The sequence below is a fragment of the Rhipicephalus microplus genome, chromosome 7 (assembly GCF_043290135.1).
Source record: "Rhipicephalus microplus isolate Deutch F79 chromosome 7, USDA_Rmic, whole genome shotgun sequence".
NCBI lineage: Eukaryota > Metazoa > Arthropoda > Arachnida > Ixodida > Ixodidae > Rhipicephalus > Rhipicephalus microplus.
Genome location: NC_134706.1, coordinates 127,100,145 through 127,244,323, shown reverse-complemented (window position 1 = coordinate 127,244,323; position 144,179 = coordinate 127,100,145). Strand labels below are relative to the sequence as shown.

The 144,179-nt window shown below is 46.7% G+C and overlaps 1 long non-coding RNA gene across 1 annotated transcript; it reads left to right on the top strand.

Annotated features, from left to right (window-relative positions):
* The first annotated feature begins 51,005 nt into the window (after positions 1 to 51,005).
* LOC119179717 (uncharacterized) lies at positions 51,006 to 130,628 on the top strand. The gene is made up of 4 exons (XR_012885057.1): positions 51,006 to 51,093; positions 91,002 to 91,134; positions 105,522 to 105,639; positions 130,385 to 130,628. It is a non-coding gene; the product is annotated as an uncharacterized LOC119179717 (long non-coding RNA).
* The last annotated feature ends 13,551 nt before the right edge of the window (positions 130,629 to 144,179 follow it).

Genomic DNA, 144,179 nt, shown 5'->3' with positions numbered 1-144,179 from the left:
AGCATAGAAAGTCCGGCTCCACTCGACAACGTTACCGTGCTTTCAAAACTAGCGGGCGAAGAGTTTTTGATTTACGACTAACATGTTCTTATATAAAAGAAAGACTCACTTCCAGCAGTCCATTGACCGATGCGGGTCACTGCTTCCGCATAACGCATAACAGCTTAGTTAAAAGCTTAACTAAAAACTCCTACAAGGCCTACAAAAAGTCTTAAAGGGAAAAAGCGTATCCGTGGAGATGACAAAGGAATATTGCTTCAAAACCAAATTTAAGCAAACAAACATGCTTCCCAGTAAATTCCTGGGTCCTTGTCTCCAGCTTACAGCTGTCCCTCCCTTTCGAACCCGCGGTGGTCGCGGTCTTGCCGGATTTTGAGGACGCCCGAGGCAACGTCGCATAAGTGCTACAAGCTGAACGGCGCAGTCGCGTATCCTTCGCGATTTCAGCCTGCCCTTGTCAGGTTCGCGGAGGGCACACGAGCGATCGGCAGAAAAGAGTGGCGATGCCCTCTTTTCGCTTGCACCCACGCGGTGCTTCATTATTGTGGCCTTTTTCCTAGGACCCCTTCAACACTTTTGTCCGAGCAAAGCTTTAAACCTTTGCCACGAATTCAGTAGCAAGAATGCGCGCTGTGGCCTACCCTTTCGCCGCTGGCGCCTCCTTCCCGCCACAAAGGCCTCTTCGCTGAACTGGCCAATAACCTACCCTTCTCTCGTTCGCCCGGCTGATGGCAATCTTTAACATTCCTTCGTCGCTTCGCTTTCTTGCGGCAACGTTTGCGAACAACTTTTCCTGCACCATTAGAAAATTGGCCTCTGGTCGCGTCATCGATAGATTTACAGCTCAAGGGTGCTTGTGCAGCACCTCCCCTACTACTTTGGCACTTTGATTTCTCAGCTGTGTTGCCTTGTCGGGCCAATTGACTTGCGCTAACCCTGTGCTCCCGCACCCCACGAAACTGGCGCCTTCCACTTGATTGCATTTGCGAAGAACCCGCTGTTTTTTTACTTGTTGTCCGGTGGCTCGGAATCATGCAGGGCAACTTTGACGCCGATGCGAAACGCCTAATTTCTCCTGCTACGCTCAAATTTTGCGAGCTTTCTTCAACACGCGTAGTGCCTTTTGTCTCGATCGCGGCTCTTCGACGTCTCTTGCGTCTGCGCCGCTCCTTGGGGATCGTTTCCGAGCCTCCCGATTGCATCTCACGCTCGAGAATCCTCTCACAGTTTTCATCAGCTGTCTCAGTCGCGCAGTCTAAATGATTTTCGACCAAATAATCTTTATTCTCACCCTCAAGACTGATGAACTAGTTAATACACTTAGGTACAATGCAGCTGCTTCCCTTCGAAAAATCTTGCTTGCATTCCTAACAGCTGTTTGCAACTGCACTGATACCATTCTCTACTTTCGCCGTTTCTCCTGAGCTTTCTCCGGTGTCCTTGACTACCTCCACCTTGTCTGCAAGATCCACGGTCGTGACAAACGCAGTTGAGTTCTGTACCAGCTTTTCTACGGCCATCTTAGCTCCTTCGCTAGCATATAACTGGCACAGCACCTCGTCGCACTCGCTCTGGACTTTGTCGGCCTCTCTACTTAACGCAGCTTCTTTCGCAGCCCTCAGATTTGGTTCATCGTCGAACCTGCTGCTGTCTTTAAACGTGCTAGCCTTCTCTAAAGCTCTGAGCTGCACCTCACTTATTTGATCATCGTACTTCTCGTGTGCTACACTTGCGGATGGCTGAATCTTCCGCCGCATTGCGTCGACTTTCTGTTCCGATGGTTCAATCTCTAGGCCGAGTGCTCGCCCAGGCTCTTCACCTCGCTCCCGTTTTTCTATCTCCCATTTTCGTTCACTATTCACCTTGGTGCTATAAGAGACACGCGGACCTGTCTTAGGCTTGGCTTTACTACCAGCACACCGTCGCGCGTTCTTCACGGGAGCGTTCGTGAGCTTGTACTCAATTTGCTTTCTCTCAACTCTGATGCCGAAGCACCGCAGTAAAGCTGCCTTAGCTATATTGTAATTATTGAAATTATCCTCGGAATGGTACCTTATTCTACCCATTAGGTCGCATGGAAGGACACTCAATAAGGCTATAGACCAATAGTCTTCGTCGAGCCCTAGGTCTGTGCAAGCATTCTCATTAGAGGTTAGGTAACTCTCTATATCCTCACCCTCTTCGAATACATAGATCCTCGAATTTACTTGAGACCATCTAAGGCACTGTACTGATCTCCTTGTCTCTTCCTGTTTTACTTTCAGGCTTTCCTTCCACTGGTCTCTTTCTTTCTGTCGTTCTAATCTTTCTCGTTTCTTCTCTTTCCTTCATATCCTTTGTTTCTTTTTCTTTTATATCCCGTTCTCTTACTCGCTCCCCCATTTCCTGTTTTTCTAAAATCTCTACCACGCTTGTAATCGCCTCCTCACTGGCTTTTTGCGAGATCAGCCTCACAATCGCTGTCCTGCCCATTTATTCCTCTACTTCAATGCCTAGATGCTTACTCACAGCCAAAAGTTTATCTCTTAGCATTGCCTTCCACGCCATGAATGCCGTTGTACTTTGGTCCTGCATTTCACACATGATTAGGTGATGCCTACAACTCAAAACTCACAAAAGGTAATCTCCCTAATTCACACACAATCCAACTTCTAATAAACTCACACAATTAAAGCCTGGAACGGCAAATCAAAGACCAAGCGCTCACCACAGCACAGCACCATGTCTTGAAGTTCAGCTCACGGCTGCCGCCCAGTTGTTGCGGGGTTGTCCTCTCTCGAATGGTTTACGGCGTCGTGGTGACACGACGTCTCATCCTCCGGCTAGCAGGGACAATGCCTCACGGGCATAGGCAGCCGGTCAGTCGGCTACTTGATTGAGGATCAAAAGAGCGCCGCTCCCCCGTCAGCTCTGGGGCTGGTCATAACAGCTTCCCCTCGCTAGATGAGTCGCCGAGCTCATCAGGCACCACTGCTGCTCGAAGGCACAACGAAAGGGTCCGCAATTGAAAGTCAGGAACTCCCCTTTGCTTGCCGCATGGTCTGGGTAATTTCCGAAATCTTCAACAGCGTCTGGCAGACTGGGCGCCGAAGGGGCTGAGAGCCCCCCCCCCCCCCCGTAAACCGGCTTATGCACAATGGTGTCTGCTCAGACAAATCGCCGGGCCAAACGTAAATGCCTTCGGAAGAGAACGAAAAACCCCGCGCTCTGATTACGCGAGAACGCGTGCTGCTTTTGCCAGACTTGCCGTACGGCCATTTTCCGTTGCGACCTCGTTGCGACTTCTCTGTTTGAATAAACATCATCACACTGCGAAGGTTTATACTTGCGAACTTTACTTGATGCATTTCTGAGTGTCGCGTGGTTGCAAAGTGAGCAGTTGGGTTTCTGTTTTTTTTTGCGGAGTGCTGCGTTTAATAGGTCGAAGGCAGTTTGCATCCTCACCTCATCGAAATATTTCATGGCTGATTTTCAAATTGTCAAACACAAGATTTACCTTTTAACCTGCCATTTATTTGCTTTGCTTTAGCTGCTTGCCACAGTTTCTTTCTGATGTTAGACACACGGGGAGATAAATATTCTTCCACCGAGATCTTTGATTCCCTTATATTGTATGAATTCTTCGGAATAGCAGTTTTTACCGTAAATCTAGAAGCTTCAGTATTATCGGCGATGTATTATTGGCAAAAAGTCTTCCTAGTCTATCGATCCACTCGATAGCCATGAGTTGTAGTTGAAGTAGCTTCTTTATTTCATTTTTATTAACTATTTCAGCAGGGTCCCTGCCATTTTCTTTGCAGCTCTCTGGAATTTCATACAGTATTAGATTACACCATCGCGAGTGGATTTCAAGGACGTCTAGCCTGACTTCCGTTGCTGAAAGCGATTGCTGTAGTTTGTTTACCGTGGTTACACATAAGGCAACTTTCTCATAAAGAGATGCTACTTTTTCCGGTTGAAAATTGATGGCAGTAAGCCGGTCATTCTTAATTTTCTTAACATCAACAGCTATTTGTTGAATTCGTTTAAGGAGGGCAGTTAGGCCAGTTCGAGGTCTTGAATTCATTTCAACGTCCTCAAATATAACAATGATTTCTCAAAGTGAAATAGCGTTTCAGATACTAACAAGCAGAGCAGCCCTTGGTACGTCAGCACAATTAAACATAGGTTTTTTGAGCGAAAACATCTGCCGTAGCGTTTGCTCACCTGTACAACAAAAATAAACAGATTAAACGTCATGCCTGTGATGCTACCGAGCCTTATACTCCAGTGAGAACTTTATACTCCAGTGAGATGCCCGCAGCGCCGTCACTGCTATGTCGAGACCCGTCAAGGTCGCTGTCGATGAAGGGGGCGTAATCAAAATTGCGTTGAAGTGCACATTTGCTCTCGACGAGTTAACAGGCAGGTGGGTCGTCGGTTGTACAGCGTTGGTCACAGCTTGCCAGCCCGGTGCATCACAATCTGCTGGCATCAGCAGAAAGGTGGTGACGAGCTGTACAACAAAAATAACGAATTAGACGTCATTCCAGGGATACTGCCGTGCCCTATGGCATCTGCAATGGTTGCGAACCTACTTTATACTCCGGCGAGATGCCTGCAGCGCCGTCACTGCTCTGTAGAGACCCGTCAGAGCCGCTGTATGAAGGGGGCGTATTCCAAGTATCGTTGAGGTGCACATGAGCTCTTGAAAAGTTAACAGGCCGGAGGGTCATCGGTTGTAAGGCGGTCGGCACATCTTGCCAGCCTGGTGCATCAGCTTCTGCCACCATCATCAGAAAGGTGATGATGAGATGTACAACGAAAATGAACAGAATAGACGTCAGTGCAGTGATGCTGCCATGCCCTTTGGCACTGGATGGTTGCGAACCTACTTTATACTTCGGCGACATGCCGGGAGCGTCGTCGCTGCTCTGTCGAGACCCGTCAGAACCACTGTCGATGAAGGGTGCGTAATCCAAGTATCGTTGAGGTGCGCATGTGCTCTTGAAATGTTAACAGGCCGGAGGGTCGTCGGTTGTAAGGCGGTGGGCACATCTTGCCAGCCCGGTGCATCAGCCTCTGCCAGCATCACCAGAAAGGTGGTGATGAGCTGTACAACAAAATTGATCAGAATAGACGTCCGTCCAGGGATGCTGCCATGTTCTTTAGCACTGAATGGTTGCGAACCTACTTTATAATCCGGCAAGACGCCTGCAGCGCCGTCAATGCTCTTTCAAGACCCGTCAGAGCCGCTGTCAATGAAGGGGACGTAATCAAAGTATTGTTGAAGTGCGCATGTGCTCTTGAAAGGTTAACAGGCCGGAGGATCGTCGGTTGTAAGGCGGTGGGACATCTTGCCAGCCTGGTGCATCAGCCTCTGCCACCATCATCAAAAAGGTGGTGAATAGCTGTACAACGAAAATGAACAGATTAGACGTCAGTCGAGTGATGCTGCCATGCTCTTTGGCACTGGATGCTTGCGAACCTACTTTATACTTCGGCGAGATGCCGGCAGCGTCGTCACTGCTCTGTCGAGACCCGTCAGAACCACTGTCGATGAAGGGTGCGTAATCCAAGTATCGTTGAGGTGCGCATGTGCTCTTGAAAAGTTAACAGGCCGGAGGGTCGTCGGTTGTAAGCAGTGGGCACATCTTGCCAGCCTGGTGCATCAGCCTCTGCCACCATCATTAGAAAGGTGGTGATGAGCTGTACAACGAAAATGAACAGAATAGACGTCAGTCCAGTGATGCTGCCATGCCCTTTGGCACTGGATGGTTTCGAACCTACTTTATACTTCGGCGAGATGCCGGCAGCGTCGTCACTGCTCTGTCGAGACCCGTCAGAACCACTGTCGATGAAGGGTGCGTAATCCAAGTATCGTTGAGGTGCGCATGTGCTCTTGAAATGTTAACAGGCCGGAGGGTCATCGGTTGTAAGGCGGTGGGCACATCTTGCAGCCTGGTGCATCAGCCTCTGCCACCATCATCAGAAAGGTGATGATGAGATGTATAACAAAAATGAACAGAATAGACGTCAGTCCAGTGATGCTGCCATGCCCTTTGGCACTGGATGGTTGCGAACCAACTTTATACTTTGGCGAGATGCCGGGAGCGTCGTCACTGCTCTGTCGAGACCCGTCAGAACCACTGTCGATGAAGGGTGCGTAATCCAAGTATCGTTGAGGTGCGCATGTGCTCTTGAAATGTTAACAGGCCGGAGGGTCGTCGGTTGTAAAGCGGTGGGCACATCTTGCCAGCCTGGTGCATCAGCCTCTGCCAGCATCATCAGAAAGGTGGTGATGAGATGTACAATGAAAATGAACAGAATAGACGTCAGTCCAGTGATGCTGCCATGCCCTTTGGCACTGGATGGTTGCGAACCTACTTTATACTTCGGCGAGATGCCGGCAGCGTCGTCACTACTCTGGCGAGACCCGTCAGAACCACTGTCGATGAAGGGTGCGTAATCCAAGTATCGTTGAGGTGCGCATGTGCTCTTGAAATATTAACAGGCCGGAGTGTCGTCGGTTGTAAGGCGGTGGGCATATTTTGCCAGCCTGGTGCATCAGCCTCTGCCACCATCATCAGAAAGGTGGTGATGAGATGTACAACGAAAATGAACAGAATAGACGTCAGTCCAGTGATGCTGCCATGCCCTTTGGCACTGAATGGTTGCGAACCTACTTAATACTTCGGCGAGATGCCGGCAGTGTCGTCACTGCTCTCTCGAGACCCGTCAGAACCACTGTCGATGAAGGGTGCGTAATCCAAGTATCGTTGAGGTGCGCATGTGCTCTTGAAAAGTTAACAGGCCGGAGGGTCGTCGTTTGTAAGGCGGTGGGCACATCTTGCCAGCCTGGTGCATCAGCCTCTGCCAGCATCATCAGAAAGGTGTTGATGAGCTGTACAACAAAATTGAACAGAATAGACGTCAGTCCAGTGATGCTGCCATGCCCTTTGGCACTGAATGGTTGCGAACCTACTTTATAATCCGGCAAGACGCCTGCAGCGCCGTCAATGCTCTTTCAAGACCCGTCAGAGCCGCTGTCAATGAAGGGGACGTAATCAAAGTATTGTTGAAGTGCGCATGTTCTCTTGAAAGGTTAACAGGCCGGAGGATCGTCGGTTGTAAGGCGGTGGGACATCTTGCCAGCCTGGTGCATCAGCCTCTGCCACCATCATCAAAAAGGTGGTGAATAGCTGTACAACGAAAATGAACAGATTAGACGTCAGTCGAGTGATGCTGCCATGCTCTTTGGCACTGGATGCTTGCGAACCTACTTTATACTTCGGCGAGATGCCGGCAGCGTCGTCACTGCTCTGTCGAGACCCGTCAGAACCACTGTCGATGAAGGGTGCGTAATCCAAGTATCGTTGAGGTGCGCATGTGCTCTTGAAAAGTTAACAGGCCGGAGGGTCGTCGGTTGTAAGCAGTGGGCACATCTTGCCAGCCTGGTGCATCAGCCTCTGCCACCATCATTAGAAAGGTGGTGATGAGCTGTACAACGAAAATGAACAGAATAGACGTCAGTCCAGTGATGCTGCCATGCCCTTTGGCACTGGATGGTTTCGAACCTACTTTATACTTCGGCGAGATGCCGGCAGCGTCGTCACTGCTCTGTCGAGACCCGTCAGAACCACTGTCGATGAAGGGTGCGTAATCCAAGTATCGTTGAGGTGCGCATGTGCTCTTGAAATGTTAACAGGCCGGAGGGTCGTCGGTTGTAAGGCGGTGGGCACATCTTGCAGCCTGGTGCATCAGCCTCTGCCACCATCATCAGAAAGGTGATGATGAGATGTATAACAAAAATGAACAGAATAGACGTCAGTCCAGTGATGCTGCCATGCCCTTTGGCACTGGATGGTTGCGAACCTACTTTATACTTTGGCGAGATGCCGGGAGCGTCGTCACTGCTCTGTCGAGACCCGTCAGAACCACTGTCGATGAAGGGTGCGTAATCCAAGTATCGTTGAGGTGCGCATGTGCTCTTGAAATGTTAACAGGCCGGAGGGTCATCGGTTGTAAGGCGGTCGGCACATCTTGCCAGCCTGGTGCATCAGCTTCTGCCACCATCATCAGAAAGGTGATGATGAGATGTACAACGAAAATGAACAGAATAGACGTCAGTGCAGTGATGCTGCCATGCCCTTTGGCACTGGATGGTTGCGAACCTACTTTATACTTCGGCGACATGCGGGGAGCGTCGTCACTGCTCTGTCGAGACCCGTCAGAACCACTGTCGATGAAGGGTGCGTAATCCAAGTATCGTTGAGGTGCGCATGTGCTCTTGAAATGTTAACAGGCCGGAGGGTCATCGGTTGTAAGGCGGTGGGCACATCTTGCCAGCCTGGTGCATCGGCCTCTGCCAGCATCATCAGAAAGGTGGTGATGAGCTGTACAACGAAAATGAACAGAATAGACGTCAGTCCAGTGATGCTGCCATGCCCTTTGGCACTGGATGGTTGCGAACCTAGTTTATACTTCGGCGAGATGCCGGCAGCGTCGTCACTGCTCTGTCGAGACCCGTCAGAACCACTGTCGTTGAAGGGTGCGTAATCCAAGTACCGTTGAGGTGCGCATGTGCTCTTGTAATGTTAACAAGCCGGAGGGTCGTCGGTTGTAAGGCGGTGGGCACATCTTGCCAGCCTGGTGCATCAGCCTCTGCCACCATCATCAAAAAGGTGGTGAATAGCTGTACAACGAAAATGAACAGATTAGACGTCATTCCAGTGATGCTGCCATGCCCTTAGGCACTGAATGGTTGCGAACCTACTTTATACTCTGGCGAGACGCCTGCAGTGCCGTCACTGCTCTTTCGAGACCCGTCAGAGCCGCTGTCAATGAAGGATGCGTAATCCAAGTATCGTTGAAGTGCGCATGTGCTCTTGAAAGGTTAACAGGCCGGAGGGTCGCCGGTTGTAAGGCGGTGGGCACATCTTGCCAGCCCGGTGCATCAGCCTCTGCCAGCATCACCAGAAAGGTGGTGATGAGCTGTACAACAAAATTGATCAGAATAGACGTCCGTCCATGGATGCTGCCATGTTCTTTAGCACTGAATGGTTGCGAACCTACTTTATAATCCGGCAAGACGCCTGCAGCGCCGTCAATGCTCTTTCAAGACCCGTCAGAGCCGCTGTCAATGAAGGGGACGTAATCAAAGTATTGTTGAAGTGCGCATGTGCTCTTGAAAGGTTAACAGGCCGGAGGATCGTCGGTTGTAAGGCGGTGGGACATCTTGCCAGCCTGGTGCATCAGCCTCTGCCACCATCATCAAAAAGGTGGTGAATAGCTGTACAACGAAAATGAACAGATTAGACGTCAGTCGAGTGATGCTGCCATGCTCTTTGGCACTGGATGCTTGCGAACCTACTTTATACTTCGGCGAGATGCCGGCAGCGTCGTCACTGCTCTGTCGAGACCCGTCAGAACCACTGTCGATGAAGGGTGCGTAATCCAAGTATCGTTGAGGTGCGCATGTGCTCTTGAAAAGTTAACAGGCCGGAGGGTCGTCGATTGTAAGCAGTGGGCACATCTTGCCAGCCTGGTGCATCAGCCTCTGCCACCATCATTAGAAAGGTGGTGATGAGCTGTACAACGAAAATGAACAGAATAGACGTCAGTCCAGTGATGCTGCCATGCCCTTTGGCACTGGATGGTTTCGAACCTACTTTATACTTCGGCGAGATGCCGGCAGCGTCGTCACTGCTCTGTCGAGACCCGTCAGAACCACTGTCGATGAAGGGTGCGTAATCCAAGTATTGTTGAGGTGCGCATGTGCTCTTGAAATGTTAACAGGCCGGAGGGTCATCGGTTGTAAGGCGGTGGGCACATCTTGCAGCCTGGTGCATCAGCCTCTGCCACCATCATCAGAAAGGTGATGATGAGATGTATAACAAAAATGAACAGAATAGACGTCAGTCCAGTGATGCTGCCATGCCCTTTGGCACTGGATGGTTGCGAACCAACTTTATACTTTGGCGAGATGCCGGGAGCGTCGTCACTGCTCTGTCGAGACCCGTCAGAACCACTGTCGATGAAGGGTGCGTAATCCAAGTATCGTTGAGGTGCGCATGTGCTCTTGAAATGTTAACAGGCCGGAGGGTCGTCGGTTGTAAAGCGGTGGGCACATCTTGCCAGCCTGGTGCATCAGCCTCTGCCAGCATCATCAGAAAGGTGGTGATGAGATGTACAATGAAAATGAACAGAATAGACGTCAGTCCAGTGATGCTGCCATGCCCTTTGGCACTGGATGGTTGCGAACCTACTTTATACTTCGGCGAGATGCCGGCAGCGTCGTCACTACTCTGGCGAGACCCGTCAGAACAACTGTCGATGAAGGGTGCGTAATCCAAGTATCGTTGAGGTGCGCATGTGCTCTTGAAATATTAACAGGCCGGAGTGTCGTCGGTTGTAAGGCGGTGGGCATATTTTGCCAGCCTGGTGCATCAGCCTCTGCCACCATCATCAGAAAGGTGGTGATGAGATGTACAACGAAAATGAACAGAATAGACGTCAGTCCAGTGATGCTGCCATGCCCTTTGGCACTGAATGGTTGCGAACCTACTTAATACTTCGGCGAGATGCCGGCAGTGTCGTCACTGCTCTCTCGAGACCCGTCAGAACCACTGTCGATGAAGGGTGCGTAATCCAAGTATCGTTGAGGTGCGCATGTGCTCTTGAAAAGTTAACAGGCCGGAGGGTCGTCGTTTGTAAGGCGGTGGGCACATCTTGCCAGCCTGGTGCATCAGCCTCTGCCAGCATCATCAGAAAGGTGTTGATGAGCTGTACAACAAAATTGAACAGAATAGACGTCAGTCCAGTGATGCTGCCATGCCCTTTGGCACTGAATGGTTGCGAACCTACTTTATAATCCGGCAAGACGCCTGCAGCGCCGTCAATGCTCTTTCAAGACCCGTCAGAGCCGCTGTCAATGAAGGGGACGTAATCAAAGTATTGTTGAAGTGCGCATGTTCTCTTGAAAGGTTAACAGGCCGGAGGATCGTCGGTTGTAAGGCGGTGGGACATCTTGCCAGCCTGGTGCATCAGCCTCTGCCACCATCATCAAAAAGGTGGTGAATAGCTGTACAACGAAAATGAACAGATTAGACGTCAGTCGAGTGATGCTGCCATGCTCTTTGGCACTGGATGCTTGCGAACCTACTTTATACTTCGGCGAGATGCCGGCAGCGTCGTCACTGCTCTGTCGAGACCCGTCAGAACCACTGTCGATGAAGGGTGCGTAATCCAAGTATCGTTGAGGTGCGCATGTGCTCTTGAAAAGTTAACAGGCCGGAGGGTCGTCGGTTGTAAGCAGTGGGCACATCTTGCCAGCCTGGTGCATCAGCCTCTGCCACCATCATTAGAAAGGTGGTGATGAGCTGTACAACGAAAATGAACAGAATAGACGTCAGTCCAGTGATGCTGCCATGCCCTTTGGCACTGGATGGTTTCGAACCTACTTTATACTTCGGCTAGATGCCGGCAGCGTCGTCACTGCTCTGTCGAGACCCGTCAGAACCACTGTCGATGAAGGGTGCGTAATCCAAGTATCGTTGAGGTGCGCATGTGCTCTTGAAATGTTAACAGGCCGGAGGGTCGTCGGTTGTAAGGCGGTGGGCACATCTTGCAGCCTGGTGCATCAGCCTCTGCCACCATCATCAGAAAGGTGATGATGAGATGTATAACAAAAATGAACAGAATAGACGTCAGTCCAGTGATGCTGCCATGCCCTTTGGCACTGGATGGTTGCGAACCTACTTTATACTTTGGCGAGATGCCGGGAGCGTCGTCACTGCTCTGTCGAGACCCGTCAGAACCACTGTCGATGAAGGGTGCGTAATCCAAGTATCGTTGAGGTGCGCATGTGCTCTTGAAATGTTAACAGGCCGGAGGGTCGTCGGTTGTAAAGCGGTGGGCACATCTTGCCAGCCTGGTGCATCAGCCTCTGCCAGCATCATCAGAAAGGTGGTGATGAGATGTACAATGAAAATGAACAGAATAGACGTCAGTCCAGTGATGCTGCCATGCCCTTTGGCACTGGATGGTTGCGAACCTACTTTATACTTCGGCGAGATGCCGGCAGCGTCGTCACTACTCTGGCGAGACCCGTCAGAACCACTGTCGATGAAGGGTGCGTAATCCAAGTATCGTTGAGGTGCGCATGTGCTCTTGAAATATTAACAGGCCGGAGTGTCGTCGGTTGTAAGGCGGTGGGCATATTTTGCCAGCCTGGTGCATCAGCCTCTGCCACCATCATCAGAAAGGTGGTGATGAGATGTACAACGAAAATGAACAGAATAGACGTCAGTCCAGTGATGCTGCCATGCCCTTTGGCACTGAGTGGTTGCGAACCTACTTAATACTTCGGCGAGATGCCGGCAGTGTCGTCACTGCTCTCTCGAGACCCGTCAGAACCACTGTCGATGAAGGGTGCGTAATCCAAGTATCGTTGAGGTGCGCATGTGCTCTTGAAAAGTTAACAGGCCGGAGGGTCGTCGTTTGTAAGGCGGTGGGCACATCTTGCCAGCCTGGTGCATCAGCCTCTGCCACCATCATCAGAAATGTGGTGATGAGCTGTACAACGAAAATGAACAGAATAGACGTCAGTCCAGTGATGCTGCCATGCCCTTTGGCACTGGATGGTTGCGAACCTACTTTATACTTTGGCGAGATGCCGGCAGCGTCGTCACTGCTCTGTCGAGACCCGTCAGAACCACTGTCGATGAAGGGTGCGTAATCCAAGTACCGTTGAGGTGCGCATGTGCTCTTGAAAAGTTAACAGGCCGGAGGGTTGTCGGTTGTAAGGCGGTGGGCACATCTTGCCAGCCTGGTGCAGGCCTCTGCCACCATCATCAGAAAGGTGGTGATGAGCTGTACAACGAAAATGAACAGAATAGACGTCAGTCCAGTGGTGCTGCCATGCCCTTTGGCACTGGATGGTTGCGAACCTACTTTATACTTCGGAGAGATGCCGGCAGCGTCGTCACTGCTCTGGCGAGACCCGTCAAAACCACTGTCGATGAAGGGTGCGTAATCCAAGTATCGTTGAGGTGCGCATGTGCTCTTGAAGAGTTAACAGGCCGGAGGATCGTCGGTTGTAAGGCGGTGGGACATCTTGCCAGCCCGGTGCATCAGCCTCTGCCAGCATCATCAGAAAGGTGGTGATGAGCTGTACAACAAAATTGAACAGAATAGACGTCAGTCCAGTGATGCTGCCATGCCCTTTGGCACTGAATGGTTGCGAACCTACTTAATACTTCGGCGAGATGCCGGCAGCGTCGTCACTGCTCTGTCGAGACCCGTCAGAACCACTGTCGATGAAGGGTGCGTAATCTAAGTATCGTTGAGGTGCGCATGTGCTCTTGAAAAATTAACAGGCCGGAGGGTCGTCGTTTGTAAGGCGGTGGGCACATCTTGCCAGCCTGGTGCATCAGCCTCTGCCACCATCATCAGAAATGTGGTGATGAGCTGTACAACGAAAATGAACAGAATAGACGTCAGTCCAGTGATGCTGCCATGCCCTTTGGCACTGGATGGTTGCGAACCTACTTTATACTTCGGCGAGATGCCGGCAGCGTCGTCACTGCTCTGTCGAGACCCGTCAGAACCACTGTCGATGAAGGGTGCGTAATCCAAGTACCGTTGAGGTGCGCATGTGCTCTTGAAAAGTTAACAGGCCGGAGGGTCGTCGTTTGTAAGGCGGTGGGCACATCTTGCCAGCCTGATGCATCAGCCTCTGCCACCATCATCAGAAATGTGGTGATGAGCTGTACAACGAAAATGAACAGAATAGACGTCAGTCCAGTGATGCTGCCATGCCCTTAGGCACTGAATGGTTGCGAACCTACTTTATACTCCGGCGAGACGCCTGCAGTGCCGTCACTGCTCTTTCGAGACCCGTCAGAGCCGCTGTCAATGAAGGGTGCGTAATCCAAGTATCGTTGAAGTGCGCATGTGCTCTTGAAAGGTTAACAGGCCGGAGGGTTGTCGGTTGTAAGGCGGTGGGGACATCTTGCCAGCCCGGTGCATCAGCCTCTGCCAGCATCACCAGAAAGGTGGTGATGAGCTGTACAACAAAATTGATCAGAATAGACGTCCGTCCAGGGATGCTGCCATGTTCTTTAGCACTGAATGGTTGCGAACCTACTTTATAATCCGGCGAGACGCCTGCTGCGCCGTCACTGCTCGTTCGAGACCCGTCAGAGCCGCTGTCGATGAAGGGTGCGTAATCCAAGTATCGTTGATGTGCGCATGTGCTCTTGAAAGGTTAACATGCCGGAGTGTCGTCGGTTGTAAGGCGGTGGGCCCATCTTGCCAGCCCGGTGCATCAGCCTCTGCCAGCATCTTCAGAAAGGTGGTGATGAGCTGTACAACAAAATTGAACAGAAAAGACGTCAGTATAGTGATGCTGCCATGCCCTTTGGCACTGAATGGTTGCGAACCTACTTTATAATCTGGCGAGACGCCTGCAGCGCCGTCACTGCTCTTTCAAGACCCGTCAGAGCCGCTGTCGATGAAGGGGGCGTACTCCAAGTATCGTTGAGGTGCGCATGAGCTCTTGAAAAGTTAGCAGGCCGGAGGTTCGCCGGTTGTAAGGCGGTGGGCACATCTTGCCAGCCCAGGTGCATCCGCCTCTGCCAGCATCATCAGAAAGGTAGTGATGAACTGTACAACGAAAATGAGCTCAGTGGACGTCATTCCAGGACTACTGCCGTGCCCTATGGCATCTGCATGGTTGAGAACCAACTTTGTACCCGGTAAGACGCCTGCAGCGCCGTCACTACTTTGTCGAGACCCGTCAGAGCCACCGTCGTGTAAGGGAACACATTCAAATTATTGTTGACGTGTACATGTGCTGTTGACGAGTTGTCAGGCAGGACATTCAATTGGTTGTAAGGCGTTGGTCACAGCTTGCCAGCCCGGTGCATCACCCAACCTCTGCCGGCATCAGCAGAAAGGGGTTGACAAGCTGTACAATGAAAAAAAACGCCAGGTCTGCGCGGAAGGAGCAGCACAGTCACAGCGAAAGCTAGAATAGCGGCCTTTCAGAGACTTTAAAAAAATTCATTGGGCAACTGCAGCAAGCACACTTGCTTTATTTCCACTAGAAGTTTAATAATAACAATTTTTGGCTAGTAGGCCGGCATTTACTGTGCTCTTTTTCGTCATTCTTGTGAGGAGCGTGCCATCCGCTAAACACTTGCAAAGAAATTTTTGGCAATTGTTCATGCAGTGGCTGATGATGATGAGCAATTATGGCTGAAGTGGGTATGCGCCACAGTTATTAGGGGAACAAGAACAAGCTTTTGTAATGGGTTGGAGAATTGGACGACCTACTCGTTACGCTATTCGCATTGTGCGACGACTGGTTGTTTTTTCACTGTTTTAAAACGCTTTATAAGTCATATTAACGGGATTGCATGCCCGACATTAAACCTACGCAAGGCAAGTTTGCCAGCTAGCCGAAAGCACTGGTGTGGCTCAGTGGTAGAATACTGAACTGGCACCCAGAGGACCCGGGTTCCAGCTCCACTTTGTCATTGGTGCTAGGTTTTTTCTCGAAATTCGCTCGATGTTGTTATGGAGGCCTGCGGTGGCGGTGACGGACAACTGCTCGTGACCCGAATTGTCATGGTATAGGGGCTTTCGCTGTAATAAACAGATTAGACGTCATTCCAGTGATGCCGCCATGCCCTATGACGCCTGTATGGTTGCGACCCCACTTTATACTCCAGCGAGATGCCTGCAGTGCCGTCAGTGCTCTGTCGAGACCCGTCAAATCCGCTGTCGACGAAGGGGGCGTACTCCGTATATTGTTGAGGTGCACATGTTCTCTTGACGAGTTAACATGCAGGAGGGTCGTCGGTTGTACAGCGTTGGTCACAGCTTGCCAGCCGGGTGCTTCAACCTCTGCCAGCCTCAGCAGAAAGGTGGTGATTAACTGTACAACAAGAATAAATAGATTAGACGTTATCTTCTTACACGATGTCATACTTTGCTGTAATGAATGTGCTTGCCACTCTGAGGCATGTCCGTGCATATTCAAAGAATTAAGTTTCATCGCATTGCCACGACAGAATCTTCTTTTTGTTTTCCAAAAAAAACCAATGGACAGATGTTCAGTTGACATCAACGGGCATTGTACGCAAGTGACCAAAGGCATGCAAAAATAAGCTCACGCAGCTTTAATCACGCAGCGCTCTTAAAAGAAACTTGAACTTTATTGATGACGCGTTAAGTTCCTGGTTGTCTGACCTTTCTGAGATATAAATTGTAGCCTATACTACAATTTCATACTTCCTAAATGTCAAGCTATATATTTTGAATTATATCGAACAAATCTACCTGCACTTGTTTAAAACACAGGTATCAGGTAGCCAGCCGTTTAGTTTTGTAGTTAGTGAATATATGTGAAATAAATGGTCTTTCACCATGACAGCGTTACTTTTCATAGTCGATGAATCAAGAAGCAGAATTTCAAGAGATTGTTTTTCTCTATGACACACCCTAAAGAGTAGACACCGAAGCCACTGAGGACGTTGAATGTACTTTTTGAGGTGTCTCGCAACGATTCTGTCGTAAATCTGGAGAAAATAGAGAGGACGGAAAGACAACATGCCGGCAGTAGAGACCGAACCTGCAACCATCTGATTACGTACCCGGTGGGCTACGGTAGCAGTCGTCCGTTCATCCAGTTGAAGCAGTGGCGTAGCCCATGTTCATTTGCTCTTCTTGATCGTAGCTGTGATATGCTTAAAGCCGGTTTGTTACCTGATCCACGCTGCTTTCTTCTTGTCTCTTATGGTTACACCTAACATTTTCCTTTTTATCGCTCGGTGCGTCGTCCTCAATTTAAATGGAATTTTGTCTGTAAATCTCCAGGTTTCTCTTCCATAGCTAAGTACCAGAAAGATTTAGCTGGTATATACGTTCCTTTTGAGGGATAGTGGCAATCTGCCAGCCATAATTTGAGAGTGCTTGCTACATGTGCTTCACACCATTCTTACTTTTCTAGTTACTTCGATCTCGTGGTTTGGCTCTGCGGTTATTAGCTGTCTTAAGTAGACGTAGTCTTTTACAACTTCAAGGGCACTATTACCTATCTCGAAGCGCTGTTCTCTTCCGAGGTTTGTACAATACTTTCCTTTTTCACAGATTACTGTTAAGACCTACCTTTGGGCTCCCCTTGTCTAACTCCGTGATCATGAGTTACAATTCGTCCCCTCCGTTACACAGCAATGCGATTTCATCGGCGAAGGGTGGGTTGCTGAGATACTCTCCATCAACTCTTACCCCTAACTGTTCACTGCTAGCCCTCTCACTGCTAGCTCGTTTATTGGTTTCTTGCGTATCAGTTTTTGTCGTTCCTTCTTCAAGTCTAGCCAAATTCAAGAACGTACCATTCAATGATCACTGCATCACACCTTGCCAAGCACTTTCACATCCTGCACGATGCCTGGGTGTTCACTCAGTAGAAATTCCATTTCGTTCTTACTTTCCCCGTTAGGGATCCTCTATATCTATTTACGGTTCCCTCGTTTTCGGTAGGATGTATTCAAGATCCATAAATTATTGCGTTCTGTGGATTTCACTAACAGCTCCCCTCTGGCATTTTTAGTACCGATACCATCGTATCCCACTGCCTGGTCTCCAGCCTGCTTCTTTCCTACCTTGGCATTGAAGTAACTTATCAGATGTTAAACCCCATCAATTGATGATTAACAACTATGTTTTCACTGTTGTTCAGAACATCTCAATCCAAGAATAACGTACTTCAGTTAACTTTCATCCTTGATTGAGCTGGAACATGCGGTTGATATTACATACACATTCAGCTGAAACCGACTACGTTCCCTTTAAACAACAGAGAGAATATCTTCTGGACGGACTTGTATTTCACGTTTGATGTTCAGAGAGTGATCCAAACAATATTTGATGCGTTGTTGTAGCTCTCAGGTACAACTTTAGGTGTCTCAACGATGAAAAAGAGTGTTCCGCTTCAGCTGTGCGTATGGGCAGAGTTACCAGAATTTTTCGAAGATGGTGCAAGTTTGGGAAGATTACTTCAGGGAAATTGGCAACCGCTTGCACTGCAGGCATGCTTAGTATTTCTCGCTTCTCTTGCTTCCGTTTCACAGCCCATACTGCTAACTTACCTTGAAATGCCGAAGTTGAAATAATGTTCGAGTATGCACGCCAGTAAATTTCTCGGCAGTGGGAAGAGTGGCAGATTGGGCAATGTTCTGTGGCAGAAGCGAAGAAAGCATCTTAAAGGTTTGCCGATATATTTCAAGCGCTCATTGAAGTGGTCTAATAAATAGTCCAGAAAAGGCCAGAAATACTGAAAACCTAATGTGCTCTTCCAAGCTAGCCACTGGCAGGTCACTTCGATGATTGATTGATATGTGGTGTTTAACGTCCCAAAACCACCATATGATTATGAGAGACGCCGTAGTGGAAGGCTCCGGAAATTTTGACCACCTGGGGTTCTTTAACGTGCACCGAAATCTGAGCACACGGGCCTACAACATTTCTGCCTCCATCGGAAATGCAGCCGCCGCAGCCGGGATTCAAACCCGCGACCTGCGGGTCAGCAGCGGAGTACCTTAGCCACTACACCACCACGACGGGGCCTGGCACGTTACTTCGATGGAGCTGCCTGCTTGTGACAAGTGGCATTCTCAATTTCACCAGTTGTGAAGTATGCACTGAGAGCAGCGTCGCTTTTCGGGAAATAATCATCAAGCGTTATACCGTACAGTGTTTCGGCACGACCATCAAGTCTCATAAAAAGGCTCTGATTGACCCAGGACATCAACTACCAAGAAATACGTGTAGGCAGCGTATTTCGAGGGGGTGACTTCGCATTGCTAAGAAGCAACAAGCTCCTCAATGTTCGGGCAGTGACGCTGAATGGGAGAAACGAGAAGTTTAGTAACGATACATATAGGCTGGTAAAGTTCCACCTGAAACACTAGCACTCGTTTCTCGCCAGGCGGAAAGGATACATTTCCTCCGCTTCCTTTCAAGTGCCGGCAAGGTCGCGCTCGCCCAGTATCTTACTCTGTGCGCGAGATGTCTCACGTTTTTGAGTGCGCCTATACGGAAGGCTGGTAGTTTTTGTCATGGGTTAATGAAATACCACAAACGTGAATCAACGTGAAGGAGGTGATGGTAGTAGTGAAATTCCAGTGACTCGCATCAGAATCCCCGCAATAGACAACCGACAGGCATGAATGCTGCACAGTGGAGGGTAAGTGAACTTGCGGTGCATGCACTGTCAGTTTTAGTGGGAGTTCACGCGTTATGAGAAACAGATTATGGCGTACTATGCTCTGAGCAACTCTGGAGTTCATTCCTTCATCACTTGTGAACCGATCACTGAAGATTTTGTGTAGTTCGAGGCTGCTCATGCTCACGCTGGTGGAAGAGCTCGAAACATGAATACACGTATGCTGCGTGGTGAAATATTATTCTGTACAATTCTGAACCTGTTAAGGTAAAGAGAAAAGTCGGCTGCACGCTTGCAAACAACGGAAGACACCCTGCCGGAACGCTTACATTTCAGGGAGCCGAGTGAAGAGAGCTACAAAAAAAAAAAACGAGAACAAATACCACGTTTTTTGCGCGTACTTAAGCGTCTTAGCACATATGCGCAGCGACCAAGTTTTATGTGAGTATAGTCCGCACGTGCACCTTTGAATGGGAACAAGTGAACTTTCCTCATCAGTGATTATTTCATTTCTTATCAATAAATCGCTCAGCATTGTAGGCAAAATGAAAAAAGAAATTGGCGAATTCCACGTGGAGTGCGAATCGCTGATATCGAAGCATAAATGAGAGATGTCGATATGTCACTTTAAAATCAGCAAGGCGTTACGAGGTGTAGCTAAATGATGCCGTAGATGACTTCCGTGTCATAATTATCACGCTTAGATGTGTCGTTTACCTTCGCCATTTATTCACGTCACGTGATACTAAATTTAGTACATGTGGAGCTAGCGAAACGGCCGCGAGCACGCTATGAGCGTGGCATGTTGTTACGTTCTTACATGACATTCGTGTCAGGATTATCATGTTTGCACCAGTCATATATCTTATCATCTATTGACGTCGGATAACCCCAAATTTGGTATATGTGGAGCTATCAAAACGGTCGCGAGTGCATCATGAAGGGCCCAATATACTCCACAGTAGCATTGACGCGCGCGCACGTTGGGCACAGTGACACTACGCCAACAAAACGCGAGTACTCTATTGTCTGACGCCAGGTGCGACCAGCGTCCTTCAGCGCGGCCTGACGGCAACCGGCGAGAATTGCAACTTGCTGCATTTCGCGCCGATGTGTTACTGAGACAACACTGCGTCTCCCTCTTTTTCTGATGGAGGGACGCCGGACGTGCCGAAACGCACATGTGTCAAAGCAACGCAGTGCGGCGCGCGCCAGCGAGTATATGGCAGGAGCGGCGCCTGGCGTGGCAACGCCGGCGAGCACACCCACCGCGTCACGTCGAAAGGTATTGGCGCCTTGACTGTGGCATGTAGTCATGTTCTCACATGACACGCACCTCATGATTATCATGTTTGCACCAGTCATGTACCATTGTCGTTCATTGACGCCACGTAATACCAAATTTGGCATATGTGAAGCTAGCGAAATGGCCGCGAGTGCATCACCAGTGTGGCATGTAGTCATGTCATCACATGACATGTTTTGCATGTCATGTTGTCGCTTGACAATATTATGTTTGGATGTGTCATTTATCTAAGTTATTTGCTTGGGTGGCGTAACACCGAGTTTGGTACATGTGAAGCTAGCGAAACGGCCGTGAGCGCATGCGGAGCGTAGCATGGAGTCTTGTTGTTACATGACACGCACCTCATGTTTATCATGTTTGCTCTAGTATCATACCTTCGTCATCCATTCACATTCCGTAATATTAAATTAGGTATAAGTGAAGCTAGCGAAACGGCCGCCAGCGCATCATGAGTGTGGCATTTAGTCATGTTGTTCCATGACACGTATACCATGATTATCATGTTTGCATTTGTCACATACATTAGTCATCCACTAAAACACTGTAATATCAGGTTTGGTGTATCTGACGGTAGCGAAACGGCCGCGAGTGCATCATGAGCGTGGTATGTAGCCATGTTGTTTTTCGCCGCGCCGCGGTGGTCTAGTGGCTAAGGTACTCGGCTGCTGACCCGCAGGTCGCGGGTTCGAATCCCGGCTGCGGCGGCTGCATTTCCGATGGAGGCGAAAATGAAGGAGGCCCGTGTGCTCAGATTTGGGTGCATGTTAAAGAACCCCAGGTGGTCTAAATTTCCGGAGCCCTCTACTACGGCGTCTCCCATAATCATATGGTGGTTTTGGGACGTTAAACCCCACATACCAACCAGCCATGTTGTTTCATTACACGCAAGTCAAGTTTTTCGTGTTAGGGTCTATCGCTTGTGTTCGCCATACAATTATGTGATACCATATAAGTTTTGCAACATGCCGTGTGAACGAAACCACCGCAATAGCTGCAGGACCATGAAATGCAGATGATGACATTCATGACATGCATGTCGTAACTTTCATGTTATTACTAATCAAATATGTTCGTCATACAGTCATGTTATGCCATACCAAGTTCGATGTTGATACCATTATCGAAACGGCTAGGAGGGCTAAAAGTCGTAGGTGCCTAGATAGCTAGATAGATAGATAGATAGATAGATAGATAGATAGATAGATAGATACGGTCAATGCCGCCGAAGTTCGCTAAGAAATGCTTCACATTTAATAATTATGAATGTACAAAAATATGCTGCGTATACCTCTCATTCCTCGTTGTAAGCGGAACCCTGCTTGACCTGTCAAACGCACTTCGCTCAGATGTGTACTACGCCATCTACGCTTAACAAAGATTAACGATTAACGATGTCTTCTTTGATCAGGTGGGTAATCGCAGTATTGTATTTTCTAAGGCTAGTTCATTCAATGGTGCGGAAAGAGGCCGTTGATCCAAACGGTCACTGTACCTGTCGTTCACTGTATGTAAAGTACTTACAGTACTGCCCCGCCACCGTTGTCTAGAAGCTAAGGCATTCGGCTGCTAACCCACAAGTTTCGCGATCGAATCCCGGCTGCAGCGGCTTCATTTTCTATGCAGGTGAAAATGCTGTAGGCGCGTGTGTTCAGATTTCGGTGCACGTTAGAGAATACCAGGTTGCCGAAATTTCCGGAGCCCTCTACTACGGCGTCTCCCATAATCATACGGTGGTTTTAAGACGTTAAACCCCACATAGCAATCAATAATTCTTACACTACTTTACTTACTCTCTTCACAACAATACGCGTGGGGAGAGAGAATCTTATGCCTTGATATACATGTGAACCATTTGTTTAAACTACCGGTGATAGTGATGTCACAGATAAAAGCTGTTGCCTTTGCCCTTCCCCCCCTCGCCCCGTCACGTCTGTGTGCAACCCCCCCCCCCTCGAAAAAATTTCGGGCTACGCCCCTGAGTTATAGGGTATTTATGGGCACAAAATACTTGGAGTGTTAGTCAGAGCCACTCGTAGCCAATGCCGGGACAGTGGCACGCTTTTTCTTGTTGCCAGATGGCGCCACGTGGTCACGCATCACGTCTGCCGGAAAGCAAGCCTGACGTGCACTTCGTATAGAACCTTAAAGCATCAGGCTTTCAGCTACTGTGCGATGCCTTGTTTATAAGCTGAAGGATTGTTATGGGCTCACGTGTTACGGGACACCATTAGACAATGGGAAAGAGGGTTCCACACATACCACATAAAGGAACAAAGGTAAACCGATTAGTAAAACAAAGAGAAAAGTAGCGAAAAGAAGTAAATTACCAACATTCAAGCTGATGTAAGAAATTGTTTAAAAGAAGGCGATACGCGGTATCAGCTTTCAGTTTCAAATACCCCGCAGGGGCGCCTGCGCAAGTAGGCGTTTGGTGTGTAGCAACACCACGGACCCGAGCTAACGGGGGAGTTTCTACTCCCTCCCACGCCTAGCCGTGCGTGGCTATTACGTGTCCGGGGAAAAGGGGATCCTGGGGGTTGAGCCGACGCTGGGTGATTGGACCGTTAAGGCCCCCCGGCAGAGGCAACACACCCCTTTGGCCCCGGCTTCACGTAGAGGGCACCCCTGGGCTGACCCACCCAGGGGAAATCGGCAGTCGCCTTTTCCTATCCCTCTCTCCCTGCATCTTCGTCTTCATCTCTTACTATTTATCTGTCCTGTCTTCTACTCTCTTCCGTTCACTTCCAAACTTCCTGGCAGCTCGGGTTAACCCTGTGCAAATAGCCTACCTTGGTCTAGGCGAATTGGGTTATAGCGGCGTTGTACGGCTGGCGTCTGCAGTTTTCAGCATCTGTAAACCTTAGCGTCCCCTCGTTGGGCTCCGTGGTGGGTGGCCGCCAACGCTGCTGAACAAAAATAAGAAAGGCATGCATGGAGCATTCCCTTTACTGTCTGATCGTACCGGCTTAAAGCGGGTACGCACCGATGATATAAACTTTTTTAACCAGCCCAAAGAAACATATCCTCACTATCATGTTATCCACTGTGAAAAAACTGAAAAGCAAGCCAGAACCGTCTCTCCTTTCCTGGTTTCTAGATGTCTTACTGAAACTCTTGGCACAGGATACAAGATAACCAAAATGGCTAGTGGAGACCTTCTCCTCGAAATCCGTGACAAAGAACAATTTGAAAAGCTAGACCGTCTTTCAGATTTCGGTGGCATACCAATAACCATAACACCACATAGATCAATGAACACAACTCGCGGAGTGGTATCTGACATGGACTTACTTGACTTGACTGAGACTTAACTTTTGGAGGGGTGGAAGAGCCAAAATGTCACTAATGTACAGAGAATCATTATTAGAAGAGATAATAAGGAAACACCGACGAAACACTTAATACTCACATTTGCATCCAGTAAACTACCGGAATCTATTCAAACAGGGTACACAAAGACATCTATCAGGCCGTACATACCAAACCCCCGTCGTTGCTTCCAATGCCAGAGGTATGGCCATGGCTCTAAAACCTGTCGTGGTCGCCAGACTTGTGCACAATGTGGAGTTCTAGGCCACGTGTCTGAGAACTGCAAACAACCGCCACACTGTGTAAACTGCGAAGAAAACCATGCCGCATATTCACGCTCCTGCACATACTGGAAAAAAGAAAAAGAAATAATTACGTTGAAGGTGAAGGAGAACATTACATTTAAGGAAGCACGGCGAAGAGTCGCTCCATTCTATGGACCTACATACGCTGATGCGGCGCGTCAGAGGGCACCGCCGCACCAGCCCTCGCCACTCCTTCTGCCCGCGCATACCGAGCCGGTGGTTGTGGCACCTGCCCCCAAGGCGGCTGTAGCCCAAGCTACACCGCCTACTCCCAAACAGAGACCGGAGACTCCAGAGTCCTCCGGTCTAAAGGCCTCACCTCACCAGGCGAGGCCCGAAATTCGAATTAACAGCCCGCACGTGCGGGAATCCAGTGCCTCCGAGGAGGCAATGGATACGTCGGCACCCTTGGTGCCGAAAGAGCAGCGTGGCTCCCTGGAGCGCGTCAAGAAAACAAAAAAGCAGATAACAGGGCCTGGTGATGGCCCTGTTAAGTGAACTCAAACTCCCTGTCTAAACAGCCACTCGCTTTTCGTACACACAGCACTATTTCACATTCACCATGAACACTCAAATTATACAATGGAACGTCAGGGGCCTTCTCAGAAACCTTGACGACATCCAAGAACTCTTACATGAACACTCGCCAAAAGTGCTGTGTGTACAAGAAACACACCTTAATTTAAAACACACAAATGTTCTTCGTAAATACGCTATTTTCCGAAAAGACCGTGTTGATGCTATGACATCATCCGGAGGTGTTGCCATCATAGTGAATCAAGGAATAGCATGCACACACTTACAACTCCAAACATCCCTTGAGGCAGTGGCTGTTCGAGCGGTTCTTTTTGATAAACTGATCACAATCTGCACTATTTACATTCCTCCTAGCTATAAGCTGCAAAAACGCGATTTACACTCTCTAATTGATGAACTTCTGGAGCCTTATGTTGTCCTTGGAGACTTTAATGCGCATAGCAGGCTATGGGGTGACTCTAGGTATGACGCACGAGGGCGACTGATCGAACAGTTCCTTATCTCGTCGAGCGCGTGTCTCCTAAATCGAAAAGAACCAACCTATTAAAACCTCGCTAATAACACCTACTCCTCCATAGACCTGAGCATAGTATCTCCATCTCTTGTGCCTCTACTCCAGTGGAAAGTCGTCAGTAATCTGTACGGAAGTGACCACTTCCCCGTAGTTTTGAGCACAACGACAGTAACTGAGTGTCCACCACGTGTTCCCAAGTGGCTAATAAACAGAGCCGACTGGGAACAGTTTTATACTATCGCTTGTCTAGGTTAGAATGACATCTGTACTTTGAACATTGATGTTGCTGTGAACTACTTCACAGCGTTTTTGATTGATGCTGCAACAAAATGCATCCCACAAACAAATGGACATCTTGGAAAACGATGTGTGCCATGGTGGAACTGTGAATGCCGAAACGCGTGCAAACAGCAAAACAGAGCTTGGAGGCTGTTTCTGAACTCACCGACAGCCGAAAATCTTGAAACCTTCAAGAAAATAAAGTCTCAAGGCAGGAGAACGCGTCGGCAGGCCAGAAGAGAAAGCTGGCAGAAGTTTTTATCAGAGGTTAATTCTTACACACAGAAGGCTAAAGTCGGGTACATGGTCGGTAGGATAGCAGGAAAACAAGTACACACACTTCCACTCGTAAACACTCAGGGTGATACCTTAGAAGATCAGGCAAACTTCCTCGGTACACACTTCGAACAGGTATCCAGCTCGTCCCACTATACTGACACTTTCCAAAAATACAGAAAAAGAATAGAAAAGCAGAAACTAGAACACAAATCCACTAGATATGAGGCATATAACCAAGCTTTCAGTCTAGCTGAGCTCCGAACATCTCTTAACTCCTGCAGTACTTCTGCCCCAGGTTCTGACCGTGTGATGTATGAAATGTTAAAAAAACCTACCAAACGAAACCCGAAAAACCTTACTTTGTTTGTACAATGCTATTTGGGCTTCTGGCACTATTCCTACCTCCTGGAAAGAGGCTATTTTTATTCCCATTTTGAAAGAGGGCAAGGACGCTTCTTTACCCTCGAGTTATAGGCCTATAGCACTTACAAGCTGCTTGTGCAAAGTCTTCGAAAAAATGATAAACTGCCGACTTGTACATTTTCTTGAAACAAATAATTTGCTCGACCCATTTCAGTGCGGGTTTCGAGAAAGTAGATCCACCACAGACCACCTTGTTCGTATCGAGGCACAGATCAGAGACGCCTTCGTCCATAAACAATATTTTCTCTCTGTGTTCCTCGATATCGAAAAGGCTTATGATACAACATGGCGTTTCGGAATTCTAAGAGACCTGTCCCACCTTGGTGTGCGTGGAAGAATGTTTCATATAATTGAAAGTTACCTGTCAAACCGGACATTCCGTGTCCGTCTGGGCAGTGTGCTCTCCCAAACATTTGTCCAGGAAACAGGCGTGCCACAAGGTGGTGTGCTTAGTTGCACACTTTTTATTATTAAAATGAATTCTTTGCACTTGTCCATTCCCCGCAATATGTTCTATTGTACATATGTTGACGACGTTCAGCTTGGCTTCAAGTCATGCAACTTGGCCATGTGTGAGCGGCAGGTTCAGCTGGGTGTAAATAAGGTCTCCAAATGGGCAGATGAAAACGGATTTCGACTTAACCCACAAAAAGCACGTGTGTCTTGTTCTCTCGAAAGAGAGGCATGCACTCGGAACCTGACATTCGACTGAACGGGCAACGTCCGTCCGTCAAAGCCGAACATAAATTCTTAGGCTTAATCTTGGACAACAAGTTGACTTTCGTACCCCACATAAAGTATTTAAAAACAAAATGTTTAGAAGCCATGAATGTTATAAAAGTGTTGTCACGTACTACGTGGGGTAGTGACTGGAAATGCCCCATGAACCTGTATAGAAGCCTTATTCGCACCCGCTTAGATTATGGGGCCATTGTTTATCAGTCTGCGACTCAAAGTGCTTTGAAGATGCTGGATCCCGTGCACCATTCGGGCATCCGCCTTTCTACGGGTGCTTTTCGCACCAGCCCCGTAGAAAGCCTTTACGTTGAGTCAAATGAGTGGTCGCTTCATCTGCAAAGAACCTACATGTCCTTTGTACACTTCCTTAAGGTGAAAGCAGACAAGAGGCACCCCTTATACTCTACTATTAATGACTTGTCGAGCTCCATTCTTTTTCAAAACAGGCCTTCAATGAGGCAGCCCTTCTCAGTTCGCCTGAAGGGTCTAGCTGAGGACACTGGAGTGTCACTCGAACACAGTTTAATGGCTCCTGTAGCATACCCGCCACCGTGGCAGTGGCAGACTATAGATTGCGATGTGTCTTTCCTAGAAGTTATTAAACATGCGCCTATTGCCCATATTCGAACATACTTCTTGGAACTTCAACACAAATACACACGTCCGGAGTTTTTTACAGATGCCTCTAAGTCTAACTCCTCTGTGTCCTACGCTGCTGTTGGCCCTTCCTTTTCGGATGCTGGACCTCTACATCCAGGCACAAGTATCTTCACAGCGGAAGCTTACGCGATACTTGTGGCAGCTAAACACATCAAACAATCAAAAATACAAATAGCAGTAATTTATACAGACTCCCTCAGTGTGGTAACGGCTTTGCACAGTCTTAAAAAACAAAAAAAACCCTGTCCTCGTTTCACTTTACTCCATTTTATGCACACTCTACACACTCAACCGACATGTTGTTGTGTGCTGGGTGCCAGGGCACCGTGAGATTCAAGGCAACATGATGGCGGATCAGCTTGCTGCATCCGCCCACGAAAGCACCGCCATTACACCCACATCAATCCCGGCCCTTGATCTTAAGCCGTCTCTCTAACGAAAACTCAGGGACTACTGGCAGAGCAAGTGGGATACACACACACAAAACAAACTACACGTTATCAAGCCACACCTTGGCCATTGGCCACCAGTATCAAAATCACGTCACACAGAGGTAATATTAACGAGGCTCAGGATAGGACACACATACACGACACACACATATCTTTTGTCTGGCTGCGATCCACCATTGTGTGACAGATGTGGGGAAGCACTAACAGTTCTTCACATTTTAATTCAGTGCAAACAATTGGACACTCTAAGAAATGAACACTTTCCTTCACCCTACCAACAACATATACCTTTACACCCTGCAATGTTCGTCGGTAGGGAACCGATTTTTAGTCACAAATCATTGTTAGCGTTTTTAAAAGAAATTCATAGCTTTTATGTCATATACCCGGGCATACCGTAGCACGACCTCTCCAGAGAGGTTTTCGCTGCGGTGGCTACACAATAAAGCACTTGCCTCACGGCCCTTGGACGCAAGCGTATGAACGAATGAGGCACTTGTGCTAATGCCATACATGTCCACCATCGTTTTTATTATCATTAACTTTTGCCATTTATTCGCACCACACACACCTTTCATGGCATGGTCATGATTTTATTAATAGTATGTTTTTACCCGCTTTACTGCGAGAAATTTTATGGCCCTTATACAGCCGCTAATCACAATCATTGTCCACATTCCTGTCTCATGAACTGGCGCTCTTTGGCCATCAAATGGCCCTTGCGCCAAAAAACACCATATATCATCAGTTTCAAATAAAGTTTAAAGCAAGAAAAATAAAGTCAGATGCACCAGTGGGTGACTGATAGGGTGCAAAAATATGGTGAAATCTCGTACACGAGGAAGGTGACAGAAAATGTATGCAGGAACCGAGCCAACAAACCTTTGAGAAGATGATTGTCAAGTGCGTGATTCGGTCATCCAATGGCTTCTAAGAGTGCCTATGGTCAAATATGAATGCCTTGATTACAGAGAAATGGCGCTCTGATAACGAAAATAAATCAACGCGGCGGTATTTTCATTAGCATTTTCAACTTCTCTTTGTTGGATTTCTCACGCGAAATATGTTTAGAATCGGATGAGAACTCATTTGTGAGTGATAAATATCTGAAAGAGCTGTGCGCGATGTACGTGCAAGGCATCCTTTATTTGTATAGGTTTATGCTGGAAATATAATATGTATAACGTGAAAATGAAATATATTGGTGTAAGACAGCGACCTTGTTTTAGTATGCAGATACTTTTAAAAGCGAAGCATTTCTTAGCGAACTTCGCCGAGTTTAAGCGTATCTATCTATCTATCTATTTATCTATCTATCTATCTATCTATCTATCTATCTATCTATCTATCTATCTATCTATCTATCTATCTATCTATCTATCTATCTATCTATTTATCTATCTATTTAGCCGCTTACGTTTGGGTGTTCTAGTGGTCACGCCCTTAATTGGCGTGAACCAAAATTAGTATGGGGGGTGAGATGGTTTGACGAATATGACGCGCTGGTCAAGCCATAAATATTGCCACAATCCCTTCGTGCACGTCGTCGAACACTTCCCGCCAGACAGTGGAACATATTCAAGGTGGGTATGTGCCGCTGGTATGCGTGAATGTGCCGCAGGTGATTGACAGTATCTACCCCCAACGACAAGGACACGCAAGCGCAATTTTAACGCGCGAGCGTTAATAAATGCCCGACATTGGTAGCGTCCACCAGACGAATACAAAAAATAAATGTCAGGGTTCCAGCTCGAATCAAACCGAAGCATTCTGCGTGGCAGAAAAACGTTTTACCGCAGAGCTGCGCCAGGTCTCGGAACTACTTTTTAAATATACGCTAATCTGCGTGGAACGTCAGCAATGGTTGCAGAGCCTCCTAGCGAACTTGATAAACATTACTTATCTAATTTTTTGATTATGCATTCACGCCGAATTAACGTCAACTGTGGTTAGTTGCCATGCGCAGAGGTTCATTTATGTAGCAGTGTCCAGGGCCAGCATCCTCGCCAGCTTCAGAAAAATGACATAATAAATGGAGCGCTGGAAACATAATTCTCTTAAAAGTAGTCCCCTTGGGACTCACACATTCTCCCAGCAGTGCTGCTCTTGTCGGAAGCAATCTCAGAAGGCCTCTTTCAGAATTGAGTTAAGCTGAGCTGCGTTGCAGTCACAATGTCCTCTCTTGCCTGAAATCATTCTCATTTCAATGTCCTCTTGAGTTCGGGAAAAACCACACCAGGAGAGTAAGCAGCCCGTTGAACTACAGGAGTCTTACTGTCCGCCAAAAAAATTGGCAGCATATCCACGGAGTGAATGATGGAGAGCGGGGTGCAGCATTCGTCCGTCCATTCGTTCTGGCTTCCGTCTGTGTGACCGTCCATGCGTCCATGCACCTGTCTGTGCATGCGCCTGTTCGTGCGTCCGTCCCTGCCTTCGTCCATGCATCCGCCCCTGCGTCCGTTCATGCGTCCATCCATGCATATGTCTGTGTGTAGGTTCGTCCATCTACTCAACACTCCAAGTACCACCATCTCGCATCTTTTCACCATATATTCCCCATATAGAAGCACCGCCATCCAGCGAACATGCCAAGGACTAAACGAGAGGTGGCACACGCACACTTTCTTACGGCTTGCGCTTCGGGTCTACTTCCCACCTTTAATCTCCTCAAGTTCATGGTATATACTAGTTCACTGTGTTTATGGCACTGTGGCCCAATGCTCGCTAAGCCTTTCTAAAACCAAAGAGGTTACGCCCAGCGTGTATAACGTAGGAACCTTTTCCTGTCAGATAGTGCTCAATGTACATGCTAATGGGAAATGAGAGACAAGAAAATTCGGCTTTTTCTTGCTACGGCTTGCGTTTCGTATCTACTTCCCACCTTTAACCACCTCGAGTTCATGGTATATACTAGTTCATTGTATTCATGGCACTGTGGCTCAACGCTCGCTAAACCTTTCTAAAGCTAAGGAGGTTACACCCAGCGAGTATAACGTAGCATCCCTTTCTTGTCAGATAGTGCTCGATGTACATGCCAATCGCTGCTAATGGGGATTGCAGCGTGCACGTTAACTAAAAGCCGAATGCTCCTGTCTCTCATTCCCCATTAGCAACCATTGGCATGCACATTGAGCACTATTTTTTTATTGTTCAACAACTTGTTTACTGTTTACTGAAATCTTTCACTGGCACCACCTTGGAGGTGAAAGTGTAACAATTGTTACACACTGTGACTACGAGGGACGAACGGGTGCCCTTATAAAGAGCTTTGCCCCTAAAGGAAGGAAGGAAGAAAGCTTAAGCGGAAAGACAGGGAGGTTAGCCAGTTTTGAGACCGGCTGGCTACCTGCGCTGGGGAAAGGTATGAGGGAAATAAAAGATGTTAAAAAGAAATATTGGGAAGAGAGAGAGAAAGTACAAAAAATTGCGACAGAGGAAAGGCAACATCAAAGAGTATAAGACACTAAAGTCTGTCTCTGAGGCCAGTTGTCCGCAAAAAGCGCAGCAGAGCTCTCAAAGCCTTCTTGGCGGCGGGTGGGCTCCGCCAATGACCCAGCATTCTTTGTTCCGACAAAGGCCGATCGTCCAGTCTATCCAGAGCTGAAGGGAGTTCTTGTCTTTGCGCGTTGAAATGGGTGCACTCACACAGAAGGTGCGCGATGGTTTCTTCGCAGCTGCAGTAAGTGCATGTAGAAGAGTTGGCCATTCCAATGAGATAAGAGTATGCGTTTTTGAAGGCCACTCCAAGCCACAGGCGGCATAGAAGAGTCTCCTCAGCTTGAGATATTTTTGGGGGAAGACGAAGCTGCAGATCAGGATCCAAGTTATGAAGGTGCGCGTTTGTGAAGTCAGTTGAGTTGCACTGTACCAGTGTGAGGTCACGCGCAAGCGAACGAAGTCTTGTAGCTGCGTCGGTTCTTGAGAACGTGATGGCTGTGTATTGGGTACCGTCGTGAGCAGATCTAGGGGCCTCATCTGCGCGGTAATTGCCTTGGATACCGCAATGACCTGGTATCCACTGATACACTATGCTGTGCTGTTTGTTGATTGCTTAGTGATTAAAAAGCCTTATTTCAGCTACTAACTGTTCATTAGGTCCATGGCGAAAGGGTGACATGAGACATTCAAAAGCTGCCTTTGAGTCCGAGAAGATAGACCAAGTTCCCGAAGGTTCTTCAACTATAAACTCCCGAGCTGCACGTATGGCGGCGAGTTCTGCAGCTGTCGACGACGTCAAATGTGATGTCATGAATTTAATTGTGATGTGCCTCAAGAAATAACCACCCCACCTGCAGAGCTTACTGAAGACACCGAGCCATCCGTGTAAATGTGAAGGCGTCCGGTGTGCTTCTCTTGCTGGGAGAGTAATGTCTCCTGTTTTAGGGCTAGATGCGACGATGTTTTCTTATTTTGGATGCCAGGAATTGTAAAAAGGGCTTTGAGTGGGTGTAGGCACCATAATGGTATCGGCGGCCGTGCTGTATGCGTGAAGTGGAATGGAAGCACTTCGCAATGCTGAGCTACAGTTGCGCTGAACGCTGAGTGGGGCCTAGAAGTTTGAAGTGAGGCGAGGTGATGAGATGGAAGCCGAGCGAAATGTATTATGTGCATTCTCAAAGTGTCTACACGGATGTATGCGTTGACTGGATAATCACGCGCAATGATGACTGTCGCTGCTGTAGACGCGCATCTCGTGAGACCAAGGCATATTCTCTGTGCTTGGGCTTGGATCGACTGGAGGACATGCAAGTTTGTTATTCAGATCCCGCAAAGCACGGGTAAGTTGTATCGCATATAACCGAGGAACAGAACAGTGTAGAGTTGAAGCATTGCTCATACCGATGCACCACACGTTTTTCCAGCAAGAAACAGCACGTGAGTGATCATGGTGAGTTTAGTTTTCATGGGGGCGATGAGAGGGCTCCTGGAGAGGTCGCGCTCAACTATGACTGCGAGGAATCGGTGGGTCTTCACGTAGTTGAACGTGTGTCTGTTGACTTTAATAACATATTGGCTCACCACCTTATGCCTGAATGCCATAAGCGAGCCCTTCTCTGATGACAGCTCTAGTCCCCGTTCTTCCAAGTACTTTGTCGCTAGTGTAGCTGCTCTCTGATGTCGGGCACGAAAATGAAGGCTTGTCACACCTGACGCCCAGATGCAGATGCCATGTGCATATATTGATAGATGGACAGATTCTGGAAGTGCGTCAACCAGGCTGAGGAGCGCTAAATTGAAAAGTTTGGGGCTAAGAACACCACCTTGAGGCACACCACGACGGATGCAATGATGCGTTGTTGTGCCATTCTCCGTCTGTACAAAGAAACTTCTGCCTTTCAAATGGCTGTCAATCTATCGGTAAACTCGACCCCCTAATCCAACATGTTTCATGACATCCAGAATGGCTTCATGTGAAACGTTATCGTATGCACCTTTCAGGTCCAAGAACAACGCCGCAGATAAACGTTTCAGTCTTTTTTGATGCTGAAGATATGAGACCAGGTCTACAACGTTATCAATTGTGGACCACCCACGCCGAAAGCCCGTCATAGCACCAGGGTACACCTCGTGGTGCTCCAGGTACTACTCTAGGCGAGTTAAAATTATCCTCTCCATCACTTTCCCGAAAGCTGGTAAGTGCGATGGGGCGATAAGATGTCAAGTCCAGACAAGTTTTACCTGGTATATGCACAGGGACGAGGCGGCTGGATTTGCACGAAAAAGGGACAGATCCGCTGCTCCACGAGCCGTTGTACACGGATAGTACGGCCCGTCGAGCTGCTTCAACGTGTTTGCAAAGAGCCATGTACGTGATCCCATTCAGACTAGGCGATGAAGATCGTTTGCATGCCGCCAAGGCCGCTTGAAGTTCCTCTAGAGAGAAAAAGGTGTCTATTCGCGAATCTCTGGAGGCTGGAGCATTTTCTAGGTGACGCGTAGTGCACGTGGACGCCTGACCGGCAACTTTCATGCAGAAATATTCTGCTACTTCAATTTCGTTGTGGCCTTGGTGGAGAGACAGACACTTGAAGGGGCGATGTTGATGTGGCGATGGTCGTAGGCCACGAAAAATTCTTCATGTCTGCGTCAAAGGCTTGTGTGGATCCAACAATTCGCACAGAGATTTCTTCCGGATGGACTGAAGTGAATTGATTTGTCACTGAATTTTTTTCTGTAGGCACCTTGCCTCCCTCAAGTCGTGAATGGATTTAGTGCGCCTATATTTTCATTCTGCACGACGACGGATCGCTCTGAGTCGTTCAGCTACTACTTCAATGAATATACTTCAAGATATTGTCGCTCTGAGTGACAATATTTAGAGGAATGTTCAATATGATAAGCCGCTTCTTGAGTGGCCCCTCTAATCATATTCTCGAGGGTGTCAAGAAGGGGTGCTTCATTTTCCTGACACCTCTTTTCCATCACTGACCTGAACTTTGTCCAGTCGATGCGAGTCGAAGTGTTGTAGCTTGGCGATTTTTCCGGGCCCTTGATATTTAAATAAGTTGGTTTATGGTCGTTTCCATGAGTTTCAAGTCTGCAAACCACCTAACCTTTTCAATTAGGCTTCGTGACACAAATGTCAAGTCAAGGCAGCTGCTGTATGTCTGTCCCCGTAGAAACGTTGTGCTTGAGTACTTTATACAAAGCAGCTGCTGCTCCAGAGCAAAGGAGAACACTTGCCTTCCGCGACGGTCTGTCTTCTGACTTCCCCATAGTGGGTGGTGAGCGTTGAAATCACCGGTGATGATCTATGGTCCAGGTGTGGCTTTCAACAGTGCACGTAGTTTTTGAGGCTTAAAACGGCTTGAATGTGATATATATGCACCTACCAACTTTTACTGTCAATAAGACATACTGGTTGTCATCGTCAGGTGCTACACGGTGCTCCATATAGGTAAGGTCGCATCTGATATATACAATGACTTTACTCTGTTAGTGGCAGGTAGCGGACTTGAAGACTTCGTACCTTGATAGTCGTATTGCATTGTGTAGCCGTGGCTCACAGATAACAATAATTGAAAACTGGTTCTTAAACACAAATTGTCGGATATAAGAAATACGCCCTATTGAAAAAACGTCCATCATAGGAATGGTGGATTTCACCAACCACCAATTTGGTGGATTATGGCGGTGGAAATGTTGGTGGCACAAGGTGTATGGTGGCGTATGGTGGAGCGGATGGTGGATGGCGCGCTCCAGCCAGCAATGGTGGAGCGCGAAGCAGCGTCAGAACCACCGTGACGAGCTGCCACTAAAGAAATAATAAAAATAATTATATAAAAAGAATGTAGCAAGCACTCGTAAAAGAAAAGTTGCGCCAGCGTGGGATCAATCCTGTCACCTCTCAATTACGAACTGAGCACACTAACCACTGCGACACGCCGGTAGATGGCGTCACGGCTGTTAAAGAAGTAGTCAACTCACAAAGTCACTGTTTACCTACTGTTTGTCGTTCACTCGGGAGGAACGGGATCTGCACCTGCTACTAAGCTTTGCACATTTGATAAACACGAGCAACTGCTGCCTGTAACGATTGCCACTGCGATAATGGCTACGGCGCTATGTTTTTGTTACAATTTATAACCGCAAGGAAAAAAACAACTCAGTGGACTGAAGAGCAGGTAAAGTTTATCGGGGGTTACTGGCAAGTTTATTATCCGTTTCTCGCTCCTTCCAACGGGCAATATCAGTTCAAGCTTTATTACGCTTCTATGCTCATTCGATAGATACGCCCACACAATTGATTTTGATGTTTTTCGCGCAACGCACACCGCAGTCGTGCCAGTGCACCGCAGTTGCTCTGTCCTTAAAAAGAGCTACATAACGGCTTGTCCAAAAGGAATGCAGTGCGCCAAAACATTGTGCTTTCACTTTGGTTCAGTAAGCGTACAAATTGACTTGTCTATTTTCTCGCATAAGAGCCAGCGAAGTGCCGGCGAGTGCCACCGATGGCTATGGGTGAGGGGAGGCGTACCTTTGGTGGAAGTGCTGCAAGTGTGTCGCATCCATGTTTGTCGCTTCTTGCGCGGACACCGTACACAATAAAAAAGGCTTCACTTAGGTTATATGAGGCCGCAGCTGTGCTGTATTGTCATTTTTACTCGTCAAAATTGTGTATTCTGAAACCCAGAAGTTGAAAGTTTATGCGTATTCGTACGCACTTTGTTAACTTGAAGGTACGGCTCAAACAATAGAGTGTGCAAGAAATACCAGAGTTGCGTTTCTAGTGTGGTGACATCAAGTGACCGCGCTGTGTTCTGCTCTAACATTGAAAGGGGCAATTGCGTACTGGAGCCCATTTATTTGTCGACAACTGCGCGCCGATGTAAAACATTTATTGTCATGTTCACAGTGACAACTCCAGTCTTCGAAACATCCCAACAAAAACAAAAACAAAAAACTCATCGCGGATGTCAAACTGATGCAAGTACATGCGCGAAATGTAAACATATTCCCGGCCGCATACTCTATGCTCCACAAAAGTTGAAGCGTTGTTGACACCACTGGAATTAAAGAAAAACGTACTAGAAAGCGTGATGAGCAGCGTTGGTTTTTTTTCAACCGTAAACATATATCTCTGCGCATTCAAGAATGAAACACTAGAAATAAGTGATTTTACATACTTTCATGTGTTGAAAGTTTATGTGTTGAAAGTTCATGTGTTGAAGTTTATGCCGCCGCCATCCACCAAGCTTCCCTCATGCCACCGTCATCCACCAAACACGTTTTGCCTCGCCACCCTGAGCTGGCATTTTCCACCGTCACCACTATTGACTCGCCACCACCACCACCATCTGCTACCATTTTTTCCATTCTAGCCGTCATCAGCCAGCATTTTTCACCGTCACCACCACTGGCTCGCCACCACCACCACCATCTGCCATCATTTTTTCCACTCTCGCCGTCATCAGCCATCATGCCCACTACAGTTTTCACCATATCCACTAATATTTCCACCTCATCCACTAATATTTCCACCATATCCACTATTATTCCCACCATATCCACCAACGATTCCAGCATCAACCAACCCAGAATTTTCAATAGGGTGGGGCTTGAGGCCTCGGGCATTCCACTGAAATATCGAAGCTCGTTTGACTTTTTTACGAAAAACTTGCAGAGGTGGAGCCATGGTGCCTTTCCAGACTTGAAAGCACCGTCTTCAGCGCATCCACTAACATTGCCCCTAATACATTGCATCATGGTCACCTTCTCTACGGATGCTTCACATAACTTCGATTACCAGGTACGTAGGATGTGCTGATTTTTTTAGCGCAGCTCTTGAGTGTCCTTTCCTGCGTTAGGGAGGTTCGTTGTCGGTAGCGTAACTGCGCAAAAGACTGTGGCACAGGAAATAGGCAAGACCCGCCGGCCTGTGCAGCAGATGTGAGTGGTGGAATAAAACGAAGTTTGTCACATTAATTGGGCAAAAAAAGAAGGCTGGAGAAGTCCCACTACCACTAGCTCCAATTATGGTTCTTCGACGCAAAAGCAGGTCTCGGCACAACTATATACGACAAGTTTCATCGGTTGCGGACTCACCAACTCGAAACCACTGCAGCTAATTGCTTTGTCATGATTCAGCAGCCACCATTCTCATTGGTATCCATACTCATGCTCGCTCCCTTGTCGCACATGCCCAGGACATACATCACGATTCAATTTTAGGACATGCCTCTGTGCTCTGCGACAGAAATCTGGATATATCCCAAAGAACACTTGAAGTCTTAGGCTATCAGTAGTGTTGTGGTTCTCGTAGAGACAACAGGGAGATGGGAGCGGCTATCTACTTGCGTATCAGCAGCTTTGCGTCTGCAGTGCCTATCGATATATTTGATCGATAAGACTGTGGTGCAAGCTTGTACGCATTTCGAATTCGGACGGATGCGTTCAGTTCGTTAGGTCAAAAAGTGGGCGGTGTACATTCATTGCGAGGACAAGGAGTAGCGAACAGCAAGTGAGAAAAATGGAGGCCTGCGCCATACTTTGGACGTCTGCTTGGGGACCGTATATCAAGTTGAAAAGTGTTGATTACATATTGAGGAATGTTTAACTACTATTTCTCCCTACCAACAAGTATTGTCACTGATTTTCAAACGTTCAATAAGAAATGAGGCGCAATTTAAACGTCCTTTATTCGTTATTGTTTTGAAATGATGCTAGGCAGCACCGCCATTTAGCAGGACGTTCAGTGATGACACTAGGTACAACCTCGTTTCCAGCAGTTAGTCTACCCACGTTCCTGCCACTATTTAAATCAAACGGCATGACTTTTCAAGCGGTTGGCTCAGTCGAGCGTAATCATGGTGGAGGGAACCTCAACCAGTAGCGAAAAAGAGAGTCTCTTGCGCGTTTTCGAGGCTCAACGCGCATTTGGTGCTCGCCTTCAGAGAGAAGCATCCCCAGATAGCAGCGAAAGCCATAGAGCGAAGGCACGGCTCTACTGTAGCCGACCGGTGGTGGCTGTGGCAGGACTTAAGTGACGCACTTGATCATGAAGGGCCTCTTCAGAAAAAATAGTCAAAGCTTATCCACGGAGTTAATGATGATGAGTGGGGTGAAGCTTGAAAGGGTTTCATCGGTAAACCGTGAATCCTGCGTCCATCCGTCCGTACATCCGTCTGTCTGTCTGTCTGTCCGTATGTATGCATGTATGCATGTATGTATGTATGCATGCATGCATATATGTATGTATGTATGTATGTATGTATGTATGTATGTATGTATGTATGTATGTATGTATGTATGTATGTATGTATGTATGTATGTATGTATGTATGTATGTATGTATGTATGTATGTATGTATGTATGTATGTATGTATGTATGTATGTATGTATGTATGTATGTATGTATGCATGCATGTATGTATGTATGTATGTATGTATGTATGTATGTATGTATGTATGTATGTGTGTATGTATGCCTACGACAACGGACAGAGAGACAGGGTGGCTTTGACAATGGAGGGGGGATGGAGCCACTGTGGAGGTGCATGAGGCCCGCGGCGATGCCACCGCTATGAAAGAGACACAAACACAGGGGACCATCGAATTGTTTGGGCGATTTGTACTTTGACATTACTGTATATTTCGAGGCCACTGGCTCAATGGCATTCATCCAATGATATGGTCAAGTTTGTCGCACAAGATACGCACTGTTCGTTTCGATAGACATAAACATTATTGGAACTCTTTTTCAGTCCACCATTCAAATGCATCTTTTACCTCGCTTCGTTGTCTTTGCTCGGCTGCAGAACCTGCACAGACGAGATGAAAAACCATGGCAGAGAATGAGAACGCCACGTTCCAGAATTGCCCGGATACTGAAAAGACGCCAAGCGCTCACATTTCAATCCAGTCCATGCTGCCTCGCAGCCATTTTAATTCAACCATTTCCGTTCGGATGGTCTCTCTGACCATTCCTTCGCCTCCGTCTTAAAAACAGACGAAAACAGACTCGTGACACCTTGGATCATGTGAGATATAACGCCATAGCATTCTCCACGGCTCAAATGGGCGAATCGCATGCGACTCGATGGAATGGTATGCCTCCGTCCGAATGTGAAACGCGCACAAGATTGCACGACAGGTGTAGTTGGTGAATAGTGTGCCGCTATGTTGGACGGTGATTTGCAGGTAGTGGTTGTCTACTTTTTGTCCACCAATCTTAGTAATGAGAAGGACATCATGCACTTCGTGTGCCTCACTTTAACTGCACGTCGACCTACCGCAATGTTATTTATGGGTAACTACGATGACATCATGACGACACAAGATCGACTGAATTTTGGCACAATCATGACGTGAGCACGAAGTGACGAAGAACTTTATGATCAAGGCTTATCGGCGCCTAATGTCGTGAGGTGAGTCATATAGCCGCGGTTCATCGCAAAAATGGGTAAGCGCCCAAAAATTGTGTAAATATAATTCTTCGCCGTGGGTCCTCTAAATATGAAGGCTAAGTTAGCCAAAAAACAGCCATGAATGTTACTACAGCTGAAGCATCCTTCCCTACATGCGTATAAAACTGAAAGAAACCAGGCGTTCCTACAACCTGTGCATGAAAATATCCCTTTCGTCTCCATCGTACCTACCTGATGAGACGACTTTGTGAAATACTTACATTAACGCTGCCCAGTAAAATCATACACTGGTGTAGCAAGTTTAACATCTCTACTCACTTGTGGGACCACAAAGCTTCCGTAACTACAGTAAACGTCTGGCATACATGGTTTCCTTAGCGAGGGAGACGTGTAAAATAAACAGTGGTATGAAACTGTAAATACATACGTCAATAAGTTTTTCGCAACTTATTGCTAAATTAAAACACTCAAACAGTAATGCTCTGAATTTTCATGTGGAAGTGCCATAATCGATGGAGATTTTTGGTTGTGCCTTTTTATAGTGGGTGCAAGCTTTTCATTGTCTGAATGTGACAGTTTCATAGTGATTATGTGCAAAGAATCAGCTAGGCAAAAGCCTATAGCATCTGCCATGAAGAAACTAAGTATCAATGAAGAAGGCAACTTTTGCTCCCCAGGTTAACCAGCTTCGCTGTTTGTTAACTTTATACGACTAATATAAACAAAATGCATGTGTAGGAAGTTAAAAAAATACACAGGGACAAAGGAGAAATTAATGACAGGGAAAGTATCTGTCCAGTAGGTATTCTCTGCTTTGTCAACAAGTCTCTATTGCGCTTCTTAAAGATGAATAATGCCCAACTAGGCGGAATAGGCGTGTTGTCACATATGAGCTATGTAGCGACTTCACGAATGTCCGTAACAATGCCCTCCAGAACTTGAAAGCATTTGCCTGCATGCGGGAGAGATTTATGACTTTCTACACAGCCTCACAAGCGTGCAGCGTAGTCACAAGCGTGCGTAGTCACAAGCGTGCGTAGTCACAAGCGTAGTCACAAGCGGTGTCACAAGCGTGCAGCGTAGTCGATAATGTATGGAGGTTCAGTATATGAAGTTGCGACTACGTATGCTTTTGTTGTCGAAACATTTCCACATTTCTATTTGCTTATTAAGATTAGATCAATCACGTGTGTGTGTGTGGTGACTCCAGTCGTGTGTTTAAACCACATCCACTCCGCAATATATATAAGATAACCGGTCGTTTGGTCTGAACAGCAAAGAAGTGACTAAAGAAATGCTATAAGTACCATATTGAGAAAAAAAGCAAACTGTGCTTGGACAGACAATGGCTGGAGTAGGAGTGGTATATTGTGTGGTGGGTACATAGTGCATCGCTGATGCTGAAGGTAGGGTGTTACTTTATAGTTCCAGCGTCTAAGGGTACATTGAACTTAACAAATTTCAGAAACTTTATTTAGAAAGTGTTATATAAAAATAGGAGAAACAAGGCCTGTAGAAGGGCAGCCTGTGTTTAACACTGTCAGCTGCTTTAAACGGTGTCCTCCACAACATAGAAGAATTTTGTGCTCTTGACGAAATTCTGAAGTCTACCCCATGAAAGCCCCTCGCAATTCATCAACCCATGTTCGTACTTTTACCGCGCTGTGAACGAATGTGCTGAAACATTTGCGCCACTGACAAAGCTGCTCAGTGGCAACTTACAGCTCTGTTTTGTTAGATACCTCCAGATGTTATTCGTGCAACAGTGGTGAAAGGACGGACCGTATAATTTATTTCTGTGATTGTTTTGGATATGAACGCGAAGTTTTACGCCACACGCTCAGCAAATTAGACGGCAGATCATTTGTCGATGAGATTCTCGGATCGCGGCTTTGAGCATCGCAGGCCAGGAACATTGGAATCATTACTGATTTGGAATCACTACTGCAGCTAACCCTAGCCGCAAACTTCTATTTTTCCTTGTTTTGTATTATTTTTCATTGTTCTCGTGAAGACGTCTGCGGCATCAAGAAGATTTCGCCCTTACTTGGCTCATTCCGAGAAGACGCGGCTGGAAGAAGGGTCCGATTCCGGGACTTCACCCATGGCCCAGCCATGCTAGCGACAAGAACAGACGCCTGATTCATCCAAAACGTCATCGATGCGACCAGATCAACGGGCGGGCGAACGTAATTGTGGCGACACCAATGAACCTACAACTGATGACGACGCACCCACAATAGTGGGACTTGATGACAAGGTAGACGATTGGTCGGACATGGAGGACAACAACTTCAAAATGGTAAGCCACCGCAAAAGCAGAACTGTGGGTATTCCGGTTATTATATCACCTGCAGAGAGCAAAAAAAAAACTTTAGACAGGTGAACCTTATTGCTTCACATTCTGCGGTGACATCAGTCATTGACGCTGAGCCAGTTCGGAGTTATTTCAATGCTCAAGGTGCGCTACTTCTTGACGTGGCCACTGAACATCAAGTAAACGCGCTGTCAGGTGTGGAAAGCTGTGTGGTGTAGCAGTTAATGCTCGTCTTCATAATGCCTACTTGCGAAACACCTGCTTGATCAGAGGTGTTCCGAAGTGGTACAGAGAGGCGGATCTTCTCGGATTCACGAAACCGCAAGGCGTGATTCATGACCGGAAGGTTGTTAGAAGAGAAGTTTTTTTCTACGAATGAGTGGAGAGTTAGGCCCATGGAAGCGGTGGTTCTTGCGTGTACTCTAAACACCGAGCGACCTCCGACTATTAACCTTAGCTTCACTCGACATGGAACCGCTGAATACATTGAGCCACCTCCGAGGTGCTTTAGATGCCAATGTTTTGGTCACGTGGCGAAATTTGGCAACGAAGAGCTCTGATGCAAACACTGTGGAGGTCCACATGACTTCAGAACTTGCAAAGCAGACTTCAAGTGCGCAAACTGCAATAGGGATCATCCGGCCAGTTCATTAGGTTTATTCCGAGTTATTGTGCTGCATAGACGAAAAGCCTTTCTTACAGGGCCTAAACGAACTAAACCAACTATTGCCCGGTCAGTTGCTCAATCACCTGAGAATTTTTCTCCATTAATAAAGAAAAGAATATCAACTAGTCTAAAACATGTACGTGAGGTGCAATCAGAAGAATTCTTCCTGAAAAAACAAGGCAATGTGAGCCAAGATAAACAAGGAGCCATGCCAACTGAGTCTACTCAGAACATTTCTACACAAGCTACCCTTTCCAGAGTACTGAGACATGAATTTGAGCAGTAGACAAAGGGACAAGAGGAAAATATCCAAGACACTGCGGAGATTGCTCGTGTTCTGTTCGCCACTCTACGTTCTCACCTAGCGACAATGCCACCAGGTACTGCGAAGACTGCAGGCCATGCTGGCTCAAGAATCAGTGCTTCTTAGTTGTTTCGGACACGACCAGCAGTAGGATGCCTAAGGCCAAGTCTCAGTGCACGTTAAATCCCCGAAAAGTGCCTTTCATAATGCAGTAGAAATGTGCCGGTGTTGTCTCTCACCTAAATGAACTACACCTGTTTTTGAGAGAATATCAAATTCTGATCTTTGCTCTGTCGGAGGCTGTATTACCGAGGTAAAGATCGATCACTGGATACGTCACTCGCAAGAACCTTCCCCCCCAATAACGACTTTCCCAAACGAAAGCGCCGCTGTGTATATACGAAGAGAAATACCACACGTGGCACTCAATGTGGCGGACTTTTGCACAGATGTTATAGAAGTTTTTGCGATCAGGGCACAGATAGGAAAGTGCAAAGTCAGCATTGCAGCGGCGTATGCGTCACCTCACAAGAAAATTTCCATTGAAAAGTATTTTGAAGACCTGTGTCATCGCTGCCCAGCTCCACGCATCATTTGTGATGATTTCAATGGGCATCACATGTCATGGGGGGAGAGTTCGGATGCACGTGGACGTTGTCTGGAAAATGCTATTGATAATCTAGACTTATGCAATGCGAATGATGACAATGTAACATTCTTTAGGCCTCCTGCTTGTACAAGTATTATTGACTTGACGTTGCATTCAAGTGACGTTCAACTCACGTGTTGCGCAGCTCCGGACAGAATTGGCAATGTTAAATTCGCTATATTGAACAATGTTGTTGGGTACCATTTTACGGCAGCTAAATCCTGCAAAGTAACCGATTGGGATCGCTACGGAGAGCATCTAGATCACCAATCAGGGGATATGTTTCAGAATATGCAGGCAAGCAAAGCTGCTGCAGCCACTATACTTAAGCTACCAGCACATTTTCCAGCCCCAGAATGAAGGCTCTGTAATTTGTGTGCGGCTAGAAGAAGGGCAGAGAAAAGGCTTTTGCGAAGAGGTGGTGAACCTGCTAGCAAAACTCAGGTCAACAGACTTAATGCAGCAATATGGCGACACAGCAACAAACTTCGGAGGAAACAGTGTGCAACGTTTTGTGAGAACTTAATACCGGTGTCACACGGGCAGTTTTAATTGCGACCAGGGTGATCCAGATCTGTTTTCTTGATCAACTTTATGACCGCTGCTACACGGCCCAAGCTTATCCGGTTCGAACTTAGGTCAAATGAAATGCGCCAGTTGGGATTTCCCTGCCGTAAAACAAATATCACGAAGAAAACTCGGCGTACGGTATATCTATAGAGCCCTTTTTCAGCAATGCATTTGTGCAAGAACCACTCGAACGTCAAAAACTTTGGATGTCGCTACAATAGTTATTTCACATATCCATCATTCGATAAAATTTTCCTGGCACTTACCAACACCTCACTCACTTTACTGATGTGAGAGATTCTTAACCTTCACTTTTATTTCTGATGGCTCCCGCTAGTAGCCGTGTAGTCGTAGCGAAGTGTCAATCTTGTTGTACGTGCCAGTGTTTTGCTTCTGGCACCTCAAGTCTGTTCCAGTCGCTACAGCCAGTGGTCAATTACTGTAAAGGTCTCTTCATTCGACCACGAAGTGGGCGTGCGTTTCAACGTAGTCGAAAGGCTTGCGACACTCAGAATCAGTTTGCTTAGCGGTGCTCCAACAGCTCCGACGGGGCGATAAGTTGAGCTGTGCGCTGAAAGCAACGGTCGACTGCTTGTCGTCTGCTTTTCACGTAACTAGGTTGCGGTTCATGTGAATTCTAAAATACGCAATACTTCCGATATTGTTTGTAATTTCAACAGTTTAGAATTTGCTTTTTTATTAACATCTAGCTGTTTTAAAGTGTTTTATTGAACTATGTTCGATATTCTTCTTGGTTGTGCTTTCAACAAGCTCGGCTAGGGAGTGCAGACGACAGAAAAATCGTGATCTCTCCGGCAGATCGCGATGCGCGGATCACGATAGTTATGATTGCGATCACACCTGATCGTGATTAAAAATGACCGAGTAGAAACATTTAATCTGCATCGTGGTTAATCCGAATTGACACTGATCACAATTAAAAGTACCCCTATGACACCGGTATAGGTCTATTTACTTCAGTGTCAAGTATATGGCGTGTAGTAAATAGTGTCGGAAGCACGCCCGAGCCTTTGAGACCGTTTATTGCCTTCACGGTATTCAAGGATACATCAATGCCACCTCTAGCCGAAGAGTTTATGTGACATGTATGTAATTGGGAGAGAAAGTGAACCACCTCACCCACTTCCGCCTCATTCTACATCCGCCATCAACGCACCATACACGCTGCGGCAACTTGCATCAGCCATAAGCTGTCTCCGTCGACGCTGTGCTCCTGGACCTGACGGAATTACAAACCAAATGATCTCAAATCTGCTTGCAGAAGGGAAGAGCAGGCTTCTGGTGCGTTTCAACTATGTTAAGAAGTAGGGAAACATTACTGAAGCCTGGAAAATGGCCTGGGTCGTGCCAGTGCTGAAGCCAGGTAAAGACAGAAGAGAACTGGCATCATACAGACCAGTATCACGAACGTCGTGCGTACCGAAGCTGAGTGAGAAGCTGGCCTGTGTTCAGCTGACATGGTGGATGGAGAATCACAAGGCCCTTCCAGCATGTATGACTAGGTTTCGGCAACGGTTGATTGCACAGGACAACATCTCGGGCTTGGTGAGTCACATAGAACACCAACGAGCATATGGCTTTTCAACTCTGGCAATAATCCTGGACGTTTCAAAATCGTACGACTACGTATTCCAGGGTGCAATAATTTGTGGTCTTCCGTCTATGGGAATAACGAGGCACCTTTTACGTTTAGATCAGGCGTTTCTTGATGATCGCTCGATGCAGGTAAAGTTTGGTACAGTGGTCAGTAGCTCAAGGAAAATAACCAGAGGAGTGCCACAGGGCAGTGTCCTGTCTCCAATCTTGTTCAATGTGACCATGGCTGGTTTACCCAATGCTTTGAAGACTGTGAGCAAGGTAGTACACATATCAATTTATGCCAACAACATATGCATCTGGCTGTCGGGATATTAGCATAAGCGATTGGAAATGATTGGCAAAGGAGTTATACCTTCACACAAACCTATCTTGAATCTATTGGACTAACAATATCAGCTGAAAAGTCTCAATTCAAGCTATGCCCAGGTATGCGATGACGAGAAACAAGGATAAAAATATTACTTCCTGATGCATCAATTAAGCAAGGTGAGTACATGAGATCCCTTGGAGTCACACTAGACACAAGGATGAATTGGTGACTGGCAGTAGACAAGACAATGTCAGCGCTGTCACCCGTGTAAACATTATTCGAAAGATGGCAAGAGCATGCTGGAGGAGCCACCTAACATCAATGATAAAGTTACACGAGGCAGTAATTGTCAATCGCGTGCTTTCCCAATTGCCTCTGATATCTCCGAGTGAGTCGCAGTAGAAACGGCTGGAAAAAATTCATCGTAAATGCCCAAGAGTCGCTTTGGGAGTGCCAAAGTTTGTAGCGAGCATAAAGATGCTTCATGAGGCTCGTTTTCCGCCGGTACGTCTTCTCGCATCTCAACGACTGCTGACACAGCTTTGCTGACTTGGCAAATTGAGCCTAGGACGCGCACTACTCAGTCACCATCGGCGACGTACGGAATCGCGAGCTTTCGTGGCCCTCAACACCCTTCACCATCTTGGCATTGATTTCCCCAAACAAAGACAACTTCGACAAGAACCACCTTAGTCGCATGATGCGGTCGATTGTGATATGACGATTGCACGGTTGCACAGCAAGCGTTCCACACCCACAGCAGAAGTACGTTTTTTTACTAGAATATATTTAAGAAAAGTACACCGATCATATGACAGTTTTCACGTATGGATCAGTCGACATAGTGCGTGGAGCAAGCGCTGCAGCGTTTGTGATCCCGTATCTAAAGGCGTCCTGGACAGTGCGACTCAAGTGCGTCGTTTCATCGACAGCATGTGAAAGCGTGACAATTCAGGCAGCCTTGAAGAAACTGAAGTTTTGTAGGCAGCAAAAAGTCATGCTGGTTTCGGACAGTAAGCCCACTTTGCAGTGGCTAAAACACGGATTGGTTTTGGATCATAGCACTCAAAGATCACTGCGAATCCTTAAAGACCTGCATGACATTTATATAAACATTAAGTTTCAATGGATTCCATCACATGTGGGTATAGCGAGTAATGAGGTGGCTGACATACTTGCCCGCAGTGCTCTGGAGCTTACACCAACGAAGAAGGTTCCCAAAGACAATCAGCGCATCTCACGAGAAGCTGTCAATAAGCATTTTCACTTGTTATGGCTGACGCCTCAGCAGCCATGTGACAGAAGGGCTATCACGGGCAGAGGCCTGCTTGCTTCGTCGCATCGGAACGGGATCAGCGTGTGCACCAACATGGCTCCACAAGGTCAGACTCTCCGGGACGCCCTTGTGCCTGAGGTGCAAGAAAAGTGGTGATATAGAACACTATTTGCTTAAATGTCGTGAGCTTAAGAAAGAACGTTAAGGATTCTTTGAGGAACTGCAAAGGTTAGGCTCGCCTTGTGACAGTGTGACTGATATTGTGTTTCCGCGTGGTCCCTCGATCTTCGGGAAACGGGTGTCGCGACTTCTCTTGAAATTATTGAATGCTACAGACTTTGCATGTGACTGGTGATACGTGGCAATTATGTTTGAAGTATAGTGCAGCGAGATAGAGTACCAGCACAATACTGCACGTGGAATAGCACAGAAGCTGCCGTTTTATGCAGGCTTACGTCGCGCTATGCACGATTTTTATTGTAATAGCCTGCTTGTGCTTAGTAAAAAAACAAGCAAAAGACATTAGCTACAATTAGCAAAGAGAAAACCGGGTGGGGCACTTGCCTGCAAACTATGCCAGGCTAGATCCGCCGGCTACCTACAACATCCTTAACGTTAACCTTAACTGATTTTCAAATTGACCGGAGTAGGCGACAGCTTGTAAGTGTTCATTCGACCTTGAGCATGCACCCTAACTGTACTTGCTACCCTCTTTTTTTCAAGGGTAGCAAACCTTCCTCGCGTCTGGTTGACCTCCTTGCCTTTCATTGCTCTCCTCTCTCTTCTTCTTGATGACTCTTTCACAACATTGTGTCATTTACTCACTTTGCCAATGTTTCCACGCAACTTTCATTGTACAGCGCGGTCGAGGTGAATGTGGACACTATAGTGCGGTCGTACTAGGTGCTGCATCCGCCCAGAAGAGCCTGGATTCTCTGAGTACGTAGTTTTATATGAAAGCCATGTCCTAACATAGGCAGAGTGCATGCGCGTAGTTACCGAATACCAGGGCTGGGCACAGATACCCAAAGTATTCCGAAACACAGATATCGAAATTCATGTGTTGGAAGCTTAGAAGCTGATACTGAGATACATTTGTATTTAATTAAGCAAATAGTAAGGATAACTTTACAAAAACATAAAAATAGCATCGCACAATTCAGGCACTGGAATACAGAAGCAGAATTACAGATTCGTAAATTTAATTTTTTATATCAGTGATGTTGATGCTTAGCGAAAACATTCATCAAGCATAGCATATTGTGAACAATGTGCATAACCATAACAAAAACGGAAGTAAGAAATATTTCTGTAAGTCCTTATGATCACCAGTAAATTATCAAAAAAATATACATTTGTTTTGAACACACGATTTGCTTATTTTATAAACGTTGTTGCATTATTTGCGCAATAGCTATAGCAGTTTCTCAAACGAGCTGGTTTCTAGACAGCGTTTGTTGGTTTTAACACAATGCTGACGAACGACAAATGTCTATACTGCTGCAGAAGAGCACAAGTTGTAGTTTCAACGAAAAAGTACCGGTTTTATAGCCGGAAAGTGCTGTGGCATCGCAATACCTCTTCTGAGGCCCTGTAAGTCCCAATACTTATCTGCTCTCACGGCGGCCGTTCCGAGCGTTTGGCGAAACCTTCGCCGCTCTCCCTGTGTGATGCACAGGCCTTATCAAAAAGAATTCTTTCTGTCAAAATTTGAAAGCGTGCCTCCTCCTTTCTGAAAAAAAAGTATGGGGATACCCAAGCACTGCAAAGTGTTATGCCTAATAAACACATCATAAAGATTATTCGCTACTCAGCTGCAAACAAGTTTTCACATGTATATCAATAAAGAGAGAGATACGCCACAGCTTCATGTAATGCTATGTACTTTCATCAATCATTTCTGCCATGAACTCGCGTTTCGAGTGGCCTTCACGTTGACGTTGTAAATAATACTCATTATTTACATTTCTGTGATTCTTTGGCTAACACTGCGTATTAGGGCTATCAAAGTTTACTCTACATGTTCCTATTCTACTAACATTTTACATTTCTTTTCTTATTTTTTGTCTGTGAATGTCTCACCACTCATGATATGTAATGCTTTTGACCTTGAGAGCCCAATAAAATAAAATTTGATAAAGTGACACACAAAGATATTTCAAGGTACTATCGGTATACTTCTCCATTCAATTGAGCCCAAATTTTTATTCACCAGAAAAACAGAAAAGGCGCCATATGTAAAATCCGCCAGAACGGCTCCAAAATGACTCTCATGATCTGTAAACAGACAGGGCTAGAGTGCAGAAAATATTGAAGGTACATCACCCGTTAGTACGAAAAAAACAGGGAAAGTACAAACTATTCTAAAAATCATTTCTCAACTGGTTATTCTGAAGTACATAGTATAGCTGTGTAATAAAAAATGTTTTCAGAAATCAAGGTTCACCGTTTAGAGACTATCGTATACATTGATACCTGTCCCCCTATGCGCTCACATATCAACTTTCACGCAAACAAACTTAATTATATTTAATTATATATATGGCTAATACCACTATATAGGAAAATGTAACATGGTACAATGTATTTGCACTGCACTAAATTATGAAAACATAAAAAAGGCTATACAGTAGTTTGGTGCAAATGTGTCTAATGACGTCAGAGAGCGGAAATGTGAGCATTTGTTTCTTTTGGCTGAGGATTGTACTTTCATGCGCGCGGAAACGTTGTAGGCCAATGCTTGGTATTTATGCGTAGTGAGGAAACACCAGACGAACCAAATGTCCACGTTTACTGTAGCGAGATACCGATTGAGTAGTCGTGTCGATTCTGAAAACGAACGTTTGGCACTTGTTTTGGAGTTGCGACAATTAACCCTTTACGTGTGCGATCATCTTTCATTTCATTTTCAATCGCCATTGAGTGTACTGGCTCGAATTATTAATGAACAGCCAGGCTCCCTGCCAATTTGGGCACTACAATTACGAATTATAGTTGTTTGAAAAGTGCTACGTACGCCTGCGCTGTATTTCTGTAATACACTGATAAAAGAATTCACGCTATTCAGTTTTATTCCAACCCAAGAAAAAAACATTCGACGTTTATTAAAAATTATCGACACTTGAATTGAAGTTAACTTTCTTTGAGCTTTCTAAAATACTTTAAAAGTGAATTGAAACGTTTGAACAGGAAATGACATTACGGTCAAGGTTTCTACTCGACTTTTGTCGTCATTACAAGTCCTCCATTAGAAACGACACATTTCGAAATCTGTCCGGAAATGAACTCTCACGTAGGATCTTTAAAACAAGTTTTGTTTTATGTGGAACGACGTAAACGTTTCTCTTTGGCATTTGCTGAGTATTGAATATCACTAGGGGTACAGTGAAGTACAGATTCAATGGCTGCAAAACATATATATATCTTCTGCAAAGCAGAAATTCATTCTAGGCAGCATCAGAATCAAAACTTCGAAAGACAAGTTGTTGCTAACAAAGGTGAGAATTGTCATTACTGTTGTCACCACATAAAAATTTATAAAATGGTTCTGGCAATTTTGACCACCCTGTACTATTGAAAGTGCACGAACATCTAAGTACACGGGTCTTAAGCCCACCTATATTGTCACGGGGTCATGCTAAGGCCGAAGACAGGAGACTTTATGTTGGGATTTAACAGTTTATTTTGCCGAACCTGTGCACGGTAAACGGAAAGTCCGATTACAGAAGCAGTCTTGGACCGATACAAAGAGAGGTTTATTACCTTCAAACTCAAAAAAACTCTTTACATCATTTTATATATACAGTGCTCGTTTAGACACACCTCTTGTGCTCTATGGGGCATACGAACTCCAATATCCATAGAGGAAACTAGCGGCACATACACAGATATATATATATATATATATATGTATATATATATATATATATACATATTTATATATATATACGCACACATATATATATATATACGCACACACATACATACATATATATATATATATATATATATATGTATATATATATATATATATATATAAATACATACACATACATATATACAAGTTTGTGCTAAACTACGCATACTTTCGTATAAAAACCACAAATAAATATTTACAATCACATATACATATAATTACAAAAGATCGTGAACGTGGGTAGGCATATTTACAATACTTCGACCGGCGCTATACATACACTTGTAGCACAATGTTTTGGGGAGAAGGGGTTAGTAGGGGATTATGGGGGTACGGAGTTTCGCACCTCTGACGAAAAAAAAGAACTTTGTGTGCCAGCGGCGAAGGAACTGGTCCTCCCCGCCAGCTTCCGGTTGCTTGGCCAAGTACTGCACTATTTTCTGCCTGATCATGGCTAGTGCTGGGTAGGCCGCTCTCACTGAGGTGTTATTTACCTCAGCAAGGCACCGGCGTTTCCAAATCACAAAGAGTGAGATGGCAATCACCAGCCTTGCGAAGCAGCCCCTATAACTTTCGAAGGCCAGGGGGAGGGCGGATGCTGAAGCACCTCGCAACCAGGCGCCATATCGACTTGGCCGCCCCGCATTCTAACAACGCGTGGAAGATCGTTTCCTCAGCGTAGCAATTAGGACACTGGCTATTCGGCGTGATGCCGAAACGCTGCAGGCGATATCTCATGGGCAAAACTTGCCACTTGCACTTCCTCTCGAAGTCATGTACTTCGCGCGGTCGGTACTTATTGCCTTTTTGTTTGCACAGTCCTAGGCTTTTGATCTGCTCGTTTTCTTTTTAGGACAACTAGTTTTCTGTCATCGCTTCGACGATTCGGGCGGGTGGGTCCTTGTCAATGTCGCAGTTCGGGGCTTCTTTTTCTATGATCTTTGTCGTAGTTGCCGCCATCCTGTAAAAGTGTGAGGGCGCTTCCGTGCGCGGGCCAGTGGGTTTGTGGTTTTCCAGATAGTGCGTGATGTTGCTTGTCCAGTAGTTGATTAGATTCTTCCCAACGTAACTCGCTGCGTAATAAAGCATGCGGGTAATCTTGAGAGCCAGTATCTGGCTGGTCATTTGTACGTGTGGGAGGCCGAGGTCACCTTTGTCCTCGGGTAGTCTAAGGAGGTGTCGCTTGACTGGTGCTGGTTTCTCTTCCCATAGCAAATCGGTGATCACGGCGTTCAGTTGGCTCACGGTTTTCCTAGGGATCACCGCTACCCTACTGGCGTAGAACGCAAACGCGCAAACGGTGGTCTTTGCTGCCAGCGCTTTTTCAAGTAACGTGAGGTTTATGAGGTGAATGCGGTCGGCTGCCTGCTTTGCCCTCTCGAGGGCTCTCTGCCACGTGGCTGGGGCCACCCCTTCACTGGAGAAGTAGATTCCCAGTACTTTTAACGATGGACACCACTTCGATGTTTCCTATGGCTTTTATGGGGAAAGTTCCAAATAGCATCGCCTTGCTCTTGTCCGCATTTATCGCCGCTCCGGATGCCTGCGCGTATCTTGTGAACGTCGCACTGAAGGCTTGGAGGCTGCTTTCATCCGGAACAAACAGGGAAATGTCATCCGCGTATGCCAGCACTTTCACCTGCTCCTGGCCCGTCAGTGGGAAGCCCTGAACGCCTTCATGCGCAATAACACTTGTGATCAGTGGCTCGCACGACATGACAAAAAAGGCCGGGCCCAATGTGCATCTTTGCCTTATGCCTCTGTTATACTCTAATGCCGGCGTTGTGACTCCGTTCATCACAACGGTGCAGGTTAGGTCCTCGTACAATGTTTTTGCCAATTTTATAAAACTTGCCGGTAAGCCAAACTCCTGCACACGTCGAAGAGGTAATGGTGCCGAACCCTGTCAAAAGCTTTAGCTTGGTCTAGGGAAATAAAAACACCATTGAAACTCTTGTCGTCGCGTATTCGAAAGAGTCAAGGATCACTGTGAGGTTCGCAAAAAGCGACCTCCCTGGAATCTCGCACGTATGGTACGGGCTGATGATGTCCGGTAAGAGTGATGTCCGGTAACATCATTACCGTTTGGTACGGTAATGATGTCCGGTACGGGCTAATGATGTCCGGTAATCTGTGTTCAAATGCGTGATTGGAAGCCACGCCGTGGGCTCATTTGGTTGTGCACCCTCTTTCTGTAGTAGCACAATTTTACCCACTCCGAAGGAGTCGGGTTTCGTAAAGGACCTGAAGAGCGCATTCACCATCGCGAGCAAGGGTTCTTCGAGAACTTCGAGAAAAGTCACATAGAAGGCTGCAGTCAGACCACTGCGCCTGGGGCAGAATTGGGGGTCATGCTTCTTATGGCTTCGCGTAACTCTGCAGGGGATACTTCAGCGCTAAGAGTTGCTGGCTCCTCCTCCTCCTTAATTTGCTGCAGATGCTTGCAAAATTCTTTGACATGGTCGGGTCCCCGATTGGTGTCTATTGGTTCGGTGTCTTGGAACTGTATGCTGAAGTACTCTCTGAAGATATTCTCAATTTCTACTGGGTCGTCGGTTACAGAACCGTCTAAGCGCTTTGCCTCCGTAATTCGCAAACAGCCATTTCCACGTACTTCCCTCATATCAACTCCGGTCGCCATGCCCAACAGTCCATGCTCATTTCTAGGTCGCCTCATGGCATCTCTGAGGAGTTGGTTGTATTGCTCATCGAGGTCAGGTACTCTGTTGTACATGAGGTCAACGTGTCGGCTGCCTTGATGATCTGGATTCAGCGAAGAAGTTCTTTCATCTTTTGTGTATGACGTCTTTTTCTGGCTTTGCATTCTTTTTGTAACAGGGCCTTCCATTCTTCCTTAAGGTTATCCCACAGAGGGGGGAAGGGTAATATGTCCGGCATTTTTTACTGATGCGCTGATGGCAGCTTTCAAGTTTTCTACGCAAGTCTCATATCTCAGCAGCTCAGCGTCTATTCTCCAGCTATTGTTATCACAGTGCGGGCCGGCAGATCCCTTTACCATCGTGACGAGCGGGGCATGATCCGTCTTCTTTTTCAGGTTGGCCGGGAGCGCGAGTACTTCGCATCCTTCAACCAAATGTAGGAGGAGGTCCGGAAAGTACATCCGGTCTATTCTACTTCCTGCTGATCTAGAGGTACGGGTTGCTACGAAGCGGTCTTTATATAGGTGTACCCATGTGTTCGAGAGGTCTAGGTGCCAAAGGGTTTTCACCAACTCTTTTGCATTGTAGGTTGATCTTCCTTGGCTTGGCCCCCTCACGTCCCGGTTAGAATCTACGACGCAATTAAAATCACTGACCAGTACGTGGGAAATTAGCTCTAGGAGGAGTTGGTGCATCTCTTGAAAGAACTTATTCGTATCTTTTCTTGTCACGGGGGCATAGACGTTCACAATGCGTATCTTTTTGCCTTCGATGAAAATGTCAATCATTATGTACCGACCATTCGCCCCGAAAATACAATGGGATGTTGATCTAAATCTGCCAGATACGAATATTACTCCGACCCCGCATGCTCTCAGGGTCGCCAGAGAAAAAAAGGCGTCGATCTGATGATCTCGGCGGAAATTAGCCACATCCAGCGGCGTTCGGAAATTCGCCTCTTGAATAAAGAGGAGGTCTATGTTCTGGTTCCTAGCGAAACCTAGGATGGCTGCTTGTTTCGCAGTATCTCCAAACCGTCGGATATTCCACGTAGCCAATTTCAAAAAGGCCATCAAAAACCTTAAAAAGAAGAAAACAAAATGCGGGAAGTATCGAGGCTCGCAAGCAGCGTGGCGGTCATCCGCCGATTGGGCGCGGTGCCAAGCGCTGGAGGGGAGAAGTAAAGCAGGGTGAGCGAATGCACCGAGCAAGATAGGCGACAGCCGCGTGCCGACAGAAAGGGGCGAGGAGGGTGCTGCACCAGAAGGAGAAGGGAAGGCAAGTGGGACATAGTGCGGCCAGAGCGAACAAGAGGAAGGGAAAAGGGCCGTGAAGCCGACAGGGCAGGCGCGCCACTTCAGTGACGTGCGTTTTGGGGCTTGGGGGGTGGTTCCCCTTAGCCTACACCACTCCGTGGCCTACACCGTCTTTCTCGAGCTTCTGAGCCTTCGCGTGTGGTGGAGCGTCGCTATCATTGCTTTGGCCTGTTGGCCCGGGTCTACGCTGCGGGGCCTCCTTGATGGCTGCCCTCTCACCCAGATACCACTTATCGTCATCACGGCGTCTTCCTGAGCGTGAGCGAGCTCTCTGCTCTAGCCCAGTGGCCATCTGTCCAGTTTTCGCGTCCGATTTCCGGCTTGGGCGTGCCGAATGGGAGGCGGGGGATGAAGTCTGTGCAGTATGGTCGCATTCACTGTCGCCGGGTAGAAAGTAATACCCTTTACTTTTTATGGGGGCGTCGTCGCCGGCTGGGTCTTGGGTGCCGGCCTCCAAGGCCGGGCTGGTCACTGGGGCCCGGACGTTGACGGGTGTGTGGGATAAAGTGAGGACGTCCTCTCCCTGCTCGTTGGACTCAGGGGTGGCTTCAGCCGCGGTCAGCGAATTCCCGCAGTCATCCCGGCTCGCCGAGGGTGGAGGCAGCTTAGGGGGGGACGATTGCGCCGAACCCGTCTCGATATCGCTCGACTCTGTTTGGGTCGACCTTGTGGTAGTCTCGTCAAAACCTCGGGCCTCTCCCCCTCACTGGCGGACAGATCGCCCATGCCACTGCCTGAAGTCAGATCGGAGTCTAAGTCGTGGTCCCCGGAAGGGGATCCCTTCTAGGTTGTGCGGGATGCGGACCTGGACTTAAGGACCTGCATACGTGGTGAGATAGTTGCTCGGGCAGAGGCGGGGCCGCTTGACTGAGAGTGCGAGGAAGCGGATTCAGATAGCGAGGGGAAGCTGCGGGCGGCCGAAGCGTATGAGCGCCTACGAAAGCACTTGCGTGTTTTGTGGTGACCCCCGCAACGTTTACAGTCTGCTGAGCAGCCCTCAGTATCGTGGCCGAAGGTGCCGCACCACCTACAGTACGCCGTGGTGCACGCAGTCGCCTTATGCCCGACTTCACCACAACGCGCGCACACCATGCCTCTGTACACGCACATGACTGTGCCCCGCAATAGTGATAAAGTTGGCGACGGGGCGGCACATCTCACTTTTAACCCCACGTACCCCATTTAACTTGGCCTGGCGAGTGGCTCGGGTGGCGAACGAAATGCCCTTCACCTTGACAAACTGGGCTAAGGCGTTGCTAAGGGCCTCGTCTGATAGAAAAGCGGGGTAACGGTAAACGTTCACATATGTAACCGGCGGCCCGACTGCCTCTACTGGGACCCTCGCCCCGTTCACTTCAAATCCTTCCGCCACCATCAGCCTCGTCGCCTGGCCAGCATTGCGTGTGCATACAAGAAATTTTGCGCCCCCCCATATGTTGCAGTACTAATACGCTGTCGTCACCAGCTGTCTCTTCAATTGCGTCAATTAACTCATCGATAGAGCTATCGCCATCGGGCGAGGAAAACATGAAACAATTCTCCCTCACTGGGAGTTCAAATGGCGTGGCCATTCTGGTGGGCGGACCCCGCAAGCCGCCGGTTGGGTGTGACTCGTGAGTGACTTGTAACGTGCAGTCGAGCTCCACCCTGGTAGGAAGCGGCTCAGCAGAGGCGGGCGCCACGCAGGTCTTGGTGGTACCAGGTGGACAGCAGGGGGACTCCAGGACGGCGGGCGTGAACCGGGGACCTTGCACCTCCTCCTGGCATGGGGTAGGCGGGCTCCAGGCAGCAAGGCCCGAGACCCAAGGGCGGCGGTCGCGCGTACAAGACGCTGGTGCCGCGTAGACTTCTTTGTCGACTTGAACCCCTGGGGTCGATGTCCGCGTGACATGACCCAGGGTCTCGCGCGAGGACTCAAGAAGAGACAGCTAGATCAGCGAACGGAGCGTCGGCCGTCAATCAACAACTCCCAAGCGGTGAAGCGCGTCGGCATTTATACTCTTGCCGTTGAATGTTCCAGCGTTATCGCTGGTGGTGGCATAGGTTCCAACATAATCTGTACAGTTCGCAGAGTGGGCGTCGTCTTATCGGAATGATCTACTACAGTCCGGAAGCTTATCAAAAACTGCAGGCGCGGTTTGCGCTGAGAATCGTGTAGTGTTTTGGGACGATAACAAGACTTGAGAAATGGAACGTGGCATTGCCCCCCTCTGAAAAAGGCATCGTTCCGATGCTTTAACTAAAGTTGAAGGTACAAGAATAATGCAAGAAAGTACAATGAATAAATTACGATACAATAATAATACAAAAAAACACTGCTTCAGTTTGTTAACGTGCATGAAATGGCTTGAGGCGTGTGACATGGACGACTTCAGGTCACGATCGGCGTCGTTGAGAGTACGTGATGCCGTCGGGGACAACCTCGTAATCAAGTGGGCCGAGACTTCAAACCCCCCTGTACGGTTCGAAGTACCGTTGCAGAAGCTTTTCACTCAGTCCACGTCGGCGTATCGGCGTCCACACCCAAACACGTTCACCGGGCTGGTATTCCATGAAGCATCGTCGAAGATTGTAATTGCGGCTGTCGGTCGTCTGTTGATTCTGATACGGAGACGCGCGAGCTGTCGGGCTTTTTCGGCGCGTTGAAGGTACTCACTCACATCGAGATTTTCTTCGTCAGTGACGTTGGGTAACATGGCATCGAGCGTTGTTGACGGGCTCCTTGCGTTAACCAATTTGTAGGGAGATATCTGCGTCGTCTCCTGCTCCGCCGTGTTGTATGCAAAGGTCACGTACGGAAGGTTGGTGTCCCACGTCTTGTGTTCGACGTCGACGTACATTGCCATCATGTCGGCGATCCTCTTGTTAAGCCGCTCGGTGAGGCCGTTGACTGTGGGTGGTACGCTGTCGTCCGGCGGTGGTTTGTCTGGCTGCATGCCAAGATCGCTTGAGTTAAGTCGGCAGTAAATGCAGTTCCTCTGTCGGTGAAAAGTACCTCCGGGGCGCCGTGACGTAGGACGATATTTTTGACGAAAAATTTAGCTACCTCGAATGCACTGCCTTTGGGAAGGGCTTTTGTCTCGGCGTTGCGGTTGAGGTAGTCGGTAGCTACCACGATCCACTTGTTTCCGAAAGACGACGTCGGGAACGGCCCCAGTAGGTCCATACTAACCTGCTCGAAAGGTCGGCAAGGTGGTTCGATTGGCTGCAGAAGTCGCGCTAGCCTTGTCGGCGGTGTCTTGCGTCGCTGACAGTTCCGGCATGTCCTCACATAACGAGTGACGTCGGTGGTAAGACGTGGCCAGTACTACCTTTCTTGTATCCTCGCGAGCGTGCGAGAAACACCGAGGTGCCCTGCCTTCGGATCGTCGTGCAGGGTCTGCAGGAGTTCTGGTCGCAGAGATGAAGGCACCACATTGAGGTACTTTGCTTGGAGCAGTGAAAAGTTTTTCGTTTGGAGAAGACCGTTTCGCAGGACGAACAACGCAAGTGCGCGCTTGAATACCTTCGGGACTTCGGCGGTCCTGCCTTCGAGGTATTCTATTAGGGACTTAAGTTCCGGGTCAGGCCACTGTCATTCAGCGAAGTCGTCGGTAGTTATCGTTCCCAAGAAGTAGTCATCATCCGGGTCGTCGGGTGGGGGTTGGTCGACAGGCGCACGAGAGAGACAGTCAGCATCGGAGTGTTTCTTGTCGGACTAGTAAATGACAGTAATGTCATATTCTTGAAGTCTCAGGCTCCATCGTGCGAGGCGACTTGAAGGGTCCTTCAAGGTGGCTAGCCAACAAAGGCGTAGTGGTCGCTCACAATTTTGAAGGGCCTGCCGTAGAGGTAGGGGCAAAATTTCGACGTAGCCCAGATGATGGCGAGGCACTCCTTTCCTGTTGTGAAATAATTGGCTTCTGCTTTGGATAGCGATCGGCTGGCGTAACTAATAACCCGTTCAAGTCCGTATGCCCTCTGCACAAGAATGGCGCCAAGAGCTACGCTGCTTGCGTCAGTGTGTATTTCTGTCTCGGCGAATTCATAGAAATGATCAAGTAACGAAGGCGTCTGGAGGCGATATTTAAGCGCCTGGAAAGCGTGTTCCTGTGGCGTTTCCCACTTGAACTTCACGTCGGCCTTGGTAAGGCTAGCGAGTGGATCGGCAATGCGGGTGAAGTTTTTCACGTACCGCCTATAATAGGCGCACAGGCCCAGAAATCGGCGCACCGCCTTCTTGTTATTGGACGGCGGGAAGCCTGCGATCGCGGCAGTTTTCCGTAGATCGGGATGAACTCTAGACTTGCTAATAACGTGCCCCAGAAGCAAGAGCTCCTCGTACGCAAATCTGCACTTTTCTGGCTTCAGTGTGAGTCCGGACGTCCTGATGGCTTGAAGTACAGCTTCAAGGCACCGAAGATGCTCGTCGAAACTCGAGCAGAACACGACGGCGTCATCCAAGTATACAAGGCAAGTCTGCCACTTCAATACTGCCAGTACTGTATCCATAACCCGTTGAAAAGTTGCAGGCGCTGAGCAAAAACCAAAGGGCATCAGCTTAAACTCGAAGAGGCCGTCCGGTGTTATAAACGCCGTCTTCTCTCGGTCTCTTTCGTCGACTTCAATTTGCCAATAGCCAGTCTTGAGGTCCATTGACGAAAAGTACTTGGCGTTATGGAGCCGTTCAAGTGCGTCGTCTATTCGTGGGAGAAGATACACGTCCTTTCTTGTGATTTTGTTCAGGCGGCGATAATCGACGCAGAAACGCAGGCTCCCATCCTCTTTCTTCACTAACACCACGGGGGACGCCCATGGACTCTTGGAAGGCTGGATGATGTCATCCCACAGCATTTCAACTTGTCTCTTCATGGCCTCACGTTCTCGCGTCGAAATCTTGTACGGACTCTGACGGAGTGGTCTGGCATTTTTTTTGTTATGATGCGATGTTTTGTGATTGGGGTCTGCCGACTTTTCGATGACGACGAAAAGCAATCTTTGTATTGCAGGAGCAGGGCCTTGAGCTGTTCTTGCTTACGGTTCGGAAGTCTGGGATTGACATCGAAAGCTATGGGAGGGGCTTCGTTCCTCTGAGCAGGTTCCACAGAATCGGCGAGGGCGAAAGCACTGGTGGCTTCGACAATTTCTTCGTTGTATGCGACCGTTGTTTCTTTGTTCACATGTTTGTGTTCATTGCTGAAATTTGTGAGCATAAGCGTTGCTTTGCCTCCCCGCAGCTCTGAAATTCCTCTTGCGACGCAAATATCTCGGGTAACCAACAGATGCTGACTGCCTTCAACGACGCCTTCCAAGTCAGGTGATTTAGGAGCGCCGACTGAAATGATGACGCTTGAGTGAGGCGGGATGGTAACTTGTTCTTCCAGCACATTCAAGGCATGGTTTCCTGACGGCGTGCGCGGCGGTAGTGCTTCTTCTGTGGATAACGTTACCGACTCTGTTTTTAGGTTGATGACAGCACCATGGAGGCATAAGAAGTCTATGCCAAGGATGACATCTCTCGAGCAACGCTGTAGGACTACGAAGTCTGTAGGATAAATACGGCCGTTAATGATGACTCTCGCTGTGCAAAATCCTGCAGGCGTTACGAGATGACCTACGGCTGTGCGGATTTCAGGGACTTCCCAAGCTGTCCTAACTTTCTTTAACTTCGCGACAAACGACCCACTGATGACGGAGTAGTCGGCTCCAGTATCAACGAGAGCGGTAACACTGTGGCCGTCGATAAGAACGTCCAGGTCGCTAGTTCGCTGTGTCACATTACAGTTAGGGCGTGGCGTCGGGTCACGGCTGCGTCGACTTGTTCCGCTGCTTCCATGTTGCGCCGTCTGGTCACCTTCGGTAAGTAAGGTTTCACCGTCAGGGCTTTGCCTGGTTGGCGCTGTGTTCGGAAAGCTCCGTCGCGGCGTCGTCGTCGTCGGAGGATTTTCGGTAGTTCGTCGCACAACAACCGCACCTCCATCGGTTGCTGCCCTTAGTTTCCCGGATACGGGCTAGGAGACCGGCCCCGCGTTGGGTCAGAGTACTGCCGGGGGTGCGGTTACATGCGGCGGCTGGGCGACCGCGAACGGGAAGGACTTCGTGGTGTCTATTGAGTTCCTGTCAGTTCCGTGGCGGCGGGCTGCAGCAGCATAGCTCATGGCTTGCAGCTGAGGCTCTTGAGGCTGAGGAACGCCCAGCCATTGCTGCATCTCCTGGCGTACGACGTCCGCGATTGATTCCACGTGAGGCTACGCTGAAGGAAGTAATTTTTGGAGCTCTTCTTGCACGATCGCTCGGATCGTCTCAAGCAAGTCAGTGGTTCCAAACGCTTGAATGCCGGCGTAGCTGGTAGACGAGAAGCTACGGTTATATTGCCACGTGCGCATCGCGAACATCGTCTCTATTGTAGATGCTTCTGAAATGAATTTGGCGACCGTCTTTGGCGGGTTTCTGATCAGCCCAGCGAAGAGATCCTGCTTTACTCCTCGCAATAGCAGACGGACCTTCTGCTCCTCGGACGTGTCGGAGTCAGCGTGGCGGAAAAGTTTAATCATATCTTCAGTGAATAGTGCCACGTTTTCGTTTGCATCTGCATGCGGGTTTCGAGAAGAGCGGCGGCCTTCTCTTTGCGCACCACACTTGCGAAAGTTGTGAGGAACCTAGCGCGAAAGACGTCCCACGTTGTAAGGCTTCTCTCTTGATTCTCGAACCGGGTCCCAGCAGCATCTTCTAAAGGGAAATACACATGCCGGAACTTGTCATCGTCTGTCCAGTCATTGAGGGCGGCGACGCGGTCGAACCTTTCGATCCAGCTTTCCGGGTCTTCCAGTGGCGAACCGCGGAAAGTTGGCGGCTGTTTGGGTTGCCGAAGCAGGTGTGGTGCAGCCTGCACGGGGGTGGTCTTCGTTGCAGTAGTTTATGTCGAGATCCGAGTCTGCCTGGCTGCTTCAGGAAGGGGCCCGTACTCTGGTTGTAGTCCCCTCTACCTGCGGCTTGTTCGCTGTTCAGGGTTAGCGTCCATGTCTTTTTTGACGGTTGGGCTGGGGTCGCGGCTTGAAAGAGGCGTCCGGTACATGGAAGAAACAGCACCTCCACCAGATGTCACGGGGTCGTGACGTGGCTGAAGACAGGAGACTCTGTGTTGGAATTTAAATAATTATTTTGGCGAACCTGTGCCCGGTAAACGGAAAGTCCGATTACAGTAGCAGTGGACTGATACAAAGAGCAGTTTATTCTCTTTGTATCAAAAAAACTCTACATCATTTCATACATACAGTGCTCGTTTAGACACCCCTCTTGTGCACTATGGGGCATACAAACTCAAATATCCATAGAGGAAACTAGCGGCACATACACAGATATATAATATATACATATATATACACATATACATACGCACATACATACATATATATACACCACTTACATACACACACACGCGCACACACACACATATATATATATATATATATATATATATATATACACATATAAATATATATATATACATACACACATACATATACATATATACAAGTTTGTGCTAAACTACGCATACTTTCGTAAAAAACCACAAATATATATTTACAATCACATATACATATATTTACAACAGATCGTGAACATGGGTAGGCATATTTACAATACTTCGACCGGCGCTATACATACACTTGTAGCACAATGTTTTGGGGAGAAGGGGTTAGTAGGGGATTATGGGGGTACGGAGTTTCGCACCTCTGACGAAAAAAAATTTGTGTGCCAGCGGCGAAGAAACTGGTCCTCCCCGCCAGCTTCCAGTTGCTTGGCCAAGTACTGCACTATTTTCTGCCTGATCATGGCTGATGCTGGGTAGGTCGCTCTCACTGGGGTGTTCTTTACCTCAGCAAGGCACCGGCGTTTCCAAATCACAAAGAGTGTGATGGAAATCACCAGCCTTGCGAAGCAGCCCCTATTCCTTTCGAGGGCCGGGGGAGGGCGGATGCTGCAGCACCTTGCAACCAGGCGCCATACCGACTTGGCCGCCCCGCATTCTAACAACGCGTGGGAGATCGTTTCCTCAGCGCGGCAATTGGGACAGTGGCTATTCGCCGTGATGCCGAAACGGTGCAGGCGATGTCTCGTGGGCAAAACTTGCCACTTGCGCTTCCACTCGATGTCATGTACTTCGCGCGGTCGGTACTTATTGTTTTTTTGTTTGCACAGTCCTAGGCTTTTGATCTGCTCTTTTTCTTATTCGAACAGCTGGTTTTCTGTTATGGCGTCGACGACTCGGGCGGGTTGGTCCTTGTCAATGTCGCTGTTCGGGGCTTCTTTTTCTATGATCTTTGTCGTAGTTGCCGCCATCCTGTAAAAGTGTGAGGGCGCTTGCGCGCGTGGGTCATTGTGTTTGTGGTTTTCCAGATAGTGAGTGATGGTGGTCTTCCAGTTGTAGATTAGATTCTTCCCAACGTAACTCGCTGCGTAATAAAGCATGCGGGTAATCTTGAGGGCCAGTATCTGGCTGGTCATTTGTACGTGTGGGAGGCCGCGGCCACCTTTGTCCTCGGGTAGTTGAAGGAGGTGTCGCTTGACTGGTGCCGGTTTCCCTTCCCATAGCAAATCGGTGATCACGGCGTTCAGTTGGCTCGCGGTTTTCCTAGGGATCACCGCTACCCTACTGGCGTAGAACGCAAACGCGCAAACAGTGGTGCTTGCTGCCAGCGCTTTTTCACGTAACATAAGGTTTAGGAGGCAAATGCGGTCAGCTGCCTGCTTTGCCCTCTCGAGGGCTCTCTACCACGTGGCTGGTTCTACCCCTTCACTGGAGAAGTAGATTCCCAGTACTTTAATGATGGACACCACTTCGATGTTTCTTAGGGCTTCTCTAGGGAAAGTTCCAAATAGCATCGCCTTGCTCTTGTCCGCATTTATCGCCGCTCCGGATGCCTGCGCGTATCTTGTGAACGTCGCACTGAAGGCTTGGAGGCTGCTTTCATCCCGAACAAACAGGAAAATGTCGTCCGCGTATGCCAGCACTTTCACCTGCTCCTGGCCCGTCAGTGGGAAGACCGAATGCCTTCATGCGCAATAACACTTGTGATCAGCGGCTCGCACGACATGACAAAAAAGGTCGGGCCCAATGGGCATCCTTGCCTTATGCCTCTGCTAATGGAAGCCGGCGTTGCGACTCCGTTTATCACAATGGTGCAGGTTATGTCCTCGTTCAAAATTTTTGCCAGCTTTATAAAACTTTCCGGTAAGCCAAACTCCTTCATCACGTCGAAGAGGTAATGGTGTCGTACCCTGTCGAAAGCTTTAGCTTGGTCCAGGGAAATCAAAACACCACTGAAACCTCTTGTCGTCGCGTATTCAAAAGAGTCACGGATCACTGGGAGGTTCGCAAAAAGCGACCTTCCTGGAATCGCGCACGTTTGGTACGGGCTAATGATGTCCGGTAACAGGAGCTTGAGCCTGTTGTTCAGTATAGTGGCCACCAGCTTGTAATCGGTGTTCAAAAGCGTGATTGGACGCCACGCAGAGGGCTCGTTTGGTTGTGCACCCTCTTTGTGTAGTAGAACAATTTCACCCACTCCGAAGGAGTCGGGTTTCTTAAAGGACCTGAAGATCGCATTCACCATCGCGAGCAAGTGTTCTTCGAGAACTTCGAGAAAAGTCACATAGAAGGCTGCAGTCAGGCCATCAGCGCCTGTGGCAGAATTGAGGGTCATGCTTCTTATGGCTTCGCGAAGCTCTGCAAGGGAGACTTCAGCGCGAAGGGTTGCTGGCTCCTCCTCCTCCTTAATTCGCTGCAGATGTTTGCAAAGTTCTTTGACATGGTCGGGTCCCCGATTGGTGTCTATTGGTTCGGTGTCTTGGAACTGTATGCTGAAGTACTCTCTGAAGATGTTCTCAATTTCTGCTGGGTCGTCGGTTACAGAACCGTCTAAGCGCTTTGCCTCTGTAATTTGCAAACAGCCATTTCCACGTACCTCCCTCACATCAACTCCGGTCGCCGTGCCCAACAGTCCATGCTCACTTCTAGGTCGTCTCATGGTATCTCTAGGGAGTTGGTTGTATTGCTCCTCGAGCGAGGTCAGGTACTCTGTTGTACATGAGGTCAACGTGTCGGCTGCCTTGATGATCTGCATTCGGCGAAGTTCTTTCATCTTTTGTGTATGACGTCTTTTTCTGCCTTTGCCTTCTTTTTGTAACAGGGCTTTCCATTCTTTCTTAAGTTTATCCCACAGAGGGGGGGTAATATGTCTGGCATTTTCTACTGATGCGCTGATGGCACCTTTCAAGTTTTCTACGCAAGTCTCATCTCTCAGCAGCTCAGCGTCTATTCTCCAATGATTGTTATCAGAGTGCCAGCCGGGGGATCCCTTTACCATCGTGACAAGCGGGGCATGATCCATCTTCTCTTTCAGGTTGGCTGGGAGCGCGAGTACTTCGCATCCTTCAACCGAAAGGAGGAGGAGGTCCGGAAAGTACATCCGGTCTATTCTACTTCCTGCTGATCTAGAGGCACGGGTTGCTACGAAGCGGTCTTTATAGAGGTGTACCCATATGTCCGAGAGGTTTAGGTGCCGAAGGGTTTTCACCAACTCTTTTGCATTGTAGGTTGATCTTCTCTGGCTTGGCCTCTCACGTCCCGGTTAGAATCTAGCACACAATTAAAATCACCGACTAGTACGTGGGGAATGGGCTCTAGGAGGAGTTCGTGCATCTCTTGAAAGAACTTATTCGTATGTTTTCTTGTCACAGGGGCATAGACGTTCACAATGCGAATCTTTTTGCCTTCGATGAAAATGTCAATCTTTATGTACCGACCATTGGCCCGGAAATACAATGGGATTTTGATCAAAATCTGCCTGATACAAATATTACTCCGACTCGCATGCTCTCGTGGTCGCCAGAGAGAAAAAAGCGTCGGTGTGATGATCTCGGCGGAAATTAACCACATCCAGCGGCGTTCAGAAATTCGCCTCTTGAATAAAGAGGAGGTCTATGTTCTGGTTCCTAGCGAAACCTAGGATGGCTGCTTGTTTCGCCCTATCTCGAAACCCTCCGATATTACAGGTAGCCAATTTCAAAAAGGCCATCAAAAACCTTAAAACGAAGAAAACCAAACGGGGGAAGTATCGAGGTTAACAAGCAGCATGGCCGTCACCCGCCGATTGGGCACGATGCCAAGCTCTGGAGGGGAGCAGGAAAGAGGGCTGAGCGAATGCACCGAGCAAGATAAGCGACAGCCGCGTGCCGACAGAAAGGAGCGAGGAGGGTGCTGCACAAGAAGGAGAAAGGAAGGCAAGTGGGACATAGTGCGGCCAGAGCAAACGAGAGGAAGGAAAAAAGGCAGTGAAGCCGATAGGGCAGGCGCGCCGCTTCAGTGACTTGCGTCTCGGGGCTTGGGGGGTGGTTCCCCTTAGCCTACACCACTCCGTGGCCTACACCGTCTTTCTCGAGCTTCTGAGCCTTCGCGTGTGGTGGAGCGTCGCTATCACTGCTTTGGCCTGCTGGCCTGGGTCTACGCTGCCGGGCCTCCTTGCTGGCTGCCCTCTCACCCAGATACCGCTTATCGTCATCAGGGCGTATTCGTGAGCGCGAGCGAGCTCTCTGCTCTAGCCCAGTAGCCATCTGTCCAGTTTTCGCGTCCGATTTCCGGCTTGGGCGTGCCGAATGGGAGGCGGGGGAGGAAGTCGGTGCAGCATGGTCGCATTCACTGTCGCCGGGTAGAAAGTAATACCCTTTACTTTTTATGGGGTTGTCGTCGCCCGCTGGGTCTTGGGCGCCGGCCTCCAAGGCCAGGCTGGTCACTGGGGCCCGGACGTTGATGGGTGTGTGTGATAAAGCAAGGAGGGCCTCTCCCTGCTCGTTGGACTAGGGGGTTGCTTCAGCTGCGGTCAGTGAATTCCCGCAGTCATCCCGGCTCACCGAGGGTGGAGGCGGCTTAGGGGGGGACGATTGCGCCGAACCCGTCTCGATATCGCTTGACTCTGTTTCGGTCGACCTGGTGGTAGTCTCGTCAAAACTCTCGGGCCTCTCCCCCTCACTGGCGGACGGATCGCCCATGCCACTGCCTGAAGTCAGATCGGAGTCTAAGTCGCGGTCCCCGGAATGGGATCCCCTGTCGGTTGTGCGGGATGTGGACCTGGACGTAAGGACCTGCATACGCGGCGAGTTAGTTGCTCGGGCAGAGGCGGGGCCGCTTGACTGAGAGTGCGACGAAGTGGATTCAGATAGCGAGGGGAAGCCGCGGGCGGCCGAAGCGTATGAGCGCTTACGAAAGCACTCGCGTGTTCCGTGGTGACCCCCGCAACGTTTACAGTCTGCCGAGCAGCCCTCAGTATCGTGGCCGAAGGTGCCGCACCGCTTACAGTACGCCGTGGTGCACGCAGTTGCCATATGCCCGACTTCAATTCGTCAATTAACTCACCGACGGAGATATCGCCCTCGGGCGCGGAAAACATGAAACAATTCTCCCTCACCGGGAGTTCCATTGGCGTGGCCATTCTGGCGGGAGGACCCCGCAAGCCGCCGGTTGGGCGTGGCTCGTGGGTGACTTGTAACGTGCAGTCGAGCTGCACTCTGGTAGGAAGCGGCTCAGCCGAGGCGAGTGCCGCGCAGGTCTTGGTGGTACCAGGTGGACCGCAGGGGGACTCCGGGACGGCGGGCGTGAACCGGGGACCTTGCACCTCCTCCTGGCATGGGGTAGGCTGGCTCCGGGCAGCAAGGCCCGAGACCCAGGTTCGGCGGTCACGCGTACGAGACGCCGGTGCCACGTAGACTTCTTTTGCCGACTTGAAACCCTGGGGTCGACGTCCGCGTGATGTGACCCCGGGTCTCGCTTGAGGACTCGAGAAGGGACAGCTAGACCGGCGAACGGAGCGTCGGCCGTCGATCAACAACTCACAAGTGATGAAGCGCGTCGCCATTTATACTCTTGCCGTTGAGCGTTCTAGCCTTATCGCTGGCGCTGGCGTAGGTTCGAGAATAATCTGTCAGTTCACACAGTGGGCGTGATCTTATCGGAATGATCTACTACAGTCCGGAAGCATATCGAAAACTACAGGCGCTGTTTGCGCTGAGAATTGTGTAGTGTTTTGGGACGATAACAAAACTTGAGAACTAGAACGTGGCAATATGTCGTTCTATCTCATGGTTCCTGCCTTCCACTGATACGTACTCTGCTAGACTTTGCAACTTATATTACAAATACAACTTCTGTCACAAGAGCTAGAACAGCAGCCCGTATCAACAAAAAGTTAGACTTACGAAATCGGGAGTATATTCATTATAGATGCCAGGTGCAGATCTAACTCTCCTTATAATTAAAAAAAAAAGCAGTTCAAAAAGTCGTATTCGCTCAGGCGTTCCAGCACCTTTTTGTACAGCGCAACTAGTATCCTAACGCGATTGCGTTAAAGATGTAGTTGGGCCGAAATTCTGCTGTCACTGCTGCCGTCATCATTTGCGAGTGAAAACAGAGCGATGTCCGTGAGCGAATATTCCAGACAGCAGTAAATGCACAGATACTGAAAATATCTAGACTGAGTGGCACTCGAACCTCTGGTACTGCGAGCAAAGCAGGTGTGCTAACACAGAACAGCGCCACTGCTCGGAACTTGGTCGAAAAACCCGACACCAAGGACATGTAGATCTTCTAACCTATACAGTATAGCGTGACCGAAGCGTGGGAGTGCCTTATGTAGGAAAAAAAGAAAGTTTCGGAACGATTGGGTGTTTTAGAGGGCCACCTAATACACAGACAACCGGCATAACGGAACGTCAGCATTAGTAACAGTGTAAACAAGGCGTGTAGGGGCGTATGTTGCCTTACGGACGCTGAGGCAGCATTTCGCCAATTCGTGAAAAGAAACGATTGTGTAGAATAGGGCTCTTATGAACTGCTCTGTATGTGCACATTCTACGATCGTTCGAAAAGACATTTACACGCATACACGAGCTTTTCCCTGCGGCATGAATGGAGGCTCTACGAGAAGCGAAGAGCTATAGAGGGAGCAATTATGAAAGTGATGCGAACAGTGCCTGACTATGTTAAAGCGTTTTATGTTTAAGGGCAGGCTCGAACGCCTTTCAAATTTTTGGAGCACGACGTGTGTTTGCGCAAGTTGGTTATAGGTCATGTGAAACAAACGAGCGTTATGAAACGAGGACATAGGCAAGAAGCACATAGGACTGGCGCCTCTTCCGTGTACCTGTTTCTATGACCATGCATAACTTAAGCTTCTTCCTTTTTTTCATTCCAGGGTAATACATTTCTAAAGTGTTTATAAGTTATACTTGATGCCACCAAGTTTCAATCAATCACTAGCATCGCTGACACGTCACTCTCAACTGTTAAGCCAGCTGAAAGGACTTTGTAATGAAGCATTCAATCCTTACTGAAATATGCGTAGTTGTGTTTTAAGGGGAGAACATAATGTTAGCGAAACACCCGAAGTTATAGAAAATAAGAAAAATGAGATTGGCACAACTTAACAAATTAGCGCAAGGCTTGAACCAGAAGCTGGTTTTGGTGGCCTTACCTGATTTTTCTTTATTTTCATCTGTGTAATTTTCTCTTCTTCTATATTTTATATACAGAGTGTTTCAGCTAAAAAGCACCTAGCAATAAAAAATCTAAAATGAATGCTACGCGTCTCCAGCTGGCGGAGTATTGTTCTTAGCTGTATGTAACACGTGAGAATATTTTTCTTGGTCCGCCAAGTGCGGTAATTACCAAAAAATTCTTAAGGAAATTTTCAAATACTTGCTCTAGAGAAAAAAATATAATACAAGACTTGTAGCCCTTATCCATGAATAACAAAATGTTCTAGTTACGGTAAGATAACAACGCTGATTATCTTTTTCCAGGTTTTTTTAAGTGCACGAAATTAAAAAAAACTGTCACATAATTGCCGCCTAACGCACGGCGCTTTGAATGCCCTAAAATGTAAGTGAGAGAATTAGTGAAAGCTTCTTACGCACGAAGGTCGCTTGAACAGGCTATCGGTGAATACGATGTACATAAAGCGATGGTTGCATGTGTACCATTATAAAAAAGGAAGGGGGGCGAAAGAAAGAACCGAAGACAATAAACTTCGACGAAAAAGCGGCTGCCACGTGCATTGCGATACGAGACAGGAGGCAGCATTGGGCACAGTGAAGGCTTTTTTTTAACTTCCTTTCGGGCTAACAATAAACATGATGGCAAGGAAGAGGCTGACATTATGATAAAAAAAAGAGTATAGAAACTTCAACTGTGATTATCCCAGAAGCTTTTTGGTCATATCTGCATTTATAGCGTACGATTGCTCTACTGCATACTTGCAAGGAATACTGCACAATTTGGAGTGGGTTCAAAAGTTTATTGCTCGCACTTCGTCTCCATTTAAAAATTCATGTTTAGTACCCATGTGCTAGAGCGCAGTGCGTGTAAATAAACAGAACGATTAGAAAAGTGTTCTGCGCCCTTATAGCTAACTCTTAAATATTTGGAAAACTAGGTGTTAGAAAAAGATCAGCGTTATTGCAAAGTCCCAAGCGCTTTCGTTGAGACGTCATGGGCAGTTACATAGCGTGCTCAAACAGCCCTCCATCAGCCCCTCTACACAATCTACATTGAATGAGCACATTTTCTGTCGCGTTTCATAGAATTCGTGGAGTAATAGAGGGCCCACATCTGCTATTATAGATTTCAGTCTTGCGAGCGGTGTCGTCGCTTCGTTGTAGACGGGGTTCATAGAAAAAAAAATCTCGTGGAGTCAAATCTGCGGATCCTGCGGGCCCCTCTACAGGTCCAAGACGGCCGATCTATTTCTCGGGAAATTCTCGATCGAGTAACGTTCGGGTTTGCGCGCAGCTCTGCGGAGGAGCTCCGTCATTGTTGAACCAGATATTCTCAAGCTGTGCTAAAGGAAGGTTGCAGGTGAAGTCACTCAGTTGGCCATATAGTATTTCGCTGATGTAGTGTTCTGTGCTGTGTGTTCCATCGAAAAAGACTGGGCCAATAGTTTTGCCGTCGTAAATGCCGCACCAAACACTGAAAGACCACTGCACCTGGTGTTGTTACTGCAACAGCCAGAGAAGATTTGTAGCACTCCAGTAATGACCATTGTGAACATTGACTTAAGCATTGCGCGAGAAGCGAGCTTCATTGGCCCAGATTATGTTCTTCGAAGAGCCGGGATTACTTTGTTCCTGTATAAGTATACAGTTCACCTTCCATGTTCTTGAAAACTTATAAGTTCTCGATGCATTTCTGCAGGCTAGTAATAAAGTATGAGAAGCTGGGGACCTCCCATCTGATTGGAAACTCTCAGTTGTCGTACCAATTCGAAAAACTGGAAAGTCTCCAAATACCCTGCAATCCTTACGCCCAGTTTCACTGACTGCTGCTGTCTGCAAGCTCGCTGAAAAGAGGATAGCCACACGTGTTCCCTGGTGGCTTCAACGACACTAGAAGTACCATCCGGCTCTAATCGGTTCTGTTCTCTTTTGGGGACTGAAGACTGTCCTTCTATCTTGTCGGATGACATTTTACAAGTTTCTCCACACAGCCACGCAGTACGCACTGTAATAGCAACGGACGTAACGAAAGCTTACGACAACATAAACCATGATGTCGTTTTATCCAACCTCATCAAGCTCGGATTTCCATTGCTCGTAGTAAGATTTATTTACTTTTTTCTTCAAAACCACACATTTGCGATATGAATAGATGGAAAGCCAGATGGTTGCTTCATGTCCAACAGAGGTGTCCTGCAAGAATCCGTTTTGGCTCCTCTCTTGGTCAACATTGCTCTAATGCCTCTAGCATGGCGACTACACCGAATTCCAGAAGTGAGATTTGTAATATACGCTGATGATGTGACTTTATGGTCTGTGCATAAAGACGTCTCAAGACAAGCGCAACCGCTTCAGAAAGCCCTTGATGTTCATCAGAGCTACATTCGGAACGCAGGGTTAGACATGTCCGTAGAAAATTCATGCTATGTTCAAGTAGCTAACAAAGCAGGACGCAGAAAAATCTAGCAGTGCCCCTATACATTTACACTAGGTGCAGTGACCATTCCTGAGGCTTCGGAGGTCCGCATACTAGGTCTTGATATTCACCAGTCAGGCAGTGGTGCGCACTGGCTTCGCAAAGTCAGAGTTCCACAAAAACACTTCATCTGATTCGCCGCATAGCATCGAAAGCAGCTAGAGCTCATACACATGTAACTCGACAGCTCGTCCGCACAGTTCTGCAGCCGCGAATTTCATACCAGGCGCAATTTTAACAATTAAGCAGATTGACATATACACTGATTTTTTAGGTGATATCATGGAGCTCAAGAGAGTACAAAAGGCCATGGAGATCTTGGAGACGATTCATAAGCTGAACCATAATACGGCTACTTTCGTAAAAGTACATGGGATTCAAGGCCATGCTGCGAACCCACACAACATGGCTGCTGACCAGCAGGCGCACTGCCCTCCAGATATAGACCTTCCAGCCATTCCCCTTCCACCTCAGCCCCTAAACTCACTCCATACTCTTGAAAATGTTCGCCGACAGGGTACACGTGCTCTCATTCCACTGTGTGTCTGCTCTCTCTCCCCTCACCTTACTGAGGCGGAGGAAGATGTGCTTAGGAGGCTTCAGCCAGGGGTGGCCCTTAAACCAGCCATTAAATTGTCATGGAACTGGTCACATTTGTCCGTATTGTCCCACTTTAGCGATGCAAGCAGATACATACCACTTTTTATGGACATGTAAAAGGTTGCAGCCAGAACGCTCCCGTCACCTCGCTCAAGCCGGCCTTCACTACAGCGACACAGCCAGTTACAACCGTTGGGTACATGAAAACAGGTTCTATAAGACACTACTTCACTTCATACACAACACTGGCCTCACAGCACACATTAAAAATATTATGCCTTAAAGGGGAGTCTTTGTCGCAATAAAAAGAGTATCCAGTTGCAGAAGTCAAGATGGCTTTGCAAATCTCTGTCTTCCAGCTGTTGATGCAGGTGAACATGGTATGTGTTAAGTTCTCCGCTCTTCAGTACGCGCCAAACACTACTGCTGGAAACATCGGTCTCAGCACTGGCGTCGCGCACGCTTGCGTGGGGATGGGCTGCCATGCCAGCAAGAATGTCTGTTTTAAGAGACTCAGTGATACCTTTTGTGCACTGACGCTGCTGTTTGAAAGTGCCTGTCTCCTTGAGCGTTTCGCATTTCGCACCAATGTCGAACTATTTATCTGAAGGTAGAGAAGTGGCAAGATTATTTCGCAGATGGTACAAGGAATTCGGGTAAATAGTTTGACATTACTGCTTAAATGTTGTTCTGTACTAGCTATTGTTCTGTACTAGCTAGCTATTGCCTGTTTTACTATTAGTAGACCAGTGAGGAATAGTAGAATTTATCCCGTTTTTGCGGCACATATCTCCTTATGATGATGGCAGCTTTTTGACTCAGCAGACCAGGAATGGTTTGTTAAACAGCTTCGCTCTTTGAGCTTGGTCCCTGTTTACAATCTTACCATGATAGCTTTACTAGCTACTAAATCCTTGAAGCACAGCTTCAAGGCTTAAGCCGTTTCGGGAAACTTGTTTTGGATTTCACTCAGTGCCCGCGAAGTGCATGGAAAAATAAGATTGCGTCAATAGCTGTTGAGTTTAAAGCTGCAACAAGCTGTTTACCGCTTTTGCAGCATCCCTTCTAAATTGTGTAATTGCCATTTATAAGCGATCACCTTTAGTGCATAAGCTAAGAAGGTTTATGCATTGGCAGGTGTGGTGGAGGCCCATTCACACCAGTTTTGTTTCCACTCTCAGCGTATGCCGCGGAACTGTCTTCAGAACCACGTGCACGTGATGATCATTTTGGGCATTCAACGACCACTGCTTCATCCCCTGTGGATGTGACGCTCAGTAGCTTCACTTTTATTAAGAACATTCTTGTGCTATCAAGAACTCAAGCGTAGGGGAAGACGTTTCCAATGAAGAGCTGTAGCTGCGAACAGCATATTGGCATAAAACTCTCTTGCTAATTTGTGATTGGCCAGTTATTAGCTTGAGGCCGGATATTTCTTTTCCGCGAAAGAGATATCGGTGCTATATAGCGCATGAGGGTGTTGATAGCGGTGGTACATAATAACTAACTGGTTGAGGGCTCTTTTGAAACAGGGGCCTTGAGAAACAGTCACACTAATATGAACGATTTCATGAATGACGTGAATTATGGCTTATTTTACACAGCTCTGATGCAGAAGTACACTACTCACGCACTGAACAAGATAAAATTGTATAAATTTATGAGATACTTTTCACAGCCAAAGCTGCATAAGGCGAGGAGAAACGTGAAAATCACAGCATATCCAGAGAGTGAATGATGATGAGTGGGGCGAAGCTTCAGAGGGTTTGATCGGTAAACCATGAATCATCCATCTGTCCACCCGTTCATTCGTCTGCCTGTCCATGTGTGCGTGTATTCGTCCGTCCATTTTCTCAAAAAGCCCAGGCCAATACGGAGTGTGTGAGCCTGAACGCTCTCTAACGTTCGTTAGCTTCTTTTACTTGCATTGATCAATGCCGGTAAGCGGTACCGCAGGTAAGCTGTACCGCACCTGCAGCATTGCACTGGGTGTCATTCCCCAAGTTTTTCCTGCAAAGAACTTCAATAGATGACAAATGTATATTAACCGCTTTTTTATGTACAAGATGTGATGACTCCATGATAGATCCCTGTCAGTTACGACACCCGAAAACTTGTGCGACCAAACGTATGGTAGTTTCACCACTGATACTTACGTCGAAGTTATTCATAGGTTGGCGTATAAAAGTTAGGAAGGCACATTTCTCGAAAGGTCTTTCAAGCCCCGATTACAGAGGTAACGTGAAGCTTCAGTGGCAGCTTTTTGCATTCTCTTTCGCTCCGGCAGGTGTGTTACGGCGGATGCCTAAACGCAGATATCGTCCAAGTGCATTGATAGCCTCATTGTGCTTGGCAGATGCTCAATGAGGGCAATTGCAGTTAGCGTGGCACTGAACAGCACAGGGAAGAGTACGGCACTGTGGGGGACACCATGGTGACTGTAATGTGGAGAGAGAAAAAAATCGGCCCCGCATCTGCATGTTTCACTGTTAATGTCATCAAAAGACGATAGTCTTGCGCCTGAAGAGAGTGGACAAAACGTTCATGTGTTGTCCTGCGCAAGAAAATCAGTGAATGGCATTTTGGAGGTGCTGCGTTAGAGTGCCTCGATGAGTGTAGCGGAGGCGAACGAGCATATCGAGGCACGTCACACGTCAGACATCAGCGCTATCTGGCAGTTATCTTGAAAAACGAAGCCTGCGGTGTGCGCGCCCGTCTAAGAGGTGATAAGGTGTAGAGCGCAAGGCGACGAGTAGACGCCACCACGGTGTCGTCTAGGGAAAGTGTTGGAAACACTTGCCTTTACGTGCAAGCGTTGCATTGTCAGCACAGTGTGATAAAGTTTAGGGTTCTTACAATTACTTCTGTAAGCATTTTTTACTATAAAGAGATACATAGAGAATATTGATGTTTTGTTATTCTGCTTCGCATATTCGCTATATTCGCTTTTTAATCGACAATTGCACGAGTATGAACCCTGAAACCTGAGCAATATTGGTGAGCGCTGCGGATGGAGTTGGATTTTAGCCACTTCGTGTATTGTTTCGGTGGACAAACCGAAAATTCCACAGACAGACAGACAGACAGACAGACAGACAGACAGACCAAAACTTTTTGCGTTGTAGGTCCGCAAGAGAAACTAGTGTCTTTAAAAAAGAATATCGGAAATGTAGGGAGCCGTAATGTGGAAAGGTTTGACTGTCTTTGGTGCTCCCAAAGAAGGATTGCATGCACTGAGTACTACACATCCAGCGATACATACGACCACCTACTCTAATCTCTTCGAGAGTGGTGAGGACTGCTTCATGCGTAACGTTGTCATACGCCCCTTTGACGTCTTGAAACAAAGATATGCTTTCGGCCCTTCTCGTGTAGAACGTAGGTACCTGGTTGGCTACGTGGTCACTCGATGATCGGCTACCTTGAAATCCTGGCATAGTATGACGTGGGAGATGCCCTCTACATCTGGCGTCTAGCCGAGTGTCTTTCAAGACCCCTCTTTTTGGGCAATAAAGTTTCACCACCACCACCATCTGGGTAGGTGTTGTTGCACTCCAAATACCACTCCAGGCGTTCCAGAATCATCCTCTCTCTAACTTTGCCTACCCAACTGGCCGATGCGATTGGACGATAGGGTGATATCTCCAACGGCGGCTTGCCTGGCTTCAGAAGTGCAACTAGATGACATGTCTTCTAGCTTTTCGAGAGCGTTCCATCTTGCAGGGTTTGTTGTACAACTCTAAGAGCAGGATTCTAGTGCGTTCACTCAGATGACACATGGCTTTATATAAATTCTGTCGAGTCCTGGTGCCGACCTTCGTCCGCACAAATCTCGTGCTGCTATGAGTTGATCGATGGAAAATGGCAAATTCATGCAGGAATCCATTGTTTGGTGACAGTTGGTCGAGGACTAAAGGCTATTAGGCACGGCAGGTTGCCCAACTAATCTGGCATGGAAGTATTCATTGTAGCGTGTTTAACAGCGCAAGGGGTTATAAAACATTCTACGATAATCCTCCACCAGCTTGCCAACTTGTGATTTTGCTTCACGAAAGTCATCTGCCACGTCAATGTCTCATTTCTGTTGAGAAAGGGCGAAAGCCTTGAATGGCGACCACTGAGTGGGTTTTGCGAAAAGACCTCATATCCTCTTCCACAATTGCGATAAATGTTTGTGAAGATCGAGCGGCCCACAAAAAGCAGTCCAGCGCTGCGAATCGAGTTTATCTATCCAACGCTGAATCTTCTTCTGCAGACGCCGAGCAATTCATGTCTTCCATTGCCTCCGTGCGTTGGTATCTTCGTTCAGCACGCCGTCGGATTGCTTGAAGTGGTTCTAACTCAATGCCAAATTTTGTTACTTTGGAAGAGCAGGTGTGTGTCCAGGCATCGTGTAGTGTGCTTTTTATTATCTCCTCTATGTGCAGGGATCTCTTTGTTTGACATTGCTTTTCCGTGTGAGACTGAAATTTCAACTAGTTCACTTTTTTGATGCTATCGCGTATCTAAGAATAGGACAATTCTTCAATTTTGATGGAAGTGAGAATGTGGTCACTTCAATGCGTTATTATGTCTCGGAACCACGCAGCACGCCTGACGAGGCTTCATGAGCAATTCCAGACACATGCTATACGTTGAACCTCAAAGAAACGTTAGATTGCCGTTATTTAGCAAGGAAATCTCATTTTCAGAGGAGAAAGACACTAACTTTTTCTTTTACTTCCCCAGAGTTTATGATGAGCACTGAAGCCACCAATTATAACGCATGATTTAGGAGTTTATTACGGGATACCTTTTGTATTTTTTATGGTCGAAACGGCTTTACGAGGTAGGTAGGCACCCAAAACCATGGTAGTTTATCTTTTCTTGACTGTTAGACATATATATTGACTGTTGTCAGGAGGTGACATTGGCTGATGAGTGTAGGTGAGGTGGCGGCGAAAACATAACAACTTCGCAGTTGTTCGCAGTTGTAGAGGACATTAATGAGCCTTATACAGGGAGTTTGATTTTGTTAGGAAATATTGGCTTGCAGATGACAATGATGGGAAACTTTTTAGTGTACACGAACCGAGAGAAATCGGCGGTGCGTGGTCTCAGTTCCCGCGCATCCTATTGAAAAATCGCTTTCTTTTGCACCTCTACTCTAAGAGTCAGTGGCTGGTGAGCCATTATTTACTCAAGTGCTGCGAGTACTAGACTCAAAGCGTCCAGTACTTGCAGGGCACTTCTGGTTGACATCATGTGCATGTTGCTTAACAACACGCGAATGTCGTTAATAAAGGATCGCAGAGCTATCACTTGCTGATCTGTGTTCCGCCAGCCTTTCATTGCGGCAGCTTGCTTTGATGAAGGCGGAGTTTGCTGTGGTCCTTCTGCGCGTTGTGCACGCGTAAGTGGCTGCCCTCTTCGGTAGAGACTCATCCGCCAATTAGATTTTTTGAACGTCTGCGTTTGCCGCGAAGGGAACTGCCGCTGGCAGTTGTCCCAGATGTCGAGTTGACTTCTGAAGTTGGTGCTGTCTGTGGTTATGATCTTCAACGACGACGTCGTCTTCACCAGACTTTCTCAGCGGCTTCTATGTGGGTTGACTATCTCGTAATATTTGCTTCAGAATAGAAAACACTTTCTTATGTGTAAACAATCTTTAGAAAAAGCCCTTTGAGCACCTTGACAGTTAAGATACCTCAGCGTGGTTGCGCTACAGTTGTATTCTGAGTGCGGTTCTGAGCACCGGGGGCATGCTGTGGAGCTCCTACAAACACCATTTATATGGACGATCTTCCAACAGATGAAGCGTTTCACTGGTTTAGGAATAAACCTTCTATTAGAACTAGTCCGTTACTCCCGATGACAACTCGTCATCTGGCATACACTCTCCGTGCCTCACGCATGCCCATTTCTGTTTGTTTATTTGGACTAAGATGTCCTCAGCACCTGTTTTTCCCCTGACGCTATTGTTCACAGTCTAAACTCGAACCAGTTGTAAGTATCCAAATTTCCCTTCCAGTTGTGAGTACAGGAAAGATGAAGCTGCTATATATTTTCCTCCTGAGTGATTCATTATCAATGATGGTGTGAAAAAGCCTGCCAAATGTGCTGGACCCCATACATGTGGTTGTGGTTACTTCAGACCCATGGTTAAGCTCCTAGGTCACTACCTATCCTAAGTATACACTCATCCAGTTACCACTTCAACGTTCCCACTCTACCCCGCAAAGCGCTGTTTTCTACCGGAACTGTACCGCCTTACTTATGAGTTTTGCATAATATTTTTCAAACAAGCCACTCTACTTTTCTTGTATAATTGGGTAATCGTTAGTCACAGTTTGTTCCTTGAGTTGCCAACCCATGTACTCGGTGTGGGCGCTCAATGATGAGCGCCACGCCACGTGCCTTTCTTATTTCAGTACCACACTGTTTTTGTTTTTTGCTTTTCACGAAACGAAATTTATCTAATGCGCATCTCTTCAAGTTGTCTCAAGAACTGGTGTGGTCGTTGTGAATTCCACCAAAAATAGGTGCTAAGATTTTTGTGTGAATATTGTTTTTTATCTGTGCCAATATTTGGCTTCATGAGCTTATTAGAAGTGTATTATCAATAATCAGGGGACTAATAAAGACGAGAGACTTTCTTAGGGACCTTCGATGAAAAAACTTCTGTCTGTATGTCTGTCTGTCTGTCTGTCTGTCTGTGTGTCTGTCTGTCTGTGTGTCTGTCTGTCTGTCTGTGTGTCTGTCTGTCATTGTGTCTGTTCATCCGCCCTTAACGGTACCATAAAAAAGCACCAGAAAAAACCCTGAACGGCCTACCCTATCCGCAGCGCCCACCAACATTGCCCGAGACACAGCGTTCATACTTGTTCGCTTGTCAACAAAAAAGCAAATAGTGCGCATATCTGAGGCACCGTACCAACACGTCAATATTTTCTATGTATGGCTTTATACAGGAGAAGGCATACATAAGTAATTCTAAGGACCATGGTATTAACCACGCTGTGCTGACAATGAAACACGATGCTCATATGGCAGGTGCTTCCAACGCGTTGCTAAGACGACACGGTGGTGTCACCTACCCGTTGCCTTGCGTTCTACTCCTTACCACTGTAGCGGCCGGAAATGTCGGCTGCCGGAGGCAGCGAGAAAGGAGACGTGAAGCAGGTTTGGAGTTGCAGGGCAAGACTGTTTATTTCCACTCCGTGCGAGTGACGAGAGCTCCCCTCGACGAGGGAGAGAATGAGGCACCCCCGCGTTCTTCTACAAGAAAGAGGAAAAGGGGGCCACCGAGCGAGCAGGCGTAGCATGCCGCCGGTCTAATCCCCGGAGCCGGCCCCGACAACACGTTGTTCCCCGAACACGGAGGAGGAGGAGCTGGCGCCGCGAGTAGGCGCGCTGTCGACGGCCGGCTGCAGACGGGATAGAAAAGAATGCGGTGGTGCTTAGCAGCTTCCGCTACAAAGGCTCCCCCCCTAGATTGCGGAGCTTTTAAAGAAGGACAGCAGTTACGGGCTGAATAGTGAAAGGTCACAGTCCAATGGTTAGCACTGAAATCGTACGTGAGAGGCTGCCTGAATGGAAACTTCAATATGAGCAGGCTTGGCGCGGTCAACGGCGACGACTTCTCGTTTCCCCCGCACGTCGATTGCGATGGTTTTGTTAGTACGTCCCAAAACTTTGAATGGGCCATCGTACGGCGGAGTAAGGGGCGGCTTCGTTGCGTCGTGTCGCACGAACACATGGGTAGCAGAGTCCATGTCAGGAAAAGTGAAAACTTTCCTGTTGCGGGCGATGCGAGGTGCTGTTGGCCTGAGTTGCGCGAGCCATGCGCGCAGCTTCTCGATGTGATCGGAGGCTGTTGGGGCGGAAGGTGTCTGGTCGGAGAAGAATTCTCCCGGGAGGCGCACTGTTGAGCCGTAGACCATTTCCGCTGCGCTGAAGCCGAGGTCTTCCTTCACCGTTGAGCGTAGGCCAAGAAGAACGAGCGGGAGCTTCTGCACCCAGTGCTGGCGGTCGAGTTTCGCTGCCAGTGCGGCTTTGAGTTGCCGGTGGAAGCGCTCAACCATTCCGTTGCTGGCGGGGTGGTAGGCGGTTGTATGCTGCAGCTTCGTGCCGAGGAGCGTTGAAAGTGCGGAAAAGAGGTTGCTCTGGAATTGCCGTCCCCGGTCAGTTGTTATGCGGGCGGGGCAGCCAAAGCGGGACACCCATGTTTGAATGAAGGCCTGCGCGACGGTCTCAGCTGATATGTCCGCAATTGGTATAGCTTCGGGCCACCGGCTGTACCTGTCGATGCATGTGAGCAGGTACCTAAATCCTTGGCAGGGCGGTAGTGGTCCCACGAGGTCAAGGTGAACGTGGTCAAACCGCGACTCAGGAGTCCGAAATTCCTGTAGTGCAGCCCGATTGTGGCGAGTCACTTTCACTTGCTGACACGTTTCACATGTCCGAGCCCATCGTCGCACGTCCGCGTTGACTCCGGGCCAAACGAAGCGTTGCGTTATCAGCCGCTGGGTGGCACGGACACCTGGGTGGCTGATGGAGTGGAAAGTGTTGAATACCACTCGGCGAAAGTTCAGTGGGACAAAAGGTCGTGGTGCTGCCTGGGAGGTATCGCAGGTTATCGTGCTCTGGACGTAGGGAAGTGCAACCTCCGAGAGCACGAGTGAAGATCCCCCTCCCTTCAGTCTTGTCAACTCGGGGTCGTCCCGCTGAGCTGCGGCCATAGCTTCGAAGTCCAGGACTTCTGTGCTGGAAGCATTGACGCGAGACAAGGCGTCAGCTGCTTCGTTTTCGACCCCGGGAACGTGGCGGATGTCTGTAGAAAACTCGGAGATGAATGAGAGCTGACGGATCTCTCGTTCTGAGTAGGAGGAACTGTTGTTTTTGAATACGTAGGTGAGGGGCTTGTGGTCTGTCAAGATGTAGAACTCACGGCCTTCGAGGAAGTAGCGGAAATGCTTAATGGAACAATATATTGCGAGCATCTCCCTTCCAAAAGTGCTGTACCGTGCTTCTGCAGGCTTCAGACGTTTCGAAAAGAAGCCCAGTGGCTTCCACTGGGCGCCCTCCTGTTGCTGCAGCACTGCTCCGACCGATGTGGAGGAAGCGTCCACCATGAGGCGTGTAGGAGCTTCAGGCCGTGGATGAATGAGAAGGGTAGCCGCGGCTAGCTCGTCCTTAGCTTTCTGGAAAGCGTTCTGGTGTTCGTCAGACCAACAAAATTCTGGTGCCTTTTGGTCGTCTCGGCGCAGCAGGTCGGTCAATGGCTGGAGCACTCGAGCACAAGACGGAATGAAGCGCCGGTGGAAGTTTAAGAGCCCGAGGAACTCCCTCAGCTTGCGAAAAGATGTTGGAGCTGGAAACTTCTTGACGGATTCCACCCTCGATTCCAATGGCATAATGCCTTCAGCAGTGATGTGGTGGCCGAGGAAGTTGAGCGCCTCTACTCCAAACACGCACTTTTGAGGTTTCAACACCAGACCGTGCTCATCCAAACGCTGAAAGAGCTGGCGGAGGTGCTCTTCGTGCTCCGCAGGCGTTCTGCTGGCCACCAAAATGTCATCCAGGTAGACAAAGATGAAAGGAAGACCCCGGGTGACCTCATCCATGAACCTTTGAAAGGTCTGTGCGGCATTTTTCAAGCCGTAGGGCATGCGGACAAACTCAAACAGGCCGAACGGAGTTGTTATGGCTGTTTTTGGTATGTCCTGCGGTTCGACGGGGATTTGGTGGTATGCCGCTACAAGGTCGATCTTGCTGTATATTTTCGTACCTGCCAGCCGCGCGCTGAAATCGTGAATGTGTGGCAGAGGATACTGGTCCGGCGTTGTCGATGCGTTCAAGGCTCTGTAATCACCACACGGGCGCCAATCGTCGTCCTTGGGCACCATGTGTAGCGGCGATGAATGGTTGCTAGACGAAGGGCGAACAATTCTCAGCTGCAGCATATGCTCGAACTCCCTGCGTGCAGCTTGAAGCCTTTTGCTGGACAGCCGTCGTGGCCGGGCGGTGACTGGCGGCCCGGTGGTGACGATGTGGTGAGTCACGTTATGTTTCACCGGCTGTTCCGTGTTGCGGGGCTTGGTGAGCGAGGGGAATTCGGCCAGGACGTGGTGGTAGGCTGATACTGGCTGGAAGGCGCAGATGCCAGATGAGCAGATGTTTGACTCCAAACCACGTACTTTGAGGGATGTGTTGTTATCCTTGAGGCAACGGTCACGTACGCTCACATCCAGGTTGAAGTGGCTGAGAAAATCTGCTCCGAGTATGGCGAAATTAACATCCGCCACCACGAAGACCCAGCGAAACAGGCGCCTGAGTCCGACGTCTATTGTCAGCGAGCGGAAGCCGTACGTAGCGATGGCAGTGTTGTTCACTGCCTGCAGCGACGATGTGTTCTTGCTACGTCGGCGATCCTCGGGGGTTGCCGGGACAATAGAGATTTCGGCTCCCGTGTCGACTAGCAGGCGCGAGTTGCTTACGCGGTCGACTACGAAAAACAGGCGGCTGGGTGGAGGGCCGATGTCGTAAGCCGCCGTTAACGACTGGCCGGAGCGTTTCCCGGAAACGAGCAAGGTTGAGTGCAGCGGCTAGCACCCGTGCCGAAACGACGGTGGTACCAGCAAACTCCGTCCTGTGTATCTCGTGCATGGCTTCTCTGGGAAGAGCTTGGGTGTCTTGAAGGAGATCGGTTGCGTCGTTGCTCGTCCTGTTGGGGAGCGCCAGATAGCACAAGTTTCTGCATGGTCTCGGTAAGGTGTTGCAGTTTCTCCTCAAGGCGCGCCAGTCGATCTGGTTGCGCATGTGTTCTTGCAGCAGCTATGGGCGCAAAGGTTGGAGTTGAGTATTCCGTGATGCGATCGGCAAGTTGCGCTAGTCGATCAAGGGACGTCTCATTTGAACCCGCGAGAACCACGCGCACCGACTGGGGGAGCCGTTGCAGGAAAAGTTCACGAAGAAGTGGGAGCTGGCCGTCCTGACGCGCGTGCACACCGAGTAGTTGCCGCATACGGTGCAGCAGTTGGGAAGGTCGTTGGTCGCCCAGCTCTTCGCGACACAAGAGCTGCTGCAGTCTGCTTTCTTCAGGCGCCTCGAGGCGGTCCAGCACCGTCTTTTTGAGGGTGTCATATTCTTCTTGCGTGGGGGGTGAAACCAAAATGTCGTCGATAGCGTCGGCGATTTCGGGGGGCAGGGCTGCGACGACGTGAAGGTATTTTGTCGACTGCGAGGTGATGTGCCGGAGTTGAAAACGGGCCTCCACTTGGCTGAACCAAACTCTTGGATTTTTCGGCCAAAAATTTGGTAGCTTCAGTTCTGTGGCGATGACCGCAGGCGTGGAGGCAGCAGCGTTGTCGTTGGAGCTCATCGCGGCGTGTTCGTTGAAGCGTTCGGGTCACCAATTTTGTAGCGGCCGGAAATGTCGGCTGCCGGAGGCAGCGAGAAAGGAGACGTGAAGCAGGTTTGGAGTTGCAGGGCAAGACTGTTTATTTCCACTCCGTGCGAGTGACGAGAGCTCCCCTCGACGAGGGAGAGAATGAGGCACCCCCGCGTTCTTCTACAAGAAAGAGGAAAAGGGGGCCACCGAGCGAGCAGGCGTAGCATGCCGCCGGTCTAATCCCCGGAGCCGGCCCCGACAACACGTTGTTCCCCGAACACGGAGGAGGAGGAGCTGGCGCCGCGAGTAGGCGCGCTGTCGACGGCCGGCTGCAGACGGGATAGAAAAGAATGCGGTGGTGCTTAGCAGCTTCCGCTACACCACCTCCGAGACGGGCGTGCACGCCGCGCACTTCGTTTTCCAAGATGACTGCCAGATAGCGCTCACGTGTGCCTTTACTTGATGCGCTCGTTCACTTCCGCTGCATGCTCGAGACATTTTAACGCAGCGCCTCCAGAATACCATTCACCAATTTTGTTGTGCAGAGCATCAAATAAATGTTTTCTTCACCTTCTCCAGACGCAACATTTGCACTGTGGCATGTGATACGGGGTTTATTGGCTTAAGTAGTACTTTTTTGTTGCGACAAAGAGATGCCTTTAAGGCATATATTTTTGTTAAATTTGATCTGTTAGGCCGTTGTTGTGTTTGAAGTGAACTAGTGTCTTGTGGAATTTGTTTGCATGCATCCAGCGGTTGTAACTGGCTGTGTCGCTGTAGTGAAGGCCAGCTTGAGCGAGGTGACGGGAGCGTTCTGGCCACAACCCCGTACATGTCCATAAAAGGTGGTATCTGCTTGCATCACAGGAGTGAAACAATACGGACACGTATCACCAACGCGTAAAAGTGACCAGTTTTATGACGACAAAACGGCCGGTGTAAGGGCCACCCTTGCCCGAAGCCTCCTAAGCACGACTTCCTCCGCCCTAGTAAGGTCAGGGGGGAAAAAGCAGACACAAGGTGGAATGAGAGCACATGTATACTGCCCGAGAACATTTTTACGGGTATGGAGTAAGTGTAGGGGCGGAGGTGGAAAGGGGAATTCCTGGAAGGTTCATGTCAGGAGGGCAGTGCGCCTGCTGGTGAGCAGCAGCATTTTTGTGTGGGTTCGCTGCATGACCTTGAATTCAATGTACTTTTACGCAAGTAGCCATATTATGGTTCAGCTTATGAATCGCCTCGCAGATCTCCATCGCCTTGTGTACCTTCTTGAGCTCCTTGATAGCTCCTAAGGAATCAGTGTATACATCAATCTGCTTAATTGTGGGCAGCTTAGAGGTAGCATCCTGGATTTCGTCATGGATGGCTTGAAGCTTCATCACACGAGGAGTGGCTTCCATAGATAGATATTGCTGGTGGCATCTAACGAAAGTATGCGTAGTACTCAGGAATGATGTCCCTTCCGCCGTATTGTAGGACAGCAGCATCTGTATGTAGTTTGCAGGCATTAGCGCTTGGGGCCTCCATGATGAAGCGTTCGTCAATTGTAGATTATGTAGCAGCGCGCCGTAGCTTTGTTGTTTTATTATATGTGATGGTGGTGAATTCTCAGGGAGGCATAGACTCGGGCTGGTTGTCAACGCGAGAGCCACGTTAAAAGTGAGCGTGTAACGCAGCAACAACCGGTACAAGTAGCCTTCTGATTCCACGAGCTTTTTCTCTTTGCGAAACTAGCTCTGCAATTGTGTGAAGCTGGGCGTGCTCCTGTAAAGTTGGTATGGGAGCGATGCGAAATGACGTGGTTATTGTGCGCATAGCATCATGGTTAATAGTCGCCAACTGTGCCAACTGGGCCAAAGTTAACCGTTGAAATAGCGCCTGGTATAAAATCTTCGGCTGCAGAACTGCGCGGAAGAGCTGTCGAGCTACATGTGTACGAGCTCCAGCTGCTTTCGATGCAATGCGGCGAATCAGATGAAGTGTTTTTGTAGAGCTCTGACTTTTCGAAGCCAGTGCACTCCACTGCCGGACTCGTGGATATCCACACATATTATGCGGACCTCCGAAGCCTCAGGAATGGTCACTGCACCTAGTGTAAATGTATAAGGGCACTACTTGATTTTTCTGCGCCCTGCTTTGTTAGCTACTTGAACATAGCATGAATTTTCTGCGAACATGTCTAACCCTACGTTTCGAATGTAGCTCTGATGAACATCAAGGGTTTTCTGAAGCTCTTGTGCTTGTCTAGAGACGTCTTTATGCACAGACCATAAAGTCACATCATCAGCGTATATTACAAATCTCACTTCTGGAATTCGGTGTAGTTGCCGTGCTAGAGGTATTAGAGCAATGTTGAACAGGAGAGGAGCCAAAACGGATCCTTGCGGGACACCTCTGTTAGACCTAAATAAACTTTCAGGTTTTCCATCTAGTCTTATCGTAAATGTGCGGTTGTGAAAGAAAGAGTAAAGAAATCTTACTACCCGCAGTGTACATCCGAGCTCGATGAGGTTGGATAAAATGACGTCATTGTTTATGTTGTCGTAAGCTCTCGTCATGTTCGTTGCTTTTACAGTGCGTACTGCGTGGCGGTGGGGAGAAACTTGTAAAATGTCATACGACAAGACAGAAAAGCCGTCTTCAGTCCCCAAATGAGAACAGAACCCGATTTGAGGTGTATGGTACTTCTAGTGTAGTTCAAGCCACCAAGAAACACGTGTGGCCACCATATTTTCAGCAAGCTTGCAGACAGTAGCAGTCAATTAAATTGGGCATAAGGATTGCAGGCTATTTGAAGACTTTCCGGGTTTTAGAATTGGGACGAAAACTGAGTGTTTGCAATCAGATGGGAGGTCTTCAGTTTCCCATATTTTATTAATAGCCTGCAGAAGTGCATCAGGCGCTTAACATTCCGTGTTCTTAAAACTTCGTATGAAATACCGTCTGGACCAGGTGTTGTTCCTTGTTGAGAAGTTTCAATCGCCGCTATTAATTCGGTCATGCCGAAAGGGCTGGATATATCGGATTGGGCAGTTGGCTCAAGCTTGTCGATTTCGGGGCAGGTTATAAAAATGTGCTATCATACTTCAGAAAAAATTCTCTAGCAGCCTGCTCTGTAAATTATTTTGGCGTACTTTGCATCGATAACCTAAATCTCGTTGCAGGGTGTTGCTTGTAACCGCGTTCCATCGACCGGAACGTACGCCAAAGGGCTCTGTTTCCCATGCCAGATGCAAGTTTTTCACACCACTCATGCCACCGCTGTCGAGAATGCTGTTTTTCGTGCCGACGTGACTTTGCTGCTATATGGTTGGCATGTGCACGGCTAACTGGTGCATTTCATTTCATTTTATTACCTTAAAGACCCCACTAGGGGTCTTTAAGGGATAAATGTTCCTAATATACGTTAACGACTTACCTTTGCACGTTTCATGTCATATTCACATGTTCGCTGATGATTGCGTCATTTGTCGTACTATTACTAATCCATCTGAGCAGCAAGCACTTCAACATAATCTTAACTCTATTCAAGCATGGTGTGACCATAGGCTCATGACACTTAACCCAACTAAATACAAATCATTATCTTTCTCACGTCGTCAAAACCTTTTAACTTTTCCTTACACACTCGGTAATGTTGACTTGGACAGAGTCGAATTGATTGATTGATTTGATTGATTGATATGTGGGGTTTAACGTCCCAAAACCACTATATGATTATGAGAGACGCCATAGTAGAGGGCTCCGGAAATTTCGACCACCTGGGGTTCTTTAACAAGCACCCAAATCTGAGCACACGGGCCTACAACATTTCCGCCTCCATCGGAAATGCAGCCGCCACAGCCGGGATTCGAACCCACGACCTGCGGGTCAGCAGCCGAGTACCTTAGCCACTAGACAGCACCCAATAACCATGTGAGATCTGGAGCATGCGTTTCCGATGTTTTACGTGCAGAGCAGGTAGACACGGCGTGATTGTTCAACAGAGTGAATGTGGCGTCAGTCATGATGTTTTTAACCTGACATCCTCGTTGGGAATCGTGCTTGTATCCCCAATCAGTATGTGGTGCATTGAAATCTCCACTTACAAGGATGGGAATCCCCGGATACGTAGAACGCAGATGTGCTGTCCATCCCAAGTTAATACGTGTATGCTGTGGTCCGACATAGAAGGACACTAGTATGACAGCAATCCTCAATGATTCTGTCAAGACTGTGACAACTTCTTGATTTCCATTACTACATGGTGCCTTAGTAATCATTGTATAGGGAATACACGATGACACATACACTGCAACTTTTCCCGGAGTTTCACCCTTAGTCGTAGCGCGCCCACCTCTAATGGACGGGTTATGATACCCAATAAAATTATACACAGAGCACAGCTTATTATGGTCTTGAACAAGTAGTGCCCATACATATAGCTTCTTGTATTCAAGCTTGGTTTTAACTTCTCCTAACTTGGAGCTGAAGCCTCGAAAATTCTATTGAAAAATTCCGTCACGTAGCAGCTGCTGGAGAGAGTTAGCCATAATACAAGCAATCCTGTATGAGTGCCGTCAGTTGAGCAAGATGATCCAAAACTGCTGTCCAAACTGGTTGGTTGACCCGTAGTTGACTTTTGCCCGACGTGTTGGCTGCAGGCAAAACTGGGGAATGCGCACTCAGTCATTCAATGCGTGTAGGTCCTGTTTTCTGGCGCTTCAGAATGACAAATTCCTTACGTTTTTGTAGCCTCTCAATTTCTTTGGCTAATGCTTCTATCTGAGCGTCAATATCATCGTGGCCATCATTCGATTCAAGGAGTGGTTCAGCTAACTTTGGGTTCATTGTCTGGGTCTGTCTGCCTTGTTTAATCATTAAGAGTACAGTTGTGTCTCGGAGCCCTGTGTGTCTTCTGTCGTGAGTGTCTCCGGCTCTTCAGTATGAACTTCGACGTGATTATTTGTTCTTACTATATTGTGATTTCGTGTAGCCTTTCGTAATGTCGCTGTGGCCCTCCGTTTAGACGGACAGTTACACTTGTCATGTCGAGCTCATCGGATTTACATCGGCCAAATCTATGTAGTGGTTGGTCCTCAGGTGTGAGCCTTTCTGGGTCAATAGTACGCAGTGGACAAAATGCCTGCATGCGTCTTCGTTGAAAGCAACGGTAACAGAAACTTGCTCCAGGAAGGTAGAGTTTGGGGCGGAACAAACACCCATAGTAGTAAATTTTGTCAGGAATACATTGGAGGCCTTGCACCGTTACTAAGCATGTACGACTTTTGCCCATGAATCTGGCCGCAAGAACCTTGTGCGTCGGGGAGTAGCATTTGCGACATATTATCTCAGGAGAGTTTTTACGGTCCTTGCAATAGACAACACCTTTTGTATGTTAGGGCCCAATGCAGAGTAGCACTGCACAGGCAGCTCTCGATCTTCTGACAGTGGTATAGATGTTAAAGAGCATAGCTTCTGCATATCGTTGAGAGATGCCAAGTGCACAGTAATTGTGTTTGTCGATCTGTATGCTATGAACCCTTTGTATCCCTTTGTTTCAAGGGCATGGTCAATGGCCCTTTGAACATGTTTGGTGGGCACTGAAGTTATGTCGTAGCATGAGGGGGGGCGTATGTGAACTCGATAAGATTGGGAAGGGGCAGGCATTAAGTAGGACCGAGAAGCGCATAGCGCGCACGCATTATCAGGGTTGGCCCTTACCTTTTTCGGTGGTTGCTCCAATGGGATGACATCTTGTTGATGCACAATGACAGGAGGATTTCGCTTTGCTGGAATAACGAGAATGCGAGAAGACTGCAGGTTAATGGGGTCCCCACTGTCCACCAACACGGCCTGCCGTTAGTTCGTACTCTCATCACGAAGTGTACAGTACTTGGTCATTGCACCTTGAATCGTTTAACTGTCAGCTGCCCGTTGCTGCTGCGTAGTTGGCACGGAAGTGGTCATGCGCGATAGTCCAGTATATGGCTTAAATGAAACGCCCCCATCTGCCACCACCACGTCTTCTTCTTCAGGCGAGTGTGGCCACTGGGCTACATTAGGCCTAAACGACAGCCTTGCATATTCAAAGTCGACTAGTCACGCAGAATCAGCAAGACAGGCCAAAGGAACGTCCCCACCAAAGTTCTCAGGTCCCCATACGCTTCCGAGAAGCTTCCTATCTGGATACGGTTGAGAATTTTGTTGGCGTTGAGCAATTTCTAACGGAGCGAAAGAAACAACGTCTGCGTTGAAACGTCTTCGTCCGTAACTAGTACTTGCACAGCAGGTCTATTCATACGGAAAGCGGGCGACAGCCACCGAAACAGGAATCACAGCGTTCGGGGACACAGCTCCTGCTCGGCTCCTCTCGCTAAGAGCGTGACCCACTGCGGTACATAATCTTCTTGTTCTCTACACAAGCAGATATGTGGCCAATTTTTTCATATCAAATGACGATATTTGAACTGCCTCCAGAGTTGGCACTGTATTCATATGCAGTTCGTTTTCACATACCCACAAAATGGTGCTGAACTTATTTTCTACTTTGTTCAGGTGCATTAGGCAAAGAAAATGCTCCGGAAAGGCCGCCTTTTGGACCTGCTGTTTACGACCTTCATTACAGCACATTACATGCTGTACATTGCTCATTGCGAAGTTAAAATACAACACTGCGAAGTTAAGAATGGTAAGGTGTGCCATGTTTATAAACACAACTAAATACTAATTTAATAAATCAAGGTAGTTGCGTCCAATAATATGCGTCAAATAAATTGTTGGCCTCACTGACCGGTCATTGCGTAGATGCAGAGTGACTTCGGCGGCACATATCAGCAGTGGAATCTCCTATTTATGATCACTAGCGTTCATTTACACACAAAATATCAAAAAATTCATCACGGTATTGTGTGGCATATATAAAATATTGGCTGTTTTTCCACTCTAGCAATATGTATAGCACGAAAGTGTTTGAGTGTTCATAGGGTATTGAAAATTCCGTGATTGTACAATGTCTATTGATGATTGTCAGGTTAGGGCCACCTGTATCGGGCGCACGCGCGCGTGCGATCCAGGTGGCCATGGGCAGGTATTCAATATACCCAATGACCGTCACGCCACCAAGCTGAATTCTGGAAGGAGCATGGTCTTGAGAAAGTTCAGTCAACGACACGATGTCAGTCTTACGCATTCGCTCCTTTGTTCGGCTGTGCTAGTTAACACGTTAGCAAAAAATTAACATTACGACTTTGCATGTTTCCTCAGTAAGTGAAAAACGTCGCCTTCCGTAACAGGACAAGTCTCATTTTTTCTTGCGAAGCATGAACTTATTTTGCAAATACGTGGCAACTCGAATTTTTAATTGCCCACAGCATACACATATAGGCTTCCACAGGTTTTCTTTAGCAACCTAGGTTAGTTTAATGTTATCGCATGGCTTTACCACTGCGAAACCACTTTTTTTTTCCTGCATTTAGCTTTCGCCGCTGATTTTGTAGTTCATGAAATCCTCAAGATTGCATGCGGGAAGTCACATGGACTCGTGACTTACTCTTCTACAACTGAGCAATTTCAAATGTCAGCGCTACACCGCTTTTTCTTGTACGTTCGATAAGAAGTGGCAGCACAGTGCAAGACATTTGCTTGTTGACCAGTTTGTGAACCAAATGTTTTTTGCGCCCATGTAAAGTGGACATATAGAGTGGCCGAAGTCATTAGGCGCAGAAATTGCTTGCAGTAGAGTGGTTGAAAAGAAAAACAAGAACATTGTGACAATGGCGATTTTCACTGGACGTAGAAGGCTGGGAAGGCATCGAGAGTGACAGCGACTGTGAACAATCAACTGCTGACCCATGAGGGGAGGGTTGCACGGTTACACTTCATGTCCCTTCGTGCGCTAATGCTTTTTATTGCATTTATCCATGGTACCTTGATTATATTAAATGTGTCATATCCTTCAGCCAGAACGTCTACTATGCATTCTTTCCCCACAAGAGCGAAGGAATGAATGCTACAAAAAATTAAAATTTCACGCGAAGGACGGAAGCAACTCGAAAACTTGCATGATGCGCGAACCTGAATCAGAAAGGACGCATGAAATGAGACACCCAGGACGAGCGCGGATTAACAGCTATCATAGTTGTACACTTGAAGGGTTTTTTTAAACACAAAGAAAGACGCATAAAACGAACACACGAATATATACAGAGTTAGCGCGAGCCATTGTCATAAATGCAGCTTCATGTGCATTAAACACACCATACTTTTGAAAACGTTGTGGCTGCGGCGAATGAAGGGACTTGCGTGTGCTATTTAACCACTGAAATTGAAAATAAAACTTGCAGTACCCCAGTCACGGGAATGCATGCACAATACACGATGGCTGAAGTGGCCCGTTGTCGTTATCGCATAACGTAGTGGCCGACGTGGCGAAGGTCTCCCAGCCTAGGCCAAGCGGCGTTCAATGAGACCCGGTGCTCAGAGCCAACGTGCCCCACTATGGACTGCCTTTGTCGACTTGCTTCGAAGGGGGCTTGCGCCAGGAACGTCAGTGATTGCGACGCACGGTTGCTCTCGAACGGGATCACTCTGGAACCGCGTCGATGTCTCCTGCTCCCTTTCGGCACGCAAACGTAACAGTCTTCTAAGTGGAAGTCTTGCCGCTCCCGTCAACACTGCACTTGCTGGCGAGGTGACCTTCACATTGCTCGGGTCTCAGGCCTCGGGTCACGACCACAGCTCAAGTCGCGGGCCTCGTGATTTACGTTACGGTGCTCGTGCTCGTGCTGTTTCGAGCGTTGTCTGAACCTCTCTGCAGGGCTCTCATTCATGACACTTGAAGATAGCAGCTCGGACGTCGACGATTACCACAATTGTCTGCTGAGCTCAAAGGCATTCGCGGCGTGCACAGATGGCCCTTTGAATGATGGGTACTATTTGCCAATGCATCACAAGAATTTTTACCCGGTGGCTTCCCGAGCTATCTACGTGGTGGCGCTAGCTGCACCTAGCTGCTCTGAGATCGTTGGCGTTTTTTTTGCAAGTAGTTAATTATCATTTCATCTTACAATAATGCATATACACATATCTGGATCGATAGCCTGAGAAGGCTAGTATCCGTTCCAGTGTTGATGATAAACATACCAGTCAGTGCAGTATTTTACACATAGGTATAGAAAACACATCTTACCAGACAAAGAAACGGACAATGGTTTTCATGAAGTGCACCTGAGCATTTAGAGCAAATACTTTAAGGTCCCGATTCACAAGAAAAACGATACTGCTTAAAGTTACGCGCTCTTTTAATCTCTAAAGGTAGAATAGTTTAGACTTTAGTGGCATTGAATTCAATCGCTCTTTCACCGCACACATTTTAACATTTGGTAAATTCAGATTTCCTCTTAGAGCCCGTCTAGTACTGCGCATTGGAAAACAAAACGCGTTGCGAAGAATAGGAAAGTTATTGCACCTAATTCTATTAACTCATATATTGAAATATTATGAGTACACAGTGCTGTAAGGGATAACCCTTCCCGTGTTTGTAAAACGTCGTGAATCCTATCATTACTACTGTTAATTATTTTCAGTTCCACTTACGTTTTGATTATGAGCTTCTTCGGCACCTGGCCACTTCGAGCCAGAGGACGGCAGCAGTCAACCGAATACACTATAGGGCAATATAGTAGCAGCCCGGAATCAATTATCTCGGGCATTCGACGAGGCACCAATTGCAGATAAGGGCAACGTTCAACGACCCTTCACTGTCACCGGGACTTTCACAATCGTATTATATCTAGAGTTTGTTTATTCATTGTGTGTTTTTTGTTGTCTACTTGTAGCGCAGTGTATTTATGCATATTGTCACGTGTATTTTTTTAGCTGCTTGGGTAGTTCTGAGTATTTTGGTGGGAGTTGTTCACAACGTGGTGTTGTTGCGTCTCGCATAGATGTAGCTATGTTTGTTATGCGTAGTGAGTTTAGATTTCTCTCACATGCTTCTATAATGTTGAAGTAAACTGATCAGGGTGAGGACTGTGCGGCCATTGTGATGCAGATTGGCGAAGCTATTCAGTGTCCTGTCCCGCCTAGCGACTTTGACACAGTTCATCGCGATTCAACGAAATCAGATAAAAAGAACATTGTTGGATGGTTCTGCTGCCGTGAAAAGAAAAACAATTTTGTTCGTGAAGCGCGTAAGACCCGTCCGAACACTTCTCATGTTGGCTTCTCCGGTAGCTCAAGTAAGGCAATCTATGCCAATGATCACCTGTCTCCAGAGAACAAAAGATTGTTTGCTAAGGCCGTAACTTTGAAAAAAGCGCACAAATGGCAATTTCTGTGGACAGACAATTCCCAGATAAAGGCGCGGAAGTCTGGTGATGGCAGAGTATATCGCATTATCAAAGACAGTGATCTTAGCATCTTTTCGTAGCCACTAAGTCCTACGCCCATTTTCGTGCGGAACACTCGTTCACTTTCATCTTATTATCATGGCTTTGCTATCCCCTGACGAGGCTAAACATATGCTAGATGATAGTAATCGCTCCTTGGTTCATATCAACGCGCGTAGCCTCCGCGAAAATTCGGATAATATTTATAACTTTATAGATTCACCTGCGCATTCTTTCTCCATCATTTGAATCTCTGAAACATGGCTCTACACTTATGACGTCAATCTGTTCGTTCCGTCATCGTACGAAGCTGAGTACTGTCACCATTGTTCAGACAGCTATGGTGGCTCAGCAATATTTATCACCTCAGATCTTTTCTACACCCGCCGACGAGATCTTTCCTTAGGCATCTCACATTGCGAATCCGTGTGGATTGAATTAGATAATTCTCTTTAAACGATAAAAACAACGTTATTCTGGGGTGTATTTACCGTTCGCCTTCTTCGAATATGAGGAATTTCATTTCTCGCCTGGATACCATTCTGCATCAGTTATCATCTGAAGGCAAGCGCGTTGTCTTAGTTGGAGACATCAACATCAACTTGCTTAACACCGACAATTATGCATGCACAGAATATAATGACTGCTTCAGTGGATACGGTTTTGAATCTCTCATTTCATCTCCTACTAGATGTCCTATTTCTGGTGCTGCTTCATTGCTTGATCATGCCATCTGTAATTTCTCACCCTCTCCCTCTGCTGGAGTAATTGATGTGAACATCACTGATCATTATCCAATATTTCTTGCTTTCAACGTCGTGAAGCCATTTGATCCACCCACGCTTGTTACTTCCTTACTTGACCAGGAATTGTTTTTCAATGCCATTATTAAAACTGATTGGTCCAGTGTTACGTCCTTATGCAATGTAGAACAGGCATTCAACAAGTTTTCTTCCTTTTTTCTTAAAGCCGTAGAAGAATGTACTAAAACAGTCAAATGTAAAAAGTGGTACAAATATCCTAAGAACCCATGGTTATCTGAGCGACTGCTAAAAAGTATGCGTAAAAAAGATAACCTGTACAGAAAAATCAAAAGACAACCATTTAACACTGCTTTAGTTTCACGCTATCAAAAGTATTCGAATGTTCTTTCGTGCCTCTTGAAAAGTGCCAAGAAAAAATATTATGATGACCAAATATCTAGTGAAACAAAAACAACTCTAAAAGACAATGGCAACTCTCAAACGATTTTCTAAATTGATCAATACATAGTTCACTTTTGCAGAAAGTCCTATATAAAGGCGTTACACATGATAACCCTGAAAGTGTTACTGATGCTCTTAGTAATCAATTTTTCGAAATTTTTAGTGAAAAACATAGCAGTTCTTGCTGTAATCTACAACGTTTTAATCATTCTGTTTTTCTTTTCCCCATGAGCCCTGATGATGTTTCTACAGCAATCAAAAGTCTCAAAGAAACCGGCCCTGGTATAGATAAAATCTCAGAACGACACTTAAAACTTGCAGTAGACATTATTTCTGAACCACTTTCTATAATTATAAACTTTCCGTTCAAGCATGGCAGTTTCCCCACTTCACTAAATATAGCTAAAGTCCTTCCGATTTTTAAAAAGGGTGAAAAGCAATCTACTTCTAACTATCGCCCCATCTGTATTCTTTCTTCCCTGAGCAAGGTCATCCAAAAACTATTAATAACTCGGCTAAACAAGTACCCTAATAAATTTATTATACTGAAGATCTGTCCATTTGGCTTTCGCGCTGGAAGTTCTACTAACCTTGCTATTCTTTCCCTATCAGACTTCATCAAACACTCCTTAGACGCAGGATTTGTAGTAGGGTCAGTTTTGTTAGACTTCACAAAGGCATTCAATACCATTAATCATCTGATTTTATCCAAGAAACTCAAATCATACGGTATTACAGGTCCATCCCTATAATTTTCAAACAGTTACCTCCTTAACAGAAAACATACTGTTAACATATCGGGCTCATTTTCTTCTACTAAAACAATAAACCAAGGGGTTCCTCAAAGGTCATTACGGGGTCCGTTACTTTTTTTACTTTACAATAATGGCCTTCCTGACATTATACACATGGCTCACTGCGTTTTATATGCTGATGATATTACCATTTTCATTGCTGACACATGTATTGACAACGTCACTAATAAATTAAATGCTGTACTTTGTAGCGTGTCAAAATGGTGCCAGGAAAATTTCTTAATTATTATTCCAAACAAATTTATGGTTAATTTATAAATTTATAAAATTTATGGCTTTTAGATCAGCTCAACGCAAGTTAACTTCCTCACCACAGCTCACTTACTTTCATTTGATTAATATAACCAAGAGTGTATCTTTTCTTGGCGTTCACCTCGACGCTAACCTTAACTTCCCTCTCCATATTGCTCACATTAGAAAAACGGCAGCATTCGGCATTCGCGCATTACTCAAAGCTTGCTCATATTTTTCTTATAAAGCACTCCTTTCACTTTACTTCGCATTCATTCATTCTCGTATCACTTATGGCATCGCATCATGGGGGATTACTTACCAGTGTCATCTTTCATCCGTACAACAACTACAAAATCGAGCTATTCGCGCTCTTTTTAACTGTTCTCGCGAAAGAAGCACCGCTCCCCTTCTCCAATGCAATAAAATCTTAACTGTTAGCTATCTATTAAGGTTTAATTTATTTCTGTTTCTGCATAAACAAATAAGAAATCAACTTTCTGCTGATTTCATTGATCCTAAGATGTTAGTTAATACTAACACAACCAGGTTTGCGTTTAATAATAACTTTTTATTTCCTAAGGTTCGTACTAACTATGGTAAATCATCTTCTCTCTTCTGTACCATCACCGTATGGAATAATTTGCCCACTTCGCTAAAATGAAAAGTTTCTTTAATTTCATTTAAATACTCAATAAAAAAGTACCTGTTAAATAGTTGATCTATCTTCTTTGTGTTGTTTATGCTGTATTATTTGTTTTTTGATTCTTTGCCTTTTTGTTTTCATTCTGCTTTGTATATTTTTGTTTCTACAATTGTCACAGCTGCTTGTGCTTTTATTATTTGTAATCATCACCGAGTGTCCCGTTGCAGTCGTGTACTTTGGAACTCTCGTCTGTATATTTTACTCATTGTAACATCCTTTTATGACAAGATCACCAACTGATTGATTGATTGATTGACTGGTCATTTTTTGGTGAGTTCGCTGTCTTTGACTCTTGCCAATAGCCCACGTTTGATCAGGCGTGGACCTACTGCCAGTCGCAATGTAACCCCTTACGTGCACGTGGGGTGGACAGTTGTCCACTTACCTCTAAATAAAGAGTGCGGGTACGTAGAAAGGTTATCCATCAATTCATGACGCACACCTGGGATAACATTGTCGGTCAGATATATATGTATATATACATTGCCGCATGTTGTTAGGCACCTGCCGAAGTCCTGCGCCGCTTCCTGTCACTTTGAATTCTGCCACACCAACGGACAAGCCAAACGCGCCAAGCTATAAACGCGCCATGCAACGCTGGCTGCACGTGTCACCACATCACGCGCTGGACAAGGAACGCTGGCGGTTTTTCGAGGACAGCTCAAGGCGAGACGCAAGAGAAGTTGACGAGGTTTTGACCAGTGAGCTCACAACCTTTGTGTATTTAGTTGACGGGCACAAGTTCGCCATTAATAAATAGCTGTTGCAGCTTCCGGCACTGTATCTGTTCGTTACAATATATATATATATATATATATATATATATATATATATATATATATATATATATATATATATATAGGGAGTAATAATTCAATGGGCCAGTTAGTCTTCGTGAAGGTATGGAATATGGCACAACGGGAGCGTTGTCAACAAGGATAAATATACTTATTTCCAACAGTTTCGGGAGGGGTCCTCCCTTCATCAGGGGATGAGTTATACTCATCCCCTGATGAAGGGAGGACCCCTCCCGAAACTGTTGGGAAATAAATATATTTATCCTTGTTGACAGTGCTTCCGTTGTGCCATATCCAATATATATATATATATATATATATATATATATATACCAATATGTGACGTCACATGAATACCGTAAGATTGTATTGTAAGCCAGATATGGACGATGCGCGACATGCAGCGCTATCACAACTTCTTCCCACTCTATCTAACAACAAAAGGTTAGGTAGCATCCCGTCACCTTAATTAAAAGTCAACACATAACAATAAGCACACAAGCAATCACTTAGAGTTCGCATCTCAGAACCAATCCGGTTGCTTACGCACACGAAGAATTCATCGTAGTAGCGGTGGTTCCGGTTATTCGGATGCTCCAGCCGGCGCGGAAGACTCGGCCAAGTTCTTGCGTACTGGCTGGGGTGCGGAGTGGTTGGCGGCGATTCGTAGTAGTCTGGTGCGTCGTTGCTGTTTGGTTCGGGCCGCGTTGCAGGCGAACAGAGAGTGTCCTGGTCGGCAAGCTGCTGCAGTTGTGTCTTAGTGGAGCTTTGCGTCATCTCTGTTGGTGTTTGCTTTGCAGGCACTTCGAAAGGCGGTGGCGTTTCACTAGGCTCCGCATGTCTAGGGCGCAGATGGTCGGCGTGTGTGAAGCGGTGCATATCGCGTACTTTCACCATGTATGTCACGGCACTGACTACCTAGGTCATCAGCCCTTCTTCCCAGAAGACACTTTCACCACGTAGCTTTCACCAAAACATTGTCCCCCACAACAAACATACGCTACCGCCCATAAACAAATTGTTTCGCCTTTTACCTTGTCTTGCTTGTCCTGCAGTCTTTTCGTGAAATTCGGCTTGAGCAGTGACAATTATACGCGTGGCTGGCCTTTCAAAAACAGTTCAACAGGCGATTTGCAGGTTACAGTGCTTGGCATGTTCCGGTGAGCCATGAGGAAGCTATCAATACTTTCTTGCATCGCCAGCTGCTTGCGTGAGGCCTTATTCTCAAGCAACAGCTTCAGTAAGGCCTCCTTTATGGTTTGAACCGTTCGTTCTGCAGCACCATTGGATGCTGTGTGATAGGGAGAAATATGAACGTGTTTCACGCCATTGGTCCTGAGAAAATTAAACTCAGCCTAGGTGAACTGGGGCCCGTTGTCACTCACCTGAACTTCGCGCAAGACGTAATTGGCAAAGGCACCCCGAAGTTTCTCCAGGATTTTTATGGCTGACGTTGCTGACGCGGGCCACATTTCTATCCATTTTGAGAATGAGTCAAACAGTATAAAAACACGTTCGTCCTCTTTTGAGCAAAATCAATGTGCACGTGGGACCAACACTGCGTAGGGTAGTGCCACGAATGAAGTGGAACAGGCCGTGCAGTTGGCTGTACTGCTTGGCAAATCTTGCATCCCTGCACGTATTGTTCAATTTTCAAATCGACTCCTGGCCACCATACAGAACTTCTGGCTAGCATTTTCATGTGGCTTGCACCTGGGTGCTCCTCATGTAGCATGTTTAGCACACGCTCCCTCAGCTGTTCCGGAATTACAACCCTTGCCTCCCACGTCGCACATCCCTGCTCAAGTAATAGCTAATCGCGGTGAACATTGTACGATTTTAATGCGTCTGCATGCTTCCTGGGCCACCCGTTTAGCGTGAACTGAGCCACACAGCTGAGTGTTAAGCTTCACTTTGTGAACCTTGCAATCTCGTCCGCGGTCAGCAGGAAGCACTGGAAAATCGACAAGCACTCTGGAGCCTCGTCTTTAGCTACTCCTGGTTGAGGCAACCAACCAGGCGTCTGCAACTTCAAGATTTTTACCCCTACTAAACTTTAGGCGATACTGGTAAGATGCAAGCCACAGGACCCAACGTTCCATGTGCGCGGTAGCTACAGTTGGAATACGCTTATTTTGACCTCGTACCCCGAGTAGCGGGTAATGATCTGTGTATATGGTAAGTTCTCGGCCTTACAAGTACCGTGAAATTATTTTAGGCCATAGATTATGGCCAAACCTTCTCGTTGATACTAAGCAAACTTTTGTTTTGCTTCTGTCAGTCTACGTGACGCAAAGGTGACTGGCTTTTTATCACCTTCGGCTGTCTCGTGGAAAATCGCAGCACCGAAGCCATAGGATGACGCATCGCAAAGCATTGCGAGTGGTTTCTGAACATCATAGAATGTCAGCACCTTGCTTTGTCAGCAGGTATTTTGTAGATTTAAAAACGTCACTGCATTTTTTTCCATTGCCCATTTTCGTCTTTCTTTAGTAACTGATAGAGCGGCTCCGCTACTGTCGAGACGTTTTGAAGAAACCTGGAATAAAAATTCCACATTCTTAAATACGCCTTAAGCTCTGTAACTGTAGTGGGCTCTGGTGCTTGTAAGATTGCCCCCCCCCTTTTTTTTTTTCGTTGGTTGGGTAAATGCCTCCTGCCGTAACCTTGTTACTCAAATATGTATCAGATTGTTGAAATGACCGGCATTTATTCATGTTGAGCTTTATGTTATATATGCTCAACCTTTGCAAGACAGGCTCTAGTGTTTGCTGGCAATCGTCAGTGTCCGACCCTGTCAGGATCACGTCGTCGATATAGAACCCACGCGTGAAATGCCATGACGGACCTCATCCATCATCGCCTGGAAGATAACGGGCACGCTGGTCACCGCGTAAGGAAGGCGCTGGAACTCACACAAACCTAGGGTGGTGTTTATTGTCAACAATGAAAGCGACGCTGGAGTAAGTGGGAACTGTTGAAATGCCGAGGACAGGTCTAGTACACTGTGACTGAACGACCTACCGCCCGCTAAGGCCGTGTACAAGTCCTGTGGTCTCAGAAATGCGTCATGATCTGTCATCAAAGAGGTATTTGCTGTTGTTTTGTAGTCTGTATACACCACTGGACGCTACCGTTCTCTTTTATAACTGTGACCATTGGCGTAGCCCAATCGCTGCGCATCACAGGACGCAGCATGCCTGTTTGCACCAGTTCCCGCAGTTGCTCCTCAACGTTCAACTGAAAATGATCTACTGTGTAACTAGCCACGAGAATAACATCCCGCCACATCAAGTAGCAATAAAGTCAGCCGACTAAAATCACGCAACTTGTCATGACCCTGAAACTCACGTACATATCGTCACGGGGCAGATATCACGTAACATTCATGTCATTACAAATTGCGTAACATCTAGTAGCTAGTCATTGATTGATTGATATGTGGGGTTTAACGTCCCGAAACTACGATACGATTGTGAGAGACACTGTAGTGGAGGGATCCGGAAATTTCAAACACCTGGGGTTCATTATCTTTGAACACACGGCCCTACATCATTTTGGCCTCCATCGAAAATGCAGCCACCACAGCCGGAATTATATCCCGTGACATGCGGGTCAGCAGCTGAGTCAATGCCATCTAGATAACTTCAGGCCTGCTCACTGTGTCTGCCTCGGCTTCTAACGTCACTTCGCTGGGACTGGCGTGTTTCGCTGCACAGACGTGCCGACGCTTGCTCTCATTGCTCGAGAGACATGGATTGGCAAACCCGACGAATGTTTTGGTGGTGTGCTGGTGTGCTTATTGGCGACTGGAGAAGACCGTCTTTTTCTGTGTCTATACTCTGTAACCTGCTGCGTGAATATGTGATGAGTTTTGTGCACTGGATATTCATAATCTGTACGGCTGCAAATACGAATGGTTGGGCGATGCTGCGTGGCGAATTGTCGCGGCAAAGGGACCGAAGTTGCCAGCATTCTCACTTCCTAAGCGCAGCCGAAGAACGAAATGGGAGTGTGTCGTTCGTCAAGCTGACATCGACATTCGTTTTCTTCGTGACCTGAAGGTACAGTGGTGGTCAAAATTTTTCAGACCACAGGAGCGCATAGCAAAGAGCACTGCTTCGCTTTCTGACGGCTTCCTGCGAAGCTCAAAAGCGTGGACTGTGCACGCGCGCTCTTTTTTTATCTACCAGCCTGCCCATTCGCTCCCTTCAACAGCGTATGCACCGGAACGCTAAGAGAAGGCAAGGTGTCACTCCGGCAGTCAGCGCGCGAATCTTATCACAAAGGTTGGTTTTCGAAAAATTTACGAGATATTCACGTTTTCGACAGAGCGGAGCGTCTGGAACTTAGCCGATGAAGGCGGCGTGCACCAAGCACTGCCAGTACAAATTGCGTGTTTTTGTCACGATATCACCGCGTGGTGTTTTCGCGTCGTCAGCAGGAGTGACACGTTGCGCTTCTTCTGGCATTCCGGCGCACACGCTGTTGAAGAGAGCGAATGAGAGGGCTGGCAGGTTAAAAGGGTGCGCGTGTGCAGTGCGCGCTCTCGAGCTTCGTAGGCAGCCGTCAGAAAGCGCCTCGGTACTCTTTGACATACTTTGACACGAGTTCCCGTGGTCCACAACATTTCGATGGCCACTGAACGTGTGTCCATACTACTTCTTACTAATTGGTTCCAATGACCCCATCTAACGGTGTCATATGTGCTTCTGACTTGTTGGCGTGAGCCCTGGCATTTAAATAATAAACGTGCGTGGCAGTAAATTTTCAGAGCAGGCGTTTTTTCTTCAGAGTCGGTAAACAGTTTGCTATTGGCGATAAGTGCCGCGGACTTGTAACTTCTGTTCATTTGGTTCAAAAAATGGAAGGAATAACTTATTGTATCAGTTCTGTGCGTAGTATTTTCTTTCCGGTATTAATACAACTTTATTTTGGTATTATTGCTTTCAGCACCTTAGCATAATACGTTTTTTTAAATTTAGATGCATGTCTACACTTACGATGAAGCGCTTTCTTAATTGGTTCTCAGTTGTGATTTATACTTCAAAATAGTTTAGTTAGGAACCACTACCAAAAGTGTACTGATACAAGAACCGGCAGTGAAGTAGAAGTGCCCTCGGGTCTATACGGTTTAATATAGACCCAGTACTAATGTTTTTCCAAGGCCCTAAGTTATATGAGCGACTACGCTCCACTGCGAGAGTGACCAGAGCAAAAGAGGAAACGCCACCTCTTGTGTCTCTCACACGATTTTCGTTTGTGAAACGAAAGATTTTGCTTTCTCTTGCAATGGCCATGACCCCAATAATACGCTGAATAACACACGATTTAGTTCGAGATCCATTTCGCAAAGTCTGAAAGCGTTATACTCTCCGGGTAACGCCTTGAGACCTTTTCGGAATGGATTCCGAACCTAGATGAACCTTAAAATTTCTAAAAATTACTGAATTCTATCAATTGGGCCACGCGATTTACCAGACACACTGTAAGGGCCTTACAAAAACAGAGGAACGTTTACTCCTCCACCTTTACACCAAAACACTGCTGTGCCCAGCACTTTTCAAATATGTTGATCCTGCGTGTCCAGGAAAAGGTCTGCACTGTGCGGAGATGTTCTCTGACATCTTCCTCTTGGTAAGGTCATGCTAGTCAACTCCGCACCTCGCCCCAAAATCAAATCACACCCGGGAGGACTGGGAGGCAGCGTTGCTCAGCCGTTCCGACCTGGCGAGCCAGAAGGCTATGCTCGACCAAGCTAGAGTCGCGTTGGCTCCCAATGGACTTCTGTAACGAGGAGCCCACCTAGTGTGTGAGAGGGGTGGCCCGCACCGGCCCACCTGCCTCGTACTCACTGTATATATACATAAATATTAAAGTTTTCCTCTCTCTCACACTTGTGGCAGCAATACGCACTCTTCTTTATAGCAAAGTGTCTCGGAAGACAGATTTTCAAAAGAGTATAAATACAACAGCAGAAACTTTCAAAATGAGTAGGAATAAATTTTCTGCATGCCCAAAGGAATGTGTGTATGTGTGCGCCTGTAAATGAATAAATATTACATACAATTTACCGTATAGTTTGTGAATTTGTTTGTCCACAAAATTCACTCCTATAGATCTAACACACGTTCGATAGCGTCAATCTTTCACTTTTTTGTGGAATAATTGGCTCAGAGGTGAATTTCTAAATGCTTTTAAGCGCAATATTTCACTCAAACAAGCGCCTTTTTATTCAAAAGGCAGAATAAAGGTGTTAAGTCTGTAAAACTCGCCGCGGAGGCTTGATACTTTACTGGAAGACGATGGAGGCAATGTTTTCACAGCCTCCCGTACGCGCACTCACTCAGGCAAATCTAGAGACATCACGGTCGCAGTGAGCAAGCCTGATAATCTTCTAGGTCCCATTGGCAGAGTACCTCAGCTAGTAGACAGCAGCTGGTCACGTCACTGAAACCATGTAGCATCCCATAACTATACAAGTCACTGAAGACGCTATACGTACACGTCACGTCACTAAAATTACGACATCCTGAAACATGTAATCACGTGAAATGGTTCCGCCATGAACCTTTTAGTCATGTGATTGTAATACCGTGATCTCGAGCAACAGCTAGTCAAATAGCACGCTCTCGGCAAAGCCACGTAGCACGTGAGTACAGTTGGGAACCCAACGAAACCGGAGAGGTCTCGCCGTATTTATTACTAGCATAAGGATAGTATCTCTAGCAAATGATTAGCATAACTAGCAAAACTTAGCCAAATAGAACACTATCTCTGTTGATGGTTCCATCCTTGCGCCATTAGTGCAAGCCACCAACTTCTTTTGTTGTAACCTACACATAAGCCTTTGTAGCACACCCTTATTTACATATCTTCCGATCTAACATGTTGCCCTTTCCTTCTTTGATGGTGTTGCTTTACTTCTCACAGGTTCTTGTGTCTATGGTGGGAATAAGACGGTAAAAGATGGGTATGATATCCTATCGAAACCACCAAATTGCACCCAATGGGTATGCAATGTATCAGCGGAAGCATTTGTGATTACCGGGTGAGGCTTCTTCTGTTCACTTCTCCTCTGTAACTGTAGTCTACAATGTCATAAAGAAAGACACGAGCAATTTGGGACCAAATAATTCTTCAAAAATATCATAGCCGCTGCTTATGGTATAGGTAGTGCATGTACGTGTTCATGAAAGAGACAACAGTGTGCTATTCTAGTTATTATGAGCTGTTAAAGCAAGTCAGGAAACGCTCACATAACTCTTTATTAGTTACTCATTAGATTGACTTATCAGAGGTTGAGTAAAGGTTTTAAAATGAAGCTTTGAAATAAAAGTAGGCACTGAATTTCAAGCTGCAATGCAAGAAAGTGCTTCTTTGCAACTGGTAGTATGACCGGATAAAAAAAGTGATTTTTTCATATTAGCTACAATTCTATGTTTTCTATATCAAAAACACTCTCTGAACAGTGCTTTGTCTAATGACGCATATCACTTTCGAAAAAAAAAAACTTCACTGCCTCCGTAACACGCGAAGCAACCATGGCAAACTAATAATAAATAATCAAGTAACTCTGACGATTATTAAATTTTATAGGAATGCTGAGTTTGGTGTTGCAGTGGAATTGTTCATAGAACAAAAAACACCTCGAATCTCATTTGTGCTTTGTATAGGTTTGTATCTTGTATCAATTTGTATTTTGTAATATGATTGGTACCCTTGAGTTTCCATTTGTGTGCTTGCGTTTTTTGATATGAGACTGTGCGACGGAAGCAAGGCATTCCTTAGGCATTCTAACTCTTAAGCACGGCTGTCTGCCTAGCAAGAAAGGAAATAAACTTCACATCACAATAATTCACACAGGAAAGATTCATAAGGTTACTACACTTAGTTTAGCCACAGTGCTGGTGCCCCGCAAGTTTGCAAGTTTGCAACAAGCATTTGATCTCCAACTGCTCGAGCTACGAATTTGTAAATCATGAAGTATAAATCATACGTTACCCTGCCATAAAAAAAACAAACTTCTAGTTTCACCACAAGGACCAAGCAATGAATGTGATAGCAACAACTTTAAGCGTAATCATACTAACACTAGCAGTGGCAGCTAAAACCTGTAAAATCGAATCTGGCGTAAGGAACAGAACCACTGGAACGAATAAATCGACCTTCTTGTTCTCTATCACTTCATTGCAGATCGAGAAGTGAACACCGAATGCCGACATCAGTATAAGCCGTGTGCTGATTTCTCTAGAGATATGCGCTCAAGCAGGCAAGCACACCCGGCTGCGCATTGTTTTTAGTCATGCAGCTGCCCCACCACATTCGCCCCCATAGTTTTTTCGTTTAAGGAAATATGGCTGTCACGTATAGGCCTCCCAACCTTGGCCAGGGGGCGCTGCACCGCTCGCGTTTCGCGCGTTTCGACTGGCATGGTGGAGGGACGTATTTTTTGAGCGCTCCTGATCGACTGCGCAAATAAGTTGTTTTGCATGCTTTGAGCTTGCCTTTTTAATTAATAAGGCAGTAGTTAAAACCTTTGTAGTACTCATTACATTGTACGGCTTTTTCGGGGGTCAGTCACCAGGTATTCACTGGTTTGTGTCTGCGTGTGTTTGTTTCTGTTTTTTTCTCTTGCCACCACATGGGGGAGGTGCATGCACATTAAACATACAAACTTTTGTTGTAGAGCTTAGACTTTCTCTTTTTCGTAGGCCAGGGTTCGTGTTTTGTAATTATCGAGTAAGACAATCAATAAAGACAATTGGTGTCAGAGAAACATAATTAAAAAAAGGGGAAAGTGTTCAGAATGCGGGGTGGGCTTGAAAATGGACCCTGGACCTAAGTGCAGCAACGAAAGGAGAGTAAGCTGACGCCAAGTGTAGGCAATGTGAGGTCGAGCAAAAAATGGAGAAAATGATGGTTTGCCAGAGTGAACAGCTGATGAGAATCACCAAGCTGGAGACTGCGTCGGCGACAGAGCAAGAGAAAATGAGGGCTATGTGAGAAAGGCTGAAGTCCGCCGAAAAGGCGCTAGCCAAGGTGAACAAAGGAGTGGCCGACGGAGAGAACAGTAGGGCACCGACAATCAGAACGGCGGAGAAGAAAAAGCAAGCAAGTTTGGAAAGCAGTAGTGGGGCTGGGAGGGGACAAAGCAGCCGGCGTCACAGGTGCAAGTAACCCCCTAGGGGCAGGACGTTCCAGCTGAAAAGTCACAGCATGTGATAATCGCCGGGGAGTCGAAATTAAATAGATGCGCTGAAGCAATCAAAGAAAGGGTAAGAGGTGACAAGAGGGTTGTAGTAAGAATGTTCCCAGGACGCAAGCTGGAAGCAGTCATGAGGCAAGCGAGCACCAAACTCAAAACTACAGGTGATGGACGAAATCTCGTGATAATTTCAGGTGGTTTAAACGATGTCTTGAATGAAGATATGGCAGGACTAGCAATCACACTGGCGAAGCGGGTCAATGACATGCGCGCCACATCTCTTCAGGTACAGAGAGCGGTATCCACGATACTGGAGGTACCGGTGCGTGACGTCAACCAGCAAAGAGTGGTTGTCAACGAAAACCAAGAGATATGACGGATGAGTCGAGAGAAAGGCTTGGAGGTGGTGGAAATAAACAGGGAGGTGAATAGGTGGGGTGGTTTTCAACGAGACTTCGATGAACTCCACTTCGATGAACTCCACTTCGATGAACGGTTAGGTCATGGGGTGGGTTGGCGCCTTGCAGGACGCGCAGTAGCTTTTTGGGAGGCACACGTGTCATTCGGTGTGCAGGATAGCTAGTAACGAGGAAAACAACCAGGGAGACTCTTTGACAGGTGGTATGCACAGATACGATTCCCAAGTGGCACCAATATCTAATATAGGTAGAGTCGGTGGCAGAAACAGACGTAGCCACGAGGGCCGAGCCAATTCAGACATAGGGTAATATTAACATGCAGGGTGGAAGAACAGGGTGAAGTGGGAAAAGATAGAACAGCTAAGGGAGGGGAGGCCGATGGTATACGTTTTTGTATAAACACATCTTAGGGATATGGAACGACCTCCTAACAATCCGAACTACGCCTGGGAATATGTAATAGAACAGAAGGCAGCAGAAAGGGGGGTGGTATTGGGGCATTCATTCATAAAAGTACAGACTGGCAAAGGGTCAAGCAGGAGCGCAAGGAACATTTATGGCTGAAAGGAAAAGCGGCCGGGCAAATGGCACTCCTTGGTTTGGTGTACTTGTGGACGGGAGCAAAGGTCAGAGAGGAAAACGAGGCAATGGTCGTGTGTATATCAAAGGGCATTGAGGAATTAGGAGGAGAGCGCGAGATAATTATACAAGGAGATATGAATGCACACATAGAAGATACAGATGGGTGTACTGACCCAACAGGCAAAATGATCATGGATATGTGTGAAAGGCATGATTTGATCATTTGCAACAGTACTGAGAAGTGTGAAGGGCAAATAACATGGGAGGTAGGAAGGCTGCAGTCGACGATAGATTACGCACTGATGTCACATAGGATGTAAATTAGGCTCAGAGGAAGGCACATAGATGAATGTGGCTCCAGAAGTCTGGGTAGTGATCAGAAACGTATCGAGCTAAATCTTAGAAGAGGAGTGAAAGTGGGAAGAAGACAAGATGAACAAGTACAGGAAAATTTTCATTTAGAAAGGCAAAAAATAGCTTCTAAACAAATTGAGAAAGTAATCACTGATGATAAAAAAACAGTGTGGACATACACGAACCTATTTAGACTGTTTGAGCTAGAGCTTGCTAAGGCGCGTGACAAGTCACCCCGGGAAAGAAGGCACAAACCCAAAAGTTGGTGTGATGAGGAAGTTAAGAGAGCCATAGCAAAACGTCAGGAAAGATCTGGGGAACACCATGCTAAGCAGCTGGGTGAACTGACAGATGATGTTGAAAGAAAATGGGACATCTTTCTAAGCTGTAGAAGGCAAGCATCGCTTCTGATCAATGAAAAGATTAGTTTAAAAGAGGCTCAGTGGCTGGCAGAAGTACATAAAAAGTATAGAAAGGCAGCTGCGAAATTTCGGAACCATCATAGGACTCTGAGAAATCAGACGAGACTAGAGCAGAGGATTATAACTACAGCTCAAGGTGCTAGGCTGGAAGGGGACGAAACTATTGATTATATAAGAACAGGGGTGACACAAAAATTTCAACAAAGAAATGCCTTATACACCACAACGGAGAAGGATGAATCAAGTGGTGCAATGGCTCCATTTTCACAAGGACAGTCGGAAAGGGCTGAGAAAAGGGCTTCTAGTAGTACATCAACAGGCCCAGCGGGCATTCCAATTAAGCTGATAGATTGGTTTCGAATTCTAAGCAGACTTTCAGAGAGGCAGTAAGCAATATTGGAGCCGGCACGCTTGCCGACATGAAGCTCAAAACACTTCTGCTCTTGCAGGTTTTTGCGGTCTTTTGGACGGAAACTGCGCATCAGCCGTTCGGCGGGCATACGGTACACGTGTGTTCTGCCATCCCATCTGCGGATACATCACGCAAAGCGTCATCAGCTCGAGCATCTTCATCGCTGGACGAGGAGTGCTGCGATCCTTGTTGGGCCGCTTGCGTGAGCGATTACGACGGCGACAGTCGCTGCATGTGTGGAACATCATGTGACCCAGAACTGGCGTATATATTTGCGCGACACCTTGGCTGCGTGGGAATTGGAGCCGGCACGCTTGCCGACATGAAGCTCAAAACACTTCTGCTCTTGCAGGTTTTTGCGGTCTTTTGGACGGAAACTGCGCATCAGCCGTTCGGCGGGCATACGGTACACGTGTGTTCTGCCATCCCATCTGCGGATACATCACGCAAAGCGTCATCAGCTCGAGCATCTTCATCGCTGGACGAGGAGTGCTGCGATCCTTGTTGGGCCGCTTGCGTGAGCGATTACGACGGCGACAGTCGCTGCATGTGTGGAACATCATGTGACCCAGAACTGGCGTATATATTTGCGCGACACCTTGGCTGCGTGGGAATTGGAGCCGGCACGCTTGCCGACATGAAGCTCAAAACACTTCTGCTCTTGCAGGTTAGTGCTGTTCGTATGCTTGAAATTCCTAAAGCACTTTTAGCGTTGCCGGCTCCTCCCACAAAGGCATGTGTCGCGAGCACCACGGTGCGAGTGTGCACTGGAGTTAATGGGAAGCGTTTTCGCTTTATTGTGAACTGAGTGCTATATGTTGCTCTTCTTCTACTACTTTCTGGAGACATTGAGCTCAATCCTGGGCCTTTCGATAAAGGTGAAATGGATTATTTGAAGAAGTTGCAGGATACTATTATGAGTAAGTTAGAGAATATTGATACTAGGATAACTAACAGTGATACTAACATAGCTGAAATAAAGAGCAAGCTAGAGATGACCGAGGGCCATATAGAAAGCGTCATGAAATTGGTACATGAGCAAGCCACTGTAATAAAGAATCTAACTCATCAGATGCGAATTCTTCAAAAGGAAAATATCGACCTCGAAAACAGAAGCCGTAGAATGAACCTTGTGTTTTACGGGATAGACGATAATGACCAGCATGAAACTTGGGAACAGTCTGAGGCCCTCGTTAAGGGCATCTGCACTGCCCAACTCGGATACGAACTGACATCAGTTCAAAGGGCACATCGCGTAGGTCGTTTTAATGAACGGAAAAAAAGGCCAATTATTGTGAACTTTTCATCTGATAAGGAAAAAGAGGTCGTCCTTAAAAAAGCCAAGAATTTGAAAGGTACACAGTACAGCATTGAGCAGGACTATTCATTCGAAACGCGCACTGTACGAAAGAAGCTTTGGGAATATGGTAAAGCGAAAAGGGCGGATAAGAAAAACCTGGTTAAGCTAAAAGCCGATAAACTGATTATAAACGGCAGAGCATTTACTTGGGATGATGAAAAGGAAGAAGTCGTTGCCTTGTCTAAACGATGACAGGAAAATTGTACCATCTGCGTTCATGGTGATTTAATTATTGCAGTAGTGAATTGCCGAAGTGTAATAAACAAAATAGACGAATTCGCTGGCTTGCTTGATACCGTGAAGGCCGATGTCGTGTTCGGTACAGAATCTTGGCTCAACCCATCCATCTCTGATCATGAAGTGTTTCCTAACAATTATACTGCCTACCGTAAAGATAGGCCGAATCATGGGGGTGGTGTTTTCTTGTTAGTTCACTCGTCCCTTTCATCCGCTAATCTTGATATCGGTAATGACGCTGTCGAATCTGTCTGGAGTACTGTTACAGTCAGTAACAATTTTTCTTTTGTAGCTGGGACGTTTTATCGACCGCCCGCCGCGAACTCCAGTATTTTGCAATTATTAGGTGACATCGTTTCACAGGCGTCTGACCGTACGATATTATTAGCGGGTGATTTTAATTTACCCGATCTAAAATGGCGAAGTCACTCATGCGAGGTGCTGCATGCCAGCCGTAATAACCTAGAAATGAAGAACATTGTTGACACTTTTGGGTTGATACAGTACGTTTTAGAACCCACAAGACTTAAGCATACCCTTGATCTTCTCTTTTGTAACTCCCCTAATTTAGTAAGTAACGTTGATATCATTCCAGGCATTAGTGACCATCAGGTTGTAGTAGCAGGCGTTATAACAAAAATTCAAAAAATCACGAAGAGTATCAGAAGAAAGTTGTTCTTTTTTGACAAAGGCGACTATCCGTCAATTTCCGCAAGGCTTCTTGATTATTTGCCTGTATTTGAATGCTTGGTAGAGGAACACAGTGTAGAGTATTTGTGGAACACATTTAAAAATAAGATACTCGAACTCTCAGAGCAGTACATACCAAGTATGGATTCGGCTAAGCTTAAGAAACGTAAAAAACCGTGGGTGACTTACAGTATTCTGAAACTAATTAAGAAACGAAGACGGGTATTCAAAAAATAAAAAAAAATGAAAGGTAAAGTTCATTATAAGAAGCTACAGGAGCTAACACGTGAATATAAAGAAGAATCAGTAAATGCAAAGCAGCATTTTTTTAAACGATTGAATGAAAATATGAGTACAAATCCTAAACCTTTCTGGCAATATCTAAAGGGATGTGGGTCTGATCCGGTTGGAATAAATGAACTTATTTTCGATGGACGCACTCTTTCCAATGATACGGATAAAGCCACGTGCCTAAATAACTACTTCCAATCCGTTTTTCTTCCTAAATCTGCATTGAGCTCATCCTTGACAAGTAGCAGTGTTCCTCGCATGGAACCTCTTGTAATTAGTGTCAGCGGTATTGAGGCCTTGCTCAGGAATCTCGACGACAGTAAAGCTATCGGCCCTGACGGTGTCTTTCCAAGAGTTTTAAAACAGTGCGTTAACCCCATTTCGCTCTACCTTTACCTGATCTTTGAAAAATCACTAAGCACTGGCCAGTTGCCACAAGACTGGAAAGTGGCAAATGTAGTCCCGATCCACAAAGGAGGTCCTAAAAAAGATGTCACGAATTATAGACCTATTTCGCTTACCTCGATATCATGTAAAATCATTGAACATGTAATATATAAGGCTCTAATGAAGCATTTATTAGATTACGATTTGTTAACAAAGACTCAACACGGTTTTCGTAAGGGCTTTTCCTGTACGACCCAACTTCTCGAGTTCTACAACGATCTAGTATCCGAAATTGATCTAGGTGGGCAAACAGACTGCATCTTTTTAGATTTCAGTAAAGCTTTCGACACTGTTTCGCATCCTCTGCTCCTCGAAAAATTACGAATATTTAATATAGATGAGAGAATTTTTAATTGGATAGAGAATTACCTGTCACAACGCCGCCAATGTGTTGTCCTGAATGGTACTAAGTCGGAATTTCTAGAGGTCACTTCGGGCGTCCCCCAGGGATCTGTATTGGGGCCTCTGCTATTCATAATTTTTATAAATGACATTAACAAAGATATAAGCTCAAGTATACGGCTCTTTGCTGATGATTGCGTAGTCTACAGAAAAATTCAGAAAGAACATGATGTCCTTGAATTGCAGGCTGATCTTGCACGTATTCATCAATGGTGCCTTAAGTGGCAAATGAAGTTAAACACAAATAAGTGCGTTCATGTGTGTTTTACAAAGAAGAAAAAAATATTTGATGCAAATTTTTGTCTAGGAGGAAATAAATTAGATAAAAAATACTCGTACAAATATTTGGGTGTATTGCTGTCGCATGATTGTTCCTGGAATGCACATGTGGATTATGTGGTTTCCAAAGCCGCGATAGCGTTGAATTATATTCAAAGGAATTTGAGATGTGCAGATCCTAACCTTAGAAGCACGGCCTACCTCACTTGTATTCGTCCAATCTTGGAGTATGCCTGTACTCTTTGGGACCCAACACAAACAGGTTTGATAAATAAATTAGAAAAAATACAAAACAGAGCAGCCAGGTTTGTTTTGGGTCGGTACGGACAAAAGCAGAGTTGTACCGAAATGAAAAAGGAGTTAAACTGGGAGTTACTGTCGTCCCGTCGCAAAAAATTGCGTTTGAAGCTTTTATACCAGATATTTCATAAAAAAACGGGACTAGACAGCGACACTTACTTAAAAAGACCAGATTACATATCTCAACGTACAGACCACATACACAAAATAAAGCCGTGCCGGGCCAGGACGAACCTGTATTCAAACTCATTTTTTGTTAAAACTATTAACGAATGGAATTGTTTGACATCTAAGCAAGTGTGCAGTGTTAATGAGGATGTGTTTTTTTCAACTTTGTAACCCCCCTGCTGTAGCGCCTCTGGCAAAGCGGGGATATGTATGAATAAAGAATAAAGAAAAAATATAGTAATCGATGTTGATGTCCCCAATGGTTGGAAACTTAGCAGGATGATCATGATCTTTAGCAGAAAGGGGGACAAAGCTGACATAAACAAAACGATCCTATAACAGTGACATCAGTAGTCTACAGGCTGGCGATGTAGATTATAAAGGAAAAACTGCAGGCTTGAATAGAGGATGAAGGGTGCTGGGGAACTACAGTATGGGTTTCGGAAACAAAGGAGGCTGGAAAAGACAATCTGTTATTACTGACGCAGTGCATCGAAATAGCAGAAAAGGAACACATGCCCCTGTGGCTAGCATTTTTGGATATCAAGGGAGCGCACGAGAGCTACATAATGTTCTGTAACACTACATAATGTTCTGTAAAGGGCTTCACCCTATAGTTAACGATTTTGGCGCAGAGTTTTTCAAAGCCCTGGGGTTTAGGGACAGGGAAGGCAAAATAGATTTTAAGCGGGTAGAATTAACTAGAAGGAGGTTATGTGATTGGTGGCTGAAGTCAAGGCACGAGTGAAAAGTGAACCGTTTGCTGCAAAGTACGAGTCCTCAACCTAACTATTTAAAGGAAGAAAATAAATATAGATTTTGGTTCACTAAGTATAATGGCTTGGTGGCGTTAGCCACTACCCGATCTAAAGGGTATAGCCATATCGATCCATTCATTCATGTTTCGCCACCTTTCTAGCAAAAGTCGGTCACTCAGTACCCCGCCCACTCCCACCTTCTGTCTGCATTCTCCCAGCACTTTCACGCGCTCTTCACGAGCTGTTATCTGGTCACCTTGCGCGTGCAGCCTCACCTCAGCCTGTGACTTGCTGAATATTGAAAAAGGTTGTGAAAACATTCGCACGGTGCGATTCTCGGGAGAATCGAGAGCGATTGATTGATAGCCTTTGCGGGGCCAAGCAAGTCGAAGACGATGTCTTAGAACGAGTGTTGTGTGCTTGTCGATGGTGAACAGCTGCCTTTCTATGACATTAGAATTGAGGTGACCGTGCGAATGCTATAGTATGTTACCGGTAAAATGCGCATTTGCTGTGGCAGTCGCGTATTCTCGGAGTTGTCAGCAAACCGCTACCATGCTTTCTCCTGCGTTTGTATAGAGCATTCGGATTTCAATTGTTTAGATGCCAAGTTTGTCGTCCAGATTTAAATTTATTAGGAGGTCAGTGGGAAGAGACTGAAGTTACTTCTGCTTTATTGAGCCGCTGGCACCATTTCAATAGGCAATATTCAGTTTCGTAGGCAGTGTTGTCGAGCTTTTCGTCGGACGCTAACAAGATCGTATCGTGAGTTCCACGCCACGTTCAATTTTTTTCTCCTTCTTTAAAAACATAGTGATGCGCACAAAAAAGTATTTTATGTACATTTCAACCACGCATGTTTTTTGCTGCGCATGTTTCATTTTGAAACATTTACATGCCTGATCACGCAGCTGGTTCACTGATTCCAAAGTCAAATTGGTTGTTCTGACAGCTCCCTCGTTCTTTGTTATATTTTACAATACGCAAAAGGATCGAGCATTTTTTTTCAATTACGCCGGTATCGGCCCCTGATATCCTCGTCTGATTTCGCGAGACCATTACACATTTTATTGCTGCCTTAGTTTCTTTTTTTGCAAATCGTTTTCATAGCGGCAGCTGTATATCGCCCGCAACTTGGGCGACTGCAAGAACATAATATTTTATGAACAAAAGCCATGATATCATTACCAGGCAGGCCATGATGTGAGACTCCAGAATAATGTCAGTCAGCTGATGTTTTTTGAATGTGCACGTAAATCTATTTGAAGTGCAAGGCACGACGACGACAATGGAAAGAGGGTGTAGACACACCAAGCGCCACTTCTGTTTATATTGAGCATCATCCCATTGTACACAACAAATGTGCCAAACTAACACGCCCGTTCTGCCATTCTTGCTCCTAAATCTAGCCACAACGTTACTACGTTGCGCTTCCAGAGAAATGTAGTCGGCGTATGCGGACATCGAACTCACAACTTTATGATCAAAGTCGCAACACCTTATCCTGCTGACTTATTTGTGGATGTTGTTTGTAAGACCTGTACAAATAAACGCTCAGAGCGCACACGCAGCGAAATCTGTTGACAATGAGCGGTGACTTCTCGTCGCCGCTCATTTTTTAGCGTTCGCCGTCTGTCTTGAAGACTTTGTGAGCCTCGAGGAGGTTTACGAGGTGCCTGTTCATGTGGTCTATGTTGCGTGTAGTAAAGATATTTTTGGTGGCTTGTTCTAAGCCCTGTTCTAGTCCTGCAAAGAGTTCAGTGAGGGTTGGTGTGTCTTTTGCGTGTTTACCCTAATATGTCCAAGTCGACTATTCTAAGGTGTCTCGGCGCGGGCTGCTTATATTGAATGTAGTGCTGTAGGTAAAGTAATCGCTACCTAGGTTAGCTTGCAGGTTAACCCATGTGGAAGTTGATATGTTGCCTACCAGGGTCAGGTCAGGGGATGAGTCGCGTGATACTAAATTATCTATGTGTGTGGGGGTAGAGAGGTCATTAAGTAAGGTGAGACTGTGTCGAGTAATGTGCATTTGTAAGTACCGTTCTTTCGGTGTTGTGCGATTGTAATTCCAGCCTACGTGGGGGGCAACAAAGTCCCACGCGATGATGAAGGGATGGTGACCTGCTATTTCCGTCGCTTGAGGTATTTGGGCGGTGAATGTTTCTGTGCTGTGTGAGAATGAACTGTACACGTCAAAAATAAATATTGATTGCCTAATGTGAGTGTTGGGGAAGATTTCTACCAACTGATGCTCTAGTTCGAGGTTTGGGCCTACTGCATGTGTATAGTGTAAGCGTAAGGCTTAGCCACACAGGTGGCTATGCCTCGAGCTTTGTTCCCACAGACAGCCTCGACCCTGTATTTGCGAAGAGCGAATCGGTCGATACGCGTTTCCTGCAGGAGAGTGACGGGTGGTCGTTGGGTTATAGAGTAAATGAGGGTGCTACGGAGGGTGCTAGTGTTCCATTTCCAAATTGTGAATGATTGTGACGGCGCCATTTTATTTTGCGACCTAAGGCTTAGCCAAGCACCCTCTCTGCGGGTCAGGTCCTCCTCCAACATAATAGTCCTCGCATTCATTTGTGCTGGCCATGCAGCCAGCTTGTTAAGTTGTTTGTGCATGCTCTCGAGCTTAGTGATGAAGCGCTATACTCGGCCAGGGTGTCTGTGCGAGACTATTTACGTATTGCTTATATGTTAGCTGTAAACCGATCAAACTCGAACTGCTCTTCGGCCTGATGCGTCGGGCATGCTCATTTTTTTAGCGCCGCGTATCGAGATTGGGCCACTGCTAACGCTTTCCTCGCGTGAATCCATGCCTGGTATTTAGCTAGCTCTTCTTTAAGCAACTTGATTTCTTTAGCCTGCTCCGCATGCATGGGTTTCAGCTGCGCTAATTCTGGGTCAGGTTGCTATGTCAAGTGTTCCCGACTTGTGCCGCGCGGGTCTTACTTGAGCCTGCCACCTCACGACCCAGGTAGGTTTGTCAGGAGGGGGTGGGGTGCAGAAGTTCGTGGGCAGGGGAGAGGTCCCTGGACTTCGGTAGTCTTGGCAGGAGCTGGACTAGGTCCTGGGATGTGTGTTTGCTGTTGAAATTGCTTTCGTCGGTGACGGCGTTGACGATGGGGGCACACCATTTAAGGCAGCTGGTAACAATGTCGGCATTCGCGGTCGCCCGTGCAGTGCGCTTAGCCGCATCAGGCACACACTGATTTGTGGCCCACGGGGGTGTTGTCCGTTGGTAAGTGTCCGCATTGGTCGCATACCATGGCTGAAGGAGTGGGGCAGGCGTCTTGGTGGTGGCTCAATTGGCTGCAGTTATGGCAGGTGTCAATTTGACGCTTGTACAACGTGCAGCCGTAGATGACCTGGCCGCACTGGGCGTAGTTGGGCACCTTCAGCCCACTGAAAATTAGAATCGCCGTTGCAATGTCCTTGATGCGGCACGCTTTTAGTAAGCTTGGGTTGCTAGGCTGCATTAGAATGTGGTTGAGTGCGGCGTTGTCACTCAGTGCTGACGCCGCGCATCACACCTCTGCTTGTTATGCCGGTCGGAGAAATGTACGCCGGGACCGGGTGTCTCTGGTCCGTGAGCGACCTCAGTTACTCGACTCTACGCTGCTGCATTAGTAGCACTGCGCCCGCTGACGACAAAAACGTTCTGCAGCTAGTTGAAACAAATAATGTCCTCTCCGTTACCTATGGCGCCAGTTGGGCTGCCATGATTGGTGCGGCGAGAATCCTGTGTGGGTTGCAGGCTTGCACGCTGAGGCCGCCACCCGGTCGTACGATTTCTTGATTGTGACTGCGTGGCATCGCCGGCAGCCGGCTCAAAGCTGCGACGTCTCGTATAGTAGCCTTTGGTTTGGCTTTCGGGTTCTGTTGCGCTCCCGGTTGGCGGGCTGCGTGTGATTGCTCTCGCGATTCTTGCCGTCTGTTGAGAACGGAGATCCATCCACTGCCTTGTAGTTCAGTAGGATCGACGTCGTCCCCTTCCCCGGCAATCTTCTGCGGCGTCTCGCATCTGGCGTCCCAACTCCGTAGGCGGGTAGGCAAGGCCTAACCTCACCTAGGCAGAGCTCGCTGGTGCAGCGGAAAGGCCTCCTATATGATGAAATACGAGCGCACCTTGGTGATCCAGGTGTTCAAGTGTTGAGGTGAACTTCGCGGACAATTACCCGTGCAACTCGACATGATTTGAGGCTGTTCACCAGACAAAATTGGCAGTCGCAGCGGAGCACGATGTGCGCGTGAACACACTCTCCGACGCGGAGAGCGTCCCTCTAGGATAGATACAACAAACAAGCAAGCAAACTGGGGATATCCCTGTGTCTGATTTTTTTACAATGGCGCACCTTACAACAAAAATGCGCTTGATCTTGTTTCTTTCCCGTCCGTGTTTTCTACTGCGCAGTATTTTTAGATCATGTATCACCAACTGGCCAATTCGTCCACCTTGAAAATCGAACGTGGAATTGAATGACTGTTGGTTGTGCGTTTCTCCATCGAAGGAACGCCTATTACGCTTCTTTGGCGATCGAACCAGCAACGAGACCTCTTGGGAAGCTACCGTCTTACCAACCGTTGACGGCACCCATGCCTCCTCAGTGATTCCAGGGTACCACTTCACTGGCAACATGCTACAACTTTCCCCTGAGTATGCGCATGGGCTTCTCTGATCTTAGAACAACAGGCACGCTTGTTGTGGCGGGCATCCTATGCCCTGAACTCTTACACCGTGTGAACATCGAAGGGACGCTGTTAAGTCTTTTTTGGACGTGCGTGTCACCGCCGTCAGTCCTGCTACCACCGCATACTGCGCAGACCTGAACCATCTCTGTACCAGTGCCTTGTCCGACAGCACCGCGCAGCTGTTGCATGCATCGCGAAGCCCCGCGTTGAGATCAACGCATTGTCTACGTTGATCTCCGAGTTGTCTCTTCACTAGTTTCCAGCATTTAGCTCCATCAACGCCCTGTGTGAAATGCAGCCTCACCAAACCTTGACGCGAGCTTAACCAAGCAATGCAGAGAGCACCGGTTTTCCCTCATGCAGCTTTCCCAGCAGCTAGGCTGCTTCGCGCCTGCGATCTAAGCATTTTTCACTTGCTGCCTCACCATCGCCAGCCGTCAGCGAGTAGCAAGAATTTCATTGGTTTCAGAATGACGCTGACAGCTGGGTGGCAAGCGTAAATGCTCCAGCTGTGCTCAAGCGTTACACACAGCCTCACAATCGGTCCGTGACTATAAGCCACATTTATGCAGGTGCAGTGGCATGGTACTGGTGTGAAGGCGTGGTGCAGTATTCCTGGGCAGAATAAAGTGCAACTATAATTGCAACTTTCCGCAAAATTTTTTGCTGCTCCACCAGCGAGTACAATCTGACTACTGCCAATGATGGAGCTCAGTAGAAGCGGCAACTGGGGGGGTTCGACGGAGCACTGCAGTTCATTGGCAGACAGCTAAGTAGCCTGGTCGCATTCGGCATCCAGGGCCACGACAACCCAGTCGAAGGCCTATAGCATCCTACAACTACATTTATCGGACACACCATCCTTACGCTCGTCGTTATCTGAGCGTATTAATGCCCTCACCCTGTTTTGCCGGACCAATACAAGCTCCCAAACTCTGCCACACTACAATCTTCAGCATCACAACCTACAATTTACTGCTTCCCGAAACTGGCCTTCCAGCTGATGCCAAAAACATGAGGCTAGACCAGTCGGCACCATATGCCCCGAAGCCTCAGACATTTGATATCTGCGCAGGTAGTCATTTACCTAACAAGACTGTGGTACTTGTAGAGACTGCCTCCTACCAGCACACAGGTCGTGCTCGCGACACTTCGACAGTAACAACCAGCTCTACATAAGGGAGCTCTACATCAAAAAAGTTCCAAAGGTATGAGCTGCGTTGCAGATCACCTCAGGCTTTAGCCCACTCATTGTCAGATTCTTTGTGGAATGCCAAAGTGCTCTCCTACGCACCGTATGAAGTATGCTCACCCCAACCTTGTGTGACACTCGACAGTTACACACGTCCGGTGTTCAAAAATGCGACAGGACAAGCGTCAGAATTTCAGTATGGGCCTTCGACCCGGACGAAAATTGACTGCCGGTCACAAGAACCATCGGCAAGACTTCAAGCGCAGTCACTTCATGGCGAAGAACGTCGACTGTCACAAAACAGCCAATGCCGTCCCCCAGATCTATCACCTGGAAACATTCGAACAAAGCCCACTTTTACAGTGAAGTTGCAGCGTGACCATGGACGCGACCACAGCGACACACTCGTCCTCACCCTCCACAAATACATTTTCTAGCACCATGATATAATGATCTGTGTTGTAAAGACAGACCACCGATGTACACACTGCCAGAAATGACGATGCACAACCTGCACCTTTGTCAGATGCAGCCAAACCAACACCAGTGAAATGTTGGTTGACCCGTATCACCAACATCACATTTTACGCGCAGGCTCAAACTTGCAACGTCGTCAAGAGAGATGACTAAGAGTAGCACTAGACCTCGGGCTCGGCTAGCCTGAGGGAAGCTAGAGCATAGCAAAAGGAATACAAAGTAGATAATGTGACAGCTGGCCCAGAAACTAGTGCTGTATTTTCATCTCATTTTCTTATAATATACATAAAGGGCAGAAAGACGTCTGACAACTTGTTTCTGTGTGCATGCAACCATACGAGAACCAACAGGTTAGTATTACCAAGGATGATATTCGAGCGGTCATTGTGATCGTTCAACCGTCCTGTAATTATTACTGCATATATGTGAAGAAAGCAAGGTGCGCCAAAGATACCTTGCCACCGGCGGCGACTGTACCTGCACATTTGGATAATGCGCCTGACACTCTACTCATTGACTTACGGTGACGGTAGTCCTCGGAGCCACACTATTGAGTGTTTGTGCGCATGCAACGTGGAAGTCATCGTCCCTCGCAGCCTTGGAGGTGAGGGTGAAACAATGTTTTTCCAGCTGGCATCAGATTGCACGTAATCTTTTAACTAGATAGCGTTAAAAATCTTGTTACGAAGAAGTTCTGATGTCAGGGTTGCTGGTTGTGATTGAAACATTATCATCTGGTTTGATTGATTGATATGTGGGGTTTAACGTCCCAAAACCACTATATGATTATGAGAGACGCCGTAGTGGAGGGCTCCGGAAATTTAGACCACCTGGGGTTCTTTAACGTGCACCCAAATCTGAGTACACGGGCCTACAACATTTCCGCCTCCATCGAAAATGCAGCCGCCGCAGCCGGGATTCGAACCCGCGCCCTGCGGGTCAGCAGCCGAGTACCTTAGCCACTAGACCACCGCGGCGGGGCATATCATCTGGTTTGTAACCGAGGAATCAACAACGCAAATAATATGAACACTAAAGATTGAATCAAGCACATACTGTCTGCTTAGCAAGCACGTGTTCTACCACAGAGGCGTGCTATTCCATAATAGTGTTTCGAAAAAAAATCTATACGAATGTACTGTAGTTCAAGGAGTCTCCTTAGTGCATGACGTAAAGCGTGGTTTATGCGTCAAAAGTCAGCAGGCGTTGAAACATGTTAATTGCGCTAAGAGTGAGTGTTTACAGACACAATTATTATCAATCAATCAATCAGTCAAATAACCTTGTTTTCACCAAAAAAGCTAACATTTGCGGTCAAAATGGTGGTTGGGAAAAAAGCTGTCCAAAGACGGCTTGAGAAAGCCCCAGCCACCCATAAATACACGAAGACATAATTAGTCGTCATCAGCTGCAAGAAGAACAAAGTGAGCAGGTGCGTTTGTTTGGGTGCTGCCTTACGGATTTGTAAAGCGCCCTAAGCTAAGCTGCTGGAACAAGATCTCGGCTATGAATGAGCGAACGAAACTCGAACTAGTTTCTTTCTTCACAGAATCGTAAATAAGACAAACAGATCATACATCCAATTGAAGCATATCCGACGTTTTATCCTTCTTGTAATAACTACGCTGTAAACGTGAAGTAACGTGAAGAAACTTGAAGGCGAATGTTTTAGCACACCTTGTGTGAAAGTTGTTGCCGCGGAATAGGCTTTCGCCTGGTGATTAAGGTCAGTATCAAGGCAGCCACGAAGTTTCTTCTGCCCTTTGTTCTGTAGTTGAAGGAGCCCTGAAACACTTTTTCAAATAACCATGGAATGAATTCACTGGAAGAGCTTATTGCCTCACAAATTCAACGACGGAAAACTTTTAATAATCCGTCCAGTACAGCGGAATCAGAAAGTTTTTTTCACACGCTGCAATCGCTTTCTCTTTCTCTCGTCCCGACGAAAGCGGTGGACGCTAATCAAGGAAGGAGAGCAGGGCCCCAGAAAAATGTCACGCGCGCCTCGTGACCTTGAGCACTTATTCTTTTTTTTTTCTTTGAGTGGGCGGATTTTTCAAGGTGTTCGCGCGCGCACGCGTGGACAAGTAGCAGCCTCTTGCGGCGGTCTCTGTAACGAGACAGCGCACCATGTGCAAATCAGCCAATGGCTGATAGATGGGCTCGCTAAGTGTGATTTGAGTCATATTGCGTGGTTTGCCGAGAGAATAGAAAGCAATTTTTAGCTGACTTTGATAACTTATTGTGAATTTGAGGCCTCGTGCTGCACTAAAATATTTGAATCGCGTGTTGTCGGGAGCCTCTACTACCGATCGGCAGTGCTTTAAGACCATGCTCAAAAAGTGTTGCAGGGCCCCTTTAAGGTAGCTCCTATAGGATCCTGAAGCATTGCTCAGTGGCGCTGCAACTCTGTGCAGGCAGCCCCGTCTCTGGCAGAGAAAACTGGAAATTGGGAATATACGTCACGCGTTTTCCCTTCTCTCGGCCGCAGCGCTACTCATTTCCATGCACCTACAGAGCTCTCGCGCTGCACTTGCAGAGCCACACAACGTACCGCTTGAAAAACATCTCGCAGCTATTCATTCACATGGGAAAGTGAAGCTTTTGAAACCACAAAAGCTTCTGAATCACATTTACGATGTCGAGCCGACAGAAATGATGCTGGACTGAAGCGAAATGAATTTCCGGTTTCGCGATTTTGCCGTATTTGACGGTACACATCAATGTAAACTTCGTTTTGTCATAGTTTTTGAATACTTAATTATTCAAAACTAAGCCATGAATTCATTGACAAACATATGATTACTGTTTTGATGTGCGTGCTGGCCCTAGGAGACGCGTGTTGCTGTGAAGAACTTTCATGGCATGCTGAAAAGAAACAAAGAATACGTGCCTGTGACACTACATATCTATCACGTTAGAATCATACTCTCCAAAATAAACAAATATTATCTGAGGTTTACGCATGAAAACCACAATATTATTATAAGAAACATTTTTGTGAAGGGCTCCGGATATATTGACCATCTGGTGTTCTTCAACGTGCACTAACATGACGCAGTACACTGACTTCTGCCATTCTGCCTCCACCCGAATACGATCGCCATGGCCGAGACTCCACTGGATTGATTCCATTACACGAAAATGAACTGGTCATGTTCATTGAACTTTCTAAACACTTTAATCTGGGAAGAAGAAAGCTAACTTGCACAGAGCAGAAGCCATAACAGTTAGACAACTACAAACAAAATCGTACTATTCATTGGTTCAAATCAGAGATTCGTACGGAGCGGTAAATATAAAAAATACATGCAAAACTTGCAAAAAAATTGAACTTTAGAACACATCCTCCGTCACTGCGGCTCACTGGAACCCGGTATTACGCGTGACCTCCTTGAAAGGCTCATCAGATCCCCAGCTTACGACACCTTGCTGTTCAGTACGCGAATTATGGGACCAGAAGGCTCAAACTCTGTGTTCCATCGCTGGAATAGCCAGGTTGGTGTATTCATGTCATGTACAGAATGAACCAGAGATTTTTTTAAGAAGAAGAAAGAGCCCGCGATATGCGGGTCAGCAGCCGAGCGCCGTAGCCAGTAGATAACTACGGCAGATTAAGAAAAAAAAATGAAGTGCTGTACTCTGTGAGTTTCTTTAATTATTGTAGTTACCCTAAAATCAAATATGTCATTACTATGCCGTCAGTCATGCTCAAATGTTATGTGTGTGGAAATAAAATTTAGTTTCAGACTTAATTTTCTTGTGAATTGTGGTGTTTGGACAGTCAGCGACCCTCCGCACAACGTAGTGTTCTTACGAAAGCAATTGCTTACAGCCATTAGCACCACACTGATATTAAAGGATGCTGTATTGCCTATTTTTACGGTGGACGAAAGCTGTTATGAGATCGCTACTTGGGTCACGCGCAGCGACGTAGTTGCCCACCGCCACCACCGGTGTCCGTAACCTCGTCACGCGAAAAAAAAACTAGTACCAATAATTCAGTGGGGCTCCAACCCGGGTCCGTTGTGTGCCAGCCCAGTATTATACCACTGAGCGACGCCGGTGCTTGGGACTTGTTAGCAAAGTTGCCTTAGGCAGGCTTGATGTCGGAAAAGCAATCGCGCACTAATACGATTTATATAACGTTTTAAACAGCGAAAGAACAACCAGTTGTCGCGAAATGCTGATGGCGTAATAAGTGGGTCGTCCAATGCTTCAGCCCATTACAAAAAGCTTGTTTTTGTTCACCTGATAACTGTAGTCCATACCAACTCTAGGTATAACTCCTCATCGTCGTCAGCCAATGCATGAACAGTTAGCACGAAAATCCTCGCAATCGTTTAGAGAATGCAACGCTTCTCACAAAAACGACGAAATATAGCATAGCGAATGCTGGCCTACTACCGTAAAAGTTTCTTTATTATAGCCGTAGTGGGCATCAAGCAAGTGTACATTCAGCAGTAGCCCAAGACGTGTTTGTGAAATATTAGCATTAGACTTGTGTCTCCCCGGATACCACCCTTTTTCAATCATAAATTGTTACTTACCCTTCAGTGTGCAAAGAGCGCGTTATCTTGACAGTGTTTTGGTAGCATGTAGAATAGAAATTGTATATATATACTCACAGGAGACTTTAATTCACATCATTTGTCATGGGGTATAAGGACAGATTCTTGTGGTAGGCCGCTGTGGCAATTCAGTATTGATCACAACCTCTCGTGTCTGAATAAAGGTCATGTAACAGTTTTCGGAGGCCAGACTTGCTCAGTATTAGATTTAACGTTTTGCTCCAATGCAATCAAAGTTTTTCCATGGGCTGTTTTGGATTCGGCAACTAATAGCGACCATCTTTCTGTTGTTTTTGACATTACTTGTCCAACAATAACTTTAGAACAACCAAAACGCACATACACCAACCTTAGCAAATTCCAAGCCTGCCTCCGTTCTGCCATTGCATCTACGATTGCTTGAATGCTGGAGGGATCTAGAAAAAATTCTGAATTTTCCTTTCCATCGAAGAAACAATCCTCCTGTCGTTGGTGGAACGATGAGTGTACGCGCGATTATAGGAGACGAAAAGCCGCTTGGAAAAAACTTCTTCATAATCAGAGCCCAACAAACTGAAACGAGTATCAATTCCTTGCTGGCATATTTAAGCCTACAGTGAACCACGTGAAAGAAGAATAAGACAGTAGACATTTTGATTATCTTTCTAAATCGAAAAATAAGCGTGCTTTGTTCGCTTATCTTCGGACAAAAAAAGTACTGCAAGCACCTTTAACGTTGCAGTCATGTGTCTTGATGCCGCAAGAAATGAACACCTCTCTAGAAGACATAGCGCGAGGTTTAGAACGCCGCTTCACTGCTTATCTTTCGGCTATTCCATCCTTCATGGTAAACTTGCATGAATTTCCAGAAGTTCGATTACCTGAATTGAGTCACACAGTATTATGCTTACCGAGGACAGCTCCCGGACCACATGGAATTACGAAATCTATGTTAAAATGTTTACTCCAGGAATCGCCTAATCTTTTGCTAGAACTAGTGAATTATTCGTTAGGGAACGCATGGATACCTCCAGAATAGAAACTTGCGAAAATTGTATTGTTGCTAAAAATGAAAATGAAGGATACATGTTGGATAACATAGGGCCGATCGCACTGACATCAAACTTAGTGTAACTGGTTGAGAGAATCATCAATATACGAATTAATGAAATTACTACCATGAGGTCGATTCTAAGCTCCTGTCAAATTGGGTTCAGGGCTGGTTGTTCAATTTGGGATGCCCACGTTGATTTACAAAGTCGGCTTTAAGTAGCTCGGCTACATAGAAAATATGCAGCTTTAGTTACCTTAGACATCGCTACAGCATATGATACCGTGGAGCACAGTATTTTGGATTGATTGACTAGAATACCTTGATTTTTTATCATACATAGTAGCGTGGGTTCACAATTTTCTTGCAGACAGAAAATTTTATTGTTTCAAAGATGGGTTTTCATCATCTACTCATACCAAGATGAGGGGATTACTGCAAGGCTCAGTGCTTTCCCCGGTGCTATTCAATTTACTAATGAGCACCATTCCACGTAAACAGGATATAACAACTTATGTTTATGCAGACAATATCGCGTTTTTTTGCCATGGCAGATAACATTCATACTTTATATGAACGACTGCAGACTTACCTTAGTATATTGGAGAGCTGGCTCGATGGCAACTGCTTTCTACTTAATCCGAGTAAATGTGCTCTCCTTGTTTTCCCGCTGCAACACCCTGTGAACATCTCTCTGTCTTACCTACATGAGGATATACCACAGGTGGCATTTGTTAAAAACCTTGGAGTAATTTATCACACATCGCTTAACTGGCGATGTCATATCGAATATATCGCCGGAAAAGGCGTGCGGGCCATTGGCATATTACGTAGGCTAAGCAACTACCGCATAGGTATGAGAAGAGACACATTAGTAATGATATATCGCATGTACGTTCGTCCCATTTTGGAATTTGGTTGTGTACTTTTCTCTGGAAATTCAGCTTACAAGTTGCGGCCTCTAATTCTTCTCGAAAGAGAAGCTTCGCGCTTATGCCTTGGCCTTCCCAAAACTGTTGCTAACGATGTGTTGTATCTCGGATCGAGGGTCCCTCCACTTTCTTGCAGAATTCGCCTTCTCACTGTTCAGAAATTCTTAAGAATTTATGAGTCGTCATTACGACATTCAGAAACAGCCTTTATTTCCACCCCGGAATCAATTTTTGGTGCTAGATGGCTGCTATTTCACAGCGCACAAATTATATTTGTGCAAAATTTTCTGGAGCCTCTAAACGTACGTATATGTGACATCATACCGAGTCGTGATAATTCAGCTCCGGTGGAAATACAATTTGATGACATTTTCCCTAATAATGCCAAATTACTTCCCCATAATATTTTGCATGGTTTACTACAAGATCACCTGCGCAGTATTACAACGAACGTTATTACTACAAACGCATCTCAATATGACGAAAAGTCAGGGGTTGGTATTTCAGCCCGATTTAAGACTCGATTTATTCCCTTCAACTGCCCGATTTCATACCCGTTTTTGTGGCTGAATTTCTGGCAGTAGTGCTCGCCTTACGCAAGTTAGATACAGCAATCACATCAGCTGTCATAATAACAGATTGCCTGTCTCTCTGTGCGGCACTTTCTGTTGGTGCTGATAATCGAGTAACAAAGGTGTTCCGTGCACTAGTACCTGCGCATTTGAGAAAAGTACGATTAGTTTGGGTGCCTGGACATAAAGGTTTATTTCTAAATGAAATAGCCGATTCCTTAGCTAAGTCGTCAATCAGCAAACCGATTCTACCGCACTGTCCATCATCCGCTTATGTGACTGCTGCTCGATTCCGCAGACATACGCTTATGGAAGTCTTTAAAGGTTCAGCACTAACAAACTCAACAGAATATCACCATGTATGATATCTATGGTGAAGAGAGTTTTGCCGCACTCATAAACAAGAAGTAGCTATCGCAAGGCTCCATTGCCGGGTACCAAATCTAAATATCTATAAACACAGGTCTGCTCCGGCACCTTCGCCACTGTGCGCGTTCTGTGACAGACTGGAAACAATAGATCATTTCTTTTTGACCTGCAAGCAGTTTAACACATTACGAAAATCCCATTTAGGAATACTTTTACGTGGTATTGTTATGGACTTATCTGTGCCTGTCATTTTGTCTTTTGGAGCTTCCATTTATGGCTTCTCTAATGCGACAGTATGCGCGGCCGTCCGGGACTCGATTGATGAAACTAATAGGTTGAATAATTAACAAGTTTTATTATCCTAACATGTCCACATAATTATATACGTATAAAATCAGAATATTGCTCTGCTCTAAGAATAAATTCAATAATGTAAATATTTGTGTGCATTACATTAAGCACCACACTTTCCTAGGCTATCGGTAATCTTTCTGTTACACCTCCATTATTGCAAATCTGAGCAGTAATTTTTAAAACCACTCGATTCCTGGCCAATCCCCTATAGTGGGTATGCGCCACTATCAATAGGTGAACAACAACAACAACATAAAGTGTTTAGAAAAGGCTCTGAAAGGCCGCTCTTCTAGCTTTCGCTGTGACTGTGCGGTACCTTCTGCACAGGCCTGGCTTTTTAAAAAGTTCAATACGTCTAATCCTGCTCTACCTTGTCTAAAGGTTCGCACAACTAGGGCAGAAAATGGCGTACACATACATTGCAACCACCGCTGACAGGGATATGGTTACTAGTCACTTGGTGCAGTTTGCGCAAGGCAGCAGTTACAAGTATACACAATGGGGCCGTAGCATAACAATGAAAAGAGGGCGTGGGGCAATATATGCCTGTATTTGAGCTGACGAACAGTACCCACTAATAAAAACAGTAAATAACCTATATTCAATAATACTGGCGTAATTGATGTTTTAATCATTTTTAGATATCTGCAACCACCGAAAAGGATGATTGTAGAGTAGAGTGGACCCTAGTATACACCTGTGGCACACATCCACACAAGGAAATTAGACAAGAACTGTGTAGCTCTAAAAAAACACTTTAATGTTGTGAGCTTAGTTTTTCTAAAATGATGACAGTGCTGAAGTAAAAAAAAATGAAAAATGCTAATTGTGACGACAGCGAGCTAGTATACCCGTCCTGTTAGTTTTTAGCTTTTCCGGGTCAGACACATTTTTTAGACGTCCCGTAAGTACCGTGTGTAAATTGTGAAACTAGCCTTCTTGATTATCCACTACAAGGTGTTTCGGCCCTGCCCTAATAAACATAAAGAGTATAGTAACGTTTGGTCAAGAACTACTTCATGAAGACTGTTCAGCGGCCGTATATACTTTCTTGATGCTTAAATTATTTCCTCTGTTTTACTCACATGGTCGGTCGGTTTTGAATGTATTCGGAGCAATGAAAACCTAAAAATGCATGAGGTAAGGAAGCTTAGACATTTCTTAGAAGACATACGTCTTGCAGCTGGTATAAGATAAGATAAGCAGACAGACGATGATAATAGTGATAGTGATTATTATGTTATTTATCTGCCCAATACTTCTTCCCCTAATGTCCAGGTGTCCACCGCCATCTAATCACCCGTATTTGGCGCTACCTATGAACGCAGGAGATTGCTTTTGGCCAAAGTGTTGCAACAAATCTGCTCACGTAAGGGAGTGCAAGGATATTTGAAAAAAGAGCTTCAGATTCAGACGCTGTATGGCTGAGCGAAAATTAATCCTGCAGGCTGAAATTAAGATATGATTTGTGAAATGGTGTCTTGTTAGCATCTTTCATGTAATAAACAACTTCGTAGTTTCATGATACGCTTTTGTGTGATTTTTTGACGTTAAATTTTGTGTAATGACTAAAGCCAGGATTTTTAGGCACTAAAAAGGGTGTTTTAGGCGCCAAAGACAGGCAGGTGAAACACCGTTTTAGGCCCTCAAAATTAATAATATATATGCAATAACTTCCTACAAAAATTGAAATATCGCAAAACAACGACATCGGTAACTTGTATCTACGGCAAGAAGCAAAAAATAGTATTGTTTAGGATAGCAGAAAGGTACCAACAATTGAACATAGGCATGCAATTTTCTCGCAATTCACAGTATGTGGTGTCTTTCGTTTTGTTGTCTAGCATTGTGCGGCAAGTGTCCACTATTCAATCAACACTCTCCTGGGTCAGTTTCGTTTTGTTGTGGCTAGGAAGGGCAGCGCAGGAGCGAAAAACCAGACCACCTATAGGCCTAAGGGATGATAGGTCTAGTTGCTGTTACGAAGCGCGACGCCAAAACGGTCCCGAAGGCGCCACTGCTCAGAAACTTGTCGTCAAGGTCACCAGAAGTTTGGTATTGTGTGTTTCTCAGCTCCCGAATGCTTCTGCGCAGAGCTGATTGACGAGCGGACAAGACGACGGTGAGTAAAGGCGAGGTTTGTGTGCAGCATAGAAATAGAGGCGTTACATATTCGGCACAGGGGCCGACAGCTCAGGGAATTGAAGAGCCGAGATGTCTTCTCTCTGACGCATACGTCGGCTTCTCTCTGATGCATAGGTCAGCTGCTGGCGACACGCTGCTTGGCTTTTCTTTTATAGGCATCGGTTAGACCTTTGCGTCACCATCATCGAACCAAAAGCGCCGCTGGCCGTCATGTCAGAATTCTCCTACGGGGACCCAAAACTGGGCTGCGTCATGATCCCCGAATCCGGAGCTGCTGCGCTGGGTTACACCCAAAGACGAGTGATGTTGTCACGCATTGCGTAAGACTCGCCAGACTGAAAGGTGCCGATGGCATCATCGGGCCCGTGGGCTGCGGAAGCTCGCTGTGCGTTGCGTAAGACAGACCAGCGCCGCCGCCTGATGACGTCGTTGAGTTGATCACGTGAGGTTGGCTCGATCGCTAGCCTTCGCACACATTGCTGTTGTAGAGGCATTGACGTTCGGTGTGGACTCCCAGGTGTAATAGCACCTTCACCGCCAGACCCGGAAAGACGAGCTGTCCCGGAAAGATGAGCTGCTTCCACGTCGCTCGGATGTCGGGTGCGCTTGTCCGCCAGGTCCCTCCAGGTTCGCCTCCAGGGCCATGGGGAGAATGTAGCTCCAAGCTCAGTTCTGTGACTACATCCCATTTTTGAGGACGGATCCCAGCTCCACTGGCTTGTCAACACAACTTGTTGGCCAGCTTCGCTCGTCTCTTCTGACGATTTTTGGTCTTAGCACTTGTCGATAGTTCTGCAACTTGTTAAAAACGGTTCGACAGCAGACAACATACGACAAAAGCAAGTGCCCTCGGTTATCCGACTGAACGCCAGACAAAGTAAAGTACAACGTATACCTAGCTACGTGTTTATCGGAATTTCGTTCCCTCTACATCAAGAGGCACGTGTGGAACACAAGACTCTTAAACTGAGAACTCAAATATTTACACGTACCAACGTATCAAATAGAATACAACATAAAGTAGGCCCCTTGAGATAACTTTGGATGAGAGTGTTCAGCTAAAAGCGTGATGGGGACCGAATTCCGCCACGGCTCGTTAGCGTAAGATCTAAAGGTGGAGAAGGTACTAACTAAAACGCACGGCTCAATGAGTCCGCATTAGCGTTTGGCTTTCCTTTCTTTTAGCGAAAGTCTAGGTTGTGCTGTTGGAGTACCATGCTCCAGCTCATTAACCAACCACATTTAGGCAGCACGTTATTTAACCAGGTTAGAGGACAGTAGTCCGTTTCGACCTCAAACCTCGAACCAGAGATATAACAGGCTAGCGTTTGACAGCCCACACGAGGCAAGCGCACTCCTTTTTAGAGGTACTGTACGCCTCTTCTCTGCAGCTGAGTTCTCGACCTAAATACAATACTGGCCTTTCATAACCAGCACTGTCTTCCTGGCACAATACAGCTTCCATGCCACGACCACTTGGGTCGCATTGAAGCACAAACCTCTTAGATAAATCTGGTGTCATGAGAACGGGCTTTTCGCTTAGGACTTGTTTCAGCTTGCGAAACGCATTCTCCTTTCTGAGTCCTATGCTACTTTAACGAGCTCGGACTTTCGAAGCGCGTCAGTAAGACGGCTGACATTGCTAGAGTAGTTTTGCACGTAATGGTGATAGTATCCAGCTAGGCCCAAGATTGCCCTTATCTCAGATTTTGTGGTCGGTCGTGGATAGTTCTCGATGGCATTTACCTTAATTTCTGAAGGTCTACGCCGGCCAGCCCCATAACCTGCCCCAGGTAAGACACCTCGCCGCACCCTAGGTGACATTTAGTAGGTTTCACGGTAAGACCAGCTTCTTTCAACCTGTTCAGCACGATGCGTAAATGTTCGACATGTTCTTCTCAGTTATTTGAGAAGATGGCGTATCATCAAGATACAGCCGAGCGAACTCAGAAAAGCCTTTAGGAACGCAGTATTAAGCCTGAAAAACAAAAGGGCGCATTTTCAATCCAAAGCTCAGCTTAAGTGGACAATACGTTCCGAAAATGGAGAAACGAATGATGCATAGCGGCTGGCGCGCTCCGCGAGGGAACTTGCCAATACCCTCGCACGAAATATAACGTGGAAGTATAGCTAGACTGTGACACAGTTTCTGCCCTCTCCTCTAGATTTGGTATTGGGTAAGTTTGGTCTCGAGTAATGGCATTAAGACGCCAATAATCAATGCATGACCTCGGATCTTTTCCCGGCACTTGAACCTATCTTAGAGGGGATGTATAGTCCCTCTCGCCCGGTACTATGACTCCCAACTCCAGCATTTTATCAATCCCCTCTTTCCTGATTTGCTTTTGCACAGGGGAACATCGATACAGCTTGCTATGGATTGTCTCCTCAAGTGTTAGCTCGATGTCATGTTCACTCACCATCGTGTCTCCTGGACGGTCCGGAAACACGTCTTCAAACTCGCAAACTATCCTTCTCAGGTCCTCCTTCTGGACTTCACTTAACCTAGGTTCTAGGTTCAACTGCTCTAGGATTACCACCGATCCCCTTTTGATTACATCACTAGACGTCAAAACATCTGCTCCCTCTTTCTCTGAAACATTCGAAATCAGATTTACAACCGCTTGACGTTGAGCGTATGGTGTCATCAAGCTACTGCGGTAAATTTTGTTTGGCCACTTTCCTAATTTCACTTCATAATATGTATCAGAAAGCTACGATATTACTTTTGCAAGCCCTTCCCAATAAACATCAAGCTTGTTCCTTTTGGACGGCCGCAGCAGCATTACCTGGCTACCCCCTTTGAAGGTGCATTTCTTCGCCGATTTGTCGTAGTAATTCTTCGACAACACCTGTGCAGCCTTCATGTGGCTTTCCGCATTCGTTTCTACAAGACTCTAAAGGAGGTCTAGAACATACAAAACTACATTAGGGTTCTCACCGAATCCCTCACAGGAAGCGCATAGCATTCGCAATGGTGTTCTCAAAGTCCTGCCATACACAAGCTCTGCAGGGCTAAAACTAGTGCCCTCACGAGGAGCTGATCTTAAAACAAACAAAGCGGGAGGAATACAGGCTTCCCACTCGCATTTGTTCTCATACTAAAGAGCTCTCAGTATCAGTTTCAGAACGGAATTCATGCGCTCTACAATATTAGATTGCGGGTGATGGATGGAGCTGTGCACTACTTTTATTCCGCATTTATCCAAAAAGGTAGAGGTAAGGGAGCTGGTGAAGACACTACAATTGTCGCATTGAATTTCAGAAGGAAATCTGACGCGTGCAAATATAGGTAGCAGTGCATCTACGATATGCGGAGAATAGCGCTCCTTAAGTGGTATCCATTCTGGAAATTTCGTAGCTACACAGAAGGCCGTCAAGATGTACCGGCAACCTTGCCTTGACTCTGGCAATGGCTTCTTGATATTGGTTACTAGGCGCCAAAAAAGTTCTGTGATAACTGGGACAAGCTTCACGGGTGCCTTCCACTTGTCCGTAGATTTCCCCGCTCTCAGACAAGTGGCGCATGAGCATACAAAGTCTTCGATATCCTTCCAGCATTTCGGCCAATAAAACTCAAAGGAAACTCTAGCCTTGCTCTTCTTTATGCCGAGATGTCCTGCCCACGCATTTCATGTGCTAGTTCCAATTGTTGGCGACGATACTTTTGTGGAACGAAGAGCTGCTCAGACTTGCAACCTTGCACATTTGTGTAGCTCCGATAGAGAAGCCCTATCTTTTCAAAAAAAAAAAAGAAACATACTTTTTCTTTTTTCCCAAGTTTACGCTTTCATATGGCGCTTTATTCGAGAGGTCTTCATACTGCTATTGGATGAGCGTTTCTCGATCAACCCTCGACAACTCATTCTAACTTTCTGCTACAGGTGAGAGCATTGCACCCTTCTCGCTCTCATCTAATGGCATCATGTCGTCTCCTCCGCCGACAGAGATGGCTTCCACGACGGGTGGCTCGAGTGACTCATCCGGAGATTAACCTGTCCGAGGCACCATTGCTTCGCCGCCAAAGTCACGCAGATTAGCCTTTTTAGCAGGTGGTGTTTCACTATACTGAACGAGATCAAGTTCAGGCGAAAGCTTCCGCGCTTGCGATCGCGTAAGGGCCATGCACGCTAAGTTGGAGAAGAACGATTTACTTTTCTCTTTGAGAAGCTGGTCAGAGTTGCCAGAAAAAAAAATGGGGAAAGCGATCGCAAAGCGCGGCAGACACAGCCGCTTCGTTGAGAAGCTTACCGAACGGGCCTTCAATGACAGCCGTAGCGATTGGTAAGCAAGCACTCTGCTCCTCGGCGACTTGCCTGATGCACGCGCATTCTTCTGTAAGGTCTTCCGCATACACAAACGAGGAATGGGTAACGTCCATGGTTGCCACTGAGTCTCGAAGTGCTCGACACGTTTTCCAATTCACACTAATTTCTTGGAGATACGGCTCCAACAACCGCTTCTTTTACGATTCTGTGATTGTTGCGAAAACAAACCTTTGTTTACAGTTTACCACGATGTGCCCTTTCTTCTTGCAGCTGTAGCAGATTATCGGCTTCCGTGATTCAAACGTCCGTGTGATATCAGTGTTCTTATTTAGGAACCCCGCTCGATGTCTCTGCTTCTGTTTGCCCTTTCCCTACTATGTCCTTCGTAAGAGACGGGTCATTCCTGAAATTACAGTTGCTAGTGGGTTTTCGTTGATCAGGTTTCTTTGAAAAGCCCCATTTACTTTTATCCTTTTCAAGGTGCACGGCCCTGCTATGCAACTTTCGGCGAGTATAATACTCCTCAGCTCACTGCTGCCTTGTTTAGCTGCACTTCACCAAGTTTGTTTTACAGCCAAAGCTTGACATCCTCCTCGATGCAGCGGTAGAATTGATCCGATGCAATGCATTCTACCACTTCATCGCGATCGTCATAAATACCTTCGCCCTTGAGCAATTCAGTTTAATCGGCCCAAAGACGAAATGCAAAGTCAACGTGTGGCTAATTCCCCTTTTCAGCATACGAGAACCTCTGCCGGAAAGCCTCGGGTAACAAGTTAACGTTAAAACGTCTCAAAAGCACTTTCTTAACTTCGTCACAACTCTCAAACGCTTCTCTTGACACGCACGTTATCAGGTCGTACCCTTCGCCGGGAAGAAGAGTTAACAGGTTCTGCGCCCAAAGAGACCGCTACAAGGCATTTCACTCACAGACGTGTTCCAAATTGATCAGATACTTTGCCATGTCCTCGTCTACTACGAACGGTGGCAGTTGGTCGCGAATTCTCTGACCGCTGACCTGAACTGTCGCAGAAGCTATGCTAGGCGCCTGCGAACACTCTATGATTGCCGATTGTATTCGTTTCAACTCAAGGCGCTCCTGTCTCTCGGCCTCCTCACGGCGCTCTCGCCTTTCAGCTTCTTCACGTTCGTGGACTTCTCGCCTTTTAGCTTCTTCGCGTTAGTGAACTTCTTGCCTTTCAGCTTCTTCTTGTTCGCGAACTTCTACTTCTCGCCTTTCAGCCTCCTCGCGGCGTGCTTTGATATCCGCCCAGGCCTCATTGACTTCTTTTTTAATCAACGAAATGTCTTCTCTCTGACGCATACGTCGGCTTCTCTCTGTCGCATAGGTCAGCTGCTGGCGACGGGCCACTTGGCTTTTTATAGGCACTGGGTAGAACTTTGCGTCACTAACGTCCAACCAGAAACGCCGCCGACCGTGATGTCAGAATCCTCCAATAGGAACCCGCCGCCGGGTGGCGTCAGTATTCTCAAATCCGGAGCCGCTGCGCTGGGTGGCACGCAAGGACGAGTGATGTTGCCATGCATTGCGTAAGACTCGCCAGACTGTAAAGCGCCGATGGCTTCAGCGGGCTCGTGGGCTGACGGAGCTCGCTGTGCATTTCGTAAGACAGACCAACACCGTCGCTTGATGACGTCGTTGAGTTGATCGCGCCACGTGGGCTCAATCGCTGGCCCTGACACAGAGTGCCTTTGCAGAGGCATTGGCGTTGGGTGTGGACTCCCAGGCGTAACATCGCGTTGGAGAAATTTCTCCCCTATTGATGAACAACTCAAAGGGCCCTTCACTAGGTTTGGGAATTTCATGCTGAGAAGCGTAATGGTGCACTGGGCACTCCGTATTATTCCTGTTATGATCCGAAAAACAGCAGGCCACGGAAAAACACTCAATTTCTAATGAATGCCCTTTGCCCTTCTCGTGGGCGTGCTTCTCAAGATCTAGGGAGAGACGTACAGCAAGGAATGGTTCTGTTTTTACGTCGCTCCGTTATGTTGACGTTGGTGGGATGATGTCACATACCATACGCTCTTCATCAGAACTTCGTGAAATGCTAGCTATATTTAGAAAAAACAGACGAAAATTGTCGCGTCTCCTGATTACGTCCTGCATTTTATACAGTATCTGATTAGGAGCGTTGCAGGTAGAATTATTCTACTTCGTATGTGCAGTTTGTGTGTTCTGTTGTGTAGCACGAATGAGGAGTACTTTGGTTTGGGCTAGCTGCTTCATATCATTTTGAAAGGGAACGCAAAGACTAAGGGTAAAGAAAGACAGCGCTCTTTGCCTCTATGTCTTTCTTTTCCCTGTGTCTTTGCACTGCCCTTTCAAAATCTGCATAATGAATGAAAGCTCATAAAAATAAAACACGCAAATGTAATCTCAGCTTGTTAATACTTTTATTTTTGTTTCGAATAGCCTCAAGACGCTATTCACCAATCAGCCCTCGTTCCACATCCACCTCGGCGCACTAGTCACTATAGAGTGCTACGCCGCTCACCCGAATGCTGTGGTTTCGATTGTGGCCGCAGCGGTCACATATAGATAGAGGCGGAAAAGTAGATTTCTGTGTTTCTGCGCAATGTCAGTGCACAATAAAGAACACCATATAGTGAAAAATTGCGAAGACATCAACTACGGCATCTCTCATATTCATATGTGGCTTTTTCACATAACACCACACAAGCTACTGCTGCTACTACGATGATTTACTACTACTACTACCGCTACTGCTACTACTGCGACGACGACGACTACTAGACTACTAGACTTCTGAGAATTTTATTGCAGTGTTTTCATGTCTGTAAACTTTTGCTCTGCGGGGACTTTGAAGAAAACCCTGGTCCTGATGTCGCTAAGATGCTTCAAACGCTTATAGACGGACAGAAGGCTATACGAAACGACTTGGCTGACGTCATAAAAAGACTAGATGAAACTGATAAAAACATAGAGTCCCTGACGGACAGAATGTCGCAAGTGGAAAAAGAAATTAAGGAAGTAACAAAGAAGACTAATGCTATGGCTAGCTCCAATGTAAACCTAGGGGAAATTCAAGAAACTATGAGAGCGCACCAAAAAAAAGTTGGTGGAACTGGAAGACCGGAGTAGAAGATCTAATCTTGTAGTGTTTGGAATTAAAGAAACCAAAGACGAAACACCCGAGACGCTCAGGAAGAAAGTTATTAAGGAAATAATTGAAGACAAGCTTGGGGTTTGCTGTTCGTCTGTCGCGCGAATACATAGACTAGGAAAGGCGTCATCAAACCGTCCAGTCATCTTGTACTTTCAAAATTACTTGGAAAAACAAGAAGTCTTACGTAAATCAGGGAAGTTGAAAGGAAGTCGTATATTCCTTCAAAACGACTTCTCTGTTGAAACGCGAAGGAAACGAAAGAACTTGTGGCAAAGTGCTAAAACAGATAAAGAGAACGGAAAGAAGGTTTCCTTAGTGAACGACAGGCTGCGTATTGATAATTCATTCTATGTCTGGAGCGATGCCTCAAACGGACGTGTTTTGTTAAAGCAAATGGCTGATGTACAGGATGACAGATAGCTATGCCAGGTGCCACAGCAACTGCGCGTCCTCTCTCTGAATGCAAGAAGTATTGTAAATAAAATAGATGAACTAGAATTGCTGCTGCTTAGTTACAATGCACAACTTGTTGTAATCTCTGAAACGTGGCTTTGAGACAAAATAAGTAGTGACGAAATTGTACCACCAGGTTACAAGTTGTACAGACGAGATCGAGTTTCAAGAGGTGGTGGTGTTGCGGTTGTAGCGAAAGAAAATATAGCTGTTACTTTCATGGACCAGATTCCAAACCATGAAAGTTTATTTTTAAATGTAAAAATATTGGGTTTCACATTCATGCTTTGCGCAGTTTATCGGCCACCTGATGCCGCTGATTCGTATCTTGAAGAATTGTATGATTTCCTGTTGCCGCATCGAAATCGTAATGTTATTATTACTGGTGATTTTAATCTGCCCGACATAGATTGGAAGCAATTTAGATCGGAAAAATATGCAACCTGCAATGTTGTATTAGATATACTTTTAGCAATGAACCTCGACCAAGTTGTACAGGAACCAACTCGAGAAAACGCAGTACTAGATCTTTTCTTTATTAGTCAAAAGTTTTCAAACGGAACACTTACCATAGAGCCCGGCATTTCAGACCATAGGTTACTGTTATTTTCCTGGAGTGCTCCACATGCTGCTAGTGCTAGAAATGCCTCATTAGCGTACATACGTGACTATGTACGTGCTGATGATGAAAGTATTATTGATTATATGGAAAGAAAATTAGTATATTTTGACTTTGAAGATGTTCATTTTTTGTGGAAGAGGTTTAAGGAAGTTGTAAATCATTGTACGGAAAACTTTGTACCCATGAAAAGAGTCAGAAAAGGGCGTCGCAACCCTTGGATCCGCCGCGAGATCATTCAGATCAAACGAAAATTAAAAAAGACTCTGTAAGCAGCATAAGACCGGAACACAAACATTTTGAGAGCTTAAACATTCCTTATCCGCTAAGATTGCCCTAGCAAAGGGAGAGTATTTCAAGACCACAATCCCAGAGTACATTAAGAACGATCCACAGAAGTTCTGGCGTTTTCTTTCCAACCGTAAAGATTGCATAAAAGAAGTTAAACTTGATGGAGAACTAGTGACGGATGAGGCGGTAATAGCCAAGTGCTTTAACGAATATTTTCAGAGCGTATTTATTAACGATAGCGACACTACAGCGACATCTGTGTCCAATTCTTCTATCGGAGATGTTCCCGTGGTGTCGGTGGAGGGTGTTCTGAAAATGCTACGTAATCTAAAAATTAGAAAAAGTGCTGGACCAGATGGTCTTTCTAATGTATTTCTAAACCGTTATGCTGATCAAATAGCAGAATACATGACGGGAATATTCCAAGTGTCATTACAGTCTGGGGATGTACCAGAGGATTGGCACAATGCCAGAGTAGTGCCTATCCACAAAAAAGGTGACAAATGCATTGTAGGAAACTATCGACCAGTGTCTGTCACATGTACATCATGCAAGTTTCTTGAGCACATTGTAGTCGGTGAAATTCTTGATTTTTTAACAATGAATAACATTCTGTCTCAGCATCAGCACGGGTTTAGGCGAGGAATGTCGACTGTTACTCAGCTCGTAACTACAGTCCACGAATTCGCAGCAATACTAGACAGATCTGAACAGGTAGATGTGCTCCTACTAGATTTCTGTAAGGCATTCGATAAAGTTTCACATGCGAAGTTGCTTCACAAACTAAGTGTTCTTGGGCTTCCTCAATACCTTGTTAATTGGATTACTGCATATCTGCGAAAAAGATCACAATTTGTAGACATAAATGGCTGTTTATCACCTACTTTGGCAGTTCTGTCTGGAGTACCACAGGGCAGTGTGCTCGGTCCGTTGCTATTTATTATTTTCATAAACGATATAACAGAAATATTACCGGAATCAGTTAGCATAAGGTTATTTGCAGATGACTGCATTATATTCAAAGAAATAAATTCAATTAACGATCACGAAGTTCTCCAGGAATCACTGTTGAAAATAGATCAGTGGTGTGGGGACTCTAAAATGCAATAAATGCTTCAAAATCAGTGCTACTCCGCATCTCAAGAAAACAGCAACCAAGCGTATTTGAATACCGCCTAAATCAGTCAGTGATTCCGCAGGTTACGCAATACCGGTATTTAGGCGTCACACTGACCAACGATTTAACGTGGACGGCTCATATAACAGATATTAGCTCCTCGGCGTTTCGTAAACTATGCGTTCTTAGACGCAAAATTAAGGACACGCCTTCTAATATCAAGCTTTTGGCGTATTTAGCGTTAGTAAGGCCAAAACTTGAATACGCATGTGCGCTTTGGGACCCATATACAAAAAAAGACATTCACCAGCTCGAGAGAATTCAAAGGAAAGCAGTTCGCTTTATTTTTGGAAAGTATAGGAGACATGAGGCTATCTGAGAGCTAATGCAGAATAATCAGATTACGCCCCTGGAAACACGTAGGAAGATAGCCCGTTTATTTTTCCTGCAGAGCATTCTGTGCAAAAGGATGAATATAACGCCACCGTCATTTCTAGGGCAGTTGACATCAAGAAGAACGCGTCACACGTCGACCCATGCATTGAAGTCTATATTTGCTTGTACTGTTGCTTTTTATAATAGTTTTTTTCCGAGAACTATATCGGAATGGAATAGTCTACCAGAGTTCGTCGTTCAAGCACACGATTTTCATCACTGTCTAGAGGAATATTTGTTAGTGAATATATGATTCCAGTGTATATTTTTTTTATTGTCTGATGTGTTGGTTGTTTTATGCGCCTTTTCATTTGCGTCCACTTTGTAACCTTACCTATGAACGCGTTATTGTAGTGCCGCTTGCACATGCAATTGTTCGTCTGTCTATTCAACCTTTTTTTGAGTGTGTAAATTCTGGATACGCTTGTTCACGTTGATGTCGGTGATATGTATGCCCCTCCTGCTTTGGGCCGGCACTCGGCCCGCAGTATGACGATGAAATAAATAAATAAAATAAATAAATACTACTACCCATTTCTCTTGCATTCGTCTCCAGGTTGTTCCTGTATTGTGCCTACGCCAATCTTGACAACGCTTAGCTTGTGTTTGGTGTGTCATCTCTGATCGCAGTTTCAGCGGAGCGACGTGGTCTATCGCGGTCACAAAACATGATACTTGCCAGCCTCTCTTAAAGTACTCTCACCGACTTATTCATTCAACGGAAATTTGTAATACACAACACAGAATGCCAAAACGAAGCAATGTTTATGGCGTACGTGCACAAGTAGGCTAATGACGTCATGCGCGCGTGACTTTGCTTACGCGTGTTGTTCTTGGTGCGTGTGCGTCATATGATTCTCCAGACCCGATACAGAAGAGAAGAAGGTGGGGATGAGGCTCGCAATGGCTACATGGAATGAGAGGCAAGGAATTCAAGCTTGCTTCTTCGCATCATGTTTTGTGGCTCGCAGCGAACCAATTTGAAATATAACCGTGGTGAAACATTTTTCATGGGGAATGCAAGGACATATAGTGTCTAACTACAACTTATTTTGTCACGTAGAGAGGGACGCTTAAATAGTAAACTACAAACAGAACAGAAGCTGCGCTCACATTATATTTTTTACCCGAAGGTGCTGCAGTAGATAAGTTACAATGTTAAAGAAAACACGCCTTCATTGACACAACACATTTTGTTCTATATAGAAGCCATTAAAATCTGTCATGAAACTAACAAAAACGAATCAATAGAAAAATTAAGTGATACGACCTTTTAAAATCTTAATTCCCATTGCGCCAAGAGGGCTGTTTAGGTACATCCATTTTCAAATGTGAGTTTTACCATGAAATGCTTGACCTATGTTTCTTAGCCACAGTTGATCCACAAATAAGCGATATTTAATCAGAAAATTTCTCGACTTTTTAAAACATTGAGTAAAAATTTGTACGTCTTCTATTGGAAGGTAAGCAACTAATTTAAGGAGACTGGCTGTTAAATTGCATGTCTAGATAGAGGCTTGGCAGCGATAACACACGCAGTCGGCGACCTCATCAGCCACATTGATGTTTTGTGGAGATGCTAGTATTCATTTAATTTTTATGTATAAAGTAAAGAGCAAACTTCATTGACAAATGCATGGTCCCGCTAGCGTGTCAAAAACTTGAAGACTTAAAATCCATCCATCCATCCATCCATCCATCCATCCATCCATCCATCCATCCATCCATCAATCCATCCATCCATCCATCCATCCATCCATCCATCCATCCATCCATCCATCCATCCATCCATCCATCCATCCATCCATCCATCCACCCACCCACCCATCCATCCGTCCATCCATCTATCCGTCCGTCCGTCCATCCGTCCGTCCGTCCGTCCGTCCGTCCGTCCGTCCGTCCGTCCATCCATCCATCCATCCATCCATCCATCCATCCATCCATCCATCCATCCATCCATCCATCCATCCATCCATCCATCCATCCATCCATCCATCCATTCATTCCACAAACCGATGGTGGCCGAGGAGCGAACGGCACCGGGTAATAGGATGAACAGGTAGGCGGGTGATGGATGGTGTCGTCGAGCACTGTGTCTTGTCGCTGTAGCTCCTCACGCACCATTGCCCTGATAGTAGTGGCAAGGTAGGCAGGCGGGCTTACGTCGACGCTGGCGACCGTTTTTACATTTGCCAGCCTACCAAATTTCGGGGAAATACGACGGGTCTTCAGCTTCTCGAAAGTACGACAGTGACGTTGGACGGCGCAGACGGAAGTGAGGTCTTCCCTGCCTATCAAGAAATTGTAGACGTCCTCTGCTATACCTTTCAGAAGGTGTCTGACCATGTTCTCTTCAGACATATGCGGGTCTATGATTTTGCAGAGCATCAGAACCTCCTCTATGTAGGTGGTACACGTTTCTCCAGGTGTCTGGGCTCTTTGAGCCAAAGTGCGCTCCGCGCTTTTCTATTTCGCATCAGAGTCGCCGAAGCATTTTTTGAGTTCTTCGGCGAAACGATCCCACGTTGTTAATGAATCTTCGTTGTTTTCGTACCAAATCAAGGCGGTTTCCGTGAGAAACAGCGCGACAGTC